The following is a 144179-nucleotide window of genomic DNA, read 5'->3' on the forward strand; positions in this document are numbered from 1 at the left end:
AACCATTTTATTTACATTTCTAAGTGATATTTCTAGATAATATAAAAGTTTAGTATGGTTCACCCCAGAACTCCTAGATTCCAAGCAAGCCTGCCGGAAACTAGAGAAGAAATGGCGCAGTGAACAAACTCCGGACAGCCACGCAGCACACAAGGACGCCGTCCGCAACCACCACCACCTCATCAGGGCTGCCAAGAAGACCTCCTTAAAAGACCGCCTCGACAACAACGCACACGACAGCAAGGAGCTCTTCAACATCGTGAAGGAACTCCCAAACCCCAGCTCCAACACCAACGACATCCCGCCGTCGCAAGCCCTGTGCGACTCCCTCGTCACCTTGTTCCACCGCAAGATAGCAGACATCCACGACAGCTTCAACACCCAGACAGCCCCAACAGACAGCAACACAACAGACCCTCCCCACACCATCAACCACATCCCCTTGCTAGCCTGGACCAGCATGAGTGTCGGTGACACCATCCATACCATGAGCACAATCCACTCCAGCTCACCGTCAGACCCATTCCCACACCACGTCTTCAACAAAGCAAACAGCTCTATCGCACCCCACTTACACAACGTCATCAATCTCTCCCTTGAGACCGCGACCTTCCCAGAGAGCTGGAAGCACACCGAGATCAACGCTCTACTCAAAAAACCCAAGGCAGACCCAAGAGACCTCAAGAACTTCCGACCCATCTCTCTGCTCCCCTTCCCAGCCAAGGTCATCCAGAAAATCGTTAACAGACAGCTAACCCGATACCTCGAAGAGAACAGAATCCTGGACCCTTCCCAGTCAGGGTTCCACAGCAACCACAGCATCGAGACGGCCCTCATCGCCCCCACCGACGACATCAGGACCCTGTTAGAGAACAGGGAGACAGCAGCACTCATCCTCCTAGACCTCTCCGCCGCCTTCGACACCGTCTGCCACTACGCGCAAGCCTCCACGCCGCACAGATGCGAGACAAGGCTCTGGAATGGACCACCTCCTTCCTCTCCGGCAGAACCCAGAGCGTCCGCCTCCCCCGTTCCCTTCTGAAGCCTCGCTCGCACACGTGGCGCGACAGCACGACCTCAACATAATCGCCTATGCCGACGACACTCAACTGATCCTCTCCAATCACCGCCAACGCCAACCTCCATGAAGGAATGAAGGCTGTTGCCGACTGGATGAAGATCAGCCGTCTGAAGCTGAACTCGGACAAGATGGAAGTCCTCATCCTCGGCTCCAACCCGTCAGCCTGGGAAGACTCCTGGTGGCCAACGGCACTGGGGGCAGCCCTGACCCCCACCGACCACGCACGCAACCTGGGAATCATCCTCGACTCAACACTCTCAATGACCAAGCAAGCCAACGCCGTCTCCTCCTCCTGCTTCAACACCCTCCGCATGGTCTGCAAGATCTACAGATGGATCCCGACAGATACAAGAAAGACAGTCACCCAGGCCCTCGTCAGCAGCAGACTCGACTACGGAAACGCCCTCTACGCGGGAGCCCCGACCAAGCTCATCAATCGACTACAGCGCATCCAAAACGCCTCGGCACGACTGATCCTCGATGTACCACGACACGGCCACATCACCCCCCACCTGAGAAACCTACACTGGCTCCCCGTCAGCAAGAGGATATCCTTCAAGCTCCTCATCCATGCACACAAGGCACTCCACAAGACCGGCCCAGCCTACCTCAACAGAGGGCTCTCCTTCTACACCCCCATCCGCCAACTACGCTCCACTGACCTCCCACTCGCCACCGTCCCGCGCATTCGAAGAACAACCACCGGCGAGAGATCCTTCTCCCACCTCGCCGCCTAGACATGGAACACCCTCCCACTGAGCCTATGACAGACCCAAGACCTGCTGACCTTCAAGGGGATACTAAAGACCTGGCTGTTCGATCAGTATCCGCCCCCACCTCCCCCCCCCAGTGCCTTGAGACCCTCGCGGGTATGTAGTGTGATTAACAAATGACTGATTGATTGATTGAGACTCACATTGCACCGTGGGCCAGTACAAATTGAACGCCTAAGTATGCATTCACCTCAAGAATCAATGTGTGTAAACAGTACTTAATTTGTCAGGAGGCCACTGCAGCTTGCACCACACTTTGCCTCTACTATGCTGCCAATGATAGTAACAACACACCTACAAACTATCACACTCCTACAAGAGTGACAATTCAAATTATTTCAGTCCCTAAAGCTAGAACAATGGCTTGGGTAGCAGGTAATAGTAATTTTTAATGGGGAAAATGTGCTGTCTGTAAATGACAATGTGCTTCTGCACAATGCTTTAGTTACAATAAAAAATCGCCTGCCTTATGTCAATTAAGCTAGGTGGGTCATGAAAGCTTGTCTTACTAAAAAGTGGGTCGTGGATCTATAGGTTTGGGAAGCACTGCTCTAAGGGCAATGTTTAAGCTACTTGGAGTTTATGTACCTTTATCAAACTCCCTTATGTTAGATGGTATCTCAGGTTGGCTTTCAATAACTAAAAGTAGCTCCCACTTCAGAACAAGTTGGAGACCCCTGCTTTTGAGTCTCCAAGGAGGGTAAGATCAAATTGGTTTAGAGAGTGAGTGATCCCTTTAAATTAAATGGAGAAGAAACATTTTTTGAAGTTTAATGTAGTAGGGAAAATGTGACACAGAGGGGTATGACAGGTTACATACAAAAATGTACACTATTTTAAATAATTTAAATATTCTGTGCAACTTTAATTCCTATACCTTGCAATTGACATACTCGCAAGTCATAAGACAACTGAAATGTATTTTCACTGTGTAAGTGATTTAAAAGCTAATGACAGACTTTAGCCATCATTTAGAGTTTAGCAGAGCAAGTGAACCTCCATTAATTGTTAGTCAATCCACTCTGGCAAACTTGTGGTTGCATGCCACATTGAGAGATGGTGGAACTGCATCTTTTCCACCTGCAGAGCCTCAGCTGGCTCTTCTGCAGGAAACCCTTAACCTGGCGGCTCGTTGGCCACAGCTGCAAAGTCATTCTGACAATGCCTAACCATATTCAGGGAAGGAGACTTCCCTTCTCGGAACATACATGTGAGGCATGGCAGTGCCGAGCAGGGAACTCAGACAATGACCAAAATTTGTAGAGAATACTCCTTCTATGTTAGGGTGAGTGTTTTCTTATTTTTCTAAAGTCCCGCTTTGGGATTTTCTTTTTGAAAAACAAAACAGCTTTGACAAGGAGGTTCAAAACAACTTGTCTGCTTGGCAAAGTGATTTGCTTTCATAGTACCTAACACAATGGCAGTTGTTTTGTAGGCAGTGAGATCCTTGTCGGACAGACAAGGATCTCAAAAAAATGCACGTTTTTCAGCTAGCACACATACGTTTAGATCCTCTGCTGACTTACCAAGCTGCCTGCAGTGTTCTAAATGACCTCAATGTTATAAGTTTAATCGAATCCCATTTTGAATTATTCACTTCATAATTTTAGTAGCTTTTACATAAAAATCCTGGGACATATGTACAAGCCCCTATCGCCGCCACCACGTCACTTTTATTGACGTTGTGGTGGCGATAGGTGCTTAGCCTTATTTACAAGGCAGAGTTAAACCACTTCATGTGGCTTAACGTTGCCTTTTTAAATAAGGCCACCTCTCATGCTATGGTTGGTGTGAAAGGGCTGAACCGTGGGTGTCATGGTGGGAGTTCCACTGATTCTATTCCTTTGATTTCGAAGCTGCCCCTTATGTACAAGGGAGGCATACATAGAAGGCATTGGTAAAACCTGGTCTTAAGTTGGCGAAACGAGGAAAAATACATTATTTCTCCTCGTTTTTGCTTTTTCCATGTGTGCTGTCTTGTGCAGCACACATGGAAAACGCAAAATGCCATGAATTATTTATGTAAAAGAAGGTCCCTCTTCCTGTACATGAACAACATTAAACAACATTCTATTTTGTGACTTTTATGTGTGCTGCATTCAGCAGCACACATAAAAATGACAAACTGGCTCTTCCAGATTGTTTATATGCAGGAACGGACACCTTGATACACATAAACAATCCTCCCATGCACGCAGACACCCTTGCGCGTTGGCGCTACACTGCTAAGTATAGCACCATCGCAGGGGGAAATGCAAGGCGGCACCATATTGTTGTAAATATGGTGCAGCCTTGCGTTTCTGAAGTGGTGTTGTGAGGTGTTAAGCCATGAAGTCTAACGCCTCACTCCGCCACTTCTATTGTACATATCGCCCCCAGTGTCTAAAAAACACAAACACTCATTAGATAAAAGATCTATTGGCCAGACATGTGACTAACATTCGTTTTCAAGAAGGCTCATCAATTTATTGCGGAATTTGGTTAAACAAGGCTGTTTCATAGAAATATTAATGGCCTGTTTCTAAAAATCTGTTAAGGATGCATTCAGCTTCAAAGCACAGCTAAATGCAAAAATGTATTATTTACAAGGGGCTTTAAAATGTTTGTAATCAGTTTCTTAACACAATTTCGTCTACACGATGTTTCAGATAGAGACTCGGAGAGCAATGTAAGCTTGATATTTCATGAATTAATTTCATGTCTTCTCACTGCTATTAGTCAGATTGTAAACCGTTTTTGTGTTTGGACAAAATACACTGCAATTACTCTACATCTATCATTGAACACTATTATTTCAATATTATCTGAAGTAGAGATCTGTGTTACCTTGAAAGCTGAAGTAGTGTGGCTCACTGGTTAGAGGCGGCAGACCCGAGAGCAGAGGACGGCCCGGGACCAGGGTTCGATTCCCGGCGCGGCAGGTTTCTGGACCAGGGTCAGCGGACTCGATAATTCTCTCGCCTCGGTGCCCACTCTGATCAGCGATCACACTCGGCAACTCTGGGCATTAGCTTGCCTCATCTTCACTAACGGCCCCGCCGGGGATGCCTGGTCTCACCCTGGAGATACCCATTAAGGGACCATCTCTCAGGGAAGCCAGGAAGGGTTTCGCAGCGGTCGAAGCGCCTTGGGACCCTACGGGTAAGTAGTGCGCTATATAAATGCCTATACATTTACATTTACATTTACATTTACAGCTTATGTCTTCTGTCACCTTGATAGTTTATTTAGTTAGGTGTTCTTCTTGTAATACCAAAAGCGGTAAAAATTACTTTTTTATACTTAGGATTAATAAAATGGCCACAATAATGAAGCATGAAATGACATTATACAGTGTGTACGTCTCTGTACATTTCACAGTGTTTTTATTAAAAAAAGTACTTTATTCTGTAGAACAATGTCATATATCATGTATCAAACACAGTACATTAAAGTCATTTAACCAACTTTACACAACATGAATCAATAAAATAGGAAATTTCAGACGTTGTTTTTAAAAAACAAATAATCACATCATTTAAAAAAATATTTTGCACAGACTGACTCAGCAACTGTCAATATAACATGACTTGTCTGCCAACAGCAAAGTGGTGATTTACAAACATAATGACATGCAAGTCTCAGCAATACAGAAATATATATATACGACTCTTAAAAATATAGAGAATATCAGCAATTACATACGAAAACGTACATAGCAAACATTAAGTCAGAGTTTTTTTCCAAAACAGTATTGTTTGATGTATTCCATGTTTTGGACACAGTTTTTTAAGGTAATTTACAGCTAAGCAACCATTTGACATATTGACTGCCGAATATTTACTTTAGCATTTATGATCTATATATAATATCTTCTGGTTATGAACACATAGGATTTTGATAGATTTTTCCCTGGGAAAAAATATCAGTTTTATTTTCACTCCTTTGATTTATTAATCTGCAGCACATGACTGCCTCTGGAGTAAAAGTACATACACTTAAATGGTAGGCTTCCAAAAAAGTACCAGAAAGGTTCTTCTTTGAAAAACACTTCCTATAAGAATAATAATTCATGTTTTTACTAAATGTGGCACCAGTTTTAAAATGGAAAGGCTAGCCCTTGGGGTAGGAGAGAGTGGTAAATGCCTCTTCATGTACTAATGTATGGTAGCCAGCAGTACATATTCCAATTGGTAACTGATTACCTATCATACATAAATACCACCACAGCTATTTCTGCCACATTTATCGGCAACATTTTGGCAACTGTATTCTATAAAGTGTTTTTTTCGGCGCACAGTACGAGCACAGCTTATGTTATGTAGTGTGTCCATTTTTTGGAGTGTCATGTGTCTTCGATTCTTTGCAGCTAATGAATGAAAGCATGCACCATGCACCAAGAAGAACACTTTTAAAGAACTTGTATCTCAGTTCTGAAAAACAGCTCCTGTGTCAATTCAGTTGAGTCAAATACGGGTCGAAGACTTTTTAATGATATACAGATGAAAACACTGCAAGCAAAGGTGTTTGGGAAATTCAGGGAATGGACTGTACAAGAAAAGGTATCAGAGGCAATCTTTGTCTCTAAATTACAGGTGTGAGATTCTGTAGAAAATATTGTAGGTATCTTTGGGCAGGGAAAAGTTGTATTGTTGGCATTTACGAGTACAGTGGTGCATGCCCTCATTCCGAACAAAGCTAGTCATAAAAGACTGATACAATATAATATAAAAGGCACAGACACAAAGGTGCAACAACCGTTTGCCTCCATTATGCCATTTTTTTAAGTTGAATGCCAGTTCGGCACCAAAATAAGCAGTTATCTTGTGCAAATTGTACTGGGGAGTTTTTGAGCCACAAGTAGTTCATTGTGTTAAGTGGGTTTACTTACTGCAGGAACACAAACCTTAGATTCTGGTAATAGTGCTAAAATTGGCATGTCCAGTATTTGTGTCTGTCTGCTTTGCACTGGTTCCTATTTAGAGCTTACTGAAAATTGCATACACTTTAAAAAAAAGGTTTTTAGCTTTTAGCTGGTCGGAGCTAGAAGTGCAAATAACAGCAAATACAGAAACAATGCATGCAAAAGGGGTGCACAACCATTATCACTTGTTGGTTTCCATTTGTTGGGAAGATGCAGCACTATGGCGCAATAAATAAAATTAACGAAAGGCAACAGAGTTTTATTGTGCTGGATTTTGCACACGTTAGTATTACACCCTTATTTGATAAATAGAAAGACAAATGCAAGCACCATAAAAAAAACTGCTCGAGGAGCCTGAAAAGAATGAGGAAATGTATACATTCTGTAAGGTACAAACTGCAGGCATCAGACAAAACCTGAATAAACATAGAGTCCTAAAATATTTGCGCAGTTTGATTTAGCATGCTAAGCTATATAGGAAACATTGGGAAATGTAACTTTAAGTACAGCTACACAGTACAACAATGCTACTTTAATATGCCAGAACAATGTGCAACTGTGAAAGGCTTCACTGAGTAATTATAAACAGTGTCACATTATCATGCAGATGAGGATGGTGTTGCTGTAAAGGGTAATACACAGGAAATGCAAGTTGATCTGAATTGCCCAACTGGAATGGAATTTAGGTTCATATTTACTAGAAAATGATGCCCCGAGGCACTACAAGGCATCTTGCAGAGCCAAGCTGCGTCATTAGGAAAGTGCAGGGATGCGTTGTATTTACAGCAATAGAACACATCCATGTGCTTTTCTCTGTGCTGGGGCACAATTGGCCGCCTAGAATCAAAGTAGGCACCCTTGCACCATAGTGCCAGAGTTCCTGTGTTTCAGGGCTGATTTTTTTTATGCAGGAAGGGACTCCTTTATACAGGTATAATGTGATGCTATGGCAGTGCTATCTCCTTGTAAATATGCCCTATATTTAACCCGATCTGTCACAAGCCTCTTTCTTCTCGACTGCCTTACTTTTGATTATTATTTTTGACTTCTCATTAGGTAGACAAGATTATGCATAGACCTTGGATTTATTCGATATTTTTTCATTTTGCAAATTAGGTTGCCAAGCCATTGGCAACTTCCCCTACAGTGAATGAAGAACAGTGCCCTGCATCCTCAGGGGTAGCAGTTCAAAAGGTCATTGCCTTGGCTGCAGACCTGGGCAGCCGGCTGGAATCCCAATTGGCATTAAAAGTGTTTCTTTTTGTGGAAATGGATTGTGGGAAATGCATGTTTATGGTCAAACTGTTACATTTTGGGTTGCAGAAATACAATACTAGAGGCCTCACTATATTTGGCAGGTAAGCCCCATCATTTTATGTTACAGAACTGATTACCTATGTGCAGTTTGTCCCTGGTGTGTATGTTACAAACTGTAGTTACAGAAGGAGAAATTAAGGTGAATGCCATGCTCAGTGACATTTACTGTGATTGAAAACACCACACATTATCTTGAAAGCTGGCTTAAGCCTGTTGGGGGAGAGAGGTCATGAGCATATTTCAAATGAGCTTACTAACCCCACAAACAGTGAAAACATGCAAAGAGGAAGGAAAACAATCAAAATGGGGAAACAATGAGGAAAGATATAACTAGGGACAGCAAGGAAGGGTGGGGGTGATGGGATCAAGCGCATGACATGATTGCTCCACCAGTTATCTGAGCAGGCATTTCATAGTAAATTCTCTTAGGGGTGGGGGCTTGACACTGTGGAGGGATTTGGGAGTATTATCTTGGAGGATGAGGAGAGACAGTGAGAAGAGAGAAGACATATTAAGGTCAGCCACAGAAGAACTCTTGGAGGACATGTAGTCCTGACACACTTTGGAGTGCCTAAATACATTGAACAGTGAGTACATTCTGTTCGGTGGTTACAGTTATATTTTGGAGACTTTTGACTTTCACATGTGGTGAGATCTCGGGTTTAAAAAGGAGGCTTCAGAGAGCGGTATTATTGATAAGGGAGCTGAAATGGATAGGAAAAGGGATGCAGCTAGAGCTCCACATGTAGGAATGTAGGAGCATTTGCTTTTCTTCAGAAGGTAGAAGTACAGAGGTATGGCCAAGGAGCATGCAGCAGGCTGAACTGCTGCTGCTGCACATCCAAGTCAGTAGATGGAAACCAGTATAAGACTTCATTGTTATACAACTTGAATACCTGATTCAGATTACAGAAAATAATTCATCAACTAATTAAGAAGGATCTGCATGACATATGGTCTGGTGGCACGGTACGGAAGTGGTATGTATGGATCTGCTACCATGCAGGATGTGGTGGGTGCCAAAATGCCTGCAAAGACATACATAGCTCAGAAAGAAGGAGGAAGAGAAATACTGAGGTGATGCAAGGGTAAAAAGATGGAAGAACATGAGTACAATGCTTTTCAGCATGTGTACCTTTTGAACTGAATAGGTTAGAAGTAGTGGAAGGTTTCATAACAAACGTATAGATTTTCTATGAGAGGAACAGAACTAACACTTCTAGAGAGGGTTTTTCTAGTAAGCAGAAAAAATATAATTAAAACAGTAATATGGGAGGAAGTGTGGATACTTAGGAAAAAGTTGATGCTGTCTTAGATATGGTTTAGATGGAATGGTAGCTTTACCAATGGCCCACAGCTTTTGGAAAAAAAGGCCTGATAAATGAAGGAAAGCAAGTAAATCTGACAACAGAAGAAGGTTTAAAGGGTATAAAGTCTTAAAGTGGAAGGGTTGATTTGTAAAATGGGTTGAGAGATTGTTACAATATGTAACAGACAGATGCTGCAAGAAGACAATGTTTGCATGGCAATACGACACGTTGTAAACCTTGCCCTGTCACTCAAAAAGGAAGAACAAGCTACTTTGTCTGTCCTGCAATAGTAAAAGGAGGCACTCCTTGCTAGTTTATGTATTGATTCATTTTTACATCCCTTGCTGAGGCAAACTCTGAGATCATGTTACCTGAGTCAGACACTTAAGTTTAACGCACAATCATTACTATCCTGGACTTAATGGGTGTTCATTAGTAGAACAAACATACACCAAATGTGCAAAGGCCTCCAGCTTTTTAAATATGTATCTGAATGCCATATTTCTCAGGCAGATTTAAAATATTCAGAAAAAATGACTCACCGAGCAAATGGTGTCATTCTTTATCATTGGTGCTTTTTCCACTAGGGTTGGCTCAACCACTTCCTAGTCTCTATGGGCACCATTGGCTCTGACGGGGTAGACACTTACCTATTGTCACACTTACTCTAGGGGGACATGCAACATGACTGAGGAAGGCAGCAATAGGTGCAACCAATGACGCAGTGTCCTTGGAGTAAGTGTGACAACAGGGAAGCATCTTCCCCCTCAGAGCCGATGGGGCCTGTAGAGACCTATTATTAGGTCTACACAGATCACATATAGGACAACCTTATCCCTCCTTTTTCCAATTTATTTCCCTAAACACAGTTGAGGGTAAGCAGGCTAGATGCCCTGAAGAAGGCTGAGCGACCCTTTGAGCGTAATAAATTCGTCCGACACATGTAGGCAGATTAGGGATGCTGGAATCATTGTATTCCTAGTGGACATCCCATTCCTCTTTTGTAATTGCAGAAAGGATTCCCACCAATAAAGTAATTGGGTAAACCTATGACAATCTTTTAGCCTTGAGCTGGACGTCCATTGTTTGTCCAGAAGCTACAAATACATAAGAGGTCCCAGGAAATAGTTGAGCCTACACTAGGGTATTTTCTACCTAGGGTGAGAATAAACACAGGTGATAAAGTATGCCACTATTTCGTGGGAACGTTTTTTCTTAATATTTTAAATATTCCTGACAGACATAGAGATACATATAAAACTCCTGGAGGCCTTTGCACATTTGGTGTATGTTTGACTAAATTGGGAGGACCTGCATGGGTCTTACTACCTGTCACTCTCTGGTAATAGTGTTAGAGCATTAGCAGAACAGGTCATATTATGGGTAAGCAAGTAATGTCCTGCAGCAGGATGAAAAACAGCAACCAGAACCCCAACTGGCTAATCTTCATCCATGCACTACTACCCTCACTTTCAACTCGTGATACACTTCCCCTGGGCCCCCATGGCTCACACTAACCTGCCCTTATGCCTACACTGCTTTCAATTTGCCAAATACTTCCTGTTCACCCCATCTGTAACCAATCCAATTTCATCTGGCATATGTGTGTACTAAACACTATTTTACCACCAGCCCATCACCATCCAAAGGTTGCTGCAGAAATGTTATGTATTTCTGACTAACATGATGAAAATGCCCCTATTGCAATAATGTTTTAAGATACTTGGTTCAAGCAGTGAACATATACCAAAACTGAAATGATCAAGAGGACCTCAGTATGTAGTAAAATAATGTTACTACAATTTAACAGCACAGACAATTGTGTTTTGTTTATATGTACTGCAAGCTCAACCAATGAATTTGATAAAAATGGAGATTAATTATTTCACTTTATTAGAAAAGTGCCTACACTGCAGAGGATTGTACAGAGAACTATTCACTAGAGTTGTGAAACTAAACCTTGTTACAAAGCTTGGATTAGTCGGTATCACTACAGGAGACTAAATACAATCCTACATTAAATGTCCAAAGATCTAATGGCATTATCACCATGTGTGTTGCAGTGAAAATAATACAGACGAGTCTATAAAATATCAGAGTGAACTCCATAACAGAAAGTAAGGTCTGCCACCATGATGGTGTGTCCTTACTGCAATGAGATCTTGTAACATCACATATCATGTGTATGATATTTATGTTGAGGAGGGTGATTAAGTACAACGCGAGGAAGAAACAACAGTAAATCTGTCCATTACATGCTCTAGGACTTGCAATGATGATCTACTACTACAAGATGCCTGGAATAATTTAGAGTGTGCTCCAATGACATTATAATGCATAAAAATACCTGGAAGCAGTACTATCACAGCACCAGGTCAGGTGGGAATGTTTCTGACTCTGGAGAATATCTGTCTCCTGTTTACAACCTGATGTAAGCTGGTTTTATACCTGAATGCAAAATTGGGTGCCAAGCAAGCACATAATACATGTAAACATAGTTTGTACTTGTTGACGCCCATTGTGCCCAAAAATGCACAAATCGGCCTAAAAAAATAGCAAAATGAAATGTGTTTGTTATCTGCGCCAGTGTGTTATTGTACCCACTTCTTAAAATGGACTATGAACGAGGACATTTGTTTTTATGAACATTCTTAAAACTTTTTTCAGAAACCGAGGCCTCGCTATACTACAGATATGTCAGCCTTAATTACATTAGTCGTCAGCAGCATCACATCAATTCCATATCATGTTACTAACTTTTGGGCAGTGAAAACTATTCTAACCATGGTTTAGAATGCTAAAAGCATGGAAAAATATCTGTGAGAACTTCATTACTCAAAGTGAAATAAGAACTAACACATTATAAGACAACGTTTCTTGAAAGGCACTCAGGGCATTTTGGAGAGGAGTAAATGTATTAGCTGCAAATAAACTCACTTTTCAGATGGCACACACCACGTCTCCTTACATAGACATTAGTTGTCTCAATCTCAGGAAATTGTGTGCATTATGTTTTTACATATCATAATTATTGATCTATAATTCAGTCAAATCAAATGTACTGCATTTCATCGTATTAACTGGTTGGTGGTCAAGTGATATGAAGCAAAAAAAAAATCGGTATAATCAGAAAACATCCACAGAAGGTGCATAGGAAAGAGTTTAGATTTTAACTGTGAAAGATTTTTTCTTTCCATGTTTCTTGCCAGTCCGAAATTTTACTCCAGTAAGTATTTTAATATCTGCAGCATACATAAGGATGACGCTATAGACTGCCCGCACTGTTAAATCAAAGGTACATTTACAAACGGAGATACAGAACTGAAACTGCAAAGAAGCTAAGGGCAGATGTATATCTCGTTTATATATGTCAGGTTGTTTTTTAAGATGTGTGGGCACTAACTATTGAGAGTGATTTAAACATTAGCTGTAATCTTACGCAGATGATGTATCTGCGTACTTGCTATTGTTAACGTTGAGTTTTAAATTATTCATACTAAGACACTATGGGGCCGATTCACAGAACTAATCTGAGACAATATCCTAAATTTCTGTAGTAGGGGATCTCTGTGTATAGTCATAATCTAGTGAATAGTCCCGCCCATGTGCGTGGACCCCGGAGCAATCAAAAATAATCTCTTACAGTGTCAAAAAATGCAGAAAATGCATAGACACTTAAGAGAGAATTTAAAGACAGATAATGCAGCCAAAAGGCTACACTGTCCAGTACTTCAACTAGAAATTTCCACCATAAAATCCACAAAACAGCAAAGCCTGTACAGATTTCCCTTGCTTAACAGCAAAATCCCTCAGGAATGATAGAGAGAAGAACCTGGACAGACAAGCCCCATAGGCTGCCATTATGTGGCTTAATTAGGATACTGTGCCTTTAAGAGAACCTTCCAGAACCTTCTCTCAGTATCCCAGAATGCATAGCAGGTCCAACTTAGCCTCAGTTCTTTTTTCCGGCTCCTGCAAGCAGGACCCTGGAGCATTGAGCTCTCCCTTTCAAGGGTTTTTGTTGGTGTTTTACACTGATTTCGATTTTTGGTACTTTTAAAGTACTCTGGTGACTTTCTTTCTGTGTTTCTGCACTCTTTTTTGTCCAATAATGCCTGCATTATTCGACAAGTGCCCTGAGTGCTCAAGAAAGAAGGCCAAGACAGACTCCCATGAGGTCTGTATTCTCTGCCTTCCCTCTTCCCACATCCCTGAGGAGTGTAGGATCTGCAGAAGCTTCTCTGGAAGGACCCTGAAGGAGAGGAAGAAGATCAGGCTTCAGGGGCTTGAGGAGAGGAAGCTGAAGGCACGAGGTGGGTCAGGAGGGGCTCCTTCTACCCATGCTGAGGCCTCTGGGGGGCTCCCCAGGGGCAGGAAGACCAGCCCGCGCCCAAGGTCTCCGTCTGGGTCAGTTGCGCTGACCACGACGTCGAGGGGACGGTCAACGGCCAGTTCCAGGTCTCCCCAGGGCTCTGGGTCGAGAAAACGTCGCCCGTCGACGTCGAGGAACGTGTTCCGGCCGCCGTCGAAGCCGGTGTCGATATCCTCGTCGTCGCTGTCGGCGTCGAGTGATCGACATCGGAGGGCCCGGCGTCGGCGCTCGCCGTCGAGGCGACACCGCCGTTCGCCGTCGAGGACATCGTCGTCGAGGGGATCCTCGTCGTCAAGGTCGCCGTCGAGACAAAAGGCATCTCCGGCGCCGAAGAGGTCGACGTCGAAGCATTCCAAAAGGCCGACGTCGAGACGGTCGAGAAGATCGACGTCGAGAAGGTCGGAGAGGTCGACGTCGAGGAGATCCAAAGGGTCGCCGTCGAAGCGATCCAGGAAGTCGACGTCGAGACCGGCGAAGAGGTCGAGGTCGCCGTCGAGGCACCATCGCCCGTCGTCGAGGTTTCGTGGCTCGTCGATCTGGTCGGGGTCGACGTCGAGACGTAGACACGGTTCGACGTCGAGGAGTGTGATTCGGTCGACGCCGAAGGACCGTTCGACGTCGAGGGGACATCGGTCGTCGTCTGGACACCGGTCTTCAGCGTCTGTAGGTCCTAAGGACAGGCCCAGGACTGTGGGGGGCTCCCCACTCTCTGGTAGAGGTGATGGCTCGCCGGGACCGGCGCATTCCGGGGTGGATACTCCGATGAAGCCGTCTACGCCTCCTCCGCGGCCTGCTGTGCCGAAGGGTCCTCCTCCGAAGGCCCCTACCCCGCCTCCGAAGCCGGCTCCGCGGGACCCGCGTCCGGTTGCCCCTCCACCCCCGATCCCACCGAGGGAGGTGTCGATGCCTAAGTTCCCGACGCCTCCGAAGAAGACTCCTAAGAAGCCTGGAGCTCCTGACCCTGGGAGGCCGAAGGAGCGTCCGAGGCCCAAGAGGTCGAGGTCTCGCTCGGGGAGACGGGACAGATCGAGGAGTGGCCGCGGATCTTCATCACGATCCAGGCATCATCACAAGAGACGTCGGTCCAGGTCACGTTCTCCTTCTGGGACCCGTTCCTACTCGCCCACGCTGTCCGATTCGCCGGAGACTAGGGTGTCTCCGATAGACGATATTAGCACATTTCAGGAGGTTCTCCTGCGTGGTGCGGCGAAGTTGGGCATTGAGGTTGAAGCGCCTACGGCTTCTACCTCGGTAATCTTTGAGACTTTACACAAGAGACACTTGTCTCGCCCCCTGTTACCTCTGGTGCCGGGGCTCCTTGAGCCCGCCGAACAGCTATTCCTGACGCCGGCGACGGTGAGATCTGTCCCTTCCAGGATACTGAAAAAGTACAGGGCTCCGGACTCAGACCCAGCCTTCTTGAGGAAAGACCCGGTACCGGATTCAGTCATCGTGACTGCTGCTCGGAAGCTTCATTCCACCTCCCCTGCGTCCACGGTGCCTCCGGACAAGGAGAGCCGGTGGATCGATTCTGCTGGTCGCAAGGCGTGTGGGACATCCGCCTCGTCCATGAAGGCAGCCAGTGACTCGGCTTTGCTGGGACGTTACGACCGGTCCCTTTGGGACTCGATGGAGCAGTTCGCAGACCTCGTCCCTCGAGACCGCAAGGAGGACTTTGTGGAGATCGTCAAGGAGGGGATGTTGGTCTCTAATCAGGCCATCGGCGCTGCAGCAGACATATCGTTGCTGTCCGCGCACGGATATTGCCACGGGATTCACCAGAGACGCCATGCTTGGCTCAGGTTGACATCGTTGAAACCGGAGGCACAGCAACGCGTGGCGAATCTCCCGTTTTCCGGAGATACCCTCTTCGGGAAGCACGCGGATGATGAGATGGCCAGGATGAAGGCCGAAGCGGAGACCCTGACGGCAGTGGGCCTGGAAAAGCCCAAGGAAAAGAAACCCTTCCGACAGTACCAGCGTCGGTTTGGGGCGCAGGGTCGTGGAAGGGGGCAGTCTGCTGGTCAACATCAACAGCGGCAGCAGCAGCAGCAGTACAGGCAGCCCTTCCAGAAGCGACAGGGTGGTAGAGGTCGTCAACAGTCCTCTACCGCGACCAAGGGCCCGGCCGGGTCCCGTCCCTGAGCTGTTACTTCCCCCTCGTCCGTTACCCGCTCCGGTGGGGGGAAGCGTTCAATTTTTTCTGGCAGAGTGGAGAAAAATTACTCAGGACAAGTGGGTGCTGAATATTGTTTGCAATGGATACAGTCTACGTTTCACCAGCCCTCCTCCATCGATTCCTCCCGTCAGCTCGCAGTATCAACTGCGCGAGCTTCAGACGGAGGCGGACGTTCTGCTAAGGAAAAGGGCGATCGAAGACGTACCTCTGTCTCAAAGAGGAAGAGGTCTGTACTCTCGGTTCTTTCTTGTCCGCAAGAAGGACAAAAACGAGTTCAGGCCCATTCTGGATTTGCGGCAGGCAAACAAGTGGATTCGCAGAGAAAAGTTTCGCATGCTGTCGTTGCATCAGATCTACCCTCAGCTGCAACGGGGAGACTGGATGTGTGCCATAGATCTACAGGACGCATACTTCCACGTGCCCATTGCATGCAAACACAGAAAATTTCTGCGCTTTCAAGTCGGCACCAATCACTATCAGTACACGGTGCTACCCTTCGGACTGAAGTCTGCACCCAGGACATTCTCAAAATGTATGGCAGTGGTAGCGGCACACCTGAGGAAGAACAAGGTGTTTGTCTACCCGTACCTGGACGATTGGTTGATCAAAGCCTCCTCCTTCTCGGAAGCTCGAGCACACTTCCAGAAGACGTGCGTTCTCTTGAACAGGCTGGGGTTGCACATCAACATGTCCAAGTCGGTCCCGATTCCGGTGCAGTGCATCCAGTACTTGGGGGCCTCCATCAATACGCTGTCAGCAAGCGTGTCTCCTTCGGAAGAGCGACGTTTATCACTCGTTCGGAAGGCTCAGGCTCTCATGAAAACTCCGTCTACGACGGTGAGGACCGTGTCTTCTCTACTGGGATCGATGGCCTCTTGCATTTTTCTCACTCCTCACGCACGGCTACAGATGCGTCCTCTGCAGGAGTGCTTGGAGGATCAGTGGGACCAGAGGAGAGGTTCTTGGGACGACAGGATACGACTGTCTCTACATGCTCTTCAGTCTCTGAAGTGGTGGTGCTCGAAGGAGAATCTCCTCAGAGGCGTTCCCTTCCACAAGGACATTCCCACACAGACCATCGTGACGGATGCGTCTCTCCTAGGTTGGGGGGCGCATTCCGGAGATCTGCAAATTCAAGGGACGTGGTCCCCGACGGAGTCCACGTACCACATCAATTTCCTGGAACTGAGAGCTGTTCACTTGGCACTGAAGGCCTTTCATCCGTCCTTTCAGACCAACTCTCTGCTTGTTCAGACGGACAACACGACTACGATGTATTACCTCAACAAGCAGGGGGGCTCGAGATCGCGCACTCTGTCGCAGGAGGCGCAGGCGATCTGGCACTGGCTTCTGGCTCGAGGACTGTCGATAACGGCCACCCATCTGCCAGGTGTGCAGAATGTTCAGGCAGACGAGCTGAGCAGAATCGTGCAGGAAAACCACGAATGGGTCATAAACGACGAAGTACTAGGAGAAGTCTTCGCAAGGTGGGGAACTCCAGACGTAGATCTGTTTGCCACCGCCGAAAACAGCAAATGCCGAGGCTTCGCCTCCAGGTACTACCAGCCAGGGACGCTGGGGAACGCGTTATGGATCAACTGGTCGAACAGCTTTCTGTACGCTTTTCCACCAATTCCCCTGATTCCGGCGGTTCTCATCAAGCTGTCTCAATCCAGGGCGAGAATGATTCTGATTGCCCCGGAATGGCCCAGACAGTGGTGGTTCACGGACCTGCTTCACCGATCTCTCCTTCCTCACATGAAGCTGCCGTGCAGGCCGGACCTTCTCACGAAGTTCGGGGGGCGGATGGTGCACCCCAACCTCTCGTCTTTGAGTTTGGCGGCATGGCTCCTGAAATAGTGCAATATGGCCATCTGAATCTCCCAGAGGATTGTATGGGCATACTGAAGGAGGCTAAGCGACCTTCCACTAGGACTTCCTATGCTTACAAGTGGAAGAGGTTTTGCATCTGGTGCAAGTCTAAGAACTATGACCCTACGTCATGCAAGGAAGATGTCATCCTTCCATATCTGCTTCATCTGGCGCAGTCGGGCCTTAATGTCCATTCCATTAAGGTTCATCTGGCTGCTTTGACTGCCTACAGGAAAGGCCCTTCACAGACTTCCTTTTTCCAGATCCCTGTGATCAAAGATTTTTTGGAAGGCTTGAAGAAAGTGTTCCCTCCTGTCAGGCTTCCTTCGCCTTCATGGGACTTGAATGTGGTGCTGTCCAGATTGATGAAGGAGCCTTTTGAACCCATTCATAAGGCTTCGTTGCAGCACCTGTCCTGGAAGGCGGCGTTCCTCGTGGCCATTACATCGGCCCGCAGGGTGAGTGAGATTCAGGCATTGTGTTGCCAAGAACCTTATACTGTATTTCATAATGCTAAAGTTGTTATGCGTACTCACCCTAAGTTTCTTCCCAAGGTTGTTTCTGATTTTCATATCAATCAGACTATCACTTTGCCTACGTTCTTTCAGAATCCTTCATCTCCGGCGGAAAGGTCTTTACATTCCCTGGATGTGCGGAGGGTGCTGAAGTTTTATCTTGATAAGACTAAAGATATTCGTAGGTCAGACCAATTGTTCGTCAATTATGGCTCAGTCAGGACAGGTCTTGCTACCTCTAAACAGTCCATCTCGAGGTGGATTGTGTCCTGCATACAGTTGTGTTACTACAAAGCTAATAAGACCTTAGGAGGTAAGCCTAAGGCTCATTCCACCAGGGGCAAAGCTGCTACGACAGCTATGCTCCGTAATGTTCCCATTGCAGAGATCTGCAAGGCGGCCACTTGGAAGTCGGTCCATACCTTTGCTAAGCATTACTGCCTGGACACTGATGCCAGGGCAGACGCTCAGGTTGGGCAGGCTTCGCTGCGGAATCTGTTCGCACAGTAGTGGCGTTATTTTATTCTCCACCGCCGCTTGGTGTGGGGATGGGCTTGCCATTCTATTCACTAGATTATGACTATACACAGAGATCCCCTACTACAGAAGGAGTAGTTTCTGTCCTGTAACTCCAGTTCTGTAGTAGGGGTATCTCTGTTATAGTCATAAGCGCCCTCCCGCCTCCCCGGTGGAGTGTTGTTCATGATCATAATGCTACAGGTCTGGCGTTTCCTACGCCCTCGAAAAGAACTGAGGCTAAGTTGGACCTGCTATGCATTCTGGGATACTGAGAGAAGGTTCTGGAAGGTTCTCTTAAAGGCACAGTATCCTAATTAAGCCACATAATGGCAGCCTATGGGGCTTGTCTGTCCAGGTTCTTCTCTCTATCATTCCTGAGGGATTTTGCTGTTAAGCAAGGGAAATCTGTACAGGCTTTGCTGTTTTGTGGATTTTATGGTGGAAATTTCTAGTTGAAGTACTGGACAGTGTAGCCTTTTGGCTGCATTATCTGTCTTTAAATTCTCTCTTAAGTGTCTATGCATTTTCTGCATTTTTTGACACTGTAAGAGATTATTTTTGATTGCTCCGGGGTCCACGCACATGGGCGGGACTATTCACTAGATTATGACTATAACAGAGATACCCCTACTACAGAACTGGAGTTACAGGACAGAAACTACTCCTTACTACTTTTGGCATTCACAGAAGACATTTAGTAGTAATAAAGTTCGGATTGTGTCTTAAATTAGGATTTTGTTTTAAGGTTAGGATGTTGTCTTAAATTAAACTTAAGTTTGTCTAACTTAAGACAAAATCCTAACTTTACTACTGCTAAATGCCTTCTGTGAATACCCAAAGTAGTAAGTTTAGGATTTTGTCTCAGATTAGTTCTGTGAATAGGCACCTATAACAAGACATTCATCTAACAGGGATAGTATCACCACTAAAACAGTAATATTTTCAATATCACCTGACTTTACATTTAGCTACTGTCATGATGACAAAGTAGGCTATGGAACTAGAAGAGTTTTCTGTTTCATTCTCAGTAGGAATCAAAGTAGCATTACAAAGTTATTTAAATTACAATTATTTATTTAGCTTGAAAAGCTACCATAGCTACATTTTACTGTTATAGGACTACTAAACATCAACATGTTCATACAAGAAAATGGTAAATTAAGTTTAAATTTCATTCATTAAAATGAGCACTACGAATACCTGAGGCATACTTGCATATTCATTAAACTGCCTGAACATCTGTTCTGAACAAAGCTGTCATGCTCGTTAATTTTAAGTATGCATTTTGATTTTAGGGCTATCTAAAATCAGGTTAAAGTGCATTCAGGGCAATTGGTGGGGGGCGACCACTGAATGAAAGCAATATTGTATAATCTGCTTTAATGCCAACTCTTGATTTTTTGTACCAATTATAAATACAAATAACTCAGAATAAACAATCACCACATACATCAGTAATTGGGAAAATGAAATAATTGAACCTGTACACTTATTTCAGGAAACAAAAACATCTAGAAAAAATTATAACATTTTTGTTTATAGAAATGAGGTATAAGTACATATTGATTAGGCTTTTCCACTAGTAAAATGTTCCTTGTTCTCCATACAGATAGTAACTCTTAGGAGGCACAACATGATTGTGCACTATAAAATATGATTTCCAAGGAAAATATTGAACATTTGAGAGAATAAGCTTGAGAAGCCAATCCTTTGGCACTATTCAAGCAAATCAAGCTATATTTTAATGGTAAAGAGCATATTTCACAACACTGAGATAAAAAATGTCTGCACAATTTAAGAAAATGGGAGCGCACACCTGTATCAATTTGTGTAAAATTACTTTTCAAGAGCTGATTCACAAATGTTTTAGTAAAGGTCAGAATGTGTTTAATCATGAACAGGTGTCTAAGATTGGTGAAGCTTTCTGTCTTTTAGGAAATGTACAGAATTTCGCACAAGTACGAGTGAAAAAGACATAAAAACAGCAATATAAAGAATAGCTGCTTTGTACATCATTTTCTCTAAAAAAAGAATCTGTGTCTTGGAGGAGAAACACCTTCTACTGAACCCCATAAACTGTGACATGTCCACTTCATGTTTTTTGTACCGCTTTGTTTGCCATAAGTTGGCAGGGTATGCTCAGACGTGAGTCCCTTGCTCACTTTGTCACTGGATTCAAGCAAGCCTGGCTGAAGACGGCTGAAATGTCATGACACCGGTCCTAGGAAGCTTGTTTCCGATCCAGGGAAGGCATGGCTTGGCAGTTCGGGCTGGACTGTTCCCATGAGGCACAGGGTCAGACTGATTTGCATATGGCCATGTCTGAACTGGGGTGGCAGATTGGGCTAAAGAACGGTGATGGATTAAACCCAGAATTGTTGACTGGGTGTGAGTGTTTGATTGGTTCAGATGCTCCATCCATCACCACCCCCTTTTTTACCGCTTTGTTTGCCATAAGTTGGCAGGGTATGCTCAGACGTGAGTCCCTTGCTCACTTTGCCACTGCATTCAAGCAAGCCTGGCTGAAGACGGCTGAAATGCCAGAAACCGGTCCTAGGACGCTTGTTTCCGGTCCAGGGAAGGCATGGCTTGGCAGTTCGGGCTGGACTGTTCCCATGAGGCACAGGGTCAGACTGATTTGCATAGGGACATGTCTGAACTGGGGTGGGAGAGTGGGCTAAAGAACGGCGGTGATGGATTAAACCCAGGTCTGTTGACTGGGTGTGAGTGTTTGATTGGTTCAGATGCTCCGTCCATCACCACCCCCTTTTGTACCGCTTTGTTCGCCATAAGTTGGCAGGGTATGCTCAGACGTGAGTCCCTTGCTCACTTTGCCACTGGATTCAACCAAGCCTGGCTGAAGACGGCTGAAATGCCAGAAACCGGTCTTAGGAAGCTTGTTTCCATTCCAGGGAAGGCATGGCTTGGCAGTTCGGGCTGGACTGTTCCGATGAGGAACAGGGTCAGACTGATTTGCATATGGCCATGTCTGAACTGGGGTGGCAGAGTGGGCTAAAGAACGGTGATGGATTAAACCCAGAATTGTTGACTGGGTGTGAGTGTTTGATTGGTTCAGATGCTCCGTCCATCACCACCCCCTTTTGTACCGCTTTGTTTGCCATATAGTTGGCAGGGTATGCTCAGACGTGAGTCCCTTGCTCACTTTGCCACTTGATTCAAGCAAGCCTGGCTGAAGACGGCTGAAATGCCAGAAACCGGTCCTAGGACGCTTGTTTCCGGTCCAGGGAAGGCATGGCTTGGCAGTTCGGGCTGGACTGTTCCCATGAGGCACAGGGTCAGACTGATTTGCATAGGGACATGTCTGAACTGGGGTGGCAGAGTGGGCTAAAGAACGGTGATGGATTAAACCCAGATCTGTTGGCTGGGTGTGAGTGTTTGATTGGTTCAGATGCTCCGTTCATCACCACCCCCTTTTGTACCGCTTTGTTCGCCATAAGTTGGCAGGGTATGCTCAGACGTGAGTCCCTTGCTCACTTTGCCACTGGATTCAAGCAAGCCTGGCTGAAGACGGCTGAAATGCCAGAAACCGGTCCTAGGAAGCTTGTTTCCGGTCCAGGGAAGGCATAGCTTGGCAGTTCGGGCTGGATCGTTCCCATGAGGCACAGGGTCAGACTGATTTGCATATGACCATGTCTGAACTGGGGTGGCAGAGTGGGCTAAAGAACGGTGATGGATTAAACCCAGATTTGTTGACTGGGTGTGAGTGTTTGATTGGTTCAGATGCTCCGTCCATCACCAACCCCTTTTTTCCCACCCTTGATACCTCAGACTTTTGGAGGAAAATGTTGCGTTTTTCCTTACTAGAAGTGACCAGAAAAGTGTTTGAGAATGCACACAACACTCCAAGTTTCTGTGTGAACCACGTTTTTTATGACCACCCGCGAACACCTTCTATTTCCCACTCAAAATCTCCAAATTCAAGTACAGAAAATCTGCCATACTGAGGATTTTTCCCAGTCAGATTTCATTAGCAGGTGTTAGTGTTAGTCCCTGTACTGCATGATTAGGTAAAAAACTCTCTGTGAATGTCCCCCCTCACCCCGTCCCCAGATTGTCAATTTAGCTGACTGAGTGAATTTACGTTGGTGAAAAGAGATTGTGAATTAGGCCATCTTCATCACATCAGCCTATTTTATTTCACTATCTTTTTCATTTAAGTTCAAACCTCGACATAACTGTATGGCCTATATCATTTAAAACAATATTAAAGCTATTCTCACAATCTATCTAGAGTGGATCAGAATGGCGAGTTTAGTTAAAAAAACGTGTTAAATAGTTTCCTGTTGTGTAGTAAAGACATTATTCCCATCGAGTAGGTTTATTGTCATGTCGTGGTAGATATACAGCACCTTCAAACATCAACGGAATGCCAAGGTTTATTTTAGGTAAGGTGCAAGTGATTTCCTGAAAACACAAAATACACCGTGACAAGTATCAGGTATAAAGGGTGCTTCGGATATGAACTTAAAAATCAAATGTTGTGCACATATTTAACATAATTTAACTATAGGCAGTTATCATACAGTATCCTTCCTAACCAAAACATCAAATAAACAGTGGTAAGAGACAAAAGCTGCATCACTACTATTTAGCTTACTAAAGTTTATTTTTTATAATTTTAGTACATGTACCCTAACTAGGACAATATAACTAACACACAAGAACATACTGATAAAAAGACAAGGGCTCCACATGACATGATTTATGCTACCTTTCAATTCTAAAGCCATCTACAGTGCAGCATTTGATTTCACCAGATTGTTCAGTTATTATTAACTGCATTTTTCTTGAGCCTGAGATATATTGAGAAACATATTTAAAGGACTTAAAACGTAAGGCGATTCTCAAAACCATTCTTGGCCCTTTGCTTTGTTATTCTTCTCTCTTATATCATACTCTGTTCTTGCTGTTACTTTTTCTTTTCTAGTGAAGGGAATTTTTTAACACTAGACAGTGAATATTAGGGCAAACTGTTTTTCAAAATATTATTTTCGTTCTTTCAGCTTCTTTTTGTCTTTTATCTAATACTCTTTATTCTACTGTACTTAGGTACCAATTACAACATCGGCTAATTTATTATTCCAACTCCACTTGTTGAGTGGAGTCAAATCATATTTAGCGTTCAGTCAAAAATGATTTCCATGAAAAACCGTTTAAAGTGCATTTCAATCTTTTTCTTCCAAAAAAGTGTCCTCACAAAACATTTTTATGTAAAAACGTTAAATATCCTGATTCAATTCTCCCAATAGACCAAAACAATGTACTTCATTAAACCCAGAAGCATGTTTTTGTTCAACATAGCCTGAAGGGTACTGATGCTTTCAACACATTTAAGATATCTGGGCACAACAGTTATAGCTGGAGAGAATCTACTCTCAGGCAGGGGGCTCTGGAGCAGCAGGAGACAGAAAAAGATCAATTGAGTCATTTATTAAATTGGTTTAAAAACACCATACCTAAGCAAATGTCTTAAAATGGAGCAGTAGACTTCTGTCAGTTAGCGGTAGAGGGCCAAACACATAATAGACACTACAATAATGGGCCTCACAGCCAACATGTAAGGTGTGCTTAAAATAGCATTAACAGTATCAGACTACAGGAGGTAGCCCATATACCCTAAGGAGACTAGGGCAAACATCTTTAACATACAACAATGTCTCAAAAGGGTGTAAGTTGGAGGTCAATTATAAATAGCACAAAACAAGGGAGACAAGATTCTTTGCAATGTAATTTATATTAGTTTATTTACATATTTGACATATGAAACTGAATATGTCAAATATGTAAATGCACTAATACAATTTATGTTACAAAGAATCTTGTCTACCTGTTTTTTCCCCTTCTTGATTTATTCCTCAGCAAGTAATTGTGCTATTTATAATTGAGCTCCAATCTACACCCTTTTAAAATAGCCTAAGGCATAGTCCATCTAACATTTGCTCTAGATTACACACCATAAAGCAGAAAAGTTGTGTGGTGAATCAGATAGGTAATACAAACAAGGGCTAGTTAATATTAAATTAGCCTTATTATACACTGTAGGGATCCCTCATCATACATTTCATTGTTAATCTGACATGAACAAAGAATACTATCATATTCTGCGTTATGTCATGAATGGACACCAACTGTCTTCACTTATTGAGTAGATTTCCAACACCTTCAACATACAATTTAAAATGAAACACTGAATAGTCCAGTTACATTCCATACTCACAACTATAAATCACTGAGTCGCATTGACACATTAAACGATGTACGTGTGAAAATACATTTGCAATACAAATGGTGTTAAACACGAATACACCTTTTGCTTATGAAAAGAATGCCATGTTTTCTAGAAGAACCAGCTTTTTCATGTAATATTTAGCTGTTGCAACCAAAAATGCCATGTAAACAGAACACATTTTAACTGACTTGAGATGTAAGGATGCACAGTAATTCCCCCTTTGAATCACACTGGCATTATATGACAAAATGCTCTGTAATACTAAAGTGCCCCAAGGGAGCAAAAAGGTCTTAGGTATTACATGTTTCATAATGTAGGCTACGTAAAAATGTGAACAAACAAAACAACCTCTTTACCATCTGCGCCTTAAAGGTACTATGGACTAATGAGTAGGTAGATAAGGATGGGCTGATTAACAAAACTATTTAGTTTCACTTGTGTGTGCACAAATTTGCATTTTTGTGTGCATGACTTATAAAAGGCAAAAAAGTACTTGTGGTGCATATACGTGCATGCATACCAATGGGAGCATACATGGAGCCCCTTGAATATTTGCATGTAAGGGGGTTAGGCCAGTGGCTGGTCTTCTTAAGGAAAATGCATACCCAATTCACAAAAAACACATGTTTGCACCTTGCAGGTTGAGCCTAGTGCAGATGAATCCCCAAATCAAATAGGGGTTATTTCTGATCCATGTGTACAATGACACCCATCAAAAAGCAGTCCTTGAGTCCAGCTAATCTCTGAACAGACATGTGCATTAAAGGTGCTCTCATTCCATTGCAGCTGGAGTCGACAGCGTCAACCAGCTGGGTTTAAAAATTCCCAATCTAAAGAGGTTACATTTCATATGTTTATATAAACACTGTTCTCCAAAATACTTCTGTACTTCCTTATGTAGGGGTAGAAATATTTGTCTCCCTCTTTGTGACTCCAAAGACTGAAGCCCTGGAGCTAGGATTTAACCCCTAAACCTGCTACCACACTAAATGCAGAGCTAACTGAATGAGAAAGAGCCAGACACATAACTCGATACATTAGCAGTACGGGCCTGGCAGCACTTGTCCTGTCTGGCCAGGCCGGCCCCACCACATTGTACGGATGTACGACATTACAACGCATGCTTTTACATCGCATGCTTTTACAACGCGAGTTTTACAACGCATACCATTACAACGCATAGCGCTTTGGGGTGCTGGATAGTGAATAGTTTAATTTACTATTCCAACTCCAGTCCCCGTGGACACTAGGGAAGGTGTTGGACAGTAAATTAAACTTATTCCCTATCCTAGAGCGCCCCCCAGCGCAATGCGTTGTAATGGTTTGCGTTGTAAAAGCTGCGATGTAAAAGCATTGCGTGGTAAAAGTTGCGTTGTAAGTGATGTTTCCCCATTGTACAGGTCTCATACGTGAATATAGGGCATGTGCAATTTCGGTCTCGAGATTACTTCGGCCATTGCACACAATGGACAGTATATTTGCACACAATGTTTTCGAAAACCGTAGAATATTTAGATATGATACCAATTTCAAACATGAATCATAGCTTTAGTGTGGCAGCTGACGCAATGAGGCACTTGTGTGAAATATTTACCAATTCATCTTTGGTAAAAAAAAAATTATCATAATAAATAAAATAAAAATGCTTGTTTTTATGATTATCAGAAAGAACACTCACTCTCCATCAGAGACATGAACATGCAAAAGACGCTTTTCATTATAACTGAAGCCAGATGCGATTAAAGCACGTTTGTTTCCAATCTGTTCACTAAAATTGACCCATGGCACTATAATTAATTTACTTTGCTCTATTCGAAAGCACCAAATATTTCATAAGTGTTCTGCTGTGCTATTATTGGTGCATCTCAACTGAATGTTGTCTTTAATACTAGTTGCCAAGGCTTCTCAAACTCTGTTGGCCTTACCAAATATTGTTATCTGAACAGGTGCTGCTCACAACACATTGGAGTTCTGAGGCAATGCTTTCTTCTAGCGGCCACCCCGTGTGCACAAGTCTTCTACCAGTTATCCCTGAACTTTTTGAAGATCTATGCAATGTAAATGCTTTAATTCTTAAAAACAGTCAAGAAACTTCTTTTGCAAAAGTAAGTAGGCTTAATGGATCAATAACATCTGAAGGTGAATTGCACCGATTGCACAGGTGAAAAGAAATACCTTCTGAGCTGTTATAAAAATGGCATTTTGTATCAAACGGTTAGTCCAAATGAAAATTGCACTGGCTCGAATTCAGTCTATGTAATCCGAAGTAGCTGGTGTAAATTGTATCTGAGGCCTATCATGATCGGCTCTTTTGTCGGAGTGCGGAGCCGAGCACCTGTTTATATAAAGTGAATTCATTTTGCTCGATTTTTCTGTTAGTGTTTTATTTTCAGATGGCGGAGTTCAAAAAGAGTGGCCAAGGTTTGCCTCTTTCTGAGCAATGCTGTCTGAAATTTAAGCACTAACTCGGAGAATTTACTTCACTTTACACCCAGGTCATAAAACAGGAGCTGCTCCTGTGCACTCTAAAAGCGATTTACCACATCATTTGTTGTCTTGTTTATTTAGGCAGAAATATTAGATTGTGCAATTTTTTGTGAATGAAATCGAATACATCGTTTCTGAAGATCTTTTCTGTGATTCAAGAAAATTTCTGTTGACTGCACAGTGTTGCTAAGAATGTTTTTTCAAACTGTGTACAGTTAAAAACGAAATGCACTAATTCGAGATTTTAAAAAAAGGGAGGGAACAATCTAATGTTTTTTTCTTACACGGAATTCATCTTCTGACATACCACCCTTCCTCCATTGAATAAAGAACTAATGGTATTACATCAGAAAAGAAAATAACTGTTTCTGGTAATTGACTGTATTAATGCCTTCAGCATTACAATTACACATTACATTTCAGATCAAAAGAGTATTCTGTAAAAAGCCGTTACAGTGCAGTTGTGTGAAATGAAAAACTACCTAAAATACCATATCTCTAGCAAAGTCTAACAGTATCAATTAAAGGGCAATTATTTCTTAGATGGGCCTCCGTTGTTTACATGATCTACTGAATGGTGATTTTAAAGAAAGACTCGATTAAAGATTTGGCAATATTCACAAAAATTAAGTTCTTGAACAACAGTGAAATTGCCAAAACCTGCTTCTCTGGGGTTTTTATTTGAGCTGTTCACAATGCCCTCTGCTCCTACACTAGCCCACTCTGCATATGGATGTGAATTGGGTATGGCTGGAAGAAAAATGCTGGCTGTCCTTGAGCAATGTAGTAATTGCTGAAGTTACTGTCACTGACATATGGAGCAGGCTGGTAGTAACATGTGACATTAGTTGTGTTAGGGATGATGTTTTGCTCTCCAAGTACTTTTAAAGCCAAAATTGTGATCATGTTCAAAGACTGCCTTCGCTCGTGACCCATGAGACACACAGTGCTCTCGTTTACTACTCCACGCAAAGTCATCAGGTAGTCATACTTGCTCGTCTCTTCACCAATGAAATGGTTCCGTAGATAAGACTCAATCTTTCTCTGCTGCTCGTTTACATCCGGGAAATCAATGAAGAATCTGGAGCACATGTAACGCTCCAAAGATTTGATTTCAGTGGCACATGCCGGCTTGAAGTCTCGAACAAGAAGATTGCTGTACTTCAGAAGGCCCCCACCTCTGATTTCTTCAGGATTTCTTGTTGCAATGAGTTTGTATCTCAGATGGTCCATTGCTTCCTTGAAGTCCCCATACATGCTTTCTGCAACAATTGTAGGGTGGGAATCCTTTGTCAATGAACTGTCTTTGTCCCTGTAAATGGCTAGCATTGGGTCCAGTACTATCTGAAAGGAGTCTACACTAAATTCAAATTGTCGTCTAAGAGATTTGACAAATTTCAGTTCCACATTTTTCCCACTGTTGTTTGACAAAGAAATGAGGCTCCATCGGTCATGATCAGTGGAAACTTTAACCATCTTTTGAACATACGCTTCTTTCATGGTGAGAGCAGTGATCTTATCCTTATTGACACACTTTGGCAAAAAATCTAGAAGACAATCCAAAACAATCTCCTTAACAATCTGAAACTCATGCTCTCCTGGGAGCTCAACCCCAAAGATGATGTCAAGATCTTTACAGCTCGTTCCATTTTGTTTTACAAGAATGTGACTAGCAGTTGAGCCATTCAATCGGATGTCACGAACGTGGATTTTCTTTTGTAAGAGCTGTTCCTTAACAACATGAATAATATCCTTTGGCTTTACTTCCAAGGTTGGAAAGTTGCCTCGTCCATGAATGGGAATTACTTCAGTTAACACTTGATCCAAAATCCTAATTTGATCCCATGTGAGATTACTGAATCTGCAATTTGAACTTTCAGTCATTGTGAATCAGCCGGTTTCCTGTACAATTCAAAAAATGGGGAAAACATTAGATCAAGATGCATGCATACAATTTCGTATAACAAAAAACATTTCTGAGAACACTTGCATAATAAAATATTGATCAAGGCAATTAATTTACAGGTTAAAATCAGACTTTTAGAGAGACTGTGCCTTCTGAAATAAACCTGGTGTTGGACCAGACCTCTCTGCAAGGCCACCTCAGATTTTTGCTTTCCTTTGCTGAACCCATCTTTGACGCCACTTTTTCCCTGCTAATCAGTGGTAAAGTGCTTGTCCTGCTCTTCTAAACGTGGTAAAATTGGCCTACACCTTATTGCTACATTTAATTTACTTGTATGTCTCTGGTAAATGGTACAACAAGTATCCAGGGTCTGTCAATTAAATGCTACAAGTGAACTGCTGCACTCATTATGCCACCCACTAAAGTAGCCCAGTAAAACATGTCTACGGACTGGCACTGCAGCCTGTAGTGTAGTTTTAAACTGCCATTTCAACCTGGCAAAATAGATATTTTGCAGGACTAAACCTTCCTTTTTATAATTTATCAGTGACCCAAAGGTATTCCCTGAGCATTTGCTTTTGTAGTTTTATTTATATATCAACCCGAAGGTATTGTAACACTTTACATGAGCAACAGTTACATTACACAAGGTCACACCATTTTTTTTCTTTTAGGCACAGAGAGATTAAGTGATATGCCCAAAATCACAAGTTGTTGAGCCGACAGAAAGACTCAAACGTGATTCCCCAGTTTCAAAGTCCACAGTTCTGTCCATAAAGCCACATCCTCTTCCCACCCATTCATAGGGTAGGGCACGTGGTATTTAAAAGGTAGGACATGTGTATTTAAGTTTATATGTCTTGACAGAGAAAAACTCAAAAAGTTGTTTTTACTGCTGTAAGGCTATCTCTTCCATAGACTAACACTGGGTTACCTTATTACACTCAATAGCTTTGCAACATTTAGAGAAAAGCTTCTTCCACTCATTTGAATTGTAATGCAAAGCCCTCTTTAATGGTTAAGTCAGATTTTAAGTTACTATTCTGAAAATGTAACTTTTAGAACGTTGGTATTTTTCTGCCTAAATCAAATATGCCATTCAGCCAGTGTCCAGCTTCACATGACTGTGAATGGCTTTCCTGGGGTGTGTTGTGTATTCCCTCCAGACATAAGGACAAAAGAGCGTGGGGCAGGGTGTTCCTCCCCCAAGCAGGATGCACAGGGGGTTCTCCTCAGCCCTTCCTGAGAGATTTCACTGTCCCTAATATGCAGTAGAGAAAAAGAAGTAACAAAAAACTAAAAGATCTTTTTGTCAAGAAACAATGAATATAAAAAAGTGACCAATTTGCTACTACAGTGTCCTAGAATACCTGTAAAATCACAAAAAGGCCAAATTATATTATTTTTGCTTTTAGAACAGAAGTACATTTTTACCAGATTACATCTTTGGCAAAACCTACCTACAGGAGTGTCTAGAGTTACATTTCAACCTTAATTAATATGATTTCTAAATGTGTGTCTGAGAGATTGAACAAAATCCTTAAAGATGAACAATCATGCCTTTGAAATAAATATAATTGTCTCATCCAATATCTATTTAAGTAAGCTAGACATACAGACACAATGCTAATAATGCGGAATCAAGAGAGAGAGAGAGGACCAGAAAGCTAGTCCTTATCCCCGGGGTAATATGTGTATTAATCAAAAAGAGACTAGCTCATATTTACTTTAGATTATAGAAAACAAGAAGACTCTGGTATGTTTCGTCATGGAGTGGGAACACCTGGTGAGTGTGTTCAAAAAGCCCTCACCCACCAACCTAGTTGGTGGCATGCTTCATCATCGGGCCCACCCAGTAGCACCTAGCGTGCTCCGGGTGTGCTTCAACGCCTGATTACAGCGGAGCTGGTATTTTGCTGAGTGTGCAGTGAAGATAGTTAAGAAAGTGATGTTAAAACGGCTAGGCGGGGGTCCCAGTACCCGAGGGTAAAATTAGACTTTAATACCTGGGCCTCCGTCAGCGGTTAAAAATAAGGCTAGGAGATGTAAGAGGCGAGTTACGACCTCTCACATCCAATGGGTCAACATGTTTCAGCCAGTGCCTTATGACTAAGCTGGCTTTCTTCAGGACCTAGATAAAAAGGGTGAGTGTAAATAAACAAACTAGTGGGAGTGTGGTTTAGACTATGTGTCTACACGCCCTAAAGTGTATCTATGTGTGAGAGGGGGATTCCCTTCTCAAGACCACCTGTACATATAACATGTAAGGACAAAAGACAAAACATACAAGGAAAAAATAGAGTCATTTGGATGTACAAAGTCGTGCATATCTGATTGCCGTCACTATAGCGGTTTCATGTGGGCTATAGGCGACTTTAGTGTGATGATATTGGTGGTACCATCATGGTGAGAATCGCACTGGTAACTCGAGGGTGAAGTGATTAAAAGACCGGAAAAACATAGTGCATTTGTGTAGAGCGGCGCATGAGGGCACTCTTACGCTAGTTTTTGCTCAGTCTGACCTCAAGGTTGGGAGGTGGCAAGGGCTTGACCCTGAGGGGACAAACGTTTACCATACTGATTAGGGAGACCTGTAGGGGAGAAAAAGAGCGCTTACCAGGAGTCGTGGTGGTTGTATCTCATACTCACAGCTTTTCTGGGCAGAGCCTGCTCTGGACCTGTAGTGCCTCCTTCGCATACCGGTGAGGAGTGGCCGTTTTCCGGGTCTTAAATAGTCCGGTTAATTGAATAACCTAGGGCACCTGCAGGTTTGGGAGGCAATAGTAGAAAGACTCTGGTGTCCGAGTCATAGTGCCTGACGAGGGTGTGGGCGCATGGTGAGCGCGTGCGCAGTAGCGTTCAGACGCGCTAGAGTGCCTGCCTCGCTGTGGGCGTTTCCCAAGCGGGGAACTAGTGCGCGATATGCGCGCATGCGCAGTATGCCCGGTATGGTCTGCGCATGTGTTCGGTTGTAGTGTCACAGCCGCGCATGCGCTATAGTCGCGCCAGGAGTTCTCAGAGTCCCAAATGGTCATGGGACATTCAGGGTGTCGATAATATTATTGTGAGGGTGATTTAGAAGGGGGGGGTTTGTTTGTCGTGGGACAATCTGTACTTTTCTCTGGGGCAACGACAGTGTATAATTCTAGTATGAGCGAACCACAGAGCGAGAGAGCGGCCCACAGTAATGTCGTATGGGGGCATGGGGGTCACTCACTGGTGGGTCAATGAATTCCAAGGGATGGCATCGTTCAATCCCTGGGTGGCTGTGGAAAGGCGATAGATCCATCGTTGTTCTGCATGCAGCAATCTTTTGTCATTGTCCACGGTGCCTTCAGGGACTTGCTCTATGACCGTCCAAGTTAGGTCATTGGGTGTGTGACCTTGAGTGATAAAATGGTTGGTCATTCTGCTGATGTTCTTTTTACATCTTATGGTACTCCGGTGTTCTGTTATTCGTGTCTTTATTTTACGTGTGGTCATTCCAACGTACCGGAGTCCACATGTACATGTAATAAGGTAGACAAGGTTGCGAGAGTTACAGTTTGTGTGGCTACGTTGGGTCCACACCTTGTTAGGCTCCAGGTCCAGAGTTTTGGTATGAGTGGTGAGGTGGCACACACTACAGTCATTGCAGGGGTAATGCCCGGTGACCTTCGGGAGGCCCCATATGTTCAGGAGGGTGTTGGTAGCAGGTAGGGGTGGTGGTCTAGGGCGGGTACTGACCAGGCGGTCTTTGAGATTGTTGCATCGCTTGTATGCGAATCTGGGGATGTCCCATTTCCTCTGTCCCGAATTGATTATTTTCCAGTGCTTCCTTATGATTTTTGACACCTCATTTGATGCTGTGTTATAGGTCGTGACACAGGTGATTGGTTGAGTGTCTTGGTCTTTGGTGACAGTCTCAAGGAGGGCATCCAGGTTCTGGTTTCTCGCCCTCTTTTGGGTTTTGTTGATGATGGACTTTGGGTAACCACGTTGTTCCAACTTGGTGGCCAATTCTGCAGACTGTTTTTTATAGTCAGAGATGTTGGTGCAGTTTCTGCGTATGCGCAGAAATTGTCCGTAAGGCAAGTTCTCTCTGAGTGGGCGGGGGTGGAAGCTAGTGAAGTCAAGTAATGAGTTCCTCGCTGTTGGTTTGTAATAAGTTGTCGTGATCAGGGTGCCATCCTTGACTGTAATGTCCAGGTCTAGGAAAGGGAGATGGTTGTTACTTGCCGTGCTGGTGAATTTGAGGTAGGGGTCCCTGCTGTTTAGCCAGGTCATAAAGTTGTCCAGGTCAGAGTGGGAACCCTGCCAGACCACCAGGATATCATCTATATACCTGCGCCAGTTCAGGATACGGTTGAAGTAGGGGTTGGTGTCCGTCGCTATGTGACACTCTTCAAAGTGGTGGACGTATAGTCCCGCTACGCTGGGAGCGAAGACACTGCCCATAGACGTCCCATTAGTTTGTAGGTAGAGGGTGCCATCACACTCAAAGTAGTTCTCTTTGAGTGCCAGGGTGGCACAGGCCAGTACGAAGGCCCTGGGGGTGTGGTATTCCCAATTTGTTGCCATGAGGATGTCATGGAGTACTTTGAGGGTGGCATCTTGTGGGAGGCTGGTGTACAGACTCTCCACGTCCAGTCCTACCAGTAGTTGTGTGGCAGGGTTGAATTCTTTGTTGTTTAAGACTTGTAGGAGGTGCTTGGTGTCTTTGATGTACGTCGGTGTCGACTGCACTAGGGGATTTAAGAAAAAGTCACAGTAGCGTGACAGTGGTTCCAGTAGGGAATTGATGCCCGACACAATGGGTCTGCCAGGAGGGGGGGTTACCCCTTTGTGTACTTTGGGTACAGTGTAAAAGTATGGAATCCTGGTATTCTGGGGGCAGAGATAGTCTGCTTCCTGTTTTGAAATGTGTTCAGCATCTGCTGCTTGTTTGACTAACGTATGGATCGTATTCCGTAATTCATTTGTTGGATCATGTTCCAGACGTCGATAATTCCTGTTGTCGCTCAGCAATCTGCGACACTCCATGTCATAGTCTTGCTTGTCTTGGAGGATGATGCCTCCTCCTTTGTCCGCCGGTTTGATAATGATCAAAGGATTATCTTGTAGGCGTTGTAGGGTCTTCTTGTCAACCCAGGATAGATTGTTGAAGTGGTTAGTAGGGTTTAATCTCTCTACATCGTTGTACACAGCATGTTCAAATGTCATGATTTCGGGGGGAATGGCAGAGGGTGGTGGTACAAACGTGGATTTTGGTCGGAGTCCTGTGACATTGGGGTTGTCATGGACTGGTTCTATTTCAGGGATCGGTTTTTCAAAGAAAGACTTCAGTTTTAGTTTCCTGAAGAATTGTGCCAGTTCCACGTGTAGTTTAAATGTATCAAGTCTCGTTGTTGGAACAAACGATAAGCCTTTTTCAAGTATTGATTGCTCTTTGGAGGTCAGGGGTGTGCTGGACAAGTTGAAAACCAGTGAGGGTTGGTCGTGTGGTCTCATTGTTTGCTGGTTCCCGGGGTTGCCTCTTTCGTTTTCTGGCGTGTGTTCGCACTGACCGGGTTCTCCTCTCCGCCCCAGTGTACTTGTTGTTGTTGTGGGTTTGTTCTTCTTCTGCCCCGTGCTCCTCTGCCCCGTCCTAAAAAAGGAATGTGTGGTCCCTGGTTGCCAGCAAATAAGGGCATGGGCCCGGGAGGGTACATGGGCGGGAAGCCAAAGTAGGGGTTTTGTATGGGGCCAAAATTAGGTGGGAAACCGTGGAATTGTCCCGGTTGTCCTCCTTGCCAATTGTTCTGCCAGCGTTGTCCACGTCTGCCGCCTCCGCCCCGTTTCGTCGAGCCATTGCTGGAGCCACTGGAGACAGAGCTGTCATCCCCTGAAGTGTTAGACATGCTGGTATTCTTGTTCTGAGGGGTGTAGTCTTCTTCTGAGTATGGGTAGACTTTGGCGTAACTGAATTTTTTCAGATCTTTGTCGAATTTCTTTATTTTGGCCTGTGTCAGGTAGTCTTTATACTCATTAATATCTTTGTTCTGATCGTCCAATTTCTTTTTGTAAGCGGTTATGGTGGCTTTGAAGTGACTTTCCGTGGCTTGGATTTCCACTAGAAAGGCTTCTGAGAGGCGTTTTGCTGTTTTTATGATAAGGATCATCCAGTCCCTGGTGCAGTGCCAGGCGATCTGGGCCCAATCCTTCCTGAAGGTAGGGTCGTCAAGGAAGATCCTGGGAGCATTGGTTACTAGAAGTCCCCTAGGTGCCGTGTTCGTTCTCAGGTATTGTGTCAAGATTGTCCCATGAAGAATAGTACGTATCCTGTTGCGCTTTTTTCCGGTTAAGCTCTCCCAATCAGTTGTTTGTGCGATGGTGCTGGCGATATTGAAGTCAGCTTGGAACGATGGGTCAGACAGAATATCTGCCACATCGCTTTCGTCAAATGTCAGACCATGGTTTTCTGCCATGGCGCTAAAAAGACTCTTGCAGCTGTGCGCTGCCGTATAATGCGGAATCAAGAGAGAGAGAGAGGACCAGAAAGCTAGTCCTTATCCCCGGGGTAATATGTGTATTAATCAAAAAGAGACTAGCTCATATTTACTTTAGATTATAGAAAACAAGAAGACTCTGGTATGTTTCGTCATGGAGTGGGAACACCTGGTGAGTGTGTTCAAAAAGCCCTCACCCACCAACCTAGTTGGTGGCATGCTTCATGCACCGCTATAGTGACGGCAATCAGATATGCACGACTTTGTACATCCAAATGACTCTATTTTTTCCTTGTATGTTTTGTCTTTTGTCCTTACATGTTATATGTACAGGTGGTCTTGAGAAGGGAATCCCCCTCTCACACATAGATACACTTTAGGGCGTGTAGACACATAGTCTAAACCACACTCCCACTAGTTTGTTTATTTACACTCACCCTTTTTATCTAGGTCCTGAAGAAAGCCAGCTTAGTCATAAGGCACTGGCTGAAACATGTTGACCCATTGGATGTGAGAGGTCGTAACTCGCCTCTTACATCTCCTAGCCTTATTTTTAACCGCTGACGGAGGCCCAGGTATTAAAGTCTAATTTTACCCTCGGGTACTGGGACCCCCGCCTAGCCGTTTTAACATCACTTTCTTAACTATCTTCACTGCACACTCAGCAAAATACCAGCTCCGCTGTAATCAGGAGTTGAAGCACACCCGGAGCACGCTAGGTGCTACTGGGTGGGCCCGATGATGAAGCATGCCACCAACTAGGTTGGTGGGTGAGGGCTTTTTGAACACACTCACCAGGTGTTCCCACTCCATGACGAAACATACCAGAGTCTTCTTGTTTTCTATAATCTAAAGTAAATATGAGCTAGTCTCTTTTTGATTAATACACAATGCTAATAATGTTATTATTGTTTTACTTTTATTGGACCTAATAAAATCGCGAAAACAAATGATGATGTAATTTGCTTTATGGAATTCCATCTTAAAATTTTAATATTATTTCTTAAGAGAACATGTTTTCACAGTCACGTGTAGAAAAGTAAATAAAGGAATAGTTCATTTTCCATGTGATTGATATACCACAAATAACCTAAATTAAAAATATGAATAACTCAATCAAGCATAATTACTGGGTTTATGTAATTAACCTCAATCCTAATGATGGTAGTTCAACATTTTTATTTTGGTAACAAACAAGAACAGAAACTGATCCACATCTAGTGGAACTTTATTCATGTAGGCAAATAGGGAAACTGCAATCACTTGAACAAAATCATATAGCGACTTGGGAAACAATCACTCTGAAAGCATAAAAGTATAGCCCACACCCTGGAATCTACTATGTTTCCTCTACCATGTCACCTTGAGAATGACAGGCATCATCTCCAGCCTCCAACTTGGAGCCCAAATTACTCAAAAAGAAAAGAAAAGTCTCTGAGGGGAGTCAGAACTTGTAGTTAAGTTTGCAGTTGATCACTAAAGGGAACTAAATGGTCTGCCTCCACAGTGGCATGGAGAAGACAACCATGTGGCATGAGTTCACCGAGTGAACGCACTGTGGATGAAGGCATACACAGTGGGGGATTTAAAGTGCAAATGACATAATTAAAGAAGGAAGGTGAATATTATTCCTGTCGATGGACCCGAATACAACTTTCATCTCCATCCGTCCACAAAGCAAGCACATGTGGCACCACATGTGATACACTATATCTCGCATATTGGTACATATCAAGCAACGGATGCCTTCATATATCAATGAAGAGTTGTATTTGTTTTGTGTTCAGGAATCATCTGTGTCCTAAAGTTAATGAGCAACACACCTTATTTTTGCCTCTATAGCCTCACAAATATTCAAGTAACAACTTTAGTTTCCTTTACCTTCAAGCATCTGGGAACAAACAGCCTGATGATTATCCCATTCCATTAATAGGCAGAGGATGGCATGACGTTCTGGGAAGAAGTGATCCTCTTGCAAGCTCCCATCTCTGTGGCTTAGAGGAAGAATAATTTATTGGCTGGAAGACAATTCCTATACCACCTCATTGCCTGCTAAGAGTCTTCTTTCGTGGGTTCTGCTCCAGATTGCAATGCCTCAGGCATCAGCTTAGAAGCTAAAGATGCTCGTCGCGGCTATGCAGGACTCACCTACAATACCTTATCAGCTTACAGATGCCTCAGTTTCCTTTCCTGATCCATTAGTCCACCCTGGTGCAACTCTGGTGTTCTCTTCATTTTCTCAAGGAGAGCAAACCCTCAGTGAGCAGGGAAGCCATCTGGCAAAGTGAGACAGCCACACATGCGAGGGAGATTGACATGGGCAAATAATGTCCTCCGACAGAATCAATTTTCACCAGCAGTCTTCATTTCGGGTATATAGTAATGAAATGGGAGGCCATACAGACGTTTGCCTCTCCCATGGAAGACCTCCTAAGGTTGATGGAGAGACAGATTTGGGTTCTGGTAAATTTAGACTAAAGCCTCCAGGTCATTTCAAACTTTTACAAGGAATATCTTGGTTGTTGAGGATGAAGGATGTGTGGTACCATGCCATATTTCTGGAGCTCTAACAGGCTAACCACATAGGTCAAGAGACAAGGCCAAGTCAAGCAACTGGATATCAACAAACACTTGCAGGGCCCAACCCCTTCCAACCCACCTGGTCCCCCAATAAACCAGCTACCCAACTTGATCTTCAACTCAATGCAGACCTACTACAGTATAGTCAAGGATGCAAATAAACCCTCTCTTCTCTTTTACGTGTGCAAACATAAACCACCATCCCCATGGTGACCTCACCCTAGAATTACTGCCACATTCTCACAAAACACTCCCAACTTCTGTATTCACCCATCCCAAAACAGAATACGTATATGAAAAACATATCTAGTGAAATATTTTGAACAAATACTAGTTGGACCTACTTCCACCTGTGTGCCTAGAACTGAAGTTGAGTGTATGTGAATAATGTCAAAGATTGTGTTTGAGAGCCTAGATATTGTGCCATTAACCCTTAGGTCAACACACTCACAGCAATCTACAGGCTTATACATACTTTAAACAGAGCCACAACACATTCAAGTAAGTTTTAAAACAGAAAGTTTATAAAAAAAAATTTAAAGATGCAGCATAGGTTCTGGGGATGGCAGGAACATGATAGCTGTCTTCGTCCTTCTCAAGTTCAGGGAAGTAGGGTCAACTTTGAGGTAGTTAGGCAACAGAAAACACACATTAGGAACATCAGGGACAAAGTCTACATGCATGGTCCAGTGGGGAACATAAGGAGAATGTGCAGAACAATAGTCCAACATAATGTTCTAAAGTCCCACAGTAATTTCCAAACCCCAATTGAAAAGTTAGACAAGCTCTACATAAAACCAAAGTCCGTCCTTCAACCCACATGCTGCTTCTGAACTGCTGTACTGGGCTGAAGACAAATGTTTCTGGCCATCCTCAGGGTCTGATAGAGAAACCACTTGGAGCTCACCCTACAACTTATGCATTGTGGACTGCGTGGCAGGATGTGGCACCTCCTTAGCAATATCATACAAGGAGTCGTTTTGAGGCGAGGGTGGGACGCAATGGGGCTAACAAACACAGCATCGGGTCTGGGTGGGTTTCAGCACACGTGGAATTGACTGCACTAGTCAATCTGCATGGCTTGGTGGGCTTTGATAGCTACCTCTACTAGTTTCCACCCATCAAGGGAGGGGTAAACAGAAAGAACAACAAATAAAGCGCTTAAGAAACACTTGAAATGTTTCTTACAAGATAGCCAGAGGTTTTGGGTCGATATTTTGTGGCTAGCAGAGCTTGATCATAACAAAGTGATTTTTTTTTACCAAATCGTTTGCTACATATGGATTTCGTTTCAGGTGCTTACCCATCTTGCAGCCCTGAATTAACAGGAACTGTTCTCTGCAATGGAGCAAGTGCAGCAGTTAGTGCGGAAAACCAGTAGCAGTATATGAATAAGACAGGAATGTATTTAAGTAGTTTGCTGACAGAAAACGGCAAGCAGGTCCTTGTTATCAAGTCGGGGGGCATCGGTATGGCTCTCCACTCGTCATTTTCATTGCAAACAAAAATACAGATTTCATCCAAAATTTGGGAGCCCTTTTAAAAGTCAAGAAGTACGTTAATCCAGTAGCCTATGAATTATTGTAAAGACCCTTCAAATTCATCCTGTCTTTCATACTTCGCTTTTGAAACCCCCAAAAGATTAAAAAAAAAAAAATTCAACCTCCTCCTATTAGAAGAAAAGGACACTGGGAATATGAAGTACATCCCATCAAGAACTCTCAGAAGATGGTGGTACTTAGTCTGAAGGAAAGGATACAGGACTTAGAATGATTCTCAAGAACCCGATTAATCGTGAACAATTTCCAACAAAACCACGCAAGAGGATGTAACATGAGTGTGCGATGGGTTGGGGGGGGGGTCAGACACAGCACCCCAACATTTGTTGCACAAGGGGCGGCCTCAGCATGTGCTTATCTCGGATTGATTCACAAAACCAAGGCCAGAATTATTCAAACATTTGAAACTTCAAGGAAGATTCTGTCATAAATTTTAATTGTACATCCAGTTGTTGAGGCGTAGGCAGAAAGATCTCTTAAATACTAACATTAGTTAGTGGGGAATAACTCTGTCAAATCTACAGCTGTGCTTATCACTCGTATGGCAACCAGCTAACTTCAAGAGTTCCACAGAGAGATCTTGCTAGTGGTATTCTGGTAGATACTCTACAAAGATGTCCTACTGTCCATACTTTCTCACTGATATCTTCCCAGCAGGGGTGTGGCACTTGCATTTTTCGGGTGTGTTGCATCCATCCTACACATTTTTCTACCTTCCTCTCTTTGGGACTGCAGACGTTTCAGGTGCTGAGGCATGTCAGAACCAATACTGAGGACTGGTTTTCAGAGCACATTACAGTTTATGGGCAGGAAACCAAGGAAATGTGCTATATGGCAAGATTAACATGACAGTTTATAGGATGGAAATCCGAGAATCATCTTTCTAGACCTATTACAAACATTCCCTTGACTCTCTCGTTAAACCCATGGCACATATGCATCAATTTCAAACCTGGTTCAAGATTACAGCCATAATAAGCACTGGTTTGTAATTGTCTGGAGACAGAAGTTCACCATGCTTATGTATCTGGTTAGTCTCCTCCTATTTAATCGTAAGGAAGGGGTAGATGTCTGGAACCAAAATACATTTTCTTGAGGTTTGTGAGGTTCAGGAAGTCATCTCCTTGCACATTAGGGATATTCCTACGTTTTCCTGTTCATGAATGCCATGCTTTGCACGGAAGTCACAAACTGGAATAATTAATGCCAGAATCCACACTTAAATAGGGACAGAGCTTCCCATGCTGTAATGTAAGCAGACATATGGTATATGGGATGCTGGTTAAGGTTTTCAGACAGTGGCCCAGTAGGAACTCCATTGTCAGAAACCCATCGTTTCTCCCAACTCAAAATGAGTTCGGGAACTGCAAGGTTGGAGGAATGGAGCATTTGCAGTGAATATACAGTGGGTGTTCTGTTTCCACACATCGTAAAATGAGGGTATTCTTGCTTCATTGCTGCACAATACACATAGGAGGTAACTTTGCCCATGAAGGGTGACCTGTCAGACTGTCAGGTAGAGTACCATGAGACCTCCCCATGCCTGATATGGATGCCACTGCCTTCTTTAAAGCCACTGGTATAGTGGTTGCAAAAGAGGCAAAACTGTTTTAAGAGCTGGTGCCATATTATTTTGATCCCGTCTGGGAAACTTTTTTGTTTGCCAAAAAACAAACCCAAACTGGGGGAGTTGTTTCAGAAAAAAACAAAAGCAAAGGCCTAGACACATTAGTAGTTTTCTCCCCGTGCTTGGGGGATATTTGCATAGTTTTCTGTTCAGGACTACCAGGCCATTCAAAGGTTTCCAGTTCTTAGCAATATCATGTTTTTTTCTCTGTTAATAATTTGCACATGAATGACAAATATAGAATGCAACTTTGTTTAATGTCATTTTTTCCCTGCAACTTGATAATCAAGTCGGCTTGAATATATACGAAGTACTTATACTGAAATGAATTCAGTCAAAATAATGATTGCAGAGTTTTAAATGAGGTTTCATGAAAATTGATAAACTTAATTTCTTGTTTATTATTACTGTTCAAAATTAAGTCAGGGTTCCGCAGAATATCAGGCTACTTTCCGCTAATTGTTGATTATAAAAGATTCAATAACGGGCGGATAATGTTACGAACGTTGGCAACAGATTGGTATGTTAAGTAAATTTGTAAAGTGCACTTGTCACCTGGGAGGATATGCATACACTAAGCAGATGAGTAGGAACAGGGAAGGTTGAAGAGCCAGGTCTTCAGCTTCTTGCACAATTCAAGAAGCGAGAATGAGACCCTGATGTGTTGGGGGAGCATGCGAGGGAAGGAGAGACAGGCTAAGCACAGTTGCCTGGTGGGCTGGTAGAGGACTAGATGTTGTTTGAGGTAGGAGGGTCCTATATTATGCAGTGCCTTGTATTTGTGGGTGAGAAGTTTGAAGTGGCAGTGTGTCTGGAGAGGGAACATGAGGAGTTTCCTGATGTGGGCTGTGTTGTGAGTGCGGTGTAGAAGGTCGAGGATGAGCCTGGTGGTGGTATTCTGAATGGCCTGGAGTCTGTAGAGGAGGTGGGTGGAGATTCCGGTATAGGGAGCGTTGCCATTGTTCACTCTGCTCGTGATGAGGGCTTGTGAGATGGTGTGTCTGGTGTTCTGGGGGATGCCACGTGAAGGTTTATTGCAGCATTGGTAGGATGTGGAAACAGGAGAAGGTAACGGCATTAACCTTTGATACCATGGTGAGTTTTTTGTCCAGGATGAGTCCTATGTTTCTGGCTTGTTCCATTGGAGCTGGTGAAGGGCCTAGCTTCATGGGTCACTAGGGGGAATCCTGAAGATCAGTACTTCCAGCTTGTCAGTGTTGAGCTTCAGGAAGTTCTCTCTCATCCAGTTTGCTACGATGATTATGCTGGTTGTCCGGATGGTGTCGTCTGTCAGGGAAAGGATTAGCGGTGTATCATCCACAATTGGAGGTGATGTTGATTCTGTGTGATCTGCTAATGTTTGCCTGAGGTGTCAAATATATCTTGAACAGGGTTGGACTGAATGACAATCCCTGTTGGACTTCACAGATGAGTTTCTTGGGTTCTGAGGTGTATGTTGGAAGTCTTAATCTCTGGATCCTGCCTGTGAGAAATGAGGTTGTCCTCTTCAGTGCTGGTCCTTGTATTCCTGCATGATGTAGTCTTTTCAAGAGGATGTGGTATGAAACAGTGTTGGAGGCCGCAAAGAGGTCGAGTAGGAGGTGTAATGTGAGTTCTCCTTTGTCGAGGGGTAAGGGAGAAGGGAACTTTGTGCTAGAAGACAGGGACAAGATCGTATATGCCGAACTGCTCCACCTACTTTTGCTGAAGGGAGGCTCATTCAGCCTTAAATTGCTGGGGACTTTTCAGCCTTTCTCCCAGCACGGACAAAAGAAAAGCAGACTATGCTGTTATACTGAACATTAACTTCATTGGTCGAAGAAGCAGGTATGAAAGTGTAAACCATCTTTGAAATTCAGTTAAGGCTTTTCTTTCGGTGCTGAGGTTAGCTTAGAAAGCCAAAGATATGAGGTTGGACTTAAAATAAAGCTCCACAGCCAACATGTTAGAATATTTTCTTCTGTTCTCATTACATGTGCACATTGCAACTACTGTTCTGTTTGTTTGTATTATAGTTACAATATTATATACATATGAGTACATATGTGTGCACTAGGTTACAATTTTATTTTACAAATAAATCTTTAAAATGTATCAATTGTTTCCAAGTATTCTCGAGTTGGGTTTCAGTAATCATCCCTGTCGAATTTTGTAAGATTCATTGTTACCTGAAATGTATAACCCTCAAGTATTCAGGGATGTTGCATTCCAATTGGCTTTCGGTCTCAGGCTGGCACATTGACAAAGTCTTTAGTGCCAGGGGCTATAGAATGCCTATATCTCAGGCCAGGTTCCAGATAATGTATCACAATGTATCACAGCTGTGGAGCCCACTTCTAATTTGGATTGGCAACCGCAAGTTCGGTAGGGATTTACAACAGAGTTCATGCTCTGCCAAACTCTAAATAAGGCCCTTAGCAATTCCTTTTTGAAAGGAGTAAAGCCATGTGTTAGACCTGGCATGCCTGCAGCCTGTCTCTGGGTCAAATGACAGTGAAGCTTTGTGTATTCCTCCTAGACAGCCACACACACTTGAATAGGCTGTGTAATATCTCCACACAAAAACCTGTCTACCCCTTGTAGTTTATTCAGAGCCAGGGCCAGGAAGGCAGGGAAGCTGTTCACTTCAAATGCGTGCCTCTAGAAGCTTCTCCATACTTCAAAGGCACAACTGGGTATAAATAATAGACCTCAGAAATCATCACTTTAGTACACTTCTGGATCTGTGGATGCTCTTCCAGGAAGAAGGTCTGTTGTGCTGCTTGAAGGATTGTCACTCGGCTGGACTGCTGAACTAACAAAAATAGTGCCCTGCTGTGCTGGTCCGCTGCATGCTGCTCTGTTGCCTGGGTGAACTGGACCTGCATCTCTTGAATCCAGGACCCAGAGTTACTCCAATGCTTAGTTAGCTGGCCTCCTGATCCGAAGGCTCAGTGATGTAAAATGCTTCCAACGGCCTTGTGTCTGCACCTGGACTCTGTGGTTTTGACTAGCCTACAGGTTAGTCCAATCATGCACTTTTCACTTGGTGTTTTCCTACACCTGCTCAATTACATATAACAATTCACAATGTAATCAGTGTTCACACTTTTTAATTTTCTTAATTATAACCATGATGCATTTTATGATTCTTAATCCATTACTTTTCCTTAGTCATATCTACAATGTAAATTGCATTTTCATTTACAATTGTACATAGCGTTCAATACAATGTTACATTTCACACAATAGTATTCAGTATTAATATTTCACACGCCCGATGCATTTCGGTACAATGTACCTTCCTCAGGGGCACAAACTACAAAACAAGAAGAATAATATCTAAATTAATACGTGTGCCCACAGTTGCTCTTAATTTATCAGTTTTTCTCGTTATGATAATGCATACCTTCTCACTATCGATGCCTTCGTTTTGTCCCTATAAGAATGGGAGATGTTCTAAATGTAATTGATGTTCTAAATGTTTCCTGAGTGAGAACAAAGTGTGATATCGTACATCGCTTACCTAAAGAGGCTGTTTGTAAAGACCAATTCTGCAAAAAATAATGAATGCATAATATTTAATGGCGAGTATACCAAATGGGTAATACACGAGGAAAATATCAATGTCAGAGCCTACCTTAGGTGGACGGTGATTTGTACGAAAACCTATAAGATAAAAGAGCAATGCAAGATTGCATTAATGCTTGGATCGTATTATTAGCGATGTTAATACGGGTTACTTGTTGTGGATTTTTACCTTTAGGTCTGTCTTGCTGTTGCTGTCTGGAAAAATACAAAAATGAAACGTTTGAGCCGTATTTTTTCGCAATCTAGACTAAATACTGTCTTGCTCTTCAGGTTGATCTAACAAATAAAGACAACACACCCTTACCCACTCAGTTTATAAGAAAATGGAAACAACTGGACATTGATAGTCTTAACGCCCTCCTGGAAGAACATCGTCCTTGTACTAAGACTACTGTCCAACAGCTTTCCTCTACAGTACAAAATTGGCTGTTTGCAGCCATTGATTCCACCCTGCCTAAAACAAAGCTAAAACTAAATACCCACCGCTCTCCTGCACCCTGGTTCAATGATATTCTACAAAATGAAAAAACTAGATGTCAAAATTTGGAACGTCAATGGAGGAGGAGTTACTCGCCTGCAGACAAGGAAAAATATAAAATTCAGTTAATAACATACCAAAAGCAGTGTAGCAAAGCTAAAGCAGAATTCATCTGCACTAAAATCACAAATGCTTTAGACCACTCCAAAACACTCTTCAAGTTAGTAAAAGAGCTGGCTGACTCCAATACATCTCAACTTCCACCGCAACTTAACAAAACACAATGTGACCTGTTAGCCGCCTTCTTTATCAACAAAGTCAACAAAATTCACCAAGATATTAACCAAGCTTCTAATAAACATGATTCAACCTCTGAAGCTACCTCTAATTGTGCATCACCTCTTCCAGGTAAGGCCATAGGTACTCCTGATTGCCCTACTCTGGCTGATGCATTTTATGCCACACTTGATAGTTGGCCCTTGTTGAATCCTGATATGGTTCAAAGGCTGCTAAAAACTATTAAATCTGGCTCACCTAAAGACCCATTGCCATGCTCAGTTTTAAAGCAACTTAACAGCAACGTTTTAGCTACTATTACTGATCTTCTCAATGCTTCGTTACTGGAACAAACTGTATCCGATGAATGGAAGCATGCAATGATTCATCCGCTTTTGAAGAAAGCTGGCGCAGACCCCAATTTACCAGCTAACTTCCGCCCAATATCCTTGCTGCCCATCTTTGCAAAAATATTAGAGAAGCATGTACATCGTTGCCTTACGGATTTTATCACCATTCATGACCTGTTACCATCCCACCAGTCGGGGTTCCGTGCAGGTTTTTCTACAGAGACTACCTTGTTGGGGGTAACCGAAAATATCCGTCGTATGGTCGACAAGGGCGAAACAGTGGCACTTGTGCTACTCGACCTCAGTGCGGCATTCGACACCGTGTCGCATGCGGTCCTCGCCCAGACACTCCACTCGCTGGGCATCCGTGGGGCGGCTCTCAATTGGATTAGATCATTATTGGAAAACCGCACGTTCCAGGTCTTCTCACAAACTGCCTGCTCTGATACCATGACATTTAAAGACGGAGTACCACAGGGCTCCATTCTTAGCCCGTTGCTTTTCAACGTATATATGAGTCCCTTGGCCAAGATAGTGGAGGAAACAGGGCTTTTAATGGTTTCTTACGCTGATGACTCTCAGCTGCTCTTTTCTTTATCAGCTGTAGACTCTGACAGTTCTTCTTCCCTACAACTCGGACTTAGTAAAATCGCTGAATGGATGCAAATAAACTTCCTAAAACTAAACGGCGAAAAAACCGAGTTAATCGTGTTGGGCAAAAATAAAGAACTTTGGGGACCCCAACACTGGCCAACTGATATGGGCACCCCCCCTACCCCTGTCACTCATGCCCGCAACTTGGGCGTCATTATTGACGACTCACTCAGTCTACACCAGCAAGCGGTAAAGACTTCGGCCACCTGCTTCGCCATATTAAAATGGCTAAAAAAGATCTGTTGGATGCTGCCTGAAAACACCAAGAAAACAGTTGTCAACGCCCTAATAACATCTAGGCTAGATTATGGCAACGTTCTGTACCTGGGGGCTAATAAAGCCACTGTCCGCAGGTTACAGTCAGTACAAAATGCAGCAGCCAGACTACTCTGGAAAATTCCCATCTCTACTCCAACCACTAAATATATCAGGAAGTTACACTGGCTAAAAATTGAGAATCGAGTCAAATTTAAATCCCTATGCATTATGCATAGGATTTCTACTAATACCGCTCCAAAATATCTGCAAAACCTGGTGCGCCCCTATCGACCTTCCAGATCTCTTCGGTCTTCCACGGCAAATCATTTCGAAATTCCGAAGATCAAGCTGTCACGCATGGGTGGCAAGTCCTTTTCACTCCTAGGACCCTCACTTTGGAATTCAATGCCTCATACATTGCGGTCTGAGCCGAGTTACATCAAATTCAGAAAAGCCTTAAAAACATGGCTATTTAACATCTAGTTTTCTGTAACCGCATTGACATTGGGATCTGCTGCGCCGGGAAACCCTTTGTTGCGTAGCTGTGCGCCATATAAATATAAATAAATAAATAAAATAAAAATAAATAAAAATACTGTCACCAGTGTAAATGTCTACCGCATTATAAGTTTATCGTACCTATTTGGGAACCGCTGTCGTCTTTAAACTGGAACGCCAATACATCTCGAAACTCTGTCTTCCTGAATGTCCTCTGTATATACTCGTCATGTGACCAGGTTACGAGAAACGAAAAACGGACTAGTTCTGTTTGGAATAGGCGCCATCTTTCAGTGGTGAGCCCCCAATCTGTTCTACTGCATATATCGAAACCGTTGTTGCGGTAGAATAGTGGTATAATATCTCTATCATTCTCCGGCTCGAGCTGAAAAGAGTTCCGAAAGATTCTAGTGTACTCTGCGTTAAGTGCTCGTCCGTTGTCACAGTTACAAAAATAGGACTAGTTCGTCATGAGCGCCATCTTAAAGTGGCATGCCCTTAGTGAGTTTAACTCCCCTTATCAATGCCTTTGTTGCATTGACAAATTTTAAATATGTCTCTTGGTCATAATGTTAAATTCCCGAAAAGACATTTAAATTAGGTTGGGCATATTGAGTAGATACCTAAGATTAAATAACACCAGTTTCAAAGTTAAATGGAAGATGAATGAAAGATGAGTTTTGGAGATTAATTTTGGATTTTTGTGGTGTTCAATGTTGCTAAATCGCCAATATAAATTTTGGCTGAAGCGATTATTGTGATCTACTAGTTAATCCTAAGGTAAAGTTTTCGGTTTAATATGTGCCTGTTTGCTCTGAATTAGGGTGAAGATATATGCATTCTTATGCTAATATTACCCTATAATTGGTGCTTATACCTTGCATAATTTTTTACAGTAGAATATATTGATTGAAACTATGTGATGTACAAAACAATTTCATATACGCGTATACATACAACATATATTTCTCATAATTGTATTAATTTATGGATCCTTGATTCTGAAGAATTAAAAAATAAGCAATAAACAACTGTGCTGGATAGTTAGGCCTCAGTTTATGGTACCTCCATTGCTCTTCCCACTTTATTGGGGTTCTTTCACAGGTAACACGATAGGTCATATCGATCATTCAGCCCGGTTGGGGACATTGTTTGTAGAGTTTTAATCCAAAATAACTCTCGCTGGAGTAATTTTTGTCTGTTGTCTACCCCTTGTTGCATTTCTACCTTCTCTATCACCAAAAAACGTAATTGGGATATAGAGTGATGCAATTCTTGCCAGTGTTGTGCTAAGGGTGATGCCGCTGTTGCATTGCGAATCTTACTTTTATGTTCCGTGATTCTTATTTTGAGTTTCCGTTCTGTTTTGCCCACATACATCTTACCGCATGGGCATTTGATTGCATAAACAACATTCTGTACATTACAGTCACTCGTGTGCCTTAATGGTACTTTTTTGCCTGTTGTTGGATGATTGAACGAATCACCTGTAATTACATTATTACAGTGTATACAGTTCTGGCAGCGTGTTGTTCCTTTATATGTCCTTGCCTCTATTTGTGGTTTCGGATGCTTTAAAATTTCCTTTAAATTTCTCCCTCTGGTGTATGCATGAAGTGGCAAATCTTTAAAAAGACCTTTGAAATCAGGTTCTGTAGCAAGAAGTTCCCATCTTTTATTGATAATTGTTTTGATGTTTGTGGACCGGGTTGTATACTTCGATACAAAAACCATTCTTTCCTTACTCGTTTTCTCCTTAGGTTTTAGCAGATCTTTTCTCTCTATTTTAAGTACTTTCTCCTTATTTTGTTGTAGTTTATCCATCGGATATCCTCTTTGTGTGTATTTGACCAGATGTTCATCCATCTTCATCAGGCCTGTCTGGGTTTCTGAACAGATGCGTTTTATCCTCAAGCATTGGGAGTATGGTAAATTGTTAATCAGGCTTTTCGGATGGAAGCTGTCGTATGCCAATGCATTGTTCCGATCAGTAGGTTTGGAATATAATTCAGTGCAAAAGCCAGTTTGCCGTTTGATTATCCTTACGTCCAGAAAGTCTACGCTTTTGTTTCAATGCACCTGGACTCTGCCATCTCTGAGTTTATCCTGCCAAGTGGTGCCACCCCAGTCCCTTGAAAGTGGGCTTAAGGTGCCCTGCCAACCTCTGTGGTACCAGTGGAACATATGTATCTTTTTGGCTGAGTGGCGCAAACCTGAAAATAACTGATGCATTTACGCTGCTGCATGGATTAGAACTACCACAAAGTCCCACATCGCCTCTTCAGCCAGCAGCACCTTTGGAAGCTCCACTGAATGACTCATTCTCTGCACAGGCTCCCGCATCCTTCGTCAACAGCAGCCTCGACGACGGACTCTGCATCACAGCTGTGCAGCTCTTCGGAACCGACGCATCGCCCCGACTGCGTGCGACAACCTTGGCACCAGACTTCCAATTGCAAGGACCATCGGAGTGATCCTTGACAATGATGCAGGCCCTTGCATAACAGCCTCTCTCCATCTCAGAACAGATGCACTGCTTCAGGTAAGCTAGGCAATTTTTACCCGGATACTCGCAACATTCCTCAAACCACGATTTAAGATACTTTGTTAAGCAGGCCTAATGTGGTCTTTGTAGCTCCATAGCAGTTGGCCTCAACTTTAGCCTTGTCTCGGTCCAGCGTGACCAGATATCCACAGTTGGCACTTTGTGATTTTTGGTGCTATTTCCCCTAAAATCAATTTATTATCTTTGGTTCTACTAATTGGATCTTTGCAGTATTGGTCTTGTTTACTTCATTGCAGTTTGCTCTACTATTCTAACTTGGTGGGGGTTCCGTTTAGTGTGGATTTTCACTTTATTACTGTTTGAAGTGTTGTACAAATATTTCACACATTGCATCTAAGTTAAGTCTGACTGCTCTGTGCCAAGCTACCATAGGGTTGAGCACAGGTTAATTTAGGGTTGGCTTGTGCCTCATCCTGACAAGGATTGTGGTTGCTGATGATAAGGGGCACACAACCCAGTCAAACAGCAATCCGATTTCTCCCACAGTGTGTTTCAAGATGAATAATCACAAACCTGCTAATTTACAAGCTATCTTACCCAGAAATATCTAAACAGCTGCCCTTAAACCTAAATTAATCTTTATGGAAATTCCATGATAATGTCAACATTTCTGCATTTGAGGGCCCAAATCAAAATTCTTAAACTCCACAAAGGCAAAGCCCCATGCAACCTGGTAGAGCCAAAAATTACAGAAACGCAATGAGCCTTCAGACACCAGAGTATAAATTGGCATGGGGAAAAGCTGCAGTAAGAGATGTCAATCATAGGACCTATCTGGGAGGAGTCTCACAAAAGCGGGATGGTCATTAAGGCACACCATAAAAGAGAGCACATTAATCACTTTCTTCAAAGGAAAGGTTGTCAAGCACATCAACAATACACCAACACCCACAAGTGAAATCTTCACACCTATACATTGGCAATGCATCCTTTGTAAACATGACAGATCTTCCCCTTCCAGAAGACCAGCCAGAACGCTACAACCTAGAAGGTCCAAACTGGAAATCATTTTACTATTTTTGGGAAAATCCGTAAGGAAACAACAACCGGCACCAGGATGAGAGCAAATGAAATGTCTTCCTTCAAGACTGCCAATCTTAGCTCAGGCTACAGTGCAGCATGGAGATGTCAACCATTCAAGATGTTAAGGGTTCCCTACAGATCTAAAACAGTAGTGACTCTTGCTTTCTTTTCCTGCTTGACCCCTTCGGGCTTGGGCACAGTCAAGCATTTAACCACATGTAATGCTCAAACACCCCTGTGATTTGATGGCATTGTCCAGCAGTGGATCAAATGTGTTATTACAGAGCCAAGACTATGCCTATCTCCTATGGTTTTCCCCTAGGTACCATCCTCTTGCAAAATTCAGCCTCTATATGGAGCCGCAGTGAGTGCAGTTGGCAAAAAAGAAGGTTGGGATCCACCAGTCACTGATGGCATGGAACCCTGTATGAAAGCCACATCAGGTTATGACAGTAATCGTTAGGGCTGCCTTGCTTTATTTTAAACAAGGATATACATTCTCACTCCAACTGAACACCACCAAGATGGAATTGAAAGTGTATTCAAAACACAACAGGTAAAGGTTGGATTTTTGAGATGACGTCTTGAGAGGTTCTCTCCTAAAGCTGACAACAAGGCCAAGGCTCCATTTCTACATTGATACCAACATCAGCTTAAATATCAAAGTTCACATCAAGAGGACAACATATACTGACTGGCATCAAATAACTCTGATTTATGGAGTGAAGCTTTTGCAACTGGAAGAAGACACCATGCCCATTGCCCAGGATCTGGGTCTTTCCCTCCCCAGTAAAGCCAACACTCTCATGACCGGCATTTCTTAGCTTCACATGACTACTGAATAGCATGCTCCATGCAGCACCACACTTCAAAGGTTATGCATTGTAAGTAAAATAGGATTGCACCAACCCTAGAGCACTTCACTTGGATGCCTACCACTTCCAATAATACTACATTCATGAACAGCTGCACAAAATATAGGATATTCAAGATTAAAACCTTTGGTGCAGCATGCACAACAGCATCACCAAACAGGCAATTAGGAAATGCTGGAATCACATGCCTATATAGCAAGTGTTTTTCCAACTACACTCCTAGCAAGTGAAGCATCAACCTAGTCAATATTTGCCAGGCTCCACCCTTTTCCATTTTCACAGGGAGCTGAAAATCCATCTCTTCAAGTAACACCTTAAGACACTTTATGGCAGACCACATCAGAAGGGTTATACTCTCACCTATACCCAACGTTTACCAACTCCTAAAAAGGGTATGGTACATATGAAATGCCTATTTTGAGGATGCAACATTCCGATTTTGTGATTAGAACATATGGTGCCTGATGCACTATGATGCTGCTTTTGGAAGGTACCAAAATATTTTAGATAAAATATTGCCTTCATTATTGTTTACAAAACTAATGCCCCATTGTAATTAAAAATACATAATTTGAACCCAAAACACTGCATTTTTTTGTAAATGCAATTCACAACACAATTATTTATGTCAGATAATACCTTTGTAACCAATATTCTAACATAGAATCCTTTTGTCAATGAAGTAATGTTTTGCAAATGTATTGATAGATCACCAACATAGCTGCAGCATTTCTTGTGGGATGGGCTTTATATTTCCCTGGCAGGTGAACAATGAAAAATATTGCTAATTTGGCTTTCGTATGGTTTGAGGATGCTAAACCGGTACAGATAGATCATTAATTTACAAATAACTCCTTTTTCATGCATACAGCATTTGGTTTGTTAAGGGTTCTTTTAAATTCCAAGGTATTCTGAAGAGATCAGACCTTGAATAAACTGAGTAGGAAAGCAAAATACCCTGATTAATAAGAAAATCTTATTCGATGACGGTACTGATCCTCTACCAACTTGGGAATATGGCATCCGGCATTTGGAACTATGTCGATACACAGCGACATGAAGCCACAAGAGAGGTTACCTGATTAGCTGTCAACTGTGTAATCTGTTGAGGGTGAAGACATTTTTGTGATATGGCTGTCTGTCTTCTGGAGCACAAGGTTTTACAACGGATGTATTCTGAACTGCTCTATGTTTTGGATAACCTTTGATTGCGTACTGTTGGAACCTGGGATGTCAGGTCACCTAGGGTAGCCTGGCCTAGGGTAAGACATCCATTTCTAAAGGCACAAGTGTGAAGGTTGCAAACCACCCAGCAGTAAATCCACGCAATAGCACTCAAAAAGGACACTACACCAAAGTATGGAAAAATAAGAGCTTGTTTATAAAAATAATATACTCTGCTTTATACTTCTTAAGATCACAGCTCAGTATGGAACATTAAATCCCGTCAAAACACTTAGTCTAACAAAGTTACTAAATCAACATTTTAAGCAGTTTTCCTATTAGAGGTCACAGCTCAATACAGCTTAGTTCTAAAATTGATACAATCCCTGCAGAATTGCTAAATTAATTCATCAATTGACATCACTAGTACATTACAGTAAACTCTGCTGGTTTGGCTCTCCAAACCTTTCATTACAGCATTACTTCAGAAGAGGCAAGATCAGTACTTATACTTAGTCAGATATGCTATATCCATTACATTTGGTACCCCTACAATTCCCCTTTACTATGAACCAAAGATTAACTAGTTATAATCAATTAACACAGCAATCAATGAAGTCCCGACAGGGATTCCTTAGGGGCACTGCACTCCTGGGGACAGATTCTCTGTTCAGTTACTTGTCAGTGCTCAATCACGGGCACTAGTCTTACCCTGGTTGTGAAGGTCACTTCCCCAACGTGAATATCTCCTTACTTGTGTTAAGGTTGAAGCTGGAACCTTCATGCGCCAGAAACAAGGGGGAAAACTGGGTGATATGGCCAAGGAACCGAGGGCTGGAAAGGCTCTCTCGCCTCTGTGCTCCCTTATCCCGCTCGGGCCGACTCCTCTGTGAGGCGCTCGAGCGGAAGGAACAAAGGCAGGAACCACGATGCCCTCCTGGCCCCTACCGGGCCTCTCAACTCTCCCTCCCTGCTCGGGCCAGCTCCTTGGTGCGGCGCTCGAGCAGGAGGAAAAGGCAGATCACGGGCACAAGCTGAGGAAGCAACCGGCGCCCCTCCTCAGCGCTGGTCGACGAGAACACTTCTCCAGCGGACATGCGTGGTAGCGCTCACACTGGTGCCGCCTCCCACTGCACCCGCTCAAAGGAAGGACGCTTCACTCCCGGGCCTGCTCAATCCTAGGCCCCTCCTGTGCCAGGAATAACTGCAACACTTGGGCATGCGCGAAGGCGCCTTTTGGACAGTGTCTCGCCCTCACTTTCTCCTGTCAACCGGGGCGCTGCACAGCAACGCGACTGGAGCGCGATCGGTGCCCCAGGGGTCCCGCTCCTACTTCGATGAAGGGAACGAGTTCCTAGCCCCTCACTTTCCACCTATAAGGCTGAAAGGCTTGCCACACACCACAGGATCAGTCAGTGGTAAGAAAAGCTTGTTGTATACTAAGGAAGTGCTTCCTTTCCACACTATAGAGAGGAGGGGGGGTAGAAGGGGGGCTCCTTCAGAGTAGAGCCACAGAGCTCTTCTTCAGCACTAATCCCCTATCCCTCCTTACTGGACAGACTTAGGGGCTCCAGGGAATTCTTACTTCAGCTCCCAGGGCAGGGTCTTTCTCAGCTCCCAAGACTACTGGAATTAACCCCTTCACCTAACTGTCCAGGGTCAGCAGGACAAACTAACCTGGCTAGGACAACAGGAAATGGGAGGTGGAAAAGCCTTGACAGAGGGCTTCCCTTGTAGAGCAATCCACCCTTCAGGTTCCTACCCCTACCAGACCTCAGCCTTCACTCTAGCTGCTCCTCACTGACAGACAAAATGGCTGTCCAGCATTCCGCCTTATATAGGCTGTCCCTCAGTGGTCCAGAAGAGACCAGAAGGTTCTGGAATGCCCTATACTAGTCTATGGGCAGGTTCTGGGTGTGGTTCTGGGTGTGGTTCCAACTATCTTCCTGTCAGAACAGGCCTCTGGGCCTGAGGTGAAAAACTATGAGGGGGGAAAAGAACACCTATCCCTTTGACCAACACCTAGAAAAAATTAGTGGACAAAAATTATTAAAGGTATGAGGGGCAAAAAGGGGACAAAATAAATAATAAATTGGAGGGACTACAAAAAAAACCAGACAGGTCTAACACGCGTCCCCCCCAGCTGAAAGTGGGGAGAACTACCCAACCCCTTGGGAGTCCTCATCACTAAGGCGGAAATACCTGGAGAGACCGTCTGCATTGGCGTGGTCCACTCCAGGCCGATGTTCCACCCGGAAGTCCATTCCCTGTAGGGAGATGGACCACCTCAACAGCTTGGGATTTTCCCCTTTCATTTGCATCAGCCAACGAAGGGGTCGATGGTCAGTCTGAACCAGGAAGTGCGAGCCAAACAGGTATGGCCGCAGCTTCTTCAGAGCCCATACCACCGCAAAAGCTTCCCTCTCAATTGCACTCCACTTCTGTTCCCGGGGAAGCAGTCTTCTGGATAAGAAGACCACAGGCTGATCCAGGCCCTCTTCATTTAGTTGCGATAACACTGCCTCAATGCCATGTTCTGATGCATCTGTCTGGACAATGAACTCCTTGGAGAAGTCTGGGGCCCTCAGGACCGGTGCTGCACACATTGCCTGCTTCAACTTTTCAAAGGTTTGCTGACAAGCCTTCGTCCAAACTACCCGTCGAGGTTGTTTCTTTGAGGTGAGCTCTGTGAGGGGCGCTACAATAGTGCCATACCCCTTCACAAAGCGACGGTAGTATCCTGTGAGGCCTAGGAAAGCTCGGACCTCAGTCTGTGTCTTGGGGGGTTCCCAGGCCATGATTGCCTCAATCTTTGCCTGCAGGGGCTGCACTGACCCCCTACCCACCAAGTGTCCAAGGTACACAACCGACCCTTGCCCAATCTGGTATTTGCTTGCTTTGATGGTCAATCCAGCTTGTTTCAGGGCCTGGAGAACTGCTTGCAAATGTTGCAAATGGTTCTCCCAACTGCTACTGAAGACAGCAATGTCATCCAGGTAGGCAGCAGAGAAACTCTCCATTCCAGAGAGGACCTGATTCACCAGCCGCTGAAATGTGGCAGGGGCATTTTTGAGCCCAAAAGGCATCACACAAAATTGGAAGTGTCCCTCAGGCGTGGAGAAGGCTGACCTTTCCTTTGCTCCATCTGTCAAGGAGATCTGCCAGTACCCTGAAGTGAGGTCAAAGGTACTTAGGTATTGGGCAGCTCCTAGCCGGTCAATTAACTCATCCGCCCTAGGGATCGGATGAGCATCAGTCTTTGTAACTGAGTTCAGTCCTCGGTAATCCACACAGAACCTCAGTTCTGGTGTGGTGCCTGGTGGGGCGGCTTTTGGCACTAGCACCACCGGACTGGACCAAGGGCTGTTGGAAGGTTCGATAACTCCCAGCTCTAGCATCTTGGCAACCTCTCCATGGATGCTAGCCTTCACCTTGTCGGACAGCCGGTAGGTCTTTGACTTCACTGGTGGGCTGTCCCCTGTGTCCACATCATGGGTACACAGGTGGGTCCTTCCCGGGACAAGGGAGAACAACGAAGAGTACTGCTCCAATACCTGTCGGCAATCCTCTCGCTGCTCAGGAGTTAGGGATGGGGAGAGAATCACTCCCTCCACCGACCCATCCTTCTCTTGAGACGAGAAGAGATCAGGGAGAGGCTCGCTTTCTGCTTCCTCGGCACCATCAGTCACCATCATCAGGATGACCTCTGGCCTCTCATGGTGGGGTTTGAGGCGATTGGCATGCAGCACCCGTAGAGGCTGTCGCGGGGTCTTAAGATCCACCAAGTAAGTGGCCTTACCCTTCTTTTCCAACACCTCAAATGGGCCTGCCCAGCGATCTTGGAGGGCACTAAGCTCTCCAGGCTCCATCACCCACACTTTCTGGCCAGGTTCCAATTCCACCGGGTGAGCATTGTGATCGTACCATTCCTTCATTACTGCCTGGCTGGCCTCCAAGTTGTCAGAAGCTTGCTTCCACAACTTTGCCATTTGGCTCCGGAAGGCCAGCATGTAGCTCACCACATCTTGAGGAGGCTTTCTGGGAGACTTTTCCCATCCATCCTTCACCAGGCTGAGAGGTCCACGCACAGGGTGCCCGTACAACAGTTCAAAAGGGCTGAAGCCCACTCCCTTCTGCGGCACTTCTTGGTGGGAAAACAGTAAAAACAGGGCAGGAGGACGTCCCATTTCCTCCGTAGGCTCTCAGGCAGACTTCTTATCATGCCCTTCAGGGTCTTATTGAACCTTTCTACCAGTCCATTCGACTGGGGGTGATAAGGAGTGGTGAACCGGTAAGTCACTCCACACTCCTTCCACATCGCCCGCATGTAAGCCGACAGAAAGTTGGTCCCCCTGTCGGACACAACTTCCTTAGGAAATCCTACTCGGGTAAAGATTCCCATCAGGGCCCTAGCCACCACAGGTGCAGTGACAGTCCTCAGAGGAATGGCCTCTGGATAACGTGTGGCATGATCCACCAGAACCAGGATAAACCTGTGACCAGCTGTTGTTGGTGGATCCAATGGCCCTACAATGTCGATGCCCACCCTTTCAAAGGGGGTGCTAACGACTGGAAGTGGTTCCAGGGGAGCTTTCAGCTTCACCCCCGTTTTCCCACTGGCCTGGCAGGATACACATGTCCGACAGTAAGTGTTGGACGCCACTTTCATCTGAGGCCAGTAAAAGTGGAGGACAAGCCGAGCAAAGGTCTTGTCCTGGCCTAAGTGTCCTGCCAAGGGTATTGCATGAGCCAATTCCAGCAGAAAGGCTCGGTATTGCTGCGGGACTACCAAGGCCCTTGATGAGCCAGGTAAGGGTACCTTGGGTTCACTGTAGAGGAGTCCATCCTCCCAGTAAATATGGTGGTGTCCCGTAGCATCACCTGCTGCCTGGGCTTCAGCCTGACGCCTCAGTCCCTCAAGGGTAGGGCACTCCCTCTGCCCCTTACAGAATTCCTCTCTGGTAGGTCCTCCCTCCACGTGCCACTCAGCAGGGATGGGTAAATCCTCCAGAGAGTCTACTTCCCCCTCCACAGACTCCTGGTCCACCACTGCAGGTGGCCGATCTGTCACATGGGGTGTGGAAGCCGAAGCAGGCTCTTCCTGTCTTCGGGTCTGTCCCTTTTTGGCAGCGGGTTGGGCCATTGTTCCAGGCTCCAACCCAGGCGAACTCCCTCTCCGGGCAGTCGCAGACCTTGTGCTCACACAGGCCCAGTCAGGTGTACCCAGCATCGCAGAGTGCGTCCGGTATTCCACCTCTCTCCAAGTGTTGTGCTCCATGTCAATCCCCAGCAGACAATCAACTGGCACGGCAGGGCTTACGGCAACTCGAAGTGAACCTGCAACCCTTTCCCACTCAAAGGGAACCTCAGCCACTGGATAGTGGCCCATTCTGCCGTCAGCCATCGCAGCGGGGTGGAGTACATTGGGAACCACCTGCTCTGGAGACACCAGTCGACTTCTCACCATAGTCATACTGGCTCCTGTATCTCTCAGAGCCTCCCCTCTTTGGCCATTGATGGTGACCCATTGCCCATACTTTGTAGTATTTGGGGGCACCTGGATCTTTGGAACCATCTCCCGTTCTCCCAGGGACACTAAGGTGACACCCGCCCACTCACCCCCCTTATCTAAGGGCAACTCCTCCCCGAGCGCTACACTAGCTACTCCCGGTGGTTTTCCTCCGGTGGGAGGGGGTGGTCTCTTTGGGCATCTGACATCCCCCTTATAATGTCCAACACCACCACACTCAAAACAGTGGAGAACCCTTGGCTGCTGACTTTGGCCAGGATTAGGGTTTCTGGGCGGGTTTACCTTAGGGGTGAAACCTGTTCCCTTTCCTTGGAAATTGTTTTGGGGACCTTTAGAGAACTCCTTCTTTTTAACTCCCCCCTCCTTCTTCTGGGGGGCGCCCTGTCCGGCCTTTTGGGAATCCCCTCCAGTCCCCTTTGAGGACACCCGGGTACTTGCCCAGATGTCCGTCTCCTCTGCAAGCTTCCGGGGATTGGTCAGCTTGCTGTCCACCAGGTGTTGGCGCAGCTCGGGAAAACATTTCTCGAGGAGGTGCTCTTTCAAAAATAGATCATACAACCCCTCATAGTCCTTCACCTCACTGCCCTTGACCCAGCCCTCCAATGCCTTACGTGCGTAGTCAAGGAAGTCCACCCAGTTCTGGGTACCCAACTTGTGGCTCCCCCTGAACTTCTGACAGTACCTTTCTGGGGTAAGCCCAAACTTCCTTACTAATGCTAGCTTCATGATGGGGTAGTTGGTTTGCTCCTCTGGTTCCAGGGCCAGCAAGGTGTCCCGGCCAGCAGGAGGCATGTATTTATACAAACCACCCCCCCAGTGCTTCTCCTGCACCCCATGGGCTCTTAGGGAGACCTCATAGGCAGCCAACCACTTGGCTATGTCATCTCCCTGACTAAAGCTAGCAATGAGATCTTTTGGTAAATAGGGTCTGGACTCCCTGGCTGTCTCTTTAGATTCGCTGCCACCATTCATTACAGGAGAGGGCCCCCGTTGTAGGGCCTGGAGTTCCAACTCCTTCAACCTGAACTCATGAACCATCCTCTTCTCTTCCTTCTCCTGCTCCAGCTTAGCCAACTCCCATTTTAATTGCCTCTTTTCCCTCCTGTCAGCGAGCTCTGCTTCGGTTAAGCTTCCCCCGGAGACACAACTGCCTTTCCTGGAGTAGGACCCTGGTCCTGGGAGTAGGTTTTCCCCCTCCGAGTGGAATAATCCATTTATCTCCACAACCGGGTCCCGGTCTGCCCCTTCATCCTCCTCCTTCCCTTCTTTGTGTGCCTCCACCCAAGCCCTTAGACTGGTCTGGAGTTCCCCCTTCTTGGCACCATGCTTAAAAAATACCCCCATTTTCTGGCAGAAATCTTTCAGCTGAGCCACAGAATAGGTATCTAGGTTTTCTAAAGCAAACTCCATTTTACAATAGGCAATACCAAGTTATACACACAAGGAAATTAGAGTTGCAAGGGCAACCTAAAGCCACCTCCACCCCACCACCAGGAACAAATTTGGAAAAACAAAAGGACAATTTAGGAGGGCCGCTAGGAGAAAACTCCTGGTGTAGGCTAGTGTATTACGTTTAATTACTACTGAGTAGCTGCAACCACAGTCAGGATCCCACCGCTAGACACCAATCTGTTGGAACCTGGGATGTCAGGTCACCTAGGGTAGCCTGGCCTAGGGTAAGACATGCATTTCTAAAGGCACAAGTGTGAAGGTTGCAAACCACCCAGCAGTAAATCCACGCAATAGCACTCAAAAAGGACACTACACCAAAGTATGGAAAAATAAGAGCTTGTTTATAAAAATAATATACTCTGCTTTATACTTCTTAAGATCACAGCTCAGTATGGAACATTAAATCCCGTCAAAACACTTAGTCTAACAAAGTTACTAAATCAACATTTTAAGCAGTTTGTCTATTAGAGGTCACAGCTCAATACAGCTTAGTTCTAAAATTGATACAATCCCTGCAGAATTGCTAAATTAATTCATCAATTGACATCACTAGTACATTACAGTAAACTCTGCTGGTTTGGCTCTCCAAACCTTTCATTACAGCATTACTTCAGAAGAGGCAAGATCAGTACTTATACTTAGTCAGATATGCTATATCCATTACATTTGGTACCCCTACAATTCCCCTTTACTATGAACCAAAGATTAACTAGTTATAATCAATTAACACAGCAATCAATGAAGTCCCGACAGGGATTCCTTAGGGGCACTGCACTCCTGATGACAGATTCTCTGTTCAGTTACTTGTCAGTGCTCAATCACGGGCACTAGTCTTACCCTGGTTGTGAAGGTCACTTCCCCAACGTGAATATCTCCTTACTTGTGTTAAGGTTGAAGCTGGAACCTTCATGCGCCAGAAACAAGGGGGAAAACTGGGTGATATGGCCAAGGAACCGAGGGCTGGAAAGGCTCTCTCGCCTCTGTGCTCCCTTATCCCGCTCGGGCCGACTCCTCTGTGAGGCGCTCGAGCGGAAGGAACAAAGGCAGGAACCACGATGCCCTCCTGGCCCCTACCGGGCCTCTCAACTCTCCCTCCCTGCTCGGGCCAGCTCCTTGGTGCGGCGCTCGAGCAGGAGGAAAAGGCAGATCACGGGCACAAGCTGAGGAAGCAACCGGCGCCCCTCCTCAGCGCTGGTCGACGAGAACACTTCTCCAGCGGACATGCGCGGTAGCGCTCGCACTGGTGCCGCCTCCCACTGCACCCGCTCAAAGGAAGGACGCTTCACTCCCGGGCCTGCTCGATCCTAGGCCCCTCCTGTGCCAGGAATAACTGCAACACTTGGGCATGCGCGAAGGCGCCTTTTGGACAGTGTCTCGCCCTCACTTTCTCCTGTCAACCGGGGCGCTGCACAGCAACGCGACTGGAGCGCGATCGGTGCCCCAGGGGTCCCGCTCCTACTTCGATGAAGGGAACGAGTTCCTAGCCCCTCACTTTCCACCTAACAGGCTGAAAGACTTGCCACACACCACAGGATCAGTCAGTGGTAAGAAAAGCTTGTTGTATACTAAGGAAGTGCTTCCTTTCCACACTATAGAGAGGAGGGGGGGTAGAAGGGGGGCTCCTTCAGAGTAGAGCCACAGAGCTCTTCTTCAGCACTAATCCCCTATCCCTCCTTACTGGACAGACTTAGGGGCTCCAGGGAATTCTTACTTCAGCTCCCAGGGCAGGGTCTTTCTCAGCTCCCAAGACTACTGGAATTAACCCCTTCACCTAACTGTCCAGGGTCAGCAGGACGAACTAACCTGGCTAGGACAACAGGAAATGGGAGGTGGAAAAGCCTTGACAGAGGGCTTCCCTTGTAGAGCAATCCACCCTTCAGGTTCCTACCCCTACCAGACCTCAGCCTTCACTCTAGCTGCTCCTCACTGACAGACAAAATGGCTGTCCAGCATTCCGCCTTATATAGGCTGCCCCTCAGTGGTCCAGAAGGGACCAGAAGGTTCTGGAATGCCCTATACTAGTCTATGGGCAGGTTCTGGGTCTGGCAGTTAGGGCAGTTGGTAGCCACCATTTTGTGGTTCCAACTATCTTCCTGTCAGAACAGGCCTCTGGGCCTGAGGTGAAAAACTATGAGGGGGGAAAAGAACACCTATCCCTTTGACCAACACCTAGAAAAAATTAGTGGACAAAAATTATTAAAGGTATGAGGGGCAAAAAGGGGACAAAATAAATAATAAATTGGAGGGACTACAAAAAAAAACAGACAGGTCTAACACGTACTCTATGAAATCCACAGTTTATATGTAGTGACCGACTCTGCATTACGTATGGGAGATAGTTTGGATGAGTTCTTATCAATCAATCAATCAGGAGTTTGTTAAAGCGCGACTACTCACCCGTAAGGGTCTCAAGGCGCTAGGGGTGGGGGGGGAGTTGGGGGGGTGCAGGTTCCATTCCATCAAGGAGGGGGTCTGTCGAAGAGCCAGGTTTTGAGGTTTCTTGCGAAGATGGGGAGCTATGTTGTCTGTCTGAGGTGGAGCGGAAGGGCGTTCCATGCTTTGGCCGCGAGGAAGGAGAAGGAGCGGCCTCCCGATCTGGTCTTTCTGGTGCGGGGAACCACAGCGTAGGAAAGCTGGGCTGATCGTAGGGTCCTTTGGGGTACGTGGAATTTGAGTCGGCTGTTCAGGTATGCTGGTCCGGTGCCGTGGAGGGCCTTGTGTGCGTGGGTGAGCATCTTAAAGGTGATTCTCGCCTCGACGGGGAGCCAGTGGAGTGTGCGCAGGTGCTGGGAGATGTGGCAGTGTTTTGGCAGGTTGAGGACCAGTCTTGCGTCGGCGTTCTGGATGTTCTGTAGCTTGCGGATGAGGTTTTTGTTTAATCCGGCGTAGAGTGCGTTGCCGTAGTCGAGTCTGCTGGTGACCAGGGCGTGAGTGACTGTCTTTCGGTGTTCGAGGGGGATCCATTTGAAGGTCTTACGAAGGAGGCGGAGGGTGTGGAAGCAGGAAGATGAGACAGAGTTGATCTGGCGGTCCATTTTGAGCTCGGAGTCCAGGATGATTCCCAGGTTGCGTGCGTGGTCTGTGGGGGTTGGTGGGTTTCCGAGGGCGGTGGGCCACCAGGTGTCACTCCAGGCGTCGGGGTTTGGGTCCATGATGAGTACTTCTGTTTTGTTGGTGTTTAGTTGTAGGCAGCTGTTTTTCATCCAGTTGGCGACGGCTTCCATGCCTTCTCGAAAGTTGCGTCTGGCGGTGTTGGGCTCGTTGGATAGGGAGAGGATGAGCTGGGTGTCGTCTGCATATGACATGATGTTGAGTCCGTAGGTTCTTATCACCTTTTCTCTGTGGCAGAATACTGTGGGTGGCTTGTGTGAGAATAACAGTTGCATCTCACTCTTCTAGCAGAAGGAATATCAATTTTAAAAGTTACATTGTGTCATACATGTTACAGGTCCCCCAAATGCATGGATTTAAATGGTGTTGCCAATAGGATTTAAAAGGACAATTACCAACTACCAAGTAAAGGGATGTTCCCTTACTGGGGCAAATACTTTCTTTTTTTTAAATGTTTTTATTGAATTTTTTAACCTGTTTTTGTTGAGGCATTATGTACATTATAATTGTTATATACATCCAAAAAGAAACAAAGAAAGAAACCATGTCACAGTTATGATACAATCATGAGTATTACTCCATCTAAAGTAGAAGACAATCTATCTAGCCTGGCTTGGGCTGGGAATCCCAGACAAATTAATAATAATCCATACGAACAATTCATTTCATTTTATCATGATCGAGACAAAGCACTTCTCTAGATTATATGTATATATATATATATATTTTTTTTTTTTTAAACAGCAGCATTTTCTTAAAAAGCCAACAAATACCAAAAAAATCAAACAATCCTTCAATCCCTATCCTAAATTCATTGACTTCAATCCGTAATTGGAGTCCAGATTTTACATCCCATAGCCCTTTTCCTTCTCCCTTTGGTCTTTTAAATTGACAGTTCTAAATTATACGTGGCTAATAGTCTTGACCCCCAGTTGATAAAGGGTGGTGGGTCAGGACAGATCCAGTCATTAGTGAAACAGGCCCGTACCAAAGCCATAGCAATAAATAGCACAGCAGTTGTGCATCTCGATCTTAAATTAGCCTCCCTATCAGACCCTACACCTATAATTACTAGTTCCCCCATAATTATAATGGGAGCTCCAAGAATTGTAGCTAAAAAATTCTCTATCTAATGAAAATACAGCCCCAATCTTGGGCAAGTAAAAAACATGTGTCGAGTCTGTAGCCGCACTCCACAAGTATTACATTTATCCCCCTTCGTTGCCCCCCATTTTGTAATTTTACAGGGGGTATAGTATAAATCGAAGATGGCCATATAATGCTGACTTCGTAGTCTGCCAGTCATTAAAACCTGGTTTGCCAAATCAAGCGATTTTTCTATATTTATACCCTCAGCTCCCAATTTATCCACCCATTTTCTATTCCATGTACCCAAATCAGGAGTATTTCCAACAATTGTTTATATAGCTTACCTATTGGGGGTTTTTTCCTCATTTTTCAGATTAATGGGATTATAATATACTGTTGATCCATTCCTGACCCTGTCCGACCCAGAAAACTTTGGATTTGAAGGTATTTTAAAAAATCTTGTTTACCTAAACCAAACTTCTCCTGTAAATCTAAGAAGGACAGAAGTTTACCTTCATCAAAAATATCCCCAAGACGCCATAATTCCTTTAAGCCCCATCTAAATGTTACTTGATCCCAGAAGATTATAGGAAGCAACCCAGAGGCAGAAAAGGGGGTATAGGCATTAAGACTTAAAATGTTCCACTTACGTTTAATCTATTTCCATACTGCATACGCAGCCTTAAGTATCTTAAACTTGTTTTTTTTAAAGTAACTGGACTCTATTACCCTAACTAAACAAGAATTGGTCCCATCTCCCAACCCAAATGTATAAATGGACAGCATATGAAAACGGGGACTCTTAGCCTTAGCCCCAACTACAAGGGGACCAATATATTGCAGCAGAGCGGCCCAGTAATACATCAAGAAGTATGGGATACCCCAACCCCCACGATGTCTTGGCAGAACCATCTTCCTATATGCCCTTCTCGGTCTTTGATATCCCCAGAAAAATCTAGAACAGATCCTCTCTAATTTGATGAAACATGTAGAAGTAAACTCAAGGGAAATTGTTCTGAACATATAAAGAAATATCGGGAGGACTAACATTTTTAGAACATTACACCTCCCGTGAAGAGAAAGATGAAGGTGATCTAATCTTTCCAATGTTACGTCACGGGGGTAATGTTCAAGTCAGGAATCATATCCACATCTGATGTGATTTTTATTTCCAAGTATGTTGTCTCGCAATTGGCAGGTACACTAGTGATTCAGTACCTGAGTAAAGCATCTGAGTTTTGTCTACTTTTAACTTATAGCCGCAAAATCTACCAAACTGTACTGCCAGCGCCGACGAAATATCACTGGTGAGTACAACAATATCGTCGGCGTATGCCAAAGCTCTACACTCAACATTATAAAAGCTTACTGGTTTAATATATATGTTCTGGTTTAGATTATTACAAAATAAATCAATATATAATGCAAATAATAAAGGGGAACACAGGCACCCTTGCCTTGTACCCCTACTAATGCTGAATGATTCTGACTCCTGTCCAGAAATACGTGGTTGCTTCCGGGGATAGATATAAGGGCTTAACTGCTTGAATGAATTCACAGCAGAACCCATTCCATCGCAAGACATCCCACATATACTGCCAGGAGACCCTGTCGAACGCCTTCTTGGTGTCCAACAGGATCACCTCCAGCGAAGAGTCTGTTGCCTGAACCCAAACTCACAGAGCGATTATGTGTCTTACATGATCCGCAGTATCCCTACCTGGGATAAACCCATGTTGAAAATTGGATCCTAAAGGGGTAATAACCATTCCCAAGTGGAAAGCCAAATACTTTCTTAAGGCCATGCAGGAACCTTCTAAGGGGTGGGCAGCAACAAATGATGCATGAGATGGCTATCTACAATAAACTATGAGAGGAACAAATGTACCTTTACAGATGTTGGCTGACGCCTAGATTTAAATCAGTTTGCTTCTTTAGATGCAGAATCCCTTGTATTGGCAAGTGTGTAATGTGCATCACCTCCTTCAGGGGGCGCATGCATTCGAGGAGCCATGCAGCCAATCTCACTAAAGGAAGGCTGGGCTGAAGTTATAATCTTACTCAAGACCCTGAAAAAAAATAAGGCCGGCAGAGTAGCCTCTTGCATAGGTCTTGCATTTATGATAATTGGTAAGGCCAATACAGACCTTTGTCCTTTTGTGTTGCTTTAGATTGACAACCACCTTCAGGAAGAGCACAACTGGAGGAACAGTGTACACATATACTGTATACCAATAAATTGACAGGACATTTCCATTGGAATTGTGCACTGGCAATCTGGATGCGAAGTCACAAGTAATTTGTGTATTTTGCTGACCATAATGTTGAGATTTGGTGTACCCCAGTCATAAAGATGACTGTGCGGACTTTGTTGTCTGCCTCCCAATCTTGGTCTTCCAAAAGGGCCTGCTTTGCTGTTCTGCCTTGATATTTCCAAGGCCTTGCAGGTTAATTGCAGTTATCAGGAGACTCGATTTAGAGTAGACACTGCCAACTCTTTTGAGCTTCCCTTAAAAGTGTCTGAGGTTTTGGCCCTCCCTGTTTGTTCCATTTGGACATCTTCTGTAAAAATGCCTATCTGTATAAAAGGTAGAAAGGATTTCAAAGCTAGATGGACATGGACAGCTTTCAGTTTCATCTTATTGATACAGTATGCCTGCCCTCTAGTTGACCATTTTCCATGTAAGATCAATTGCTACATGTGAGCAACTACACATGAAGCAACAATCATAATCAACTGGTAGGGAACGGATTTCTCAAAGGACGAAGAACAGCGCAAGTTCATCCTCCAACACAACCACAGGAATGACGGTAGAAGTACTTGGAAAAGACTCAGATCATTTTCCCAATTTAGTGTAAAGTGTTTTCAGTGCTTTCCTGAAACGCCCCATAAAGCAAGCTATACCTTCATGAGTTAGTCGTTCAAATATAGTCCAAAATAAATCTTAGCACATAAAAAGGCTGCGACCTCCAACATGAACTTAGAGAACGCAAACGTGGCCTACCTTAACTAAAGGACTGATCGCTGTACTATGAACATCAAATATGTATCTTGAAGTGAAGGAATTAATAAAAGAATATATGCAATCTTTTATGAGGTTATTTATAAGGCACGAAGCAACAGGAGACTCAGACAATATGTAAAAATATGGAGAGATGAGGGTAAATTCAAAATGATATGTGCCAGTACACAAAAATAAGAAACAAGTTATCACACTCGGGTCAGGTAGGAAAGGGATTTGAGGCAGTTCATGTTGGAGGGAATATTGTGAAAAGGTGAATTTCAAACTTTTCCACAATTCCCCAGAAGCACATTTGGGGTGCATAGGTTCTCTATTCATATGCAGATAATTTCTGTTTGTGCACATTCTTTGTGAGTCTTTTGAAATTCATTCCTGGGCAGAAATGTTGCTCCTTGTATTGCAGGGGGCACAAGCCGCTTTGAGTTTAGAGTGAAAGTAGTCATATTTATTGAATTAGAGCTCCTTCAGATTGCACAACAGATTTGGGGGTTTTTTTCTGCAGGAAGAGGGAGAAAATGCCTTCCATTCAAGGTTGAACAGTTTTCATTGAAGTCAATCAGGACTTTGAGTGGTTTGTGATTAGAAAATAAACTCTGTTGCTTTCTGGTAAGCTGATGACCAATGTGGAGTGGAAGTTAGGAAGTCCGTCAAATGTTAGGAGGGCATGATTATAGGTAATAATGTGTACAGCAGCCATACACTTTGCATTTTGGTTAGGGTTCTTGAAGAAAAGAGAGGTCGACAGAAAAGCCCAGAGAAAATCCAAGGTAGATACACTTTTCTCGTATGCTGATGATATACAGTTGTATCACTGTCAGCGTAGTTTAACCACAATGTGCAGGCTCTCAACTCATGCCTTAATCAAGTATCACGTTGGAGGTGCTCCAACCCCCTAAAATAAAATGGTGATAAATCCGAGGTCATGTTGGTAGGGAATCCTTCTATTCCCTGGGACTCTCGGCTATGGCCTTCAACCATGGGCAGTCCTGCCAGTCCAGTATTGGTCATAAAAAGTTTAGGAATGTGGATTAATTACAAACTCACTATGAGTCACTAAATTAATTAGGTTTCCGCTACCTGTTTTGGCATCATGAAATGGCTTGGAAAAATCTTATACTGTCTCCCTATTGCTGCTCAGAGAACAGTAGTCCAGGCCTTGGAAATCTCAATACTAGACAGCGAGAAGGAGTTGTATGGGGGGTGGGAAAAACTTTACTTAAGCTCCTCCAGACTGATCAAAATGCTGGTGCACTCCTTCTGCTCCACCCTTCTAAATTGAGTTCTACAGCCACCTTGCTTCGGACATTTCATTGGCTACCCGCTGAGCGCAGAGTGTATTTCAAGGCTCTGTGCTGCATGCACAAAACCCTTGCAAATTCAGGACCTTCATATCTTAGAGCGTTGGTGTCTTCATACATCCTCGCTCACTCGCTGCACTCCAGTGATTTCAGGTGGCAGTAATTCCTAGAATCAGGAAACCACACCAAAGAGGTAGTGTCTTCTTTTTCCTTGGTCCGAGATTGTGGAATGATCTTCCTCCAAGATTGTGGATTGATCTTCCTCCAAGATTGAGTGTGTCAATCACTCTCTGTGTTTCGTAAATCCTTAAAAACTTGGCTGTTCCAGTGCTCAGAATTCCCCTAAGTAGGTTCCCCTTTACTTGCTTGCAGGTCCTAATCTGGCTGTAGATGACCCTATCACAGGAAAAAAAAAATGTAGGTAGCCATGCGCTTTACAGATTATGTATATAATAAATCACGAGCAGTGCCATTGTCCTGTTTTTACTTTCTGAATCACTTCTGAGAATTTTAATGTCAATAATTGGTTGGAATAACAAACAAGAGTTAGGACTCCTGTAGAAGGAAAAAAGGTTTTGAGGCCATGTGCGGAACATTGGGTGAGGAAGTGCAAAACCTGAGAATGTAATCACTTTGTATGACAGCACCTTTTTGTCTCTTTGTATACTCTGGCATGATGGAACATGAGCAGATATACTGAATGCTAAATCATGCAGGCCTGTTTCAAAAACATTTTCTATGAGGTGCTTTTACTCTAGGCTTAGCTGCAAGTTACTTTACATCTAGGCTCAGGTAAACACCATCGCCAGCCTGAATCAGCAAGACAAGCTGTTGTGTAAGGCATCAAAGGCACCCGAAGCGCCGAGACCAAAAATATCCCGAATTATAAACATGGCCCGGCCAGACGGAGCTCTCGGACCCAACAGTTTTCCCCAGGCTCTGTAAAAAGCAGACATCAAGCTGTGGACAAATCACCTGGCCCCTCTATTCCCCTACTGCTGGTTTAGTCACCACATTCCAGATTATTGGAAAGGAGCCATTATCCATCCACTTTTTAAAGGCGGAAGGAGAGCTGACCCAAAAAACTATAGGATGATAGCTCTCTTGGACGTTGAATCAAAATATTAAGCAAGTTTGCTGCTTGAAGAGCTGTCGTACTGGGCACAAAAAAAAACATTGTCTACTCTTCAATCAGTTACAAACAGCAATTGGCCTAGCCTACAGTACACCCAATCCTGAAAACACAACACTTAAAGGGGTTTCTAATACTTTTCAGTTCCCTAGAGTGTGTTCCCTATCACTACTCAAAATGTGGTGGTGTATCGTAATAATGTCCTAAAAACCATCACAGGCTTAATCCCACCTAAAAATTTCCAAGAAAAGTGTGAGAGAGGAGAGAGAGTACCTCACGGTAGTAACACCAAGGGGGTTGCTGGCTGGTACTCGCCTATCTGTGCCACTAGAATCAAGCTGCACCTAAACGATGAGACATAAATAGGACGCAACCTGTTTGGGTTGCTTGTGTTTCTTCCTGGTAGGAGGCCAAGGGGCTGATGGTGGGGCAGGGCCAGTAGTTTGAACTGGACTCTTATGGACTTGGATATGGCTGGTTTCTTTCTACAGTGGCCTGGTGGATACAAACGATGGGCTTGCTTTTGGTACTAGTAAGTATCACTGGGCAACATAAATTCAAACATCTCACTCCTCACTTTTTAGTTTTTTTAACTGATAATAAGGAAGACAGCTCAAGGCACAGAATGATAGATGCACCATTAAGACAACATCTAACAATAACATCTCAAGACAATGAGACAGGCCTGGAGTCACAAGGTCACCCCAGCTCAGCTGCTTAGGAGAAACAACATCTACAACAAGGATCTCCTTCAAGAGTCAAGAGGGGTGTGATTGATGCGTTCATGACCCTCTCATGCAAGTAGGGCATCTGTAATTACCTAATTTGAAATTACTGGGAAACCAGTATATCAGTCATTCCTCTACTGGTGTAGGGCCCCATGCCACTGAATCCAGACTGTTGCAACCACTAATCTAGCTCTTAAGACTTCAGATCTACTAACTGTTAAAGCTCATGTTATAACTAACTCTAATGAAACCAGATGCAAGTAACTACTTGAGCTGTCACTGGCTGTGGTGGGTGCTAAGGTCCAGTGGGTGCCACAGCTATCAGAAATGTTAACCACTACTTGTAGCTACCTAGCTAAAGACACTGCAACTAAAAAAAGGCATCTAAGGGATATAATTAATAGGAAATGGCCCACTAATTTGCCAATCATACCCTGGCAAATATTAAGCAAAAAGTTACTTACATTGATAAGGATATTTCTGGTTTACACTACATCTTCCTGCAGACGCCTCACTTTATCATATTCCTACAGGCGCCATACTGGAGCCTGAAACCTTTTCCCCAGAAACTGGTCTCCAGAACCGCAATTTGGCGCCAAGAGGCTCTAATTGTTACTTCATCCACCCCAGGAGGTACCCCATAGAAAGAAAGTGAAAAGGAACCATGAGAGATTTTTCAACAGTGACAAAATAGCAGATGCACATCTACATATCTTGGGATGTTATTCTACCCAGCACTCAATCATCAGATTAGAATGGAGGGCAGTAAGGAATCTGCATGAAGATAAAGTATACACTAGAATTTTGTTACCAAGTGAAAGTAGCTTTTTCAGAGGGGTATATGGCAAAATAATCTGTGCATGAGAAACTTGGAGGAGAGAATGCCATCGCTTCTCAATTAAATTCTCATTAATGGTCCTTTAGTGAGGCAACTCTGAACTGACATTGATGGAGTTTGGCAAGGTGTAGGTTACTGGGAACATACCCCTCTGCAGTGCCCACTGCAACAGGGTCCAAGACACAAATCACGGTAAGAAATTTGGTTATTGGGTGAGTGGGGTGAAATCCTTCTCAAGCAACAACAGCAATCCTTGTCAGAGCGAACCACAAAAGTCACAAAATTAGCCTGTGCTTAATTCTCTGGTAGGTTGGCCCAAAAGCAGTCACGTTTAACTTAGAGGCAATGTGTAAAGTATTTATGCAGCAGACCAACAGCAGTAGCAGCTCCTCCACTAGAGCGGTGGAGCGTCATCCCAGCTCAACAGGCAAAAACATAAATAAAATGGCATAATAATGTGATTTTATTTTGCCACCAGCTTGCGCTGTGCACAGGGTGAGCCTGAGGCATGGGGCGGGGCTGAATCCTACTATTGCATGATTACTGCTACAACCTTTCAGTGCACAAGTCGGGTTGGCCGGCTGGCTACCTATGGCCAACCCGACATGCACACTGTAGACCCAGAAATCCCCGGGCTGTGAAATAGCTGGAGGATTGTGGGCACAGGCCTCCTGCCTCAAAATGAGAGCTGGGTTAGCCTGCAACCACCAATCCTGGAACTTCTCTCAAGCTGATGAGAGCAGCTCCAGGATTGATTAGACCCGTGTTCCACTGAGCAGGAAGCAGCTACTTCCATTTCTGCTCGTGGACACGGGGCAGAGACATGCCATCTGGGGAGGAGAAGTGCAGCAATATGGAGAGTTTGGTGCCATCGCACCTCACCATATATCATAAGGGTAGTCGCCACTGACCAATATTAGTAAAGTAAAAAACCAACACAAGAAGAATCCTAAACCCTTTTAGAAAGATAGATTATGTTCTAATAAACAATTTGAGACCCAAAGAACAAAATTCTTGTCATTAGAATTGGAGATACTACATTTTGAAGGTTTAGATAAAAGTAGTGCCAAAAGGTGCAAAGCGCCAACTGAGGGTATCTGGTCATGCTGGACTCGAACAAAGCCACAAGTTCAGGTCGACTGCGATGGAGTGCAGTCCAAGCACAGCACCATGTTTGGCCCACTGAGAGTTGCACCTTTTATACTTGGTGCATGGTCTGAGTGGCTCTGCTTTGCAAGACTTTGCATCATCTGGCATTTTTTCCAATGAGGCTATGCAGCAACGCTTTGTCGGGCTTCGCGTCACTCACCACTGGTTCTGAATAAGCTTTCAGCTGTGGAGCAAGTCTTTGTGGGACTATGGGTCACTCGGCTTTGGATGCGATGAACATCAGCCGTGAGGCTTTACAAGGCTTTGCGTTGCTCGGTGCCATTCTCGATGAAGCTTGTAGCTGTGCGCCACAGCTTTTGGAGCTTTGTGTCAGATTTGATGGAAACTTCACTGAGGAGTGCTCTCTCTAATGCCAGCCAAAGGTTCAGGACCTGAGAGCCACCTCTTTGGGTTCAAGAACTGTCTCCATCTGAGGTTTGAGAGTTTTCTCTCGCTGAGGCGGGCAGGGTTCAGGCAGGTCCAGTTGCGCGTCCAGGTAAGCCCAGTGCAACAGATCAGCTGGGCAGTATTAGAACTTGTTCCATCCCTGTAGCTCAGAACATGAAGTCAGTTAGTTGACCCTTGGAGTTACTCAGACTGGGATGAAGAGAGCAGGTCCAGTCTTCCTTCTCAGAGAGCAGGACAGGCCTCAAGCAGCAGGACCGTCATCTGGCAGCAGGGCACTCCTTCTATAGAGTCCACAGGTCTAGGAGTGTATGGAGGACTGGGTCTGAGGGCCCTATTTTTATACATGGAGACAGCTTTGAAGTACAAGAAACTACTGGGACTTTCCCCCACAGATAGTTCTTGAATTTCGTTACTCCATGTCCTCGTCCCAGGATGTATGTGATGACAAAAGGCTAGTGTGTTGTTCTTTGTAAGTGCACACCCATCTTTTCAGGACAGCCCATTCTACCAACACCCAGTCCCTCTTTGTGACACTGTCTGGGAGGAATACAGAAAGGCTAAATGTCAACTACACCTAGTCATGTGCCCTACGATACAGGCTGTAGGCACTAAATGGTTAGGTCAAGAAAGTGGCAACTTTCTAAAAGTGGTCTTTTCAGGATTGTGACTTAAAATCCAACTTTACCATAAAAATGGTTTCAAATACAATTCATGTGACTCTAAACGTGATATTCCCACCTGCTCCCAATCAAAGGTTAGCATTTATTAGATTTAAAAAAGGTTATCAAATCGGAGATATAGGCCTTGGAACAGAGAAAAACAAACGTCATTGTTTTCTACTACCAGGACACTTAAAACTTAAAAGTACATGTCCAACTTTTGAAATACACTGTATTCTGCCCTTCAGGCGGTCCAGGTCCGACCTTAGGGGTGACTTATATGTATTAAAAAGAAAGGTTTAGGCCTGGCATAGGTTTATGTTGCCATGTCAAAATGGTAGTTTGAAATTACATATAGGCTACAATGGCAGGACTGAGATGTTTTAAAAGGCTACTTTAGTGTGGCACAATGAGTGCTACAGTCCCACATTGCCATTTAATTTACAGGTCATGGGTACATGTAGTTCCAATTACTAGGGACTTATAAGAAAATGAATCAAATTAAATGTGCCAACTGGGTGTAAGACATTTTTACAATGTTTTAGGGAGAGACCACAAGCACTTTAGCACTAACTAGTTAGAAGTAATAAGGGGCAGAGAGTCCTAAATGCCAACGCAAATGGGCTCAGAAAACAGGTGCAGGTGACCCTGCAGAGGGGGCAAAGGCCAACAAGCACCCTCTATGTCGATGTATTGGATGGTGATTGTGTTGCGGGACATAAGTTGAATAATATTTCTTGAGATGGAATGGAACAATGCCTACAAAGCAAGGCAGAGTGCCAATAACTAAACCACATTTATGTGAATCTGTTTTTCTGATGGTAACCAAAGGCACACTGTTGAGTACATAGCCCTACAAAAAGGCACCCCTTAGAATAGTGGGCTTAAGGTTCCACCCTCCAAGATTTTGGAGCGACACATTTACCAACTAAGGTGGTGTAGAAGAATGGAACTGAAAATCTGCCCTGATGTGTCAACCACTGCCATCTTAAACACCACTCAAGGGTCATCAGACACCATTTTGCTTGCAACACCAACAGGATGCACAAAACCATCAGACTTCAATTGTGGAGGACTTGGAGAACCTGAATCAGAGTCTGATTTAGAAACATCTGATTCATATCCTAAATATTGGCAATCTTCTCAGGAGGAAGACAATCTTCATTCAGGTCATGTCTTTCACCGCATGTGGGAAAGCAATACGTATAGCCCCTGGAGAAGCCCACATAGAGACTGTACTGCTGATGCAACAGCTTTGCTGGGAGGCCAGGCCCAGCAAGTGAGTGCAGCTATTCCTAACATGTTCCAGGGAAGAGTCAGCTTCTCCCTGAATAACCACTCCCCACTGAAGGGCATTTCCATTTATACCGTTTAGGCATACCCCGAAAAGCCTAGAGGACGCATCCAACAATACTGTCATGAAGTAACAGTCATGGTCATTGAGTGAACCAGTGGCAAAATCCAAGCCAAATTTCAAGATTTTTGAAGGGGTCCAAGCCACTGCTGACCCGTCAGAGAAAAGCTTCTTCATATGGCCAAGGAAAAGGATTGCGGCATGTATCATACACAGTGCATTAAGCTAGACTCTCCGATGCAAAAACCTTTCTGCCCATGGAGTCAATCCAGAGAAGTGGTGGAAAAGGTGTTAAGATTTAATTCTGCAGATTAGGCCTCTACCACCAAATTTCCATTCAACTGTGAGGCAACAAAGATTTTGGGTTGGATGGAGCATGCCTATCTTGCTATTTGATTTGTTTGTGAGTTGGTTGGGGGACCTTTGGATTCAGTGGTTAAGTAACTGCCTTAATACTTTTGGAAATCTGAGTTTTGGGCGTTAAAAGGCAACCTCTAGTAGGTGTGCCCCCTCCCCACACTCTGGCATAATGCCCAGTTTCTATAAATAATCATGTGATAAATTTACATGAACAGTATGTATAAATAGAAAAAGAGAATACATTTTGGCTGTTGAAATGCTGGTTAGATTGTTTTATTTCTGTTTGTCCTGTAAAAGAGGGTCACAGACGTGATTTGTCTGGAGGGGCAGGTAGAGCTGGCTCTTCAATAAACAGCAACAATGGTTCCACAGTCGCTGAGGATTGACATCAAATTTTGGTCAAGATTTTGGACTTTGTTTCTGCAGCGGGCAAGGTTAAATCGTGTTCTTTCACTGCCTTTGGTGCCACAGAGGTGAATGAACAGATTTCTTCTGACTGAAGGCTGCAGATTTATGGATTGTCCCCTTCTGATAGCGAGTCTAGGCCACTTGCACTTTGCACCTTGTAGTTCTAAGCACATGCCAGTTTCTGAGTGCTATCCTTCATTTTTTGACTTTCCACATGAACATTGGCACTCTGTGAATACATTTTGGCAAATAACGAGCATTTTTGATGGCCAAAATGGAGCTACGGATCATTCATTAATTGTGGATGGTGCTACACAAGGCAAAGATTCATTGTTGGTAGTACTCATCATCTTTTTTGTGATACATACATGTGCCAACATTTTTATCATCAGCCATCAAACAGGATTTATATAGCATGGCTACTCACCCGTGAGGGGACCCTGGTGCTGAAAGCCCTGCTGCAAGGAAATGATCAGTTCAACAGCCAGGACTTGAGTCCTTCGTGCATTCAAGCAGCGAAGATGATATCCAAAGGTGAAGGTAATTTCAGAATTTTGTGGCAAGGTAGGAGAAGGTTTGTCCTCCACTGTTGCTTCGGCAGATGCAGGCGTATGAGCGAGGGATAGGGAGGAGAAGCGCATGTCTGGAGTGTTGGTGGAAGTTCCAGCGGTGGTTGATGTATGTTGGCCCTTGGTTGTAGAGGGCTTTGTAGGTGTGGATCAGCATCTTGAATTGACATCTCTTCTGGATGGGGAGCAAGTGGAGCTTCTTGAGGTGGGGTGGTACTGTGGGTCTGCTTAGGGAGATCTGGGATGAGTATGGCTGCTGAATTCTGATTGGTCTGCTGTCTCTTCAAGAGGTGAGAGGTGATTCCTACATAGAGTGTGTTGCCATAGTGAAGCCCGCTGGTGACAGGAGCTTGACTGACAGTTCACCTGCTGTTGACGTGGCACCATTTGAAGATCTTACGGAGCATGCAAAGGGTGAAGAAGCAGGGGGAGGAGACTGCGTTGGTCTGGCTTTTCATGGTGAGCTTGCTGTTGAGAATAACAAGGTTGAGGGATTGGTCTGTCGGCATGGGTGAGGGTCCTAGTTCGGAAGGTCACCAGGAGGCGCTCCTCGGAGAGATGTTGTTGCCGAAGATCAACACTTATGTTTGTTGTCTGAGTTGAGTTCTAAGCAGTTGTCTTTCATCTATTCAGCGACGCTCATCATGCACCTGTGGAAGTTGGCCATTGATCGCGTAGGGGTCTTCTGATAGCAAGAGGATGAACTGGGTGTTGTCGGAGTAGGATATGATGTTTAGTACAAGGGTTTCGTCGATGCTGGCCAAGGCAGTCATGTAGGCGTTACACATAAGGAAGGAGGAGTCTGTCAACCTCAGATTAATCTTTCTCCATGCACCCATGAATTCTATTGATCATATCAAGGGTCTCAGAATCTAATGTGAATATTTCCTCCATCTGTACAAATCTGTGGACACTAGAGAGGGACTGTGGTGGAGGTTTATCATCAAAGCAGGCACATTCGTTCACCACTTGGATAGCGTCTGCCGTCTGCAAAGGTGAAAACAGCTCTGTCATTAGCACAGGTAATGCTGCTATAGGTGATACTGAAGGTTAGAGGGCATGTGCTTTTGTAGGTAGCAGCTTCTTCAGAATTGGCACCAAGGGTACATCATGGGTTAGGGGCAGAGCCACCAGAATTGGCAAAAATGAAGGACTGGGACAATCCTTGAGGACTGGCCTGAAAATATCAAACTTGGCCTGTCAAAAGGTCTCAACCCGGCACAGATGGGAAGATGGAATCAGGAAATTCAGCATCATATTTCGCAGAACTGAAATAGGTACTGACCATGAGAAAGAGACCAGGAATCATACTGCCAAGTTTGCTAACCATCCCGGGACTAGGCCTATTTGCTCAAGGAAGAGTATTTTTCCTTCTTAATGTATTTTTTGTGCTCTGCAGTGTTCTTAATTGGCCTTATAAAATGTTTGGCCCCCTTTTCCAGATGGCTTCAGTTGCACTGAAGAGCAAAAGTCACATGCTGTGGGGTAGTGGTTCGATCCTAAATACCACGTACAGATGTCTGATTAGGATATATTCTTATGACATAATTAAACCTCAGACCTTAAGAAGTGACATTTGGCCTACTCGCTGTCATATTCATGGAGAAATTAAATATTATCAGTAAAAATAAAAAACAGGCTTGGAAATCTCTTTGAAGAAGCGTGGAAGAACTGTTTTTCTATGACAGCACTGCCAGCACTGTTAACTTGCCAGGCAGTGCTATACAGAGCCACACACTTGAGGTGGATGAGCTGTGACTGGATTTGTGTAGCGCCACTTGGTGATGCTGAACAGGTAATGCTGGGAAAAAAGGTTCCAGATCAAGTCTGAAAACTGGAAGATATTCAAGCTTGAGGAATCAGTTGGAAGATGTCTAACTAGAAGAATCAAGTGGATCCATAAATAGAGTCTGGAGAATGCAGCGTCAAAAAGCACCCGTCATTAGACTGCCTCTCTTGTAGGAGAGAATGTGTTGTTTGCCAAGAAAGTTTCCGGGTAACAGGGATTTTTTAATTTTTTATACATCACTTTTTTTAATCAATGAGTGTGGACTATTCTAAGCATGACACATTTTACTATGAGCATCTTTGAGTAGCACACACTGATGATTCAAAGTAAAGGTTGTGTTCCAATGCCACTGCCTGCATTCCATCAAATGCCCCATCTTTTCTAAAGAGACCCCAATGATTCAGATGAAACCCGAGACCACACAAAGCATCCTAAGGACAATAGGTCTCAATGTTATCAGGAAATCTGTTGTCCAGTGCCAGTGAGTTATAAGCCATTTGGTGGGCCCAGAAGTTGAACAAACCTCACAATGTGCTCAACCCAATCAGAATCACCCAGGAACACTATCACTTTCCAGAGAAAGTGAGAATCTTTAGGTCAGAGGACTTAGAGTGGGTAAAATAATAACTTTTCCATAACAACCGGAAGAGGTGAGATGCATGAAAAAAAACGTCTTTACCATTGTCACATCTTTCTTCTCCCCAGGAGATGGAAACCCATGGCCGCTCATCTGGAGGTTTTCTGTATCTCAATCTAGTTGTGAATCAAGAGCATTGCTCCAGTTACTTCTTGGTGGCATCCAGAAATTCCTAGGACCCCAGTCTCCTCCACACTGATTTGCACCAGCATTTTCCACCGTAGGCCACCATACATGATTTCATTGCAGAAGTCATGTCCTTCATTTTGTCAAGATTTTTCCCAAATTGGATTCGTTTATGCCATCATAACCTTATAGGCTGTGAAAGCCCCTCTGCTGGTAAGACTCTAGATTACTCATTTCATGTTCCCCTTGATTTCCTTCAAGACTGATGCAGGCAAAAATCACTTGTCTATCAGGGGGATCATTTACCCACCATCGAACCTCCACAGTTGATTTTGTGTGTGGAGTGACAATGTGAGTTTTTAATATTGCACTTCACAAATATTGACATGCCTTATATCTTCAAGGTAAGAAGATAAGGCGTTAAAGTAGGAAAGATATACCTCTATGCTTACCATAGCGATGTGGCGGTCTTCCTTATTTGTTCAGGTCAACATTTCTAGCCTCAATACTGTGGCATACAATAAATGTGTTGCCTTCGATTGAGCCGAAATAATAGCAGGGTCCTCATTGTGGTCGCTTTGCTTGTGAAAATCTCCCATTACTAGGTGCTATGTGTTGTATACGGTTGTATTTTAAGTTTCTAAACCTCTCCACTTCTTGGAATAAACCATGACTGCTCCTTGTATACAATGAAAGATTCAAGTGCAATATTATTGTGGCCCTTCAGTGGTTGACAAACCATCTTGGACCAATTCCAATCAGGTTTCAGATCCGGACACAGTACCGAAACTGCCCTAACACGCATTGTCAATGACGCCTTGGGATTATTTCCCCAAAACAAACTGCCTTCTTCTACTTCTCGATCACTCACCAGCATTCGACACGGTCAAAGATGACAACTTAATTTATCTTGTCGAAAAAAGGATGGGATCATCTGGCCCAGTTATAACTTGGTTTGCCTCATTCCTTCACAACAGTACGCAAATAATCAAAATCAACCTCTATCTACCAGTACGCCGGCATCATCAGAGTGCCCGAAGGATTCGTACTCTCACCCACGCTTTTTACCCATCTAATGGAACCTCTGGCCGAAATTCTGAACTACAATACCACATGTACGCCGATGACACTCAATTATACCTAAAAATCTCATCACCCGATGACATCAAAACTCTTACCTCTGTTCGTCTGAAAACCCAACATTGGCTAACTCATAATCACCTTCTGCTGAATAGGCACAAGACGGAATTCCTCCTGATTGCTACCCAAAATCACTCTGCCCCCATTTAAGACTGGCTCAAAATACTAACAACACTCAAATGCACTCCTCATGTTGTGTATTCCGCTAAATCATTAGGCATAACTCTGGACAAACACCTGAATATGCAAAACTACATCAGTGGAACCAGCAGAGGAGCCAATTACCAACTCAACACATTAAGGAAACAAAAACCTTCCTGCAGACGGATGACATTCAGTTAGCTACCCAAAGCCCGACTGGCCCACTTTAGAGCTACGTTTAACTTAGCGGCCAGACTCATCATGAGATCACGTAAACGAGATCACATTACACCCGATCTAACTCACTCTTGAAGGATCTAGTTCAAGATAGCCTGCCTAACACACAAAGCGCTTCATTATAACACTCCAATTTACCTGTCAAAAAAACTCTATTTGGCCTGAACCAGACCCTAAGAAGATCAAAAAACTCTATTACTGATACCACATAAATTCAAAAAGATTTAAAAACTTACAACCGCACCTTCTCTGGCCTTGCTCCAAGAATATGGGACACTCTTCCCATTGAAATCAGAACTAGCCCCTCTATCGTCTCATTTAAAAAAGAACTCAAATGGCTGTTGCTGAAAAGCTCCCTGTCACTATAGACTTAAAGTCACCAAAATAACTTGTAGATCAAGCTTTACAACCTGGATCTACCTCTTAACCATGTATTGCTTGTTTTCCTTATATCTATGATGATCACCCTATGTTCTCTTAAATTCTTTAATGGTTAGCTTACATGTACAGCGCTCTAATACACTCTTGGGTCATGTTTGCGCTCTATATAACCTTCTAAATAAATAAAATAAAGATAAATAAATCCCACAAAGTGTAAGGTCAGGATTCAAAGAAAAAGACTCACAGCGAACAGGATAAAAATTCCCAGGTGCTGATAATACCAACTCCAAATACTGCACCTCCCCGATTTGCTCTATGATGAAGAGATATTTAAAGGGGTTTAGGCTGACTCCAGTTCTTAAATGTCATTCATGACAATTTGCATATTTGTCATGCTGTCCTCTGGATCACAAGCCATTTTAATTCTTCTGCATCCATTCTCATGTTTAGTCATTTTTTAGATAATTACTGATTTAGAGCCTAAAAATACTGCTGCTTTAATAAACAAATGATGGAAAGTATGTAATCGTGAGAAGAAAGGGATAAACAGGGACTAATAACCAAATGGAGAGCATTTGGGTGGTAATGCTCACTAATACTACTTTCTGGCGTACTGATGACCATAGATGGTTTAGATGAATTATTGTGGGATTAGAGGGAATAACTGCTACCAGAAAGACTGCTAATGAAAGCAGCAGGTGTCCTTTAGAGGTCTACTTGCAGATAGGTCAGGTCTCAGCCTTAGGAATCTGCTGCTAAGGTGAATAAAAAGTCTAAACAGGTTTTTTGCGGTGCGGGCCTCATTTATTCTTAACGCATCTTCTTTCAATGTAGCAAAAATTCTTAACAATAATGGTGAATCAGTGATAAAAATGAAACTTGGCTATAGGCTTGTGAAAAACACCAATTATTTGTTTGTTCATGTATTCTTACAGAGCGCACACTCATCCAGGGAGTTAGTGCTATGAACTGAACAGTGAAAATGCAACGGATAATGTAAATGTCCCAGAACAATGGCGAATCACAGGGCCAGATGAACAACAGAGTCGCAAAACCTGAAGTACAACAGTGTCTCGGACACTTTGCGATTCCCAAATGGGTCGCAAGGGACCCACCTCATTAATATTCATGAGGCAGATGGCAATTTGCCACCCATTGGGAATAGCCGGCTCGCACAAGGATGATGGCCTCTTGGGGTCAACAGACCACCATGTCTGTGACTGCTTTTTAAATAAGTGATACGCAAACAAATGATGGACAGAATGCTGAATAAATCACACATTCACCTCTAGTCAATAGATCTGGGTTAAATCCATCGTTTGTCTGCTCACTACGCCACCCCAGTTTGGACCCAGCTATATGGAAATCAGTCTTGACCCTGTGCCTCATGCGAACAGTCCAGCCCGAACTACCAAGCCAGGTCCTCCCTGGACTGGAAACAAGCATCCTGGGACCGGTGTCAGGGTATTACCCTTCATCAACCAGGCTAGCTTGAATCCAGTGGCAAAGTGAGCAAGGGACCCACGTCTGGGCATACCCATCCCTCTGAGAGCGAAAAGTGATACGCAAACAAATGATGGACGTAATGCTGAATAAACCACACATTCACCCCCAGTCAAAAGATCTGGGTTAAATCCATTCTTCTGCATTCTGTCCATCAATTGTTCTTTTTGAATTTGTCACCCCAAGTGGGACGGGTATGCCCAGACGTGGGTCCTGTGCTCTCCATGCCACTGGAGTCAAGCTATCCTAGCTGATGAGGGCTGAAAGCACTTAACTGTTCCTAGGATGCTTGTTTCCAGTACAGGGAGAACCTGGCCTGGCAGTTTGGGCTGGTCTTTTTTCCATTGGGCCCAGGGTCAAGACTGATTTGGATATGGCTGCGTTCAAACTGGAATGGCATGGTGAGCAAAAAAATGATGTATTTAGGCCCAGATCTCTGTACAGGGGTGAATGTATTACATTGTTCTGCATTCTGTCCATCAACTGTTCTTTTTGCATTTGCTTTTTAAATAAAGCAGTTCGTTTTCCTTAAAGAAAACCGAGATATTTTCACATTTTTTTTTTTCTTTTCATATTTTCAGAGTGGGCAGTCCACTGCCTGCACTGAAAATATTTGGGCGCCCCCATTTAAAAAGGAAATGGCTTGCCACCAATTTGAAATTGGTGGTAAACTGTAAATGTGTTGTGACCATTTCTACATAACAGTGCGACTTGCTATTAGGAAGGGACGTCCTTGGCCCCTTCCTAATAGCGACTCGCAAACCCTATTTTGCGAGTCAAAAATAGGTTACTGACTTGCAAAATAGGATTGGCTCATTTGAAAATGCATTTTACCGGTCGCAAACCGGTAAAATGCATATTACATCTGGCCCTTCATGTCAAGTTTGGTAAAGTAGCAAATGATCCTAATGAGAGAAACACATCCTAATTAAAAATAATGTTTAATATTTTTAGTTTTTTTTTAGAAAGGATGATGTTTGGTAGATTTACTAATCCTGGCTGCTTCAAAATGCAAAGCTGTCACATATTTGATTCTTCTCCCACTGGCAGATATGTTTATTCGCAGGACAACTACACGAGCGAACATGGAAACTTTACAAAGAGGACAAAACTGCAGTAAGGTAGGAATCAAAACGTCTAACCTGACCTGGGATAGGCTCCGTTTTTCTACTCTCAGCTGAACTGATCCACGGGTACATATGGTAGATATTCCTTCCAAAACAATGCCTAGAGTAAGGTGCTTGGTATTTTGTAACGATTCCTCAGCCTGGCTGCAGTTGGTGGGGAGATAACAAACCGTTACTGAAAAAGTCCAGAGTAACAAATTTCTCTCCACATGGTGGCAGGGTTACTTAACGATGAAAACCAATGGAGTACAGGATCCTGAAAGAGAAAAGAAAATCCGGATATATCACACATGCAGTAGGATTAACCAAGAACAACAAAGCAAACCTCTGGTCTTTACCAGTGTTTAATTTGTGCAGGTGGCTGTAGGTGGTGGGCACCGGAACTAATTTTTCATTGTTGAGTGCTGAAACTTAATTTTCATCATCTACTCTGACCCACAGAAAGAGGAAGGCATTCATGGGAGAAAGGAGAGGGAAGGAAAATATGTGATAACAGTGGCAAAGGGAGAAACCAGGGATGAAAAAGAACTGCCTAGAGGATATGCAGGAAGTGGAGGTTGGTAGAAGAATGGGCATAAGGAGGAATCAAGTATACGCAGTCTTCCTATTCACCAAACCTGCATTCAGCGGTTCAGCAGCGCCGGATGCGGTCTCCCATGCAAAACTTTGGGACTTGGGCCCTTCACTTATTATATATTTATTTTTATTGTTTTTTAACAAATGAAGCTCTAATTTGTTATAGGTTACAAGGAAAATGAGTTAAAACAACAAAAACAGATACATGTAATTTAGTGCACACATCGTTTGATTAAAAAAGAAATACAATATCATGCTGGTGAAAGAGCTTTTCATTGACATGTATTCATACATCTCTCGTATACATGCACTGCCGACAAGCAACTTTTTTTAAGAGAAGAACAAAGGCTGATTTTGTTATCACTCAAGTAACTAAATACACAAATGTAGAAATAATATTGTAGTTGGACTTACGGTGGAAGGAGTGATGTCAGACATATGGTGGATTAAGCAAGATGATTCACTTGGGAGATTCAGAAATAATTTCATTCTTCATTCTGCCAGTGATGAAATCATAATCCACAAGGGGAACTAAAACAAAGATGAAAAGCATGTTGAAGGAGGTATTAGTAACTTAGTGCCCTGAAAGCATGAACAAAGTGTATTTTAGGTAGATTGGACAGACGCATGTCAGTAGCCTTACAAAGCCATTGCTGAAAAGAGTGGTTACTGCAAAAAAACTAGAAACAAAACTAGAAACAAAAACAGACAACCGCAAGAAATATTTCTAGAAACACAGTTTGAAATTACCAACTCAAGTTATGATTGAATCCTTTCAGCAACCTAGAAACCTTTTAAGTAATTAAATGTCCAAAAGGAGAAACAGTTTTTTTTCAAATACTGAAAGTGATTTTTGTTAGATATAAACATGAACCTTATGCAATATATTATGTTAAGGCATGTGCATTTGTTTAGCACTCGCCAATTACCTGGCCTATATGCCTTTTATGCAGACATAGGTGCGTATCACATACAAAATCGCCTGTAAAACATATAAAGCTGTTCACTATGATCTTCCTAGATACAGAAAAGAAAAACTACACACCTCCAAGAGCCAAAGAGAAACACAAGAGGGAAAGAAAGATTAACTCTGGAGATTCCCACAACACACAACTATTGTCAAAGCTATGGTGTGGAATGGAAGGAGTGCTTGAATCAATTTCAGCTACTGGCAAACCCTCTGGGCCGTCTTCCAAACCATCGTTTTTTACCCACAGTGCCATTCTAGAACAAGCATTTGCAATGCAATCAGTCTTGCCCTTGGGGACTTATAAGTATTTAGCCATGCAGCACATTTTTTTGCATCTGGTTGACCAGTAGCGGTTCCACCGGGAAGCAGGGAAGAAGAAATAACTGAGAGATCACAATGGGGCAATTCATGCATGAATCTTTGAAAAAGTCTTGAAATGAACTCACAACAAAGTCAATACACCTTGGATGGGGACACGTTTGCCTTAGAAGGTATCCTCTTACAGTTGCACCTTTCTGACGCAGATATGCATTTTTGCATTGCAATATAATGTAAGTGATACACTAGATACTTCCTACCGTTACAACGATATAAATTGTGTTGCTGACATTCCGCTGCCCTCCTCCCCCCCAAACACAAAAATATATTATCAAACCTACTACTGTTGTAAGGAGGAATTTAACTTAAAAACATTTCTGAATAACTACAAATTTAGGGGCAGATTATCAACAAGTAGCGATATTTATCGCTAAATAAGCTTAGCGACAACTTTTCTATCGCCATGCATCGCCGGATTTTATCGCAGAGATAACGTGCTATTAGCAACATTTATCTCCAATGCGATAAAATATCCGGCGATAGCAGCTTAATGCGTGAATATCGCTGGAAATCTAGCGATATTCAGGCATTAACGCCAATAGGGTCTTAACCTGAATATCCAACTCCCATTGTATATACAGGTTAAGAAGTGGTCTGAGCAGGCATTAGTTTTCAGCGATATTTGCGCTTAACGCAAATTTTTTCATCGCTACGCCTGTGTTGATAATAGGCAATAGCGATGTTAGCAACTGCTTTCAGTCGCTAACAGGTTGGGTACACCCACTTTGCATGTCATTAGCGATAAATATTGCTGACATGCAAAGCGGGCCCCAAACCGCTCGCTATCACTTAAAAGCGGTCGTGACAGCTTGATAATAGGGCGATGAACTTATCGCCGCTTTGCGGCCGAAAACGGCCGCAAAAGCGGCGATAATTTCATATCGCCGGCCTTGGTAATATGCCCCTAAGTGTCTGCCAACGTATAATTAGACCCCCCCCATGAAACAAAAGCAAACCTTGCCCTGAGAGGAGATTTGCTCATATTACAAACTCACCATACAGGCAGAATGTCTACGTGGACAAATTCACTTTATGGAGGCAAAAGCACATAGTTGGTGGTACTTGTAATCAAGAATAAAACCAGCACTTGGTTAAATGCTAGTTGCCATTAAGTGTGCAAACAGCTTGGGTAATTTGGCCCAAATGATGATAGACTTGATTGAGTTGTCAATAATCTTGCAATTAGAAAGCATTGCATGTGTACTTTTATCTACGATTAATAAAAGGTGCCAACGTTTCAGCGCGGGATAGCGTCACAACTACAAGGCTCCGATGTAAAATCTTCAAATTAGTGTTTACATTGTTACAGTGTGAAATGCCACAAGCTGACCAATGCTTTGGTTCGCAGGAAGTCCCCTGGAATATGTCAGCGCAGGAACGTAAGATTAAACAAGCATTTGCAATGCATCGGTCTCGCCTTTAGGACCTTAGTGTGAAATTAATTTGTAATACTGCTGTTTCTTCATTTTTTATACTTTTGCCTTCTAAAAATCGATCTTTGCAATGCAATCGATATTATGTTATAATAAAGATTTTGATTGCTTTAATGATATTGCATATGTTTCATGCTTATTTATCATAATCAACATGACCTTTATTTCAAGTGTCAAAGCGCTGTTTTGGCAGAATATAGACATTTTACTGCTGTGGCAAATTATTTTCGCAATGGAAAGGACTCATAATGACACTGAAATAAAGTAAATGTCACATATAAGCAATTTGAAACCTTGGCAGCTGTGTAGAGCCTGACTATACAGGGACATCTAGTAATGACCTGAGGTACTGCACCCTCACACATCTAACAGGGATATGCAACGGTAGCCTTAAAACTCATTGGACCCTCGGAACATGAATTAATCCTTTTTGCAGCAACACGTTTTATAGCAACTCAAAAAGAGAGGAGAAGCACATTATGCAGCTAATTAATAAAGAGAGCTAAGGGCCATATGTATCATACTTCCGTTTTGCGAATTCCAAATAGCGAATTTTAAGGAATCGCTATTTGGAATTCGCAAAACGGTATGTATGTACAAAATCGCTATATAATAGCGATTCCTTACCATTCCTAATTTGCAATTAGCTAATTGCTAATCGCAATTTACCCATTCATTTCTATGGGCCAGGAGGCCCATAGGAATGAAGGGGCAATTTGCGATTAGCAATTTGCTAATCGCAAATTAGGAATTTTTCCAAGGGTGCAGGGGTGTCTCAAGAACACCCTGCTGCACCCCTGAAAAAGACATTCGGGGGCATATGGCGCACATACATGCCCTAAGGGCATGTATGTGCGTCATATGGCACCTTTTGTTTTTTGGAAAAAAGCTTTTTGAAAAGAATTCGCAAATTACCACCAACTAGAAGTTGGTGGTAATTTGCGAATCCTTAATGGCATTTTTTGAATATTTTTTGTTTGATACATTGCATTTAAGGAATCGCAAAATTTGCGATTCCTTAAGTGCAATCGCAAAATAAGGAATAGCAAATTTTGCTATTCCTTATTTTGCATCAAACATGTTTGATACATACCATTTGTCTAATTAGCATTCGCAAAGGCCGAAATTTCGGCCTTTGCGAATGCTAATTAGCTTGATACATATGGCCCTAAGTCCCATTACAAAACAGTAGTACAGGAAATGGCGTCTGCAGGAAGCACAATACTCCGTGGAAAATTTGCCTTCTCACAATACTTTGCTACACAGCAGCCACAGTTTCATTCTTGCATGATTACATTCTTTAAGAGTATATCGTGATAATTTTGTTTTCAGCTTTGTTCATTATTTATATTTGAGAACGTTTAAGGTCCATTAATATCCCCGTAATATTGGCGTGAGACACGTTTTATCTGGACGTTTCTTGTATCACTAAACTTTTCTTTAATGGCAAGTGTAGAGTTGCCGCTCTAGTTGTTCATGCTACGTGACGACGTAGCGTGAACGGCGGCCATTTTGGATCGCGCTTTTCACGGCGCGATCATTAGGGTGTCGGAGCTGTGTGCAGTAACACGCTCGGCGCTCTGTGTGTAGGCGAACTTAATATAAATAAATACCTGCCATCAACTGACAAGGTGTCTGCCTCATATATATAAGCATATCTTTACAGCGAGCTTTTTCCCTACGTTCACTGTACTCCGTGTGATAGTGAAGGGGGAGATACTGTGTTAGCATTTTTTAGGGTTCCTGCGGGGATCCGATAATCAGCTTGTGCGCAGCCTTACGCTTCAAACATCCGCAGTACAGGGGTGTGCATGTCAAATAACCTGCAAATAAAGTCCAAGGTGTGTAACTACAGGATATACGTGCACACGGGACAAGGAATTCAGGATAAGTGTGACTTTAAAAAGGGCCCACGAGCACCGAAGTCTAAAACCAAATGTGCCCACACTAGGGTCTGTGTCAAAGACCTGACCATGTGCCAAAGGTGGCACGCACAGTCCTGTTGTTTTCTGGGGTTCCTTCTGGTTGCTTGCGTACGAGCACCGCAAGCACAAGTACCACCCTCGGAGGGCTAAAAATATGACATAACAAGGGCTGGCTTTAGACTTCAGGGACAGGGGTGACCTAGGATCTTGCCGAGGCTCCACATGTACATCTAGGGGAATGAACCTGCATCTGTTTAGAGAGGAGAAAACGGACACCACACCAACTTTGGAGCTGTTAACCAAGCTTTAAACCTCGGGTCCACTCCACATCCTGTGATCCTAGGCAAATCACTTCATCTCCCTGTGCCTACTAAAAGCCACCTCTTCTAACAACGGCAGGCATTTCAGCGTGTAGGGAGATGCGCGCTGCTTTCTTGCCCTTCATTTATGTCAATGCCGTTAAAGTTCGCCAAATGAGTGGATCTGTGTATGCGTGAATTGCACCCTGTAGACTGTGGACATGCAGCCAAAAGGGAAAAGTGGTGCAAATGTCACATAAAAGCCATTATGAACCCCTGGCAGCTGTGTAGAACCTGACTATACAGGGACATCTAGTAATGACCTGTGGTACTGCACCCTCAAACATCTAACAGGGATATCCAACCACAGCCTTAAAACTCATTGGCCCCTAGGAAGAATAAATCCTTTTTGCAGCGACACTTTTTATAGCAATTCGAAAAGAGAGGAACAGCACTTTATGCAGCTAATTAATAAATAAAGCTAAGTCCCATTACAAGATAGTAGTACAGGAAATGCCGTCTGTAGGAAGCAGAATATTCTGTGGAAAATTTGCATTCCCACAGTCCTTTGCTACACAGCAGCCACGGTTTCATTCTCGCATGATTACAATATTTATGTCATGTGATAATTTTGTTTCCAGCTTAGTTTAATATTTATATTTGAGAACGTTTAAGGTGCATTTATACCCACGTAACAATGGTGTGATCTAAGTTTCTTTTTAAGTTTCTTGTACCAACAACATTATTTCTTCCTTCATTCACTGTACTCCATGTGAAAGTGAACTGGGAGATACTGTGGTAAATATTTGGAGGATTCCTGTGGGGATCTGAAAATCAGCTCATGCGCTGCCTTCTGTTTAAAGCCGGCTAGGAAGAGAGCACGCCATCGCGTCTGTGCCCGCACTCCCCCTTTGATTCTGAGAAGCTGTGACCTTCGACCGTTAGCGCCAGAAGAAAGTGCGGAGTAAAGAAGCCAGTAGCCTTGGAAGGATATTAATGACAACATGATCATCATGAGGAGGTACTAACAAGCCTTAAACCAATCGGAAGGCAGCATTTACAACCTAAGCCAATGGAAAAGATCGGCGGAGAGTGGGCGGAGCTTCCATGAAGCTTCCACACTGTAGTGTATACTGCATGTCTCAAAGACACAGCGCAAGCGCTGCTTAGGCAAGACTTAAAAAGACTAAATGCATTAAGGGGTTTAGTAATTAAACATCTGGAGTGAGAGAACTGATTGGGGGAGGGATGAATCCAACTTTTTGCCTCAGACTTTCTAAATATACTTATATACACTTTAGAAAAGCAGTAGAAAGGGTGCTTTTGCTCCATCCGATTTTATGCAAAAGAAAAATCGCCTTACTCTATTGTAAAATGCAAATAGGAAAGTGTGCAGAAATAGTCAGCTCAATCTTTCCTGCCCTGGAGCTACACTGTGTGCAATACGCCACAACCTACATCTATAAACAGTGTACATGTTACAGACAAGTGCTCTATTTATTTATTTCATATGAAAAACTTAAATTCTACAAGAAAGCCCTCGCAATCGGAGCCGTAAGGAGAGCCTAGCTGTTCTCATAAGAACACTTCATGACTTGGAAATTAAGTTATCACTACCGTTATGATATTCTTTTCTATTGGGTGAGCTAGTCTTATTTTTGAAGGCTCATAATACATTGGGAATGAAGGGGGTTAAAATATGCTGTTTACTACGACAGAAAAGTGCCTTTGGCTGGCCTGTATCCTGCTTTGTCAGCGGCTTCACCTTACAGTAGTAGCACGTATTTCTGGCAGATGGCACTGGCCTATATTTTTCTGCTAACTTCTCTAGCAGCTTGAAAGTCAACTAAGAAGTGTATGGAGTAGTGGGCCGGTCCTTTAGCTTGGCTCAGGCTTAATGCAAACAGGTTTAGCTGACTGCTCTACCTGCCTCCTTTTAGCAGACAGTATGGAACTACAGGCGCCTCATCCGTCTCTGTCCTGAAGCCCGCCTTGGGATCTGCAAACTTTCCCCTTCGCCGAAAGCGAGACATGGCGGGTAAGAAGCACTGCTGCCTCAAAGTTCCGTGCATGCTCCATTCGCAGGTGGAGGAACTTCACTCCCTAAGCCCAGCTTCAATTTAGCAAGTATAGTTAAAAGAAAGGAAGGACTACACAATACTAAATTAAAAACTACAACCCAATTTAAGATGACCGCAGCGTTTATCGTGCGTGAAAAAAGGAAGGTTGCTATTAGGAACCATAAAGATTTAAAGTCTAGAGACTGAAACAGTGCACATCATCATATACCTGGTGCCGCACCTTTCACACAGAGGGGCGGAAGGTTGGAGACTGTGATCGGAAGTAATGCGTTAGACTGCAATTGCATATTGGTAAACTGGATTTTTATACTTAGGGATTGCCTGTGCTCCCGCGGCAATGCTCCATGGGAGTTAACGAGTAAGGAAAGGTGGACCTTGCACTGACTATCAGCCCTTAGCACACTTCCTTTTTTAAATGACCCATACAAAAGCCAATCGTAAGCAAAGGTGAAGTCGACCCCACAAAGTAGATAGTATCAGATTGCCCACAGCACAAGCGCTGTTTAGGCTCGACCTAAAAAAAGACCCACCTTAAGTAAATAAGTCTTGGCCACAGTGAGCACAGGGCCCAAGTCTGTTGCATATCCCGTCCCACTTTTTGCAGTTAAAGCTGGACTGTTCCCTTTGGAGCAGGGTCAAGACTCATGGCATATAGATTGGTGTAAACTGAGGTGGCAAGGTGGGTGAAAAACAATGGATTGGGACGCCAGAGGCTGAGAATAATTCAAGCATTTTGACAATCACAGTTTTTGTTGTCCTAAGTGTGACTGGTATGCTCAGACGTGAATGCTGTGCTCACTGTGGCACTCGAACAATCCTATAATTTGTCTGAATTGCATGTGAGCAGAAAGGTCTTGGTGAGAACAGGCTCGTTGATGGTCGCGAAGAGCCCAAATGCTTGAATTCAGTTCCCTTGAGCCATACTAAGGGTCCAGAACATAAAGGGTACCACTTGCGGGTCAGGGTCTCACTGCAACTGGGTCCAGGGGCTGGTGCAGGATGTTGGAGAGCCTTTTATATACCTGAGGCTCCAATCAGGAGGCTAGCCCCTAGAGTTACTCTGGTGTCTAGGGTTCAATGGTGAAGTTACATGTCCAGTTCTCTTACACCCAGGTAAGAGGGCAGCAGGTCAGCACAGCAGGGCAGAAGTCCCTACAAAGCAAAGGTCTAGCAGAGTGGCGGGCCTTTCAGCAGCACAGCAGTCCTTCTTCCTGGCTGAGTATCCACAGGTCCAGAAGTGTACTGAAGAGTTGGTGTCTGAGGTCCTGCAGAAAATAATTTAAGTCCCTTTGTGTGAATGTGAATTAATAAGCGGGGGAGGATGATAGTCTACCGCAAGAAATAAGGTGAGTATATTGTTAGGTCCATTTAAAGGTTTCAGTAATTTAGACCTGAGCACAACCCCTGGTAGCAGGCAGCCTTAACTTAAAAAGCAAAAGGCACAACTCATTAAAAATCCCACTCAAATTTATAAAAATAGAGAATAATTTATTGAACAAAATGACATCAAAACAACAAATACCTGGTATTGGGAACCACAGAATTGAGTTATAGCATATTTAAGTGAAAGTAATGCCAAAAAAGCAAAAAGCGTCAATGCAGGTTAACTTGTCGTGGTAGCCCATGACCTAGAAGCGATCTTAGGTGGACTGCAATTGAGTGAGGGCGATATACACCAACCAGGATGGAACAGGATCAGTAGATAGTTTACACTGGGACTTAGTCTCAAAGATGGAAGTAAAAATCCTTCAGTGGGGCAAGGCAGCAGGCTGTATTCCAGAAAGGTAATGCTCTACGATGTCTGATAGGCATTGGACAAGGTCCTGGTGAAGCCTTTAATTTAGAAAAGCTGCATGTGGGGAAATTCGAATTTCACACCCAGAGAAGTCCTTTTGCCAGTGGGATCATTTTGGTCAAGATTTCTACGTTTGGACGTACTCTCTTTTTTGGAGCTCAGTATCATCTAGCGCGGCATGGCTACAGGTTGTGTCTGATGAGAGCTCCACAAGGCCAAATACCTTCTTGGCGAGGTGGAGAAGGTTCAAACTGCGAAGGAAACCTGTTTTATCAAAGCTAGCAAGTTTGCACCTCGGGCCGGTTGTTTTTAAAGGTTTGTCGCAGAGGTTTCTCATAGAGGTCTTTAAGTCCAAGAATGTTTTAAATCCTAGGTTTTCAGGAGTGGTAGGAGAAGACCAGTTAAAAACAAGGAAGGGTTCCAGGACCTGAGGAACAGCACATGGTGGTCAAGACTCACTCCAGCAGGTGCCACAAGTAGGGTCTAGGTCAGGTCCAGTTGGTAATGGTCAGCTGGGAACTTCAGGTAAAAGGTCTTTTACAGGTTGATGTGGTCCTGTAGCTTACACAGGTTTGCCAACTGACCCTTGGAGTCCAATTCTTTGTCCCGGGTACAAGTGAGAGAAGGTTCATTCCTTTAGGCCTCCTCATTGGCCTCAATGGCTTGTGCAGTCCTTCTGTCTGTCCAAAGTGCCAGAGTGTTACACCGAAAGTGTTTTGGGGTACCACATGTATGCCTTGCACCAGCTTGCGGATGCAAACTACTTAACAACTTTTACCCCCTCTCTAACTGACGGTGAAAAACCTCCCAGGGGTAACCGTGCCCCCTTTTGCAGCCTTAGTTCCTTTTTGCCCCACTGCAAACAGTCCTCCAGTGTCCCTCACTTACTAACTCCAAGATGGAGAAGTCCTCCTCACTTTGTGCAGAGCCTGTGTGCCTATGCAGAGATGTGGCCAGGGTAGTGAGCAGCCCCCAGTTGTCATTTCAATCTAGTTCTGGGTGTAGCTTTCTCCCTACCGGGTGTGGAGCCTGCCTGACTGAAAGGACAAACGAACAGCCTGTTCAGGTGTCATCTGACATTTTCTTGTGACAGGAGAGCTCACTTTGAAGAAAACTAAGCTCCTAGGCACAGCCCAACTGACCTTCTTGTCAGAGGAACAAAAGCACCACCCCACACTCAAGCCATTGTCTCTAATCTGGGAGCAGTTTTCACACCTCACCAGTTTAGTGACAATTAGGGGCTAATGCAAATGAGCTTTTATCAAAAATCCAACTTTACCATTAGGTTGGGCTTTTATAAAAAAATAAAGATAGTTGTTTTGCTAGCTGATCCCGATGCTGAGGTAGTAGAATAATATTAAATATTGTTTGCCATGGTCTAGCCAGCCTTTCTACAGTGAATATAGTTTTTGGTGCTAGTCACTGCCAGGATATATGATAACTTAAACTGTTCCACATGACCACTTTTAAATACCCAGCTCACTCCCAGGTGGGCTACAAGGCCTACTCAGGGGTGACTTATTAATATTTAAAAGAGAGATTTTCTCCTGTTAATAAAGTTCATTATTTTGCAAGCTAGGTTACAGTTTTAAAACTACAGCAGCCAAGCCTGGAGGTAGGCCTGGAGTCAGGCCTGGAGTTACGTTTGTCCTGTTGCATGAGTGGATGGCACAGTAGTGCTGCAGTCCATAGGTGACATTTAACTTTACATTCCATGGGTGTACTTCGGGACACTATATACTATGGCCTAATAGGAAAGATAAATAGGCCATTTAAGAACAAGCCAATTCCAAAGCGTTTCAGGGGTCAGAGCGCATACAAATTGAGGCCTGGTTAACCATATCCAAGTGCAGTGAATAAAAAAAACATCACAAGTCTACAAAAAATGTTAATGGGGTGACCATGCAAAGAGAGGCATTTTATGACACCCTTTGAGAAATGTGTGCCCAAGATAGCTGAAAACACAAATGACAAATATCTGTGCCAAAGGAGAAGAACATGCTATAAAGCTATATATGTCTGGAAACTCCCTTTCTGGTGGATACTGTGTCTAACTGCAGATTCCTCACCTTTTGACTTTTCTCAGGCATCAGACTGGATCTGGAATTTATTTTGCAATTGCTCCTGCAAGCTGACAGGTGCAATCATCAGACTTCGTTGCAGCCTCAACCTATTTCCTAAAATAACCGCATGAAACAGTGCAATGGTGCCACCCCTGGATGCTGATGACAGTTTACAAGCATTCCACACCTTTCATTAGGGAAAATCAGTAACTGAGTGAGAGCTGTGGCAATGGGCAAAATTAAACATGGGACCTTATTAACACCGAGAAATCCACTCCACAAAATGAGGAGGTGGTGGCGGTGAGGAATCTGTGGTAGTGTATTGACCATTATGAGCACTACTAAAAGTATCTTGTTCGTCTGATGGATTTTTCTAACTGCAGGTTCCCCACGTTTTGGGCTTAAATCAAAAGCAATACCCCAAAAGCAGTGGGTCTGAGGAGTGGACTGTGTACCAGAATGGCACGCCGACCCATCTTCTTCCTGAGATGTGTCCAGGCCCCACTAACCAGTACTCTTTACCTAATTAAAACCTCTATTGAAGGGATCAAGAGAGGCTGGCTCTCCTTTCCTCCAGTGTCCATTTCCTACCCAGCTGTCATGAATTCAGGCAATACACAAATATGCCTGGTTCGCTCCTCCACTTCCACATGCCTCTCTAAAGCCCTAGTCTTCCAATATGAAACCCACATGCTTCCATGTACTCTACCATATGACGTCACACCTACATTATCCCATGCACATGCACTCACACGCATGCTGCACAGTGCTACATAATAATATGATAAAGGCCAAAAGCGAGCCAGGAACACAGCAGCACAACTTTAGATGAGTGGGTCAGTAGGCCTTAGTCCAGTGAAACATGAAAAAACGTACGCAGCAGAGAAATGAATGAACAATTTAAAGCTCATGGATTTCCTAAAGCTCTCTGCAGGACCCAAACACATACGAATTATAGCTCTAAAATCTGTTTTCAAAAAAGAAAACAAATTGGCTTTGTTTGAAATTGAACACCGCTACATTCAACGGAGCACTAACATATCTAAAGTGGTATAAAAACACTATAAATTCATCAGTCGAAATGTGAAACTGAAATGAGCTAAAAACAATGATGGTATATACACAGAAATGTCTTTTGAAAAGGTTACTGAATCATAATTGTGTGATGACACCAAAACAGTATTATTTAAGACCATTCATATTTGAGTTGCTCCATGCATAACAGTATGTTAAATGAATCTTCAATACAAGATCCAATGACTGGAAAAGAATCCAGAATACAGCAAAACGAGAATTGCATGTCAAGCTTTCATGTTAAGACATAGGGAAAGTTCTTGTGAACCTTTATAATTTCCAATTTTGGACCAAAGAAACATTTTATTTTGTTCCTTTATAGAAATTAAGGATTTCATTACAGGTGGCTCGGGAAATGGACACTGGGGTACCGTTAACTCCAGGGGTTTTGAATTCCAAACCATTATTGAACCCTCAGGTCAGAATGATGTATTACTGGGATAATTCTTCCAGTATTTATTCACTCAGACAGGAATTTTAATCTGGAGTTGGCCAGACTCATCCGAAATGAGTTACCACTGTAATGAAAGCCTACATCTTTATCTCCTGGTGAAGGTATAACTGGTATCTCAAAGCACTTTGAAGATTAATTAGTGAAATGAACACTTGCAATGCGGAAGAACAATAACTTAAAGACTGAATGTAATTCAATGAGACCTCGCTAGGTGTGATAAAGTAGTGTCAACTATATTTAGGAAAAAAATACAGAACAGAATTGGTCAATAAATGAACTGGCAGAAGGAACTTTGAGTCCAATGGGCAAACCATTTGTGTTGAAAGCATGGGGTTTGAAGCTGCCAAGAGGCAAGATACAATGTACCACAGGTTGGAAATGTACAACAGGTTGGAAATGGCTTTTCAACATATAGGGCCAGATGTACGACCCTTCAAATTTATGAGTCACAAATTGCATTGTTTTGTGACTCACAAATTGGAATTTACAACAGTGTCTCAGTGTAGCAAATTGCCTGCCTCATTAATATTTATGAGGCAAGTGCAATTTGCGTCCCCATTGGGAATGGCTAGCATTCCCAGGAATGGTGGCCTGCTGGGGTCAGCAGACTACCACGTCTGTGGGTGCTTTTAAATAAAGCGGTTTTTCTGTGTTTTTTATAAATGTGTCCCCATTTCCTCAATGGAAAACAGGCTGCATTTAAAAAAGAAAAATTAAACATTACTGTTTAATTTTTTAAGAGTAGGCAGTGGTCAACGGGACAAAGGAGAAGGGGTCACCTGGGGACCCCTTACCGTTTGCAAATGGCTTACCAACCATTTGAAATGGCTGCAAAACAATGCTACATTGAAATGTGGTTGGTGTTGGAACCGAACGATCATAGGTCAGCGGTTCCGACCACCATATTACAATGAGACCGAAACTCCCATTTCTCTAAGGGAGCTTGTGCTCTGGGCGGCTTCTGCCCGCAGCACAAGCTCCCATACAGAAATGAGAGTTTGTGTAAATCCCTGCACCATGTGGCAGGCATCTAGACACCCTAAGGTAACTATAACTCGCTCCCTCACCATGCACAGTTTTCTCTCCAATAATTTTACTGCAAATGTTACAAAATAAAATAATTAATTTCATAGAAGATGCATTGAGTGATGTAATATCTGGGGAAATTAGAAATGCATAGTGAGGGAGCAAGTTAAAGTTACCTTTGCGCATGAGGTACAGTTACTTGAATTTAACTCTAGTTTTAAAAACTTAATTTCTATGGATTTGTGCATGTAAAATTCATTATGAAGGTAACGACAGTGCTGTGATGTCAGTAGTGTAACACTCGTTTAGACTCAGCACGTATTGAGATGAGACATTTATTCTATTATCAGTCTCTTAGAGAGCACCAGCATACACATTCGCGGGCACAGAACTAAGCAAGTAATGCACGTTTAGTTCCCTGAAATACGATATACAATATGTCGGCAACACGCAAATACACAATAGTCAGACAAGGCTTACTATTACCATCATCCTACACTCCACACTACAGTGGCCAGCATGCACTGCATGTGCTGAGTCTAAACGAGTGTTACACTACTGACATCACAGCACTGTCAATACCTTCATAATGAATTTAATTAAATGTTGTTTATAATGATTATATCATCATTGAAATAGTATGCAAGTCTAAAGATATGTTAAAAGATGTACGGCAGTAATGTTTATTGAAACGTTCTCCAAGATGGCGATCAAGTGTAAACTAACCACTAGTCCTCTTTCTATCACGATGTATTTAGGACCAGGCTTGTTTAGTTTAAATGTAAGAACTTTATACCACCCAAGTTGTGTGAACAAGCGCTCTGTGAAGCGGGAAATGCGTCCCAACGGGTTTATGGAGGAAATAAACCTGGTTTACTTGATTTGAAGGATTTGACCCTGTGTTGTTTTTTGGTGACCTGAGTGCTCGCTGGGACTCTGTACTTTTGCTGATATTAATTACCGGCTGCTCCGCCGGCGATGAGCCACCCTGAAAGAAAGGCAAGGGATCTCCCATTGGAGCCTTGAGCCAAACGAACATATATAACTCATAATTGCCGACAGGTAAGCAAGTCATCTGACTGATTTTATACTATTTTTTTCACAATTTCTTTCCGCAGTGTTAAAGTGAAATTGCATTTTGTAAGCAATTCCTTGTTTGAAATACCAAAAAGTACAAGGCACCAGTCTGGTTGTATCTGTTGGTTACATAGTATATACAATATATATGATTTGTCCAGTTATTTCATCAATCGTTAATATCACTTTAAACTCTTGGTCTATTTCCGTGTGCAAGTAAAATGCCATTTTGCATCCATCCCATATTTAAGGGTAACAACAATTTTAAAATCAATTAAAATCTATTTGATAGGATGCAATGTCAGCAATCATTGTTTAAATAACAGAAAATCCATTCGCCCTGTTGACTCCCAGTCAATTATTCTGTACAAATCAGAGTCCATAAAATACAATATATGTTGTTAAAAGATTAAATCTTTAAGTACCATGAAATCTATATGAGAAAATAGAATATATGCAAAACCGGGTTTAAATACCCATACATCCATTAGGAATTAACCAATATTCATCATTGAATGTATTTTGCGGAGTTATATGCAATAAATAAATAAATAAATATGTACATATACAAATAGGTAATTATTAGACACCAAATTTTAATTTAAAAATTGCACTGTAAAAATCATTCTGTGAAATGTAAAAAAGCATAAGTATTAATTCATCTCATCTATTATATAATGTTATGTTGCTAAGTCTGGGTAGTTGCACAAGATATTGAATATTGAAATATGACTGTATATATTGACCATCCTGGTTAGCCCCAAGTACTAGTGCAGTAACCCCTACTTTATCGACAAAAGCCTTTGTCGTTAGTAGCGTGAATAAAAGTGAGACAAAAATTCTTAAAAAAAGGGATTGGAAACAAGATAAAAGCCTTTATCTTGATATGGACTCTTGCGTTTACCATGAGGTAAATGATATGCTTAATCGTTGGAAATCCAATATCCATCTTTTGTAACTCTTAATGCTCTTTCGTTTACAGTACTACAAACTTAGTATTAAATATCTGAAAGGCCAGATAAAAACAGATACATAGGTCAACAAATAGATGAATAAATAAGCAAACAGCAGACTGAAAGGTTCATTCAAGATGATGTACTTTTACAGGCATGTGTACAAATCTTCAATTACATTAAGACCGTTGGGGCTCTTGGAATCCAGTTTCAAAATATATCTGGTTTCCAATTTGCATAGGGGTTTCTCTCTTTTACCCCCTCTTATGTTGAAAGGTACACAGTCAATTATGTAGTACTTCAAATATTTAGGGTCTGCTTGATGGAATTCATTAAAATGTCGGGCGACAGGGTATACTGGGTCTTGGTTTTTTTATTGCTCTGATATGCTGTGAAATCCTCTTATGCCTCTGCAGCTTGGTACTTTCCACATACCGAAGCCCACAGGGGCACTTGAGGGTATACACCACAAACTCAGTTTTGCATGACAGAGATTTATTAATCTTTTCTTCATCACCCCCAAACGCTGTTTTAAAGGTTGTTGTAGTATTGATGCCGTTTCAATAGGCTTTACCGGTTTTACATCTGTAAAAACCTTATCTTTGGCCTAACCAGTTATCCTTTGGTTGGTCCACTGGATTATTAACCACTAACCTGTCTTTCATATTGGGGGCCCGTCTGTGTAACCCTGCTGATCGTTTTTGACCATATCGTTTTTGACCATAGGCCAATTTCTTTGGATGATAGGATTAATTTCTTTGTGTTGTTTACTGTACCCCACAATCATTCGAATTAATTAATGGATTGTTTTTAGTTCTTACTGGTTGTACAGGAGTATCAGTTCTGGTGTCTGGTCCTAACCCTGGTGTCCCTAGTTTTAACAAATTATCTCTGTTTGCTGCATTATTTTTGGAGATGGCAGCGTCTATGCATTTTGCAGTGTAACCTCTTTCACAAAACCTGCGTCTACTATTTTGTTCGGCTTTTTGCAATTCGCTGTCAGTGCTACAGATACGTTTTAATCGCATCATTTTCCCATATGGGATACTATGAATGAGGTGTTTTGGATGTAGACTGGTGGCATGTAGGACTGAATTCACAGCGGTTGGTTTTCTGTGTATTCTAGTTGTAATCCTACCCCTCTCACTATAAACCTCAGCGTCTAGAAAGAGAACCCTTTCTGCACTGATATCTGAAGCGAACTGCAAGTTAATATCATTCTGATCAATCTAATCAATAAATGATATTGCTTCTGTTTTCGAACCCTGCCAAATTAAAAACAGATCATCTATATATCTCCACCAACATTTCACATTTTGACTGACGGTATTGGCATGTTTCCTATGTAGGACCAGTTTCTCCCACCAGCCCATCTGGAGGCAGGCATAGCTGGGGGAGAAACTGACCCCCATAGCGACCCCCCTAACTGTTGATACACAACATGTTAAAATAGGAAGATGTTATTGTGAAGGCAGAAATCAATCATATCAATGATCATTTTGTTATGATTTTCATGTACAGTAGGTCTTTGTCCCAGATAATACTTAACTGACCTCAAACCGTCTTTGTGGCTGTTGCTCGTATATAGAGCGGTTATATCCATTGTTATTAGTAAATAATCACTCAGCCACTCAAAGTTGTTTATCTTGGCTAAGAAATTGCCAGTATTCTTTAAATATGAGGGGAGTTTCTGGACAAAATCCTGAAGGAAATGGTCTATATATTGTGACGTATGTTCAGTTAGGCTGTTGTTTGCGGAAATGATGGGGCGTCCTGATGGCTTTGTTGGGTCTTTATGTAGCTTGAGTATGAAATAGTGAATTATTCCTCAGAAATAAATATTCATCTTTGATTATCAAGCCCAGACCCTTCCACTTTAAATTAGGCACTTAGTCAATCACAGTAGTACTAAATGCTACATCCAGACACTTATACATCCACTCAGTCTTCAATACAGATTCATATATATATATATATATATATATATATATATATATATATAGGGTATGCTCAGATGTGAGTCCCTTGCTTACTGCACCATCAGGATTCAAGCAAGCCGGGCCGAAGACGGCTGTAATGCGAGAAACCGGTCCCCGGAAGCTTGTTTCCTTTCCAGTAAAGAATTGGCTTGGTAGTTTGGTCTGCCCTGTTCCCATGATGCACTGGGCCAGGGTCAGACTAATTTACATGTAGCCGGGTTCTGAACTGGGGTGGTGCAGTGAGCTAAAAAACGGTGATGGATCAAGCCCTGATCTTTTGACTGGGTAGGAGTGTTCTGCTTAATTCAGATACTCTGTCCATCACCACCCCCTTTTGAATCGTTTTGGCCACCACAAGTGTGGAAGGGTATGCTCAGATGTGAGTCCCTTGCTCACTGCACCATCAGGATTCAAGCAAGCCGGGCCGAAGACGGCTGTAATGCCAGAAACCGGTCCCCGGAAGCTTGTTTCCTTTCCAGTAAAGAATTGGCTTGGTAGTTTGGTCTGCCCTGTTCCCATGATGCACTGGGCCAGGGTCAGACTAATTTGCATGTAGCCGGGTTCTGAACTGGGATGGTGCAGTGAGCTAAAAAACGGTGATGGATCAAGCCCTGATCTTTTGACTGGGTAGGAGTGTTCTGCTTAATTCAAATACTCTGTCCATCACCACCCCCTTTTGAATCGTTTTGGCTACCACAAGTGTGGAAGGGTATGCTCAGATGTGAGTCCCTTGCTCGCTGCACCATCAGGATTCAAGCAAGCCGGGCCGAAGACGGCTGTAATGCCAGAAACCGGTCCCCGGAAGCTTGTTTCCTTTCCAGTAAAGAATTGGCTTGGTAGTTTGGTCTGCCCTGTTCCCATGATGCACTGGGCCAGGGTCAGACTAATTTGCATGTAGCCGGGTTCTGAACTGGGATGGATCAAGCCCTGATCTTTTGACTGGGTAGGAGTGTTCTGCTTAATTCAGATACTCTGTCCATCACCACCCCCTTTTGAATCGTTTTGGCCACCACAAGTGTGGAAGGGTATGCTCAGATGTGAGTCCCTTGCTCACTGCACCATCAGGATTCAAGCAAGCCGGGCCGAAGACGGCTGTAATGCCAGAAACCGGTCCCCGGAAGCTTGTTTCCTTTCCAGTAAAGAATTGGCTTGGTAGTTTGGTCTGCCCTGTTCCCATGATGCACTGGGCCAGGGTCAGACTAATTTGCATGTAGCCGGGTTCTGAACTGGGATGGTGCAGTGAGCTAAAAAACGGTGATGGATCAAGCCCTGATCTTTTGACTGGGTAGGAGTGTTCTGCTTAATTCAGATACTCTGTCCATCACCACCCCCTTTTGAATCGTTTTGGCTACCACAAGTGTGGAAGGGTATGCTCAGATGTGAGTCCCTTGCTCACTGCACCATCAGGATTCAAGCAAGCCGGGCCGAAGACGGCTGTAATGCCAGAAACCGGTCCACGGAAGCTTGTTTCCTTTCCAGTAAAGAATTGGCTTGGTAGTTTGGTCTGCCCTGTTCCCATGATGCACTGGGCCAGGGTCAGACTAATTTGCATGTAGCCGGGTTCTGAACTGGGATGGTGCAGTGAGCTAAAAAACGTTGATGGATCAAGCCCTGATCTTTTGACTGGGTAGGAGTGTTCTGCTTAATTCAGATACTCTGTTCATCACCACCCCCTTTTGAATCGTTTTGGCCACCACAAGTGTGGAAGGGTATGCTCAGATGTGAGTCCCTTGCTCACTGCACCATCAGGATTCAAGCAAGCCGGGCCGAAGACGGCTGTAATGCCAGAAACCGGTCCCCGGAAGCTTGTTTCCTTTCCAGTAAAGAATTGGCTTGGTAGTTTGGTCTGCCCTGTTCCCATGATGCACTGGGCCAGGGTCAGACTAATTTGCATGTAGCCGGGTTCTGAACTGGGATGGTGCAGTGAGCTAAAAAACGGTGATGAATCAAGCCCTGATCTTTTGACTGGGTAGGAGTGTTCTGCTTAATTCAGATATTCTGTCCATCACCACCCCCTTTTGAATCGTTTTGGCCACCACAAGTGTGGAAGGGTATGCTCAGATGTGAGTCCCTTGCTCACTGCACCATCAGGATTCAAGCTAGCCGGGCCGAAGACGTCTGAAATGCCAGAAACCGGTCCCCGGAAGCTTGTTTCCTTTCCAGTAAAGAATTTGCTTGGTAGTTTGGTCTGCCCTGTTCCCATGATGCACTGGGCCAGGGTCAGACTAATTTGCATGTAGCCGGGTTCTGAACTGGGATGGTGCAGTGAGCTAAAAAACGTTGATGGATCAAGCCCTGATCTTTTGACTGGGTAGGAGTGTTCTGCTTAATTCAGATACTCTGTCCATCACCACCCCCTTTTGAATCGTTTTGGCCACCACAAGTGTGGAAGGGTATGCTCAGATGTGAGTCCCTTGCTCACTGCACCATCAGGATTCAAGCAAGCCGGGCCGAAGACGGCTGTAATGCCAGAAACCGGTCCCCGGAAGCTTGTTTCCTTTCCAGTAAAGAATTGGCTTGGTAGTTTGGTCTGCCCTGTTCCCATGATGCACTGGGCCAGGGTCAGACTAATTTGCATGTAGCCGGGTTCTGAACTGGGATGGTGCAGTGAGCTAAAAAACGGTGATGAATCAAGCCCTGATCTTTTGACTGGGTAGGAGTGTTCTGCTTAATTCAGATATTCTGTCCATCACCACCCCCTTTTGAATAGTTTTGGCCACCACAAGTGTGGAAGGGTATGCTCAGATGTGAGTCCCTTGCTCACTGCACCATCAGGATTCAAGCAAGCCGGGCCGAAGACGTCTGAAATGCCAGAAACCGGTCCCCGGAAGCTTGTTTCCTTTCCAGTAAAGAATTGGCTTGGTAGTTTGGTCTGCCCTGTTCCCATGATGCACTGGGCCAGGGTCAGACTAATTTGCATGTAGCCGGGTTCTGAACTGGGATGGTGCAGTGAGCTAAAAAACGTTGATGGATCAAGCCCTGATCTTTTGACTGGGTAGGAGTGTTCTGCTTAATTCAGATACTCTGTCCATCACCACCCCCTTTTGAATCGTTTTGGCCACCACAAGTGTGGAAGGGTATGCTCAGATGTGAGTCCCTTGCTCACTGCACCATCAGGATTCAAGCAAGCCGGGCCGAAGACGGCTGTAATGCCAGAAACCGGTCCCCGGAAGCTTGTTTCCTTTCCAGTAAAGAATTGGCTTGGTAGTTTGGTCTGCCCTGTTCCCATGATGCACTGGGCCAGGGTCAGACTAATTTGCATGTAGCCGGGTTCTGAACTGGGATGGTGCAGTGAGCTAAATAACGGTGATGGATCAAGCCCTGATCTTTTGACTGGGTAGGAGTGTTCTGCTTAATTCAGATACTCTGTCCATCACCACCCCCTTTTGAATCGTTTTGGCCACCACAAGTGTGGAAGGGTATGCTCAGATGTGAGTCCCTTGCTCACTGCACCATCAGGATTCAAGCAAGCCGGGCCGAAGACGGCTGTAATGCCAGAAACCGGTCCCCGGAAGCTTTTTTCCTTTCCAGTAAAGAATTGGCTTGGTAGTTTGGTCTGCCCTGTTCCCATGATGCACTGGGCCAGGGTCAGACTAATTTGCATGTAGCCGGGTTCTGAACTGGGATGGTGCAGTGAGCTAAAAAACGGCGACGGATCAAGCCCTGATCTTTTGACTGGGTAGGAGTGTTCTGCTTAATTCAGATACTCTGTCCATCACCACCCCCTTTTGAATCGTGTTGGCCACCACAAGTGTGGAAGGGTATGCTCAGATGTGAGTCCCTTGCTCACTGCACCATCAGGATTCAAGCAAGCCGGGCCGAAGACGGCTGTAATGCCAGAAACCGGTCCCCGGAAGCTTGTTTCCTTTCCAGTAAAGAATTGGCTTGGTAGTTTTGTCTGCCCTGTTCCCATGATGCACTGGGCCAGGGTCAGACTAATTTGCATGTAGCCGGGTTCTGAACTGGGATGGTGCAGTGAGCTAAAAAACGGTGATGAATCAAGCCCTGATCTTTTGACTGGGTAGGAGTGTTCTGCTTAATTCAGATATTCTGTCCATCACCACCCCCTTTTGAATCGTTTTGGCCACCACAAGTGTGGAAGGGTATGCTCAGATGTGAGTCCCTTGCTCACTGCACCATCAGGATTCAAGCAAGCCGGGCCGAAGACGGCTGTAGTGCCAGAAACCGGTCCCCGGAAGCTTGTTTCCTTTCCAGTAAAGAATTGGCTTGGTAGTTTGGTCTGCCCTGTTCCCATGATGCACTGGGCCAGGGTCAGACTAATTTGCATGTAGCCGGGTTCTGAACTGGGATGGTGCAGTGAGCTAAAAAACGGTGATGAATCAAGCCCTGATCTTTTGACTGGGTAGGAGTGTTCTGCTTAATTCAGATATTCTGTCCATCACCACCCCCTTTTGAATCGTTTTGGCCACCACAAGTGTGGAAGGGTATGCTCAGATGTGAGTCCCTTGCTCACTGCACCATCAGGATTCAAGCTAGCCGGGCCGAAGACGTCTGAAATGCCAGAAACCGGTCCCCGGAAGCTTGTTTCCTTTCCAGTAAAGAATTTGCTTGGTAGTTTGGTCTGCCCTGTTCCCATGATGCACTGGGCCAGGGTCAGACTAATTTGCATGTAGCCGGGTTCTGAACTGGGATGGTGCAGTGAGCTAAAAAACGTTGATGGATCAAGCCCTGATCTTTTGACTGGGTAGGAGTGTTCTGCTTAATTCAGATACTCTGTCCATCACCACCCCCTTTTGAATCGTTTTGGCCACCACAAGTGTGGAAGGGTATGCTCAGATGTGAGTCCCTTGCTCACTGCACCATCAGGATTCAAGCAAGCCGGGCCGAAGACGGCTGTAATGCCAGAAACCGGTCCCCGGAAGCTTGTTTCCTTTCCAGTAAAGAATTGGCTTGGTAGTTTGGTCTGCCCTGTTCCCATGATGCACTGGGCCAGGGTCAGACTAATTTGCATGTAGCCGGGTTCTGAACTGGGATGGTGCAGTGAGCTAAAAAACGGTGATGAATCAAGCCCTGATCTTTTGACTGGGTAGGAGTGTTCTGCTTAATTCAGATATTCTGTCCATCACCACCCCCTTTTGAATAGTTTTGGCCACCACAAGTGTGGAAGGGTATGCTCAGATGTGAGTCCCTTGCTCACTGCACCATCAGGATTCAAGCAAGCCGGGCCGAAGACGTCTGAAATGCCAGAAACCGGTCCCCGGAAGCTTGTTTCCTTTCCAGTAAAGAATTGGCTTGGTAGTTTGGTCTGCCCTGTTCCCATGATGCACTGGGCCAGGGTCAGACTAATTTGCATGTAGCCGGGTTCTGAACTGGGATGGTGCAGTGAGCTAAAAAACGTTGATGGATCAAGCCCTGATCTTTTGACTGGGTAGGAGTGTTCTGCTTAATTCAGATACTCTGTCCATCACCACCCCCTTTTGAATCGTTTTGGCCACCACAAGTGTGGAAGGGTATGCTCAGATGTGAGTCCCTTGCTCACTGCACCATCAGGATTCAAGCAAGCCGGGCCGAAGACGGCTGTAATGCCAGAAACCGGTCCCCGGAAGCTTGTTTCCTTTCCAGTAAAGAATTGGCTTGGTAGTTTGGTCTGGCCTGTTCCCATGATGCACTGGGCCAGGGTCAGACTAATTTGCATGTAGCCGGGTTCTGAACTGGGATGGTGCAGTGAGCTAAAAAACGGTGATGGATCAAGCCCTGATCTTTTGACTGGGTAGGAGTGTTCTGCTTAATTCAGATACTCTGTCCATCACCACCCCCTTTTGAATCGTTTTGGCCACCACAAGTGTGGAAGGGTATGCTCAGATGTGAGTCCCTTGCTCACTGCACCATCAGGATTCAAGCAAGCCGGGCCGAAGACGGCTGTAATGCCAGAAACCGGTCCCCGGAAGCTTTTTTCCTTTCCAGTAAAGAATTGGCTTGGTAGTTTGGTCTGCCCTGTTCCCATGATGCACTGGGCCAGGGTCAGACTAATTTGCATGTAGCCGGGTTCTGAACTGGGATGGTGCAGTGAGCTAAAAAACGGTGACGGATCAAGCCCTGATCTTTTGACTGGGTAGGAGTGTTCTGCTTAATTCAGATACTCTGTCCATCACCACCCCCTTTTGAATCGTTTTGGCCACCACAAGTGTGGAAGGGTATGCTCAGATGTGAGTCCCTTGCTCACTGCACCATCAGGATTCAAGCAAGCCGGGCCGAAGACGGCTGTAATGCCAGAAACCGGTCCCCGGAAGCTTGTTTCCTTTCCAGTAAAGAATTGGCTTGGTAGTTTGGTCTGCCCTGTTCCCATGCTGCACTGGGCCAGGGTCAGACTAATTTGCATGTAGCCGGGTTCTGAACTGGGATGGTGCAGTGAGCTAAAAAACGGTGATGGATCAAGCCCTGATCTTTTGACTGGGTAGGAGTGTTCTGCTTAATTCAGATACTCTGTCCATCACCACCCCCTTTTGAATCGTGTTGGCCACCACAAGTGTGAAAGGGTATGCTCAGATGTGAGTCCCTTGCTCACTGCACCATCAGGATTCAAGCAAGCCGGGCCGAAGACGGCTGTAATGCCAGAAACCGGTCCCCGGAAGCTTGTTTCCTTTCCAGTAAAGAATTGGCTTGGTAGTTTGGTCTGCCCTGTTCCCATGATGCACTGGGCCAGGGTCAGACTAATTTGCATGTAGCCGGGTTCTGAACTGGGATGGTGCAGTGAGCTAAAAAACGGTGATGAATCAAGCCCTGATCTTTTGACTGGGTAGGAGTGTTCTGCTTAATTCAGATATTCTGTCCATCACCACCCCCTTTTGAATCGTTTTGGCCACCACAAGTGTGGAAGGGTATGCTCAGATGTGAGTCCCTTGCTCACTGCACCATCAGGATTCAAGCAAGCCGGGCCGAAGACGGCTGTAATGCCAGAAACCGGTCCCCGGAAGCTTGTTTCCTTTCCAGTAAAGAATTGGCTTGGTAGTTTGGTCTGGCCTGTTCCCATGATGCACTGGGCCAGGGTCAGACTAATTTGCATGTAGCCGGGTTCTGAACTGGGATGGTGCAGTGAGCTAAAAAACGGTGATGGATCAAGCCCTGATCTTTTGACTGGGTAGGAGTGTTCTGCTTAATTCAGATACTCTGTCCATCACCACCCCCTTTTGAATCGTTTTGGCCACCACAAGTGTGGAAGGGTATGCTCAGATGTGAGTCCCTTGCTCACTGCACCATCAGGATTCAAGCAAGCCGGGCCGAAGACGGCTGTAATGCCAGAAACCGGTCCCTGGAAGCTTTTTTCATTTCCAGTAAAGAATTGGCTTGGTAGTTTGGTCTGCCCTGTTCCCATGATGCACTGGGCCAGGGTCAGACTAATTTGCATGTAGCCGGGTTCTGAACTGGGATGGTGCAGTGAGCTAAAAAACGGTGACGGATCAAGCCCTGATCTTTTGACTGGGTAGGAGTGTTCTGCTTAATTCAGATACTCTGTCCATCACCACCCCCTTTTGAATCGTTTTGGCCACCACAAGTGTGGAAGGGTATGCTCAGATGTGAGTCCCTTGCTCACTGCACCATCAGGATTCAAGCAAGCCGGGCCGAAGACGGCTGTAATGCCAGAAACCGGTCCCCGGAAGCTTGTTTCCTTTCCAGTAAAGAATTGGCTTGGTAGTTTGGTCTGCCCTGTTCCCATGCTGCACTGGGCCAGGGTCAGACTAATTTGCATGTAGCCGGGTTCTGAACTGGGATGGTGCAGTGAGCTAAAAAACGGTGATGGATCAAGCCCTGATCTTTTGACTGGGTAGGAGTGTTCTGCTTAATTCAGATACTCTGTCCATCACCACCCCCTTTTGAATCGTGTTGGCCACCACAAGTGTGAAAGGGTATGCTCAGATGTGAGTCCCTTGCTCACTGCACCATCAGGATTCAAGCAAGCCGGGCCGAAGACGGCTGTAATGCCAGAAACCGGTCCCCGGAAGCTTGTTTCCTTTCCAGTAAAGAATTGGCTTGGTAGTTTGGTCTGCCCTGTTCCCATGATGCACTGGGCCAGGGTCAGACTAATTTGCATGTAGCCGGGTTCTGAACTGGGATGGTGCAGTGAGCTAAAAAACGGTGATGAATCAAGCCCTGATCTTTTGACTGGGTAGGAGTGTTCTGCTTAATTCAGATATTCTGTCCATCACCACCCCCTTTTGAATCGTTTTGGCCACCACAAGTGTGGAAGGGTATGCTCAGATGTGAGTCCCTTGCTCACTGCACCATCAGGATTCAAGCAAGCCGGGCCGAAGACGGCTGTAATGCCAGAAACCGGTCCCCGGAAGCTTGTTTCCTTTCCAGTAAAGAATTGGCTTGGTAGTTTGGTCTGCCCTGTTCCCATGATGCACTGGGCCAGGGTCAGACTAATTTGCATGTAGCCGGGTTCTGAACTGGGATGGTGCAGTGACCTAAAAAACGGTGATGGATCAAGCCCTGATCTTTTGACTGGGTAGGAGTGTTCTGCTTAATTCAGATACTCTGTCCATCACCACCCCCTTTTGAATCGTTTTGGCCACCACAAGTGTGGAAGGGTATGCTCAGATGTGAGTCCCTTGCTCACTGCACCATCAGGATTCAAGCAAGCCGGGCCGAAGACGGCTGTAATGCCAGAAACCGGTCCCCGGAAGCTTGTTTCCTTTCCAGTAAAGAATTGGCTTGGTAGTTTGGTCTGCCCTGTTCCCATGATGCACTGGGCCAGGGTCAGACTAATTTGCATGTAGCCGGGTTCTGAACTGGGATGGTGCCGTGAGCTAAAAAACGGTGATGGATCAAGCCCTGATCTTTTGACTGGGTAGGAGTGTTCTGCTTAATTCAGATACTCTGTCCATCACCACCCCCTTTTGAATCGTGTTGGCACCACAAGTGTGGAAGGGTATGCTCAGATGTGAGTCCCTTGCTCACTGCACCATCAGGATTCAAGCAAGCCGGGCCGAAGACGGCTGTAATGCCAGAAACCGGTCCCCGGAAGCTTGTTTCCTTTCCAGTAAAGAATTGGCTTGGTAGTTTGGTCTGCCCTGTTCCCATGATGCACTGGGCCAGGGTCAGACTAATTTGCATGTAGCTGGGTTCTGAACTGGGATGGTGCAGTGAGCTAAAAAACGTGATGGATCAAGCCCTGATCTTTTGACTGGGTAGGAGTGTTCTGCTTAATTCAGATACTCTGTCCATCACCACCCCCTTTTGAATCGTTTTGGCCACCACAAGTGTGGAAGGGTATGCTCAGATGTGAGTCCCTTGCTCACTGCACCATCAGGATTCAAGCAAGCCGGGCCGAAGACGGCTGTAATGCCAGAAACCGGTCCCCGGAAGCTTGTTTCCTTTCCAGTAAAGAATTGGCTTGGTAGTTTGGTCTGCCCTGTTCCCATGATGCACTGGGCCAGGGTCAGACTAATTTGCATGTAGCCGGGTTCTGAACTGGGATGGTGCAGTGACCTAAAAAACGGTGATGGATCAAGCCCTGATCTTTTGACTGGGTAGGAGTGTTCTGCTTAATTCAAATACTCTGTCCATCACCACCCCCTTTTGAATCGTTTTGGCCACCACAAGTGTGGAAGGGTATGCTCAGATGTGAGTCCCTTGCTCACTGCACCATCAGGATTCAAGCAAGCCGGGCCGAAGACGGCTGTAATGCCAGAAACCGGTCCCCGGAAGCTTGTTTCCTTTCCAGTAAAGAATTGGCTTGGTAGTTTGGTCTGCCCTGTTCCCATGATGCACTGGGCCAGGGTCAGACTAATTTGCATGTAGCCGGGTTCTGAACTGGGATGGTGCAGTGAGCTAAAAAACGTTGATGGATCAAGCCCTGATCTTTTGACTGGGTAGGAGTGTTCTGCTTAATTCAGATACTCTGTCCATCACCACCCCCTTTTGAATCATTTTGGCCACCACAAGTGTGGAAGGGTATGCTCAGATGTGAGTCCCTTGCTCACTGCACCATCAGGATTCAAGCAAGCCGGGCCGAAGACGGCTGTAATGCCAGAAACCGGTCCCCGGAAGCTTGTTTCCTTTCCAGTAAAAAATTGGCTTGGTAGTTTGGTCTGCCCTGTTCCCATGATGCACTGGGCCAGGGTCAGACTAATTTGCATGTAGCTGGGTTCTGAACTGGGATGGTGCAGTGAGCTAAAAAACGGTGATGGATCAAGCCCTGATCTTTTGACTGGGTAGGAGTGTTCTGCTTAATTCAGATACTCTGTCCATCACCACCCCCTTTTGAATCGTGTTGGCCACCACAAGTGTGGAAGGGTATGCTCAGATGTGAGTCCCTTGCTCACTGCACCATCAGGATTCAAGCAAGCCGGGCCGAAGACGGCTGTAATGCCAGAAACCGGTCCCCGGAAGCTTGTTTCCTTTCCAGTAAAGAATTGGCTTGGTAGTTTGGTCTGCCCTGTTCCCATGATGCACTGGGCCAGGGTCAGACTAATTTGCATGTAGCTGGGTTCTGAACTGGGATGGTGCAGTGAGCTAAAAAACGTGATGGATCAAGCCCTGATCTTTTGACTGGGTAGGAGTGTTCTGCTTAATTCAGATACTCTGTCCATCACCACCCCCTTTTGAATCGTTTTGGCCACCACAAGTGTGGAAGGGTATGCTCAGATGTGAGTCCCTTGCTCACTGCACCATCAGGATTCAAGCAAGCCGGGCCGAAGACGGCTGTAATGCCAGAAACCGGTCCCCGGAAGCTTGTTTCCTTTCCAGTAAAGAATTGGCTTGGTAGTTTGGTCTGCCCTGTTCCCATGATGCACTGGGCCAGGGTCAGACTAATTTGCATGTAGCCGGGTTCTGAACTGGGATGGTGCAGTGAGCTAAAAAACGTTGATGGATCAAGCCCTGATCTTTTGACTGGGTAGGAGTATTCTGCTTAATTCAGATACTCTGTCCATCACCACCCCCTTTTGAATCGTTTTGGCCACCACAAGTGTGGAAGGGTATGCTCAGATGTGAGTCCCTTGCTCACTGCACCATCAGGATTCAAGCAAGCCGGGCCGAAGACGTCTGAAATGCCAGAAACCGGTCCCCGGAAGCTTGTTTCCTTTCCAGTAAAGAATTGGCTTGGTAGTTTGGTCTGCCCTGTTCCCATGATGCACTGGGCCAGGGTCAGACTAATTTGCATGTAGCCGGGTTCTGAACTGGGATGGTGCAGTGAGCTAAAAAACGTTGATGGATCAAGCCCTGATCTTTTGACTGGGTAGGAGTGTTCTGCTTAATTCAGATACTCAGTCCATCACCACCCCCTTTTGAATCGTTTTGGCCACCACAAGTGTGGAAGGGTATGCTCAGATGTGAGTCCCTTGCTCACTGCACCATCAGGATTCAAGCAAGCCGGGCCGAAGATGGCTGTAATGCCAGAAACCGGTCCCCGGAAGCTTGTTTCCTTTCCAGTAAAGAATTGGCTTGGTAGTTTGGTCTGCCCTGTTCCCATGATGCACTGGGCCAGGGTCAGACTAATTTGCATGTAGCCGGGTTCTGAACTGGGATGGTGCAGTGAGCTAAAAAACGGTGATGGATCAAGCCCTGATCTTTTGACTGGGTAGGAGTGTTCTGCTTAATTCAGATACTCTGTCCATCACCACCCCCTTTTGAATCGTTTTAGCCACCACAAGTGTGGAAGGGTATGCTCAGATGTGAGTCCCTTGCTCACTGCACCATCAGGATTCAAGCAAGCCGGGCCGAAGACGGCTGTAATGCCAGAAACCGTTCCCCGGAAGCTTGTTTCCTTTCCAGTAAAGAATTGGCTTGGTAGTTTGGTCTGCCCTGTTCCCATGATGCACTGGGCCAGGGTCAGACTAATTTGCATGTAGCCGGGTTCTGAACTGGGATGGTGCAGTGAGCTAAAAAACGGTGACGGATCAAGCCCTGATCTTTTGACTGGGTAGGAGTGTTCTGCTTAATTCAGATACTCTGTCCATCACCACCCCCTTTTGAATCGTTTTGGCCACCACAAGTGTGGAAGGGTATGCTCAGATGTGAGTCCCTTGCTCACTGCACCATCAGGATTCAAGCAAGCCGGGCCGAAGACCGCTGTAATGCCAGAAACCGGTCCCCGGAAGCTTGTTTCCTTTCCAGTAAAGAATTGGCTTGGTAGTTTGGTCTGCCCAGTTCCCATGATGCACTGGGCCAGGGTAAGACTAATTTGCATGTAGCCGGGTTCTGAACTGGGATGGTGCAGTGAGCTAAAAAACGGTGATGGATCAAGCCCTGATCTTTTGACTGGGTAGGACTGTTCTGCTTAATTCAGATACTCTGTCCATCACCACCCCCTTTTGAATCCCATTTATAACAAAGGCCAAAAAGATTTTCAATTTCTATTCCTTCATTTACCAATACGGTAAGCATATACATTAGAAATTCCTGAGCATCTTGTTGGATATTCTGCGTAAATTGTGTAGAGCCAGAACATACATCCAAAAGATTACGAACATCACGAACGCTTTGTATTTTACTTGTATCAGTTCTCAATTTTTCATCAACGGAATGCAACAAGGAACAAACAATTTTTTCCGAATTTTCCATAATTTGCTGTTGCAAACCTTCAAGAAAAAAACAACATTGACCACTACTTAGCATAGCAGTGACACCTGAACTATTTTCAAACTGATAACCAACAATCTCTTCAACAGTGTCCTTTTTCATTTTGCTTCCAATCACAACATTATCTTGCTTTTTTTCCTTCTCTATACCTTCACTACAGATGTTCTCATACCTTCTTTAGTTATTAGTCCATCGGGGGGGAAATGGCGGCCGCTAGCTAGTAGCAGTCGCAGGCTCAGTGGTCTCTCACAAGGCATGCATTAATGGACTCGAAAAACAGAGGATTCTAGCTGAAAACTATAGACTATAGAGGTCGGATTACCCACGCCGCTTTGCTGTGTTGTCTTATTGTGCTTTCTGGTTTGACGCAGACTGGCTGCTCTCCGTGGTTCGTCGCCCGCGGCGTGTTCTCCGGAGTAAGTGCACTGAAAGCGTGGAGCCCCCGGCGTGCCTGGAGCTCAGCGGTTGAACGTGCGGTGAATCTGAGCCGCCGTAGTCTGTTTCCCGGTAAGCGTTGGGGGTTAGGATGTGAGGCGGGGTCTTTGGGGAGCTCTGGGGGTCGGATTGAGTGTGCCGAACTGGCGTGCTTTTTTCTGGCTTGAGCCCGACTCGCTGCTCGCGCGCGGAGTGAGCGTGCTGAATGTGCTGAGCTGTCAGTGTGTCTGAAGTCGACATTTGGGTGTTTAGTGCATCCAACTGGGTTTTTATCCTCTCCCTGTTTCCTCTTGTCTATCAGCACACTGCGTAGGGGGAATTGACAGTGTACACTTGTGCAGGGAAAATCTGGAGCAGCCGGCATTCGGTGCCCCAACGTGCAGAGGTGGCGGCTGGGGGGAGGCTGATCACTTGCAGAGACCGATGGTCAGAAGCTGCAGCAGGTTTGGCGCAAAGTAGCAATATCTCGGCCAGAGTCAACCTACGGAGAAGCTCGGCACCAGCTAACTTCTTTCTATATCCCCTGGCAAATCAGATTGATGCACCTCAGTGCTCACTTATAAGAAACCAGCAAAAGCCGGGATCTAAAGAAGGAAGAGAGCAGGAAAATTTAAGGGAGGCAGAGCCTAATGCATGGCTAACATCAATGATCCCGGTAAGGAGAACGGGGAGAGATTGGGGGCCTAAATTGCATTTTGAACTCGGGGCAGAGGAACAAGAAAGTCAGGAGGGAAGTTCACATACAAACAAAATCAATAGATATACCCTTAGGAGTAGGGATATTTGGGGGGTAAAGAACTCCTCCCCCGAGTTACTGAACAAAGAGCCGCCGTTGTTAAATACTGAGGAGGCACTACTGAAAGAAAGTAAAAGCGCTTAAATCCATCCCGAAGTCAAAAGCCCTGAATATTAATACTCCCTCAAAAAATGAAGAACAGAAAAAGTCAACCAAAAACAAGACAAGTAGTATAAGAGTTACACCATCATTAAGATCTTTCTTTAAGGTTCAAAGCACAGAGCCTTCAGTAAAGGAAGTAAACACTCCTTTAGGTACTACATCAGACTTAATAGTGGTGGAAAGCAGTACACCTGTCTTAAAACAGACTCAATTCCAACCTTTTAATAAGAACGATAAAGGGGAAATGAAGCCTTTACCTTTGGAGAATAGGTACGAACCCCTTAGACAGGTGACCAGTGAAATTACGGAGAACCTGTTACTCTCCCCCTCTGCACTCAAAATGGGAAAAACTATTATGAAGGAAAAAGGAGTTATATTGGATTAATCAAGCCCCTCATGTACTTTAAGCACACCATGCAATAAGGGGGCGATCTCTCACACTGAAGGGCTACCAATTGCATTACTCACAGAAATTAGAGAGAAGTTTGCAGTTTCTGAAAATAATCAATAAAAAATTCAAACAGTCTGAGAAATCCTCGAGGCTAAGATGAATGCTGTCTCTGACAGAGTTGGAGCTATGGAAGTAGCAGTTGAAGACTTAACAAAGCAGGTACATAAAAATACACAAGACATTCAGACATTAAGGGTAGAGGATAGAACCCTTAAAGAAAAACTGGAAAGCCTGGAAAATTCTGCAAGAATGAATAATATCAGACTCCTGAATGTTCCGGAAGACGCAGAAGGTAATGATATAAGATCATTCATCATTAATCTTCTTGTAGAAGTCCAAGCAGACATTAATAAGAAAACTTTAGAGGATGACATACAAAGAGTTCACCGAGATCCTTATCTTAAAAAACCCGGGAAGAAAAATCGTAGGAAGATTCTGGTGAACTTTAAAACATTCACAATGAAGGAGAAAATCCTAGCAGGAGGCCTGAAAGTAGGGGCTATAAGAAGGCTGATTGGGCATTCCGCATTAGATCAGATATATCCCATATCATTCAAGATAGGCAATGGGAGTTGGGGAAATCACTGCAAGAATTAAAAAAATCTAGGCGCAACGGCAAATCTACCCTTCCCTGCCTCGCTCAAAGTCATGTGGAACAACAAAATGATCCAGCTGAAGCAAACGCCTTGATAAGCCAGATAAAGAGTTCCTCTTCTAGATAAATGCTGCAGAAGCCTTGCTAGAGACAGAGCCTAAAAACAGAGGAGTCCCTCTAATAGTAGTAAGGGAGGTTTCCCCATGGGGTGGGTGGTGGTCCTGACCTTTAAAATGTAAAAAAAGTTTTTAAAAATTCTTAGTCACACACAGGGTGGGGGAGCATGTGCGAGGAAAAAAAATTTTTATCATTTAAATTTGCCAACCCAAAAAATCTCTGGCCTATTTTATCTAATACATTATATGACATTTACTTGACTTTTATGTCTAAAAATGTTAGAGTAAATGACCTGAAAATCATGACATGGAATGTAAATGGACTGAGGGTTCCCCGGAGAAGGAAAAAGATTTTGGAATACCTGAGATTATCAGAGTGTAAGGTTTTCTTTATACAAGAATCCCATCTAATTAAAGAGGAATGGACATTGATCTTAAAGTATCAGAGATGGATTGAATATTGTATTTGCACTAATCAATCCTGCACGACAAAAGGGGTCGCTATATTAATTAAAAAAACGGCATTGGCGGTGTTGAGTGAAAGTATAGTTGATCCAGCGGGGAGGTGAGCTATTGCTATACTAAAAATGAATGGGACTGAGATGACTTTAGCAAGTTACTATGGTCCTAACTTGGATGATCCGGCTCTCTTGTACACTTTGCTCTTCCACTTAACAGAAGCTAACAACTATACCATCCTAGGGGGCGATTTTAATCTGGTCCTAAATCCAAGCCATGACTCTACCTCCCACAGAGCTGTATGAAGCACACAAAAAATGAGAAGGGCATTAAGGCAACTAATGTCCGATATAGGATTATTAGATATTTGGAGCGATATGGCCACTAAATCCCAAACCAAGGGTGGGAAATTCACTTTTTACAATAAAAAATGCGGGCATAAGTCAAGGATTGACTTTTTCCTACTCAGTGCAATAGTAAGTAGAAATACCATCCAAGTAAGTCATGCCCCTGAGCATCTGGCGGATCATTTGGTAGTCACTTTAAAAATAGCTGTTAGTAATGCACAACCACTTCGAAGATGCACTATTAATCAAGCATTATTATCGGAATACAATATAATCGAAAAATTAAAAGTAGAAACCAAAGATTTTTTAATATCAATTTAAATTCTGCCCCAATTCAAACTGTTTGGGATACATATAAAGCATTCCTAAGGGGATTGCTAATAGCCATCTCTTGCACACATGCAAAGAAAATAAATGAGGAAACTAAAAAACTTGAAAATGAGATTCATAGATTGCACGAATGTCTTGAGAAAGATCAGGAGAATATTATAATCTTAAGCAACTTAGCTTCTGCTAAACATAAACTGGCTAATTTCTTAGAATCTATTATTAAAAAAAAGTGGGATGCTAGCAAACTTGCACACCACGAATATGGGGAGGGTTGTAGTAATCTTCTCGCTTGGAAAATAAAAACGGACCAGACGAGAAACTGGATGAACGATATACGATGCCCAGACACTGACAATATAGTTTCAGACGAGGCTGAAATTGAGGAGGCCTTTGCTCAGTTTTTTAAAAAGCTATATACAGAGGAGATGACTATTAAGGATACACCTGTGGAATAATTTTTAGCAGAGGTGGCCCTCCCCACCCTCCAACAAGAAGATAAAGAACAAATAAACTGCCCTGTACGGTTGGAGAAAGTAGCTCAAGTGATCAACTCTTTAAAAAAGGGGAAAGCAGCGGGGCCCGACTCCATTCCAAATGAGATCTATAATGTACTAAAAGATGAATTATCACGTATTCTTTTACAATTATTCAACTCTTCTTTTCTGGAGGGTGAAAGTCCCCCCCATCCTGGGAAGAGTCAATAATCACTATCCTCCTAAAACCTAATAAAAATCCACGTATCTGTGAATCCTATCGACTAATCTCGCTTTTAAACTGTGATCATAAAATCTATACACAGATTATTACTAGACGACTGGACAAATTAATAGGCCAGCTCATTCACTTAGATCAAAAGGGATTTATGAAGGGGAGACAACTTAGTGAGTTAACTTACGATCTTATTGGAGCTATAGATATGGCCCAAATGTACAAGTCTCCTCTAGCAGTAATGACATTGGATGCCACTAAGGCTTTCGACCGAGTCAACTGGGTATTCCTATTTAAAGTAATACAGTGTTTTGATCTGGGTGAAAAATGCTTAGCAGCAATTAAAGCTATTTCTGAGAACCCCTCAGCAAGAATCCTGGTTAATGGGAATTAAACCAGAGCAATACAGATTGGTAGAGGGACCAGACAAGGTTGTCCCCTCTCACCATTACTATTTAATATGTATATCGAACCTCTAGCCTGCAAACTAAGAGCGACTCAGAACATTATCCCCTTTAATTGTAATGGATGGGAGAATAAAATGGGGTTATACGCAGATGACCTAGTTGTTTTTACAGGAGATCTAGAAAAGTCTTACTTAGAAATCTGGTCAGAAATAGAAAACTTTGGAAAGGTCTCAGGATATTGCCTTAATCAACAAAAAACAGAGCTAATGAAGTGGAATACAAACTTCAAGAGTATCTTTTTTTCCTTCTCTATACCTTCACTACAGATGTTCTCATACCTTCTTTTTGGACATATCACACGCTTTTCAAATACAGGATATTGACCTAAATTGGGAGCATACACTTTTCTTAACCTATTATACTCTTTTACACAGTTTGCATCTGCAGTAACCTTTGTGTTATCAAAATCAATCAAAAATAAACCAGATACATTTCTGACTCGCGACAAAGCAACATACGCCATACCCTCTTTAAACACGGTACTTCCAATGTTCACCAAAGCACTGTTTACACTTAAACCTTGAGATTTATGTATAGTCACTGCATATGCCAGAGAAACTGGAAACTGTTTTCTATGGACATATAAATCTTTAACAAGCAAAAAACGAACTGAACAACGACCAATTTGTTTCACTTCTTCAATCTGATCAAATTACATTTTTTAAAACTCAATACCATCTTTATTTGGATAATTAACGAAATGCACAACTTTGCCCATTGCTCCATTCACTAAACCTTTTTCTACATCCAAATTACGCCTTAAAATTACCCGACAGTTTTTACATGCATATAGATTCTTTTCTAAACCAGCAGTTTTAGATATCGATTTTTCTAAACAATTCAATTTTGTCTTCAATTTTTCTGTCAAAATAATAGTGATTCCTTCATGCTCCATTTTATCAATAGCTTCCATTTTTATTATTTCTTCATTTTCCAGTTTCAAAAGTTGTTCATTGAATATAGCTCACTCACGCAATGTATGCATTAAGCAGATTACAGATTTGTTTTCTAGAATTATTATATATTTTTTCTAAGGAACTATATTTTCACTTGGAAACAAATTGGAAAGTAACCTACTCTGCAAAGCTTGTTTGCCATGTTCTGTCAGTACTACAATTCTTCTATCTTGAAGAACAGTTCCATAATCAACATCATTTGCCTGTCGCATATTTGTAATGAGTTCTTTGTATTCAAAATATAACCAAATGTTAACGTTTCCAACACTACCCAGACACTTTCTGGTGTCTTCATGCGCAAGCGTTTTAAATACTGGGTTTCCTTTTACAGGAGTAAGTTGCAGTAGATCACCAAAAACTATGACACGTTTTCCTCCAAATAACACATCGTACTCTGTTTTAAGAATTTGCTGTATTCTTAAATGCACAAAAGCAAGCATTAAGTTTGAGACCATGCCTACCTCATCAATAATCAGAAGTTTCATTTTCTTCAGTACTCTTGAAACTTCACAACAAGCTTCTCCAGATAGCTTGTGATATTTTAATTTGTTTTCATGCTCCACAGGTAGCATCAGTAAACAATGTAATTTAATTCCTTTAACCCAATTTGAGCAGTTACAACACAAGACAAATGTGACTCAGTTGTTTTCTGTAGATAACTGGTGATTATTTTAATTAAGAAACGTTTTCCTGTTCCCGCTTGTCCACTCACATACATTCGGATAGGTTGGAATGATGTGCATGTGCATTCTTTCTTTTCATGAATAAATCCATGGTCAATCTGTTGTCTCACTTGCTGATATATTTCTTTCTGTTCAACATTTAGTTGTTCTTCCAAGTTGGCTAAGTCTGTTACGTCTTCTTGAGCTTGATGCATTGCTGTTTCCACCTCATTCATAGCAATTGCTGCTTCATTTTCAACAACTGGTTGTCCTAGTGGATCTTGACTCAGCTCAGCAGAACCTTGACGGTCTTGAGAACTGTCTCTAGCAATTTCAGTGCAATAGTAGCTTCTTGATCAATTTCATTGTTAAACATTTTCACATAGGTGCCTTCCCTCTCCGCATGGGGCATGAACATGGATGAGGCTATGATAACGGAACGGGCAGTGTTTACTAATAGAAAGTGCCCCAGAAAGTGGTCTTAAATTTGGGGAGCGTGGAATGATTACAGGGGGGGTATTTGTGATCCACCGGTGGACAATGGAAGTGAAAGCTCAGATGAGGATGGGGAATGAGGGATGGGGGAGGTGGAGATGACCAGAGGGCCACGGATAGACTATCGAAGGGATAAAATATGTATAATGATTACAGAAATATATAATGATGTGTTAAGAAATGCTCCAAAAATGCTGTATGTACAATTGTTACAGCTTGCTGCAGTGATGAAAATAATAAAAAGGTTTAATAAAAAAAAATAATTTTCACATAATTTTCAAAAGCAGTATATTGTATGGTATCTTTACAAGCATTGAAGAAATCTCCATAGCACTGAAAATATCCAAATTATTCCAATTCTGAACGCCACGGTTTGAACAGTTGCAAAAGAGCTAAATAGTAAAATTCCCTTTTATCAGCAGTGTCGCAACTCAGCTTCCTGTGATTAATCAAATTTCCTTTCATTTGTTTTACCAAACATCCTTCGGAACCAATCACTCCATATTTTCCATCATTGATGTTCTCTGTAGTATTCCGTTTAAAAGTGTAGTTTTGCAGCACTTCATAGAGACACATGTTCCCAAGATGATGATTTCTGTTTGGGTAATATGTATCCAACATATTTGTTTTCAAAATATCTGTACTTTCTGGATTTTTTTCTGCTAAATATTCAATTTCTTGAACAGATTTCAATACCCGATTTCGCATTGCAGCAATACCTAGACTCACCCAAATTATTCTTCTAGATTTGGAGTATAGACTTGCAGATGATAACCTATCTGAGCCGTCATATGCTCCAATTTCTCGATGGGATAACATCTTCAAACTGAAACTGTATAATTTCTTACTTAGAGTCTTCTCGTGAGGAATCTCTTCTCACATTTCTTTCAATTCCGTCTTTTCTGATTTTGTAATGTAGGACGTTATATATCGAGCAAAAGCAATGGAATTGTCCGCAACGTACTGAATATCCATTTATCCAACAGTATTTTCCACATCAATGGCTTTGGAATAGTAAGACTTTTTTTCTTAAGTTGTTTTCTTCTGTGCTTTTGGGTACAGCACATGTGGCATATTCTTCAATCAATAATAGACAAAACAGTAGCATCTGAATCTGTTCCAAATTTGGGGGCGTCCTTGATCCATAACAGCATATGTATATGAGGAGCACCTCTTGCTTGATACTATTTTCTCTCAAAGGAATTCACAAGGAGGATTTTTTTTATTGCAGATAAAAGACATCATAGCTTCAAATCTATGATTAAAATACCTGCATATATTAACAGGATCCAAAGAGCACAATTCTCAAGGCGTCTTGTATTCAATATTTTTTATATTGGAATTTACCTCTCGAAGAAATTCAAGTAAATCATTCCAAGCGTACTCAGCACAGCTTAGGGTAAGAAACCATGTAGGAGTTCCTAAGTTTTGTAACATACATTTAAGTTCTCCATGACAACGGTACCAATATTCATTAGGGCCACGCTGACATGCCATCAGATTGATCAGCTGAGATTCTAAATGATCATCTCTCTGATGCACTTTATCCATAATATTCTTTGCAGAAACATTTTGCAGATGTACTCCTGTTTTCAATATGTGATGAACTGCATATGAAAGACAAAATAAGTCACTTTCAAACAAAAGATGAAATATATAAGGGATACATTGTCGAAATCTTGGATCTTCTGCATATAATCTTGTTGTCCGATCCTCAGATGCAGGAATCTGCACAGGACGTTCATCATATTGTCCACCTTTTCCTGTTGGAAACAACTGCGGAAAACAACGAGCTTCCAAGCTCTCTTCCCATACACTCATGGGACTTTCCCCTGCTTTTTTCATTTGGAACAACTCAATAGTGTTCCCCATCCTTTACTGGAGTGTATGGATACTGACTAGGGAATTGTAGGCCTGTACTCATGCAGTGAGCCAGGCTTTCGGGCATGGAGTGCTTCAAACTCCTATGCAGTATACATGTAGTGGTCTAACTACCTTCACACTTGTGTTTCAGGCCTACAATTCTCCAGTCAGTATCCATACACTCCAGCAAACACCCTGTGACTGCTCTTGCAATTCTAAAGTGACTCTTTCAGTAGCATGTACTAATCCATTCACTAAAGTAAAACTCTACCGATTTTGAATTTACCCAGTGTTTCTCTTTATAATACTGTAATCATTCAGTCAGTATGCATGTACTCATGCAGTGAGCCCGGCTTTAGGGCACGGAGTGCTTCAAACTTCTTTGCAGTATGAATGTAGTGGTCTAACTCCCTTCACACTTGCATTTCAGGAGTACATGCATTCTGAAGTATGTCAGTCACACACCGGATTTTCTTATACAGAGTCTCTGTACCATGCAGCTCTTAGCAAAACCAAAAAAATGGCAACGTTTCCCTCTCATCATTCTGCACACATATACATGTAAATATCAAATCACATTGCTTCCCACATTAATTCAAAAGCTATCACACATTTCTATTGGTTACCCATTTCAGCCCTTTCCAAATGACATGTTTGAACCCTACCCCCAATCTTACCATAGTAACACTTCATAGAACACTCAACTGAGCACACAGGTCACAAGTTCAGCACACAATGTTTCTAATCCAAACAGCAAGTGTGCCTGACTTTTCAAAATATCAGCTTATCCTAAGTAATGTTCTTTTCAAACAGTTTTTCTTAACCAATAAGAACATGCTTTTAAAAAACAGAAACATGCAACCTACTTTTCAGACTAGAATGATCTCAAACACCCAATCATTTCTTTTCTTTTTTCAAAACTGCATCTTATCCACCATTTTAGAAAAATCTCACTTCTCAAACTGCCATTTCACATACAGAGACCGCCTGAGTGCATCCAGACCTCACTTAAGATGCTTAGGGGGCCATGAGGATGGCGGGCGGGCAAATCGGGAAACGGGACCCCCGCCACGAGGGCGGGGGTCCCGAAATGTGCATTAGGATGCGCCCCCCACAGTGGCGGGCGCAATCCTCATTTTAACATTGTGGCGGCCGGTGCTCACTGCACTGCCCGCCACAATCTAACAATCAAATGCATGCATTTGCATACACGAAGCGGCAGGCACCCCGCGGTGCCTGCTGCTTGGTGTATGCAAATGCGGGGGGGTACCACAGGTACCCCCCATTGCACCAATCTCCTCGGCCATCACCAGGGGGGCCCGCAGGGGGCCCCCAAACCAAAGACCGGCTGCCTTTCCGTGGCGGCATTGCCGCCACGAAAAGGCCTGACAAAATGCTCATTCTAATATGGTTGGCGGTGTCTAACAGACACCGCCACCATATGTAACACATTCCGCCCCGGCCGCAAGGCGACCGGGGCGGAAAACAGGCGGGCGGTGTTTTGCACCGCAGCGGTCCCCCCCGCCATCCTAATGTGGCGGGGGGGAATTGTGCAATGGATGTCGGGCGGATTGCCTCTGCCAGGCCGGCGGTGGCTACCGCCAGCCTGGCGGAGGCAATCCGCCCGACATCATAATGGACCCCTTAGAGTGTGGATTGTGGGACACAGCTATATTTTCTGGAGCCAAAGGTATGCAGAAAACAGAGGCATGGACAAAGACTGAGCTTTGACTCGAATCCTAGTTCGGATAGTACCTTCCACAATTTGTCATATACCTCACAGTTGAAGGCACTCAATAGGTTGCAAAATGCAGAGAACAACAGGGCCTTTTTACTCTGAAAGTGCTTATCAATTATCAGGTTTAGGTTAAGACCCTGCCATTCTTCAAACCTTCCCAGTAGTATTCTACCTGTAACTTTCACCAAAGAATGAAATGGGGAAATGGGCCGGTAACATGCTGGATTTGAGCTGTCCCCCTTCTAATAAATGAGACCTCTCAGAGAGTCCAACTATGAATTAAAAATGCTCGATCTACAGCATGCCCCCAGCACTCTAGTCAATATTGATCTCCCAAGTGGTATATTAGCCTTAAAAAGGTTGATTGGGCTACTGTCTGGTCCCAGCGCTTTCCTACCCTTGGTGTTAGTAAGGACCCTCTAAAGAAAAAGATAGGCCGCTATAATTCCCTGCTTTTGTGCACTAGATAACGTAGGTATGTGTGTGTGAAGTGTAATTTGATTTTCCAAGTGTTGTAGTAGTTCATGGGATTGACACATTCTAGCATTGCAGTGCTTTTACTATTAGGACAACAGTTTAGTGGGCGAATTATCTTCATAAAGAGTATATCATATGCATTAATCTCTTCTGGATCTTCTTGTACCTTGGGTGACAGTGATGAAGGGATTTAAATTGAATGGGGGGTTTCCAACTTAAAGCCTAACCCTTTCATGTGTTCTTGAGGAATTTCCATTTGTTTCAATTTAACTCTCACTACAAAAGGCTTGGCCCATTGTGTAAAAGCTTAAAAAGGCTAAAAGAACAATATTAAACAAAACATAAACAGAAAGCAATAGCAGTAATGAAGCAAAACATTGTGCTTACTCAGAGATGCAGCTACCATGTCAAAACTTTCAAAACAGGTACGTTATTAGAGTTTTCCTGAAGGCCTCAAACACGTTGTCATACAGATCTACACAGACAAGGGAGATCCACATATGTGAGGTGCTACATAAAAATGATTGCTTTGAATATTTACCCCTTCCCAGTCTTGTCAGCAGATTTTAACTTGTATTCAAAACGTGCCTCCGAAACCAAGGAAGACAAAGTTAAATTGCAATAATGTAATCAAATTAAATTACACTGACCACCAAGCATGCTGCAAAAAGTAACATAGCTTTGAAGGGACACAAGTAGGTTGAGAAATATCAATAAGAAAAATGCCACCTCAGACTACAGCACTGCTTATCTCAGTGGATAAATATAGACATGAAAATATGGGTCTGCTGAGCATTCCATCACATGCAAATGGTTACTTCTGGCGACCACTATCTAATGGGAACCATCTCAGGTCACTGCTCTCAATGTACATGAGAGTGGATCTCATTCAAGCTACCTGTTCATTTTTAAATACTGCTGGTGACAATTACTGGTGTTATCTAGTCTCTGCCCATTCTTTCACGCAAATTGTGCCACAAAGTGAGGATAGCTGTTTACATCAGATACGAGGCGTTAGCAGATGTTGGTAGAATGCTGTACAATATTACTGTAAGTTTCTAGGACAGTATTTGGAACAAAGCTATGAGGTACACAATAAGCATTATAAAAAAGGAATCATGAATTAAAAATGAACTTAGTGATTGAGCTAAAAATACAACCTTTTAAAAGAAGAGATGATAATGCAGACACATTTCTGCATATGAAATAAAACTAACTCTTCCTCTTCCCAGAAAATTGTGCTTATGTGGATGTATTTTCATACTGCGCTAAGATCACATTGGATCATCCAGGTACAGGCCTCTGAACAGCAAACACAAATGTATGGCGGAATAACTCCACCTACATGATGGAGTGATGCTGCATCACCAGAGAAGGTAGCAGACATGGGCCCTAACACACTGATGGAGCAAGGATTCGCACATGAAGCAACTTGCTTGTATTCATGAACCTCGAATAACGTTAATAAAGTAACCAACATGTTTTGTTTTACTAATTTTTCATATTTTACATCAACATTGGATGTCCGAGTTAAGATTGCTTATGTATTTACTAATCATAATACGCTTGCATCTAAGATGGCTGCTGCTACGCGAGGGTTTCTATTGCGCATGCGTATGTCATACTCACGTGACATGACGTATTCATTGATTTGGAGGGAATCTGCCGCTTCTGCGCACTAGTGTTAATATGGCTGCTCTATGTTCTGACATGCGAGAAGCTTGCACTGCTGCTTTCTCCAAGCTGTTCGTTCTGCCTAACCCTAATGCTATAGTTAAAATTAAGGTAATGGGTAGAGAGTAGAAATACATGGTATACAGTGTATTAATTTATGCTGTGTTCTAAAACTGTTTCTTTTCCATTTCATGTCGCACTGTGAAAACTGGCCTGGCTTGTAACGCTGTACTCCATATTTGTTGAAACTGCGACTGCGCGAAAATCTCAAGTCTCTGGAACAGTGAACTTTGGACTATGGCCAAGGAACTGACTGACTAGAAGATGCTCATGGGAACGTGGACTTGTGAACCCAAATTTATACAATGTTAAACAATGTATTTGCCAATAGAACATTCATTGTTGGGTGGAATAAAACCTCATGAGAACCTGAATTTGATGAGCTGGAACGTAAATTTGAATAAGAGATGATAAAGGTCTCAAATTTGGTGTGGTGTGACGACCTCTCCTCCTCTGTTGTCCAATCGAAATTGGGGATCCTTACACTTGCAACATTGGTGGGTGGTACACTGACCTGGAAAATAGTATAACTAGTGTAGGTTTAGCCAGAGAAATTATCCGACTTGTCCGAATAGCTGACCTGTCACTGACCCAATGCACTCAATAGGTGACTAAGAGCAGAGGGCTGCGGAGCACTCTGTCAGAAGATTCGCTGACCCAATCGGCCTACGGGAAGCTGAGGTGCTGGCGGAGCACTTTGTCGGTGAAATCGATAACCCAATCGGGGTTCTGACTGTTAGTCGTTGAGAGGGAGTAGCGCAGGCGTTGCAACTGAACTGCGGGTGCTGGTCTTAAAGTTTGGTGGTCCGGTCCTGATCCAAATCTGGTTTATCCTGTCCTGATTCTGATCTGCACCTGCTGGCCTACTGGCAACTGCAACTTTTGGGGTTTCTGTCTTTAACTGACCCGTGGCCAGGGTTGGTCTTCACACCATTCTAGGTAAATATAAATCTATGTGGGTATCGTCATTATATTTCTGTGTGTCCTTCTCTTTACCTTCCCTAAATCGATAAAGCTTTGATTGCATATGTTCCTTTTCTTACCCTTTCATTTGTAATGATAAATTTGTCATTTGATTTAATAGTGTGTTCCATTTTTTTTACCTTCCCTATAGTTATATGCTCCAATTGTTTTCGTGATTGCATTTTAGGTTCCCTCTTCATTTGCACCCTTTGATAATTGCTTAAAGTTGTGATTTTTAGCATGTTCCTTCTTTTCCCACCCTTAAACGGGTTGTGTAAGTTTGATTTAAATTTTAATAGCATGTTTCCTGTTTTACCTTCCCTTTAAATTGCTAAATGATTAGTATAATATATCTTTTGCATAGCTATACATTATTTCTGATTTTCGTTATTGAGAGTCTTATCGTGTTCAATCTTTGGATCATGACCATTTATGAAGTTTAGATAAAGAGTTTAAAACTTTCCCGAGTCTGTGTTTATTAAATGAGTGCATATGTTATTTACTACCTAATTTAAACTAACTCCCTGATCCAATAGGTTACAGGTACCAGTGACAAGGATTGGTAAGTCAATGGTATAGGAACTAGTAGGTATATTATCTGGTAGTTAGAGCGTAGGTTACCTGATTTGAGAAATGTGTAATTGATTATGGGCCCAGGTGAGTATGGTAAATTTATAGTCGAGTGACCTGCGCGCTCTATCAACACCATCCTGCCTATTCAATATTTTATCCTAGGTAATGACTTCACTCTGATCTGTGAATCTGAGATTGTAAGGCTTGCATTGTTGCACTATTCACATTTACTCTATAACACAGTCCAATATTCATCAGAATACGCTCCACAGAACAATCCATACAATTCTTCACAGTCATGTCAAAGGATGTGGTACACGTTTCAGTTATTCTTGAAGTCAAATACTTGGTTAGTCGATACAATTCAATAAACCTTATTCGACTGGTTAAAAACATAAAAGCTACATGGCTGGCTGCCAACAAAGAGAGCAGTCTGCTTAGGCATCCTATGGACAAACGTTCAACCCAGTGAGATAAAATACATGACAAAGTACGCGGGCATACACATCACTAAACATACTACACTACAAAGATCCTTGACAGTAATGCACACAATTTTCTTTTCACACTAACCAATATGAATAATTATTAAGTAATATTTTGTCCAAAAAGCTTGCAGATACCACAAGTGCTGCTTATAAATGCAGATAACATCATAGGAAAATCAATTGAACTGATTTTAAATAAGTAAACAGGTTGAACAACTATTCATTGAAGGCAAGGGATATGAAAAGGAGCAATGTTCATAATAAGGTAGGCATTTTCAAAGAGTATGAAGAACGGAGGAAACCGTGAAAATAACTTTTACAAGAGAAATATTCAGAATTTCCACAGCCTGGTGGGCAGAAAATATGGATTATATTAAAGTGATAGATGCTAAAATCAAGCAGTATCTATTTTGCTACCACTCACAGCAGCAAAATAAAACTGTGGAACTCAGTAAAATTCTAAGAAGAAATAAAATATCAGAATGCACAGCCAACTTCCTTCTTCAAATACTACAAAAAAGATAGCAAACAGTATTCAATCAACATAAATCACTTTGAAATCCAGCTATGATCCAACAACGTCTCTCACAGGTCTAATCTTAAACTCCATGTCTTATATAAAATCCATTTTTTTTTGCTCAGAGGGCTGTTTCATGACAAGATGGGGACTAACTTTATGGAAGACTTAAGCCTATCTATTGGGTTCACCACAGGTTTAAAATAACAACTTCTGCTAACTGATGCATTTTCTTAGTCTTCGCAAGATAGAATATTGATGAAAGTTGACAAATGCTTCAACATGGGGCCCTAATGAGTAGAACTCAAACATAATACACCTCCCACCATTTCAAACCTTTGCAAAGCTCTAGAGATAAAACAATAAAAAAAAATGTATAAACTATCAGGAAATCCTAAAATGGAAAACATACCAACACATCAACAAATCGTACTATTAATAACACAATTACATGGATATTACAATTGTATAAATGGAGAGCAAAAATAACACCATATATCACTTCTCTATGTATTTGTATTAATACATCATGTAGCTTTAACATTTAGCTGGCATCGACTTTACTCTGTATGGTCTATGTTGATTCAGCAAATCAGCATAAGCATCTCTTACACTAGAAGAAGATTTGTCAACAACAACACGCTTCTAGGTGCACTCAGACTCACGAAATTCAGAACCCAACAATGCCCTTGCACACTCGCTACTCACTTTAACAATCTATTCTATTATATTCTACAGTTTTTGAGTACCGCATGTCTAGCAGGAGGCCTCCCAGAACTGCAACAGATACCATAGAACATCATGGACTGATAAAGTTATTCCAAAGAGAGCTAGGTCTTCAAGGTTTTGTAAAAGGAGAGTTCTCTCTCCAGAAGACATAGCTCGAGAGGCAGGGAATGCCAAAATTTAGATGCCCAAAAAGATGTGAAGCATCCACTCAAACGTGATCTACAAATCCTGGGGACCTTCAATAAGTGAGCAGCGGCTGAACTTAGAGGTCTCCTAGGCAAATATGGGGAGGCTAATGCTCGAAGCAAGGAGGGGCTCTATTGTTGATCACCCTGTGCATGACGCAGAGAGATTTAAACTTAAACTGGTGTTCCACTGAGAGCCCGTGAAGGTCTCTATAAGCCCTAGTAACTTACTGATATTTGGGTGTGTTTGTAAGACGTGGGCAGCCATGTTTTGCACCATTGCAACCTTTTGACCACATAACAGGGTGAGCCAGGGTATAGGGCGAGTCCATAATCCAGGCGTGCCAACACCAAGCCCTGTAAAATCACTCTGCTGGCTAACTGCAATTTCACCACTTACCATTTTCCATTCTCAAAGCTTTAGAATGTTCATTAATTCTTGCACCTTTTTGAGGTTGTCTGAACCGGATGTATGTCAGTACAACGCGATCTTTTAGATCGCGGTACATGACAACGCTGCCATTACAACGCAAGTCGTTACAATGACTTGCGTTGTAGGGCGTGGATTGTGGAATATTATAATTTTATATTCCAACACCAGTCCACGTAACAGTAGGGGAGGTGTTGGAATATAAATCTGCAATATTCCTTATACAACAGCGCCATCCAGCGCAAGTCGTAGTAACGACTTGCGTTGTAATTGCATCGTTGTAAAGGCAACGCGGTGTTTGTCTCACTCCCTCTTTTGTCACAACAATTCTGGGTAATTTTACACATACTCAATCACCCTTGCTGATGCGCAATTTCTTTGCACAATTAATGGAACCAAATCTGACCGTACTCTGATCACATTCAGAACTAATATTTTTCTGAAACACACTCCCCGAGAACTTTCCCAGAGATACATCTTCCATCAAAATACCAGAGCTGGACAACTATGGCTACTGAGAAAATTAAACGGTTTCCTTCCCCTAAAAGCACAAAAGGGAGTGCCACCTGTGTCTTTGTTTGGCATATTGTGGTGGCAAAAAACATACCCCTAACAGCATATATTCATTTCGCTAAAGACCATTTGCTTGTAGGTGATACAAACTACACCATTTGTGCTTTATACCAGCCTCATAAATAAACTACTACATTTCTCTAGAAACAAACTGCGTTCCATTGTCTGATATTAATTGAGAAGGAAAACCCTCTCTGGCAAAAAAACATAAGTCAAAAAGCTGATGGGACCTTTTGTGTGAGTTTCTCTCACAAATATAACTTACAAACATTTACAAACATTTAGAAATATAGTCTACCCAAACAATGTCATATTTGTGTTGTGTGGAAAGATAATGGCATGGCCCAACAAAATCAATTACAACCATTTCCCAAACACGTTAATCATCGTTAAGGGTGGCACTCTTGTTGTTAGACCTTTATCATTTTGCTAACAATTGCTACACTTAAAATGCCATTCCTCAACATTTTTGTCCATTCCTGGCCACCAATACAGAACATTCTTTTCTTATTGGACGTTGTACCTAAATGTCCTTCAAAATATTGTCTCATATTGTCTTCATTTGAAGCATCTCTCCATCTCCCACATGTGCTCCCACATCCGACCAACAAATATTAGCAACCAAACCTTCTACATCATCCTCACCTTCTTCAGCTTGATTAAGTATATCAGGTTTCGATGAACTTAGAAGACGTGAAAGGCAATCTTTCTTCTTGTTCTTACCAAAGGAATGTATATTACTTCAAAATGATGCTCCATGAGTTTCAAGCGGAGCCTAATTAGTCTAGTCATAGCCCTGCTGGTATTGACATTAAAACCATTCCAAATGGAAATCAATGGTTTAGAATCTGTTTTGATTACAAAATGAGTATCCCACATGTAACATTTAAACATTTCCACAGCCCAAGCAGAGGCCAGCATCTCACATTCTATGACAGAGTATTTCCTCTCTTGATGTGTCAAGGTACAATAAGGAAAATGCAATAGTACTTTCTCTGCCTGCACCTTCCTGTGTTAAGACTGCACTGTCCCCAACATTGCTGGCATCTACAGTAAAGTAATTTTTTTCCTTGGTACAAAAGAACTTAGTAAAGGGGCATGACTTTGGGCCTGATTGTGACTTTTGCGGTGTTGCACTGGCTTTGCACCGGTAGAGCACTGCCAAAGCCATGCAAAGACCCCTCTCCTGATTATGAGTTGAACTTGTGCAGGAGGACAGTCCTTTTGCAGTTTTTTCACGGCGGTGCACTGACAAAGGGCACCAAAATGCGAACAGCAAAAATGTTCCAGCACAGCGTGGTCTATGAAGTCAATGCAGTGCTTGAACTGGGGGTGCAAGCAAGTCCCCCTGAATGCATCCACATGTTGGGGGGGTCATTGAGGGCCCTTTGTTTCCCCACTGTCAGCCTTTTGGTGGTGGGCTCACCACCAAGAACAGGCTGGTGATGGAGGAACTCAAACTATGCTCGGTGGGACTGCGCCAGTCCCACTTAGCATATTATATTGCCCTACCACCACACCACCACCAGGGGATGGAAGTTTCCTGGTGGAGCCGGCGGTCCACCACCGAAAGGACGCAGACAGTTGTAATCCGGCCGTCGGACGACCTTCACTGCAAGTCTGGCGGTCCATGGACTGCCAGACTCGAATCAGCCCCTATGTATCTTCTTGATATTGTTAAAAGCATCTTGCTGCACTACACCCCAAACAAATAAAAAAAATGTAAATAAACTTAATAAAGATTCTGGAATAGTGGCAAAATCCTGAATGAACTTTGAATAAAATTCATGCATATCCATAAAGGCAAGAAGTTCATCACAATCCTTAGTTTTTGCTACATCAACATTAGCTTTGAGTGTACCTGGTCTGGGTGAAATTCCTTTGCAGGCTAATGCATGCCCCAAGTATTCAACCTCTTTTACTTGAAAACACATTTTTCTTTACTCCATTTCAAAACTCTTTGTACAATGGCTTTTAACACTACACTCAAAGTGTTATTATGCCCATTTCCATCCTTGCCATGAACTAGCACAACATCCTGGAAAATTAAAACACCAGGAATACCGCTCAGAACCTCTGCAATCACTGTTTGGAAGGTAGCAGCTGGTGAAGTCAATCTGTGAATGGTACTCTACAAAATCAAAAACATCATCCAGAGTGACAAAGCAGTCAAATACCTGGATTCTGTACTGTTTTACTTTAGTGATAGGCAGAACGCATGTCCAATTTGGAAAATATATATGCCCCAGATAAGGCCATAATCTAATCATCACTACTCGTAGAGGGTGTCCATCAACCCATATAGCTTTGTTTAAACTTCCAGGTCTATACACGTTCTCAATTCACTGTTTTTCTTATAAACTTACAAGATAGGAGACAAGCATAATGAGGAAATCAATTAGCTCAATAACACCCTGTTAAAAAGTTCAGATAATTCTTTTCTGATACTCAGTGGAATACCAAGTCATTTATGCTTGACAGACAGAGTCCCTTCCTTCAACATGATATGGTACTCATAATTGCTCTCTTTACTGTCAGAACTTGGGGGTAACATCCAGGGCTCAATTGAAGCCCCAAATACCCTTGATAATGCCACCCCAAAATGCCTGGTCCGGCAACTCACACATAAACCTTCCCCATAACAAAATACTCTTCAAGATGTATTTTGACCCCATTGTACCGTACATTAATAAGTAAAAGTTCTTGAGTAAGTCCACTCTCAAGCATGGTTTGTTTGGAAATTATCATGATTTTAGAACATGAATCAGTTACAAAAGGAATCATAGTTCCATTCACCATAAACTTTGTAACAGGATCTTTAAAAAGAGGTGCATCCTTCTCATGTACCTTAACACAAGCACCATATTTCTCTGAATAAATTACCTGATTCTTCATCCATTACATAACTAGATGTTAAAAAATGTCATACTCCTACATACTCTTGCAAAGTGGGTATTGTCTATAATATGCTATATGCATTTTTAATCCACACCTAGAACACATAGAATCAGGAGTGGACTCAGGCTTCTGTTGTGAAGTTATGATATGGAAACAAGGCTTTGACAATAGCAATAGTCTCTGATGAAAATGTTTTACGTGTCTTCAAATACTCCTTGGAATCCTGAATGCTGTTGGCTATCTCCATATTTTCTTCAAGAGATTGATCCTTATGTGTCAAAATATGTTCCTGAATTCTTGTATTAAAACATCTGGTGACCAACTGATCTCTAATCAGTGGAGCTTCTAAATTCACACTTCGCTGCTAACACCCAGAAGGACTCTACATACATATCAATAGATTCAGATCAATAAGGTTCACTTATAAAAAATATGTGTCTCCTGAAGATTAAGTAAGTTGGTTTATTATAATGCATCTCCAAACGTTGAACTGCCTCCTCAAGTTCATCCAATTCTTCTTCAGAATCATCATTCACCATTTAAGGTAAATTCCCAAAAATATTCTGACCTTGAAGTTAGTCCTAAAGAATGCTTAAAGATCCACTTTTTTCTTTCAGGTCTAAATTTTGACTCATCTATAGTTCCTAAGTACGCATCACGTCTTTCTAGGCACATACTAACAGAACATCGCAGATAAAAACACAGTGGGAGCAGAGGAGGGCTGGGCACAGCAGCTAGAAACCAGTTAAGCGCCATATCAGGACACCCACAATGGGGAAAAATGACGCAAGGCAACCGAAATTTCATTACAAGAACGGAGGCTACATTATGCAATGTCTTTTATTGCAGTCTCCAAGAAGCCGCATATGTCATAATACAAAGGTTCCAGAAAGAACATTGAAACAAGGTAAATGGTATGGCATGACAACAATCTGCCTCTTTTAAATGTGGCTCCGAGCAGATGAGTATCTCCTCAGTTTTATCGTATTAGATTTTAATCTGGTGCTTTAACTCGCTTATTTGCCTGACTTTTGATGGATTTTGACATGTTTAATGCTTATTTACCTGACTCTTAATCGATTTTGATATGTTTCATGTACTATGTCTCATGCACTACTTGCGGGCTAACCCCCCTTTTTCACCTATTTTCCTTACCCTTCCTTACTGGTCTCCAATTTACGGAGGTCCCCTCCCCCTTCTAATCGCTTTCCTCATAACCTTTGAAATTAAAAGACAGATCCTGCAAGAGGAAGCAGACCTGGAATCCGACAATGCACAGGGTCTAGCGGAGGGAGCGGAAAGTGGAAACGATGAACTGCGCAGTATACTGCTCGAGATGAAGTCCAGTCTCAAGACCATCGATTCTAAACTGGATGGCCTAATGGCCCCCCTGGATCAGGTAAAAAACCAGGTCGACTTGCACGAGCTTCGCTTGGACCAACTGGAGAATCGTCACACTGAGGCTCACTAGTTCCAAATAGAAACCAAAGATCAACTATTAAACATGGAGAGGGTCCTAACAGTTATTAGAGCCAAGAATGATGATTCGCCGTACGAATTCCTGAGACCACGGCCATGGGGAAGATGGATCTCTACATTGAAGACTTAAACAAAGACATTTTCGGCTCAGAACTATCACCAATGTTCATAATTGAACAAGCCCGCCGCACACTGGGTCCCAAACCCCCAGTGGGCGCCACCCTTAGACCGATCCTGGCTAAAATACTGAACTACCACAACAGAGATGCTATACTTAGGGGGGCATGGGAGCGTGGTCCGATCTCCTATAAAGGCAACACACTCTCGGTCTATCCCGCTTCACTCCTGGCGTCCAGGCCGCACGGCATGAATTAACTGCGGCTACAATAGGCTGGGGTGCTGTACGCATTGCTCTATCCAGCTAAACTGAAGGTTACTCCTGAAAACAACACGCACCTCTTTACGGATGCTAAATCGGCGCTCAAATTTGTCAAACACTTAGGCGGCAACAAGAAGAGGACAGCGAACACCAGCGGCAAGCACACTACAGAACCCACCTTAAGGGACAATGACTAGTATATATCATTACCTATGTGTGCTCCAGATTTTTGTCTCCCCTTTTCAGTCTGTTGTGTTGGGTGGGTACTTTGAGCTGGTTTCTATTCAAACTGCATTAGTGACTGGAACCATCATTGTGCATGTGTGGCACACCACAGAATATTAAGCCGATTGTCCTGTAGGTGTAGTTAAGAGTGATTACACAGCTCGGCTCCCCGGTTTTCTTTAACTGGGGTGTATGATGGTAACCCTCGCCCCCTGGGGTGATCTCCTGAGTAAACGCACAGTTACTGGGTGCTTAGTTTCTTTCACTTGTTTGTTTTGCTTTATCAGTTTTTGGGAGGGATATGTTGACTCAACCTGTTTGGGAGGTTGGAGTGGATGGGGGTGGCACATCAGGGGGAGAAGTTACATGTTTAATCAGAAAATGGCAGAAGTACAATGGGAAGCATAAGAAATGCGTGTGGCACTATGACACGCACGTAAACGTGGACAGTGCAGCAATTAGCAAGTATAGGTAATGACCACATACCACTGTTTAACTTGGAACATAAGAGGGTTGAATGACAACAGAAAAGTTCACCTTGTGCAATCTTATTTAGTACGACATAAAATAGACATCAGCTTTCTTCAAGAAACGCACCTGTCGTGCGCGATGAACACCACACTTCGTCATAGACATTGGGGTTATATATACCTAGAGGCTTAATCCATCAACGCCTAGGGCATGGCAGTACTCATCCGCAGAGGTATTGGCTGGACACAGATCTCTCTGGAGTACGACCAAGAAGGCAGATACATACTACTTGAGGGTATACTTGGCACATTGAGGGTCGTCCTGGTGACAATATATGGTCCTAACACGGACGCACCAGACTTCTTTACGAACCTCTGGGGCAGCCTACTGCAATTGAGCTGCGACACAATAATTAGGGGAGGGGACTACCATGCCATCCTCGATGAAACATGAGACCACAAAGGCATGTCTCGCACACTACACCCAAACGCTCGCACTGCACTAAATGTGATAATACAAGATGGCGGATTAATGGACATATGGAGGCAGTGGTACCCAGACGAGCAGGAGGGAACATGTATTACAACGCAACACTCTGCCTGGTCACGCATTGACTTTTGCCTAGTTTCTCAAGACATAGCCTCATCAATATTAAACACCTGACGCAAACTCTCTCAGACCACGCCCCCTGCTTGCTTTGTTTCCAGGTGGCATCCACTCCTAATTGAGCATTCACATGGAGACTCCCCTCGAATGCTCTGCTGGACACCGCTTTCAAAGAAGTAATTAAAAGCGATGTACTAGAATATTTTACATTAAATGAGGGGTCGGTGACATCTCCATCACTACTTTGGGAGGCCTTCAAAGTGGTAATCGGAGGCAAGTGCATCGCCCGCCAAGATGGTGTGTTAAAGTCCATACGCCAAACTTTATTCACCCTGGACTCACAAATCTGAGTGCTGGAATTAGACTACTATCGATCAGAAGATGGAGCTCCGCTTCCGCAGATTAGGAGTAAACTCGCTGAGTTTGAGGAGGAGGCACAGAGGGAGGTACACTACCTAGGGAAAAACACTCAGGCCAGGAAGTATGGGGAGGGCGACAGGCCCGTGATAAAACTGGTGGCCATGCTTAGACCTCCAAGCTCCATAGCTTACACCACGGAACGCCCACAAGCAATAAAAGACCATATTACGAAGTTCAATTCGGAACTATACACTTCCCAAGAAGTTAGCCCGACTGAAAACATGCAACCGTATTTCGATTCCATAGAACTGCTGTGGCTTATCAATGCTCACAGAGCATACCTGGATGAGCCCTTCTCTGAGGAAGAAGTAATCAGGGTGATAAACAGTCTACCACCTGATAAAGCCCCTGGCTTAGATGGCTTGCCAGTTTTGTGTTATAAATGCTATGCCTCTATCCTGGCTCCCCGCCTTATGGAAATGTCCCTGGACAACGGCAGATTACCCCCCTCCCTCAGGGAAGCAAGTATACTGTTGCTACTCAAGTCAGACTAGGCACCAGATTCCTGCGATTCGTATCACCCGTAGTCCCTTATAAACACGGACAACAGTTACGCCAAACTGCTGGTGAATCAGATCCAGCGGTTACTACTACTCAACACCAGGCCGGATCAATTGGGTTTTATACACGGGAGATCGACTGCACACAACTTAAGCACCTTCTTCGCGATCCTGCATTCTCTAGATCCTCAGCTCCACACAGTGGCGGCGCTCCTCGACGCTACTTAGGCCTCCGATTCCTTGGAATGGCTGTTCCTTTTTGCTGTACTACACAGACAGGGCTTCAGTCTGCTTTTTATAAAACAGATAAGTTTGCTGTACACAGAACAACTGCGTGTATTTTAGTTAACGGCCAAATTACAGAGGCTTTCACTATAACTCGAGGCACGTGGCAGGGGTGTCCTCTTTCAACCCTGCTCTTTGAGAATGCAATGGAGCCGTTAGCGGTGCAACTGCAGCAACATCATGCAGCAAGAGGGTTGTGTTGTTTTCCGAGAGGGGTAATAATATCGCAATACGCAGAGGGCATTGCCTTCTATATTAAACATCCCCAAACCAATTTGCCACCAGTGCTTTATGAAATCACACAGTTTGGAGGTATGTAAGGCATACAGATTAATTGGAGGAAATCGACACTGCTCCCACTGACTGACGACACGACCCAATTTGAGATTGACTACCCACTCTGCTGGGCGGAGGGCCCTGTGAAATACTTGGGTATCTGGCTAAGTTAAGATACTCAAACACTGTGGAATATGAACATAGGCTGCACGGTCTCCTGGTTGGAGGAAAAAGTCAGACTTTGGTCAACACTGCCACTATCCCTAGCAGGGCGAATAGCAATTGCTATTCGCCAGAAGCAGCGCACGCTACGAAATTTGTTTTATTATTTAAATTGTTTACTTACCTCCAATTATCCATATTCCGGTTTTTAGCACCCCCCACCCTGCCCCTCCCCCGCCCCGCTTTTCTGCCTCATCGGAACTCCATCCACGGGCCGTGGCTGGAACCCTCGTTAGCAGAACTTAACCTGTAAACACCCACGTAGCACAAAAAGGTTTAGAAACAGTAGCACCTCCCACGGAATGAGCAGAAAAATTATCCACTCTAACCTCTCTTATTATAACCTCATTCAGGCAACTATTTAGTATATGGGAAGACACCAATTTATGTGGATACCTATAAGAGATTAATGACTCGTTGTCACCCAGCCGTTGACCTCTTATACTCTTTAAAGAACTGAAAACACACATTGTCTAGTTACTCTGGAAGTAATGATAAAGAATTGTCCTGAGATTCATCCTAATTCATCTACATTCTCTTTTCAATAAAGAACACACACCCTCAGGCTGGTACTCCCTCCTGGTTACAGCTAAAGGTCTCTCATCCAAACAAACAGTCATTTTCCACTACAATTTTCTCAAATCCAAAAAAGCACTCTCATCCCAATTCTCAGTATGATTAAACACTACGTTATCATCCCACACAACTGAATATTTAGCAACAAGAGGTTTCAATAGTCTCATAATGTGCATACATTTTTTATCTATTGGCATCCCATTCACCAAATTATGCCCTGGTACAATTGCCAATCTGTAGAAATTCACTGGCGTGTTTGACAAATCCTTCTCAAAGAGCTCTGTTATAGAAATTCACAATATTATCTATGTCAGTTGATCAAAATCCCAGCATAAACACTTACATACCTATTTATTCCATGCCAATCTGGTTCCGATATAAGATCATAAGGTACAGTTAAAAGGCTTGTTATTTGCCATTATGTCTTGAAATCCTCTAAGTCATCAAAATCAAATGCCCTGCTTCAGGAAGGCATGATGCTCTCCTCGAGGACCTGTCAGCATTCGCTCAAATGCCAGAGGCAACAGTGGGAAGCCCACAGAAATGTCCATAATTACCGGGAGCCAGGAGAGAACCCTCCACACCAGAGTTCACACAACCACCATTTCTTGACAGCTGCATGCATAATCTCCCCAACATAGCAAAATAAGGAAAAGCATACGATACTAGCCCACTCCAATCTTGTAAGAAGACATCTACTCCAAATGCCTTTGGATCAGCTATCCCACTGAGAAACCCAGAAGTTGGATATTCAGTCTTCTAAACAGCTTGACCCTGAAGCGTCCCTACTTTCTTTGAATCTCCAGAAGCAGTTCCTGATTCAATTGCTTGAATCGTGATAATTCTGAGAAAAACAGTCTGTTACCCCGTTCCTTAAAACCAGAATATGTTCTCCCACCATCATAATATCCATGTTCAAGCAGTATTCCCAGAAACCTTTGGCTGCAACAGCCAACCCTTTCTACCATGGGTTGGGTGTCCCATATTGTTAAGTTACCAAACTGTCAAATCACTGTCACTCCATAACATTAGGCAATATTTCATTTTGCCTTCTGTAAAACACCGCAATACAAAGTAACTCACCCACAACTCGATACAACTGATGTGCAAGTAAGTCTCTGGGGCAGTCCGTTGTCGACCTGTTTACTGACTACTGTTCATGCCCCAAATTTCCAAACCTGCGTCTGATTCTATAACCTTTTCTGGGTCTCCCCAAAAATGACTCTCCTGTTCCTAGACTTCCCATTCCGTTACCACCATCCCAGTTCCTCCTTTCCTTCCGGATTCAATTTAATCTTCTCAGAAAACGTAATTCTTTTCCTCAGGCGTGCTATCTTTAATTTCACACCCTGATAATTAAGAGGCTCTGTAAACACTGCTTGAATATTTTTCATGACAGTAAAGCTATTATTCATGCCTACACCCCCAAAGAAACACCCTCAATATATAATGTTCTCCAACTTTCCCTTCACAACCTCTCTGCCAGGTAAAACTAGTTCTGCTAACACTATATGAACCATGAAACCCAGGAACTGGGGGGCCAGATGTATGACCCTTAACATTTACGAGTCGCAAATCACATTGTTTGAAACTCGCAATCTGCGACTCGCATAATGTAATTTAAAACAGTGACTCAGACACTGTTTGTGATTCATAATGGGGTCACAAACTGCATGCCTCATCAATATTCATGAGGCAAGTGCAATTTGCGACCCTATTGGGAATGGCTAGTACTCCCAGGGATGGTGGCCTGCTGGGGTCAGCAGACCACCATGTCTGTGACTGCTTTTTAAATAAGCAAAAGACACACAGAAGATGGACAGAATGCAGAGCAAATCAAACATTCACCCCCAGTCTGATCTGGGTTAAATCCATTGTTCTTTTGTGCACCACGCCACCCCAGTATAGACCCAGCCATATGAAAATCAGTCGACCCTGTGCCTCATGGGAACAGTCCAGACTGAACTGCCAAGCCAGGTCCTCACTGAACAGGAAACAAGCATATTGGGACCGGTTCAGGGCATCACCCCTCATTATCCAAGCTAGCTTAAATCCAATGGCACAGTGAGCCCGGGAACCACATCTGGGCATTCCTAGCGCACTTACGGCGAGAAAGCAACAGACACACAGATCAATCTTGGGGGAGGAAGTGCCGCTTTGGGACGCCATTGTGGTTGACAGCCTAGTTGCTGCCTTGCGAAGTCGCACGCTGGAGGCTACTTAAGCTGATTAGTTCAGGGCTTCTCCCTGTTAGGCAAGCGCCGTGATCCTGAGTCTGCTGCTGATTTATTTTATGCTGCTGACTAGTGCGAGCATAGCGCTTTTTTAATGCGAAAATAAATAATTAATTTCTAATTTACTCCGTGGGTTCCGCTTCTCGCTGGGGTTGTGTTAGGACATACCCGCACCTTAATAGGAGATTACACCGCTGTTGAGCGGGTCTTTAGCTGCTTCTTGGGGCGGGAGCCATCTTGGGGGAGGAAGTGCCGCTTTAGGACGCCATTGTGGTTGACAGCCTAGTTGCTGCCTTGCGAAGTCGCACGCTGGAGGCTACTTAATCCTGCCCTCATGCAAGCGCGCAGCGTTTGCGCGCAGCGTGGGCGCGCCGGAGGCTCGCCAGAGGCAAGCCCATCTGTGCCCATCCTTGACCTGACGGGACCCGGGGCCATGACCCCTGGTCCGCATTTTATATATACTAGAGGTGAGTTGGAGGCCCTGGACTTTGGAAATACCGCTATCAGCCCAGAATGTTTTGCCTGTCTTGTTCGGGAGGGACTCCTTATGGCCCCTACCTCCCATGCTGGTCGGAAGGATATGGGCAAGGTCCAAAGCTTACGCTACGGCCTACTTAATACACGTTCCCTGCAACGACATAATTTAGAGGTTTTTACCCTTCTAGAAGGAGGTGAATTAGACCTTTTGGGACTAACCGAAACATGGCTAGAAGATTCCTCTACGCCGGATCTCGTTGCTTCTCTGCCACCCGATTTTTCGGCACTTTTCTATAATAGAACTGGAGCAAAGAGGGGGGGGAGGTGTTGCCCTCCTTTATAACTCACGTCTGTTGGTCGAAAGGTTTTTGACGGAAAATTTAGCGGGGGCTGAAGTGATGGGTGTCAAGATGAATTTAGGGACTGATTGTCTGGTTATCTTGCTAGTCTACCGCCCTCCGTGGACTTCGCCTGAATTCCCTGATTTGTTTATAAGACTGGCCCAGGACATTCGCTCAAGATATGATAAGGTAGTGATTATGGGTGATCTCAACTACCATTGGGAGAAGGCCCCGAAAGATGGCCAGGCGCTACAGATCGAGGAGGCGTTAACCTCACTGGATCTGTTCCAACAAGTAAGGGGTCCAACCCATTCCAAGGGACACACCTTGGACCTGGTGTGGTCAACAGTTCCTGCTCAGGACATGGCAACGGCCCAGCCATGTGTATGGTCCGATCACCATTTGGTGAGAGGTAAGCTATTGGTGGACAGACAGAGAACAACAATTAAAGGAGGGTGGAAGGCAGTCAGGAAGTGGAACAAAATCGATGGTGACAAAATGCTACATCTACTTCGCACCAATCCCCTTTCCAACAATTGCCCCCATAACCCAGAGGTTCTCTGTGAGGTACTCATGGATAAACTCCGGAAGGCCATGGACAAAGTAGCGCCGATTTGTAGGGTGAACCTAGTGGATAGGAAACGAGGGGCCCCATGGTATAACGATTCACTCAGAGTAAAGAAACGTGGGCTACGTAAGCTGGAAAGAATATGGCGTAAAAATTATAGTCCTGATTCTCGGAGCAGTTACATACTGGCTCTCGCGAGCTATAAGCAAGCGATTATAGCCAGGAAGTCCGAGTTCTATGAGGAGAGGATCTCTACAGCTACGAATCCTCAGAAAGAAGTCTTCCGAGTCCTTACGGAGCTCAGGAAGAATAAGGAACAGTCTCCGGACTTTAGTCAGGAGGACTGTCAGAAATTCCAGGATTTTTTTACCAACAAAACCATCGACTTGGTCACTGAAATAGTGGCAACCCCGCAAATTGACTGTCCACCGGTGGCCATTCCAGCTAGAATGCCAGTTACAGCTGTGCTCTCCACTCTACCCTTGATTACAAAGGATAGGTTAGTCCCTCTCTTGGGGCGGGTCAAGTCGGGCTCCAGGTTGGATCCATGTCCACCTGAAGTGTTTAAACTCGCGCTCCCTGGTATAGAGGAAGAGGTGCTGAGTCTTTTGAACCTTTCTCTACAAATTGGACAAGTGCCCTCCTCTTTTAACCCCTTCAGTGCTAATGACAAGGGTAACTCGTCATGTAGTTCCCATTGATTTCAATGGAAAGTCAATGGACCTACATGCATACCCCTTAGCAGCCAAGTGGTTAAGGAAGCCCGTTTGATTCCATTGCTAAAAAAAA

General features: G+C 43.8%; 1 protein-coding gene across 1 annotated transcript; it reads right to left on the reverse strand.

Moving 5' to 3' along the window:
• Window positions 1–27516: 27516 nt before the first annotated feature.
• Window positions 27517–84726, reverse strand: TENT5D (terminal nucleotidyltransferase 5D). Its single transcript, XM_078685919.1, has 3 exons — window positions 84609–84726; window positions 83639–83874; window positions 27517–29480 (listed from the first exon to the last, which is right to left on the reverse strand). The coding sequence occupies exon 3, from the start codon at window positions 29460–29462 to the stop codon at window positions 28287–28289; it is 1176 nt and encodes a 391-aa protein (XP_078542045.1). The 5' UTR covers window positions 29463–29480; window positions 83639–83874; window positions 84609–84726; the 3' UTR covers window positions 27517–28286.
• Window positions 84727–144179: the final 59453 nt, after the last annotated feature.

Source organism: Lissotriton helveticus, chromosome 4_1 (genome assembly GCF_964261635.1).
Source record: "Lissotriton helveticus chromosome 4_1, aLisHel1.1, whole genome shotgun sequence".
Classification (NCBI taxonomy): Eukaryota; Metazoa; Chordata; class Amphibia; order Caudata; family Salamandridae; genus Lissotriton; species Lissotriton helveticus.

What these genes read in the sequence shown, in the direction of transcription:
- TENT5D (XM_078685919.1), bottom strand. Translation starts at nt 29,462, where the DNA reads ATGACTGAAAGTTCAAATTGCAGATTCAGTAATCTCACATGGGATCAA.